The following is a 144,179-nucleotide window of genomic DNA, read 5'->3' as shown; positions in this document are numbered from 1 at the left end:
TTATATTAGCGTCAGAATTTGATTATTATTCATCCAAGCCCTCGACCCTCGTCAGGTAAACGTATAAATAAATATAAATATGGGACATATGTAAGGTTTTCATGAATGAGAATACAAATATTGGTATAGGATCTCTATTGAAAACAGGAATTTTCATTTTCACCAGTTTTTTGACGTGAAATAGATGGGGTGAATTTTAAAATAGGGAGGTTTTGCTAATTTTCGTTTTGGCCAAAAAATACCTGTTAAATCTGACAATATCCCTTTACGAATACAACATGTATGTTTTGAGTTTCTTTATATTTTGTTATAGCTTTGATACTAAAATGCAATAATGCCGGTTGCCGCTGTGTTTTTTTTTCCACTGACTTCTAGAGCTATGACAAAAACGACTTTAAAAAATTAGGTTCTCAGTTTTACCTCTATGTATGTTTAGCGCGCAATAAACCCACGTTTAGTTGAACCGATTTTGATGCAGTTTTCAGGATAGTATTTTGCAGACATAGGAGAAGGTTAAAGGTTAGAAGTGAAGTCGTTTTTTTGTATTTCCATTTCAGTTATTTTTAAGTATATTTATTACAAAGTGAAATAAAAAGTAAAACACAAGATTATCCAAATAAACTGTTTAAAGCAATTCGATCTCAAAAACATACCAAAAAAAATGATTGTAATCATAGTAATAATATAAGTGAAGAAAACGTAATAGCTTCCTTATATAAAGTACGCAATACGTACAATGAAAAATATCGTGACCTTGGAGGAAAAAAATAGGCTTTGGGTAAACAATATCGTGCCTAAGAATTTCCATAATGGTTAGATGGACGAAAACATGTAATATTATTTAGATTGTCATCATTTGATAGGTAAATAGGTATTATAGCGACCCTGGCTCTGAAGATATTTATATACTAAATCTTATACTATTGAAAACGTTGAAGAGTTCGCTTTTTTTCAAGAGTTTTATAAGCAGTTAATTATTTTTACAATTAAAATTAAAAATGATTCTGGTAAAAAACCTACATAACCTACCTAATCTACATAGTTACAAAAATAAAAACTATGTATCAAAAAACTCATCCGCATCGCTGTCAGCGGGGATCTGTCAGTTTGCTTATTTTAGCAGCACATTGATCTCGAAAATCCGATTTAAAAAAATATTTTAGTGTTACATAGCACACCTTATCAACTAAGGTTATACTTTTTATCTGGTGCGTCGAGTAGTTACCATGAGTTGATTGCAGACACGAGTGGATTGTATGCCCAGTTTTTTTTTTCAAACAGCGTCATGATCAGTTTACAGTTAAAAGGTTAAAGAAAAGTATTAAACCCGCAACCCAGTAACCTACCAAATAACCGTATAGTATTCATTTAACTCTAACTTTCATTTGTGAAATATTATCTAACAAAATATTACGTGGGGTAGCCATTATTTGCAAACAATAAAAAACTCTATTTTTATCCTTTTAGCCTTATTAAATTGAAAAACATGTTCAGTTTACCCATAATAAAATATTAGTATTAGTAATGAACATTTATTTTTGTAAAGTACATAATAATAAAAGTGATTTATTCGTATTCTGAGTCAAAATAATAAACTTACTTTTCAGTTATGTTTTCAGTGGCTATAGATCCCACAGACATTCCTAATTTCCCTGGAGTACTAACGTAAAACCGAAAACATAATATTGTGTAGTACCTATATGAGTACATAACGAAGTTTATAAATACGTAAAGATAAGGGATTACATAGGAGTACATACGGAAGTTCATAAGGGGAGGACATAAAAGGAGTATATAAGGAAGTACATAAAGGGAGCATATGAGGAAGTACATAAGGGAGTACATAAGGGAGGCACATAAGGAAGTAGATACATAAGGAGAGTACATACATAAGGGGAATGGGGAAGGGGAAGTACATACATAAATTACATAAGGGGAGCACATAAGGAAGTACATAGGGGGTAGGCATAGGGAGAAAATAAGGAAATATATAACGAAGTACATAAGGAAGGTACATAAGGAAGTAGATACATAAGGAAGTACGCAAGGGGAGCACATAAGGGAGTACATAAGGAAGTATATAAGGATAGAACATAAAGAAGTACATAAGGGGAGGACGTGAGGAAGTTTAGAAACAAATAAAGATAAGGGTTTACGTTAAGTATGTATTTTCTGTTTCACTACTATTTCTTGATGTTAGATTATTTATCTGCACTAACGTCTACCATAAAATAATAATTGTAATAAATAAGTTTCTGTTTGTGTTACAAATATATGCTGCTGACATAAGAACATCGCGGTCGCAGTCGTTTCGGATAGTCAGAAAGAAGCTAGAAAGTCTATAAACCGGTCTTACCAAGGGACTTTTTGGATAACTGGGTTGAAGAGGTCAGATAGGCATTCGCTTCTTGTAAAATCACACAGCTACATTCGGTTAGACTGGAGGCCGAAACCAACACAGTTGGGAAAAGACTAGGCAGATGATTATGTAACAAATTTTTACTTAAATTATGTAGTTGAAAGTTTTATGGCTTGTTTAAATGAACGCGCCAATCTCAGGAATTATTGGCTCGATTTGATATTTTTTCAGAGAAAATTTAATATTAACTAAACTATTTTGGTATAAACGTTTTTGTGGTTTATTTGCCATTTCTATTCCATAAAAATTTCACGATATTAAAACTCCGATATTTTACCACGAAGCTGCAAAGGTATTTTATATATTAAAACCAGGTTCACGCGAATATAGTTTTAGTGCTATACCCAGTATTTTTTTTTTACTTTGTACACTATTTGTATCATGGTTCAGCTTAAAAACAGAATTCTTTTTTTTTGATCTAAGGATGCACTGAATTTTTCTGTATATTTTATATATGTTTGTTACCTAAGTACTCGATTTTTTTAATTTACCTGGTCCACTTATTTTAATTAAAGAAACATACTTGCCATGTCATTGGAAGTTAAAAAGTGATGGAAATGCGTAAAATGTGGGACCAAATGCGCCAGCCTGTGCTAAGAAGTTGGTCACAAGCCGCCATTAAGTTTGGCGAATACTAACAAGTAAACCATAATTTCAACTACTAGCAATAGCACATTGATTGGAACTGTTTTCAGGTAACTGAATTTCCTGCAACCGCTATACGTTCTTTTTTTCACGTAAAAGGTTATTTTAAGCGAGTTCACAAATCACCCGGCACGTGCTCTCGTAAAAGTTATGAATTTACATACACTGCAAAATTACACATCCCATGTTTTTATAACTTCATGCATAAAAAAGACGGCTTATATTCCATTTTCCTTGTCGAGGTTAAACGGTAGCCGACAATCCTACAATGTACGTCATATCTTCTTTTGCACCTTTAACTAATCCCTCTAAAATAATTATACTATCATTTGGTTGTGTAATGTAATTAATATTAATTCAGTAATTTTAAAAATCTTTTTTTTAATTATTCGGATGGTTTAAATGTAGACAAAAAATATTTCTCAATATTTTATTTTAACCTCGTTTACTGTCACAAGCACTCTTTTTGACTAAAATACAAATCTCTGCATATTACTTGCGCATACATTCAGATGCAATACACTTTTACAGCCTTACTTATAAACGATGCTTAAGCTTGTCTTAACTAATGCACCCAAATATTTAATCACTACTTAAGGCTTTAAGTAGTAATTGGTTAGAAGGTGATTAGATGATTTTTATAAGTCAGGCTGTATATGTATATAGACTTACCCAATAAGCATTCAGTTTATGTTGACGTAAACACAAATATGAAGGCCGTGAAATATTCGCAACAAAACAAGATATTTTGTGCTGAATTCGCTTCTGCGTTAAATGAAGCGTAAGATGTATTCATAGCGTACTTAGGCTCGGACTCGTCGACAAAATATTGAGTGAAGTACTTATGTAACTCAGTTTTAAGTTCATTTAGGGTATATCGGTTGTGTCGTTCATAATCACATTAAATGAAATGCGTTGATATACTGGTTAATATATTATGTCGATTAACACAAAGATAAAAGAAAAATACGTAAAAATAAAAAAATGATTTTTTCAAACAAAGTAAATGGAATAAAAATGTACAAAAATTAGAACACCATATAAAAGTCAGTCACTACAAACAACTGAAATTCTCCCTTGAAAACTGACAGCTGTCAACTGACCAAAACATACGATACTCCTAACTTTATGTCTGCTTTATACATGATGTTGTAAATTATAAAAACGAAAAATGACTCCTGTGGTTAAACCACTGAATGGATTAGGTTATTTTTTTTACAATTCGCCATAGAATATCATAAAGTATATGCGATATGATTTAATGTGCTTGTGAACGACACACCCGATATACTATACGTATACGTATATAAGGTTACAAATGTACTTCTTTTTAATAGGGTTGTACAATACACAGACGTGATATTAACGTAGTTATTTGAAAAAGTAGGCTTGCACAGACTAGTGAAAATGTTGAATTTCACACCTGATTCATGTGTCAAACTTACAAGTTATTTGAAAGAAAATATAATCGAAATTCTAAAATAGAATTTTAGTAGCAAATCAGTCAATAATCACCTTATGACACCATTGTATTCATAAAAAAGAACTCCCTGTACGTAAACTACTATTTTAGGTACATACTATTAACAGAATGGATATATTCCAGCATTGGTATAGTTCGGACGCAGAATCTAAACAATTGAACAAACTTTCCACCTGCAACAAACTTGAAACTTCAAAAACAGCACAACAAAGTATAATTAACTACAACAACCAGTAAACTTGCCGCAAAAACAAAGGGAACAGCAACCAACACCCCTTATTTATGAACGAAGAACCAACGAACCAACCCATGGAGAACATAATGACTAGCGGAGATTCCATAATGGAAAATCGCCTAAGAAAGTAGCGCGCAAAAATGCGGGTGTGCGAAGGACGAAGAACGTTACTGTCTCCACCCTTATATGCCTTCTTTGGGCTCGGATATCCATTGGAATAGGTAACAAAAATCGTTTACAGATGTCTCAAAGAAATCCGAATTATTCGTCAATTCACTCGTAACTGACTGTTTTGTCATGTCTACCGTAAGTATTTGACCTAACATTGCATTACGATATCTCTGCCCATCTTTCCTTACTCTGCGGACCAACCCTAATATATCCAGTGAACGGTCACCCGAGATAGGCCCAAAGAATTAGCCTGACGATCATAACGGACGACAAAAAACAGGCCTAAACTTACCCATTTGAAGCGGTTTTATAGCCAAAGAAATTCTCAACGAGAACGCAAAACGTCAAAATAGTCCATTCAACTTTCGGACCATTAAATATTAGGCCAGTTTGCGGATGGAAGGGAATAACGTTGATAGATTATGTTTTTAAGTCGTTTGCTGAATGTGGAATTATGAATTCTTGTGGATACATAAAGCTGTGTTGTCAGAACTAAATCCTTGATATTACAAATGTGAAAGTCTGTTTGTACGTCCGGTTTTCACTAAAAAAGTACAACACAGGTGTACATGTAGTCGATAGTATACAGGTAGTCGAGAGCTTGAGAAAAGACATAATACACTTTTATCCTAGTGCGGGAAGGGAAGTACATATTTCCCCCGGGATGCGGGTGAAACCTATAAACTTCCTCAACATATGAGCTATCTAAAACAGAAAGAATTTTCCACGTTCAACAATCATACTCTGTAGCTTATAGTATTAGTATAGATTATGTGTACAAATGATGTAAAAAGTCACAAAGGCCTTCGTAATTATCAAAAAATAAACGGTGTAACACATTTATAAGAACAAGACACATTTAACCATCATTTAACATTTCTCATGGGAGACATTTAAGTCCCCTACTTACGCAATACCTCAAAGATCATAAGGGAATTATTATATACGACAGTAATCATTACCTAACATTAAAAGAAACAAAACATACAAAACAACGACTACCCTCATTTGACCCTAAAAACCTTAATGAAATAACTAATCATTCCCACATTCATGGCTTTTATGCCGTAGCTTATTCACCATTACAAAGAATACAGTTGACTCATCCCATGCAGGGTCCACCAATCAGTGGGCTTGAATACGTGAATTATTATAAGGCGTTAACCGCTAAATCGATGACCTAGTTCGGCTGTAGTCAGTGTATAAGCGATTAGCGGATTTGAAGGTGTCCACTGTACTAAAAGGTTAACTATAATTTATGTTTAGTATTCAAACTTGTACAGCAGATGCAGTCATCTAAAATTAAAATTAAGGATTTCTTAAACTAAAATAAAGATCAAATTCTTACTGTCCACCAAATTAATGCAGTTGTTGACTCATGATATAAGTAGGTATATAATTTATCAACGAGAACCAATTATTTTTTAATAGCACTTTCTTGCTTCTTCTGATTAAATGAATATTTAAGTAACTATCTTAGGATTAACTATTATCTGCTATTCTGGGATTTCACTCGTGGCCCTGGGGAACTTCTCGTACCCAAATAGGTTTCCAACACAGAATTCTTCAAATCAGTCCTGAAGTTTCGGAGCCTTTATAGTAACGCCTAACAAACGTTTCTTCTTTATTATATTGGTATGGAAGTATGGAAAGTATCTAACTAATGAGCATATTTTGCAAAAATACTCTAAATAAAATCGCTATCAGTATGACCAACGCCTATAGTTGATAGCAAAGCGCTCCACGTGCGTACGGCGTTTTATGATAAATCGCTCCAAGTTTCATGTTATGATCTAACGCTAACCCGCTACACATAGTCTGTGGTCGGTGTGCAAATGTGTACGTGTGTGGGTGCTAACTTTAGTTTATAGGACTTGTAAGTAAGGAGATAAATTGACTAAACTATATAGAACAAATAGGTAGTGTTTTATACGACGTTTTATAAATGATTATCGTGTGTCTTAAAATGAAAAAAAAACCATTGTTGGTGTTCCATTGTTTGTAGGTACATATATATTAAACATCTCCGGAACTGTCCAGAAATACTATTTTTTATACTAACTGCTCATATAACATCAGTTGATATTATTTTGTGTTACAGATGTCCATGTCTTACTGGATATTGTAGTCTAACACACATTTATTTACAAGCGATCAAATAAATCCCATAAATGCAACAAAAAATTCCGAACAAAAATAAACTAAAATTAAACGTAAAGGAAAACTTTTAGTACACGTTTTGCAAGCGACGTGTTTCGTTGCACCGTCACGTGCGACCAAATCGCGGATACATGACAGCTCTCGGAAGACGTCTTCCATCACAGGAGTTACCTACAAATGACTGTGACCTACAAAATATTTTAGTATAGAAATCTAAGTATGATTTTTAGTTTTTTGTACTAGCTGGTGTATTATGAGCTGAAAGTATAAAAACAATGAACATTACACGTTATATTTTTCAATCATCAGGTTTTGGTTTGCGATCTGAACACCAAATGAAACTATGATTTGTGAAGAAATTGTGTGTAACAATTAACTAAGAAGTGAGTAAAAGAACCTGAGGAAGTTATAAGTATACATACAACCATGCAATTATCTCGCTCCTACCTTTTGTTCTAATATGCTGGTTATATGATTTGAAAACTTGTTTCCTATGCAGTCTTTTTCATTATCAAGTTGCATATCTACTTTTGCATAAACATCATTATATGCATATAACGCTCCATTATTTGCACATTAATAAATCACAACACGTAATATGTCATGAAATTGATCAGTTCAATCAATCTTATCTCAGCCATTGTCAGGATATGCAAAGGTAAATACCATTAACCTGAATTTGTTGAATTAAATATACGTCTCTACTGTTCGGAAATGCATTTTGCAATTAGGTAATGGAAAGACCGTGGAGAAGAAAATGACTAGCGGAGATGTCATAATTATGGCAAAATCTCCTAAGAAAGTAGCGCGCCAAAATGCGGGTGTCTAGAGACGAGCAATGTTACTAGCTCCTCCCTTACGCGCTTTCTATGGAATCCACCCATTATTTTCAAAATTGAATCACCAATCAATTAAGACAATTTTTTAAAAGATTGATTTTATTTTGACAAGGAATTTGAGAGTTTGAGTGGGATTAGTAACGATTAGTGCTGCTCTTTCCATTCGTGTATATTATGTAATAAAATTGTCTGTTAAAAAAGGTACCAATTAATTATACCAATATTTGTTGCCAAAATATTTATTATTTACACATTCATAAAAAAATACATCCGTGTACGATACCCATAAAAATTGGAATCAATGATAGCTTTAACGACATGCACCAATAAAGGGACGTATTTTGCAAATTTTATTTGCATCCTAAACCGGAAAATAAACTTGAACATACCCCTAAAACAATAACAGCTGACAGCCGCCATTTTGTTAGCTATAAACCATTTGAACAGCTGCGGTCGTTTGCAACCCTTTCAAGGTGTCATAAAAATTGATTGGCTCGTTCCAAATTCCTTTTGAGTGCAATGAAAATTAACATTTATTTGCATTTTTATACGTGTCCCTGTGGTACGGAACGTAATGGTACGGTTAAGTGGAGGACTTTTAGTGGTGGTGGTGATGATTTTTAATGTTGATTTTATTTAATTGAACAACTGGGAAATAAAAAGCAAATGGAAAGAAAACATAATAATATAAACTATGTAACTTCTCCAGATCTGAACTCATGTTACAATATTGGTATTCTCATCAAGATAGGGTATATCTTGCATTACAAACCATATCTCATTTGGCCAAAACAAAGCCAAACTTAAGGTATAAAAATTTTCACTAACACATACCTACATCACATCTTACGACCATCACAGATCAACATACACAAATACATACAAAATCAGATAGGACAGCCCTAAAATCCCTTTACGAGGTTCAATTTCAACGCAGCCCTACCGTGATCCAGCCAGCGCACTAACTAAACTCATTTGTTTCCGATATCGCCGATACAGACGAGACTACATTTTCTTCACTTCATTCCCTTCACGGGAAATGGTTTTCGTGCGATGCGAGATGTCATAGATTAAGTTGAGGGTAACCTGTTTTGTTAGTAACTATTTAGTTTTTTGTTAACTAGTAAAGTTAAAAAGAACATGTGAAATAGATCTGGGCTCACTCAATTTTGAATCTATCAGCAACTTTTTCAAACATTTTGTTCACAGTGTAAGTTTTTTATCGCATATTCTAACAAGTCACACATTTTACACACACACATTTTGATAAGCATTCAGAGCAGCAAAGGTGGTGTGAAATTAAAAAAAATAACAATCATCATCATGCTCGGCCCAGCTTTTTCTCAACTGTGTTGAAACTGACCTATTGCAGTACCTGTTTTCCGTAACCCAGGCATAAAAATACAGTTCACTCGATAAGAAGAAAAACTTGGGCTACATATGACCTCATTAAGATTTTGTAGCGAAAAAAAGAAATTGAATTTAATTCGGATCATAACAAACAAGAATCGGTTCTACCCCAATAATCTTTGGCTAGGCGCTTGGCATTACCGAATAGTCGTCGTACAAAGTTATAGACAGATGTAATGGGGAATTCTGCGAAACGCGGTGAGGAACATTCACGTGATATCTTTATGTTTACTGTTCAGGGTAAGCAGAAGTGCGGGAAATCTAATAATGTGATGGAATTGCTAGTGGAAACTGAATTAGATAATAATGGGTACCTAGTTATTGTTTGAAATTCATATAATAATCCTAGGTGAAAGGATCTTAGAGAACCACCTAAAGATGAAGAAGAAAGATGCATCTAGGACAAGTCTGATAAAGGCTGAAGGGAAATATCGAAAATAACCTGGATTTCTCAAGTGTGAATATAATAACTTCGCCTTGTGATAACATAGCATAGGGATCATTTTTGTGAGAAGATTTAGCCATCGTCGTCGTTGTATCAACCAAAAGACGTCCACTACTGGACAAAGGGTTTCCGCAACTTGTCTATAATATTGGCCTTTCAACTTATCTATAATAACTTGTGCATTAAGATACACACATACTCCATAGTTTCAACAATATGCAGCTTATGTTCGCCTTCCAAAAAGACCCAAAATTAAACTCTTTTGCAGCCAAACAATTCGCACATAGTTTTCCCAATTACTGTATAACAGAGGACTTTAGCAACAAGTGGACAAAATATATTTTCAACGTTAACACAATTTATGAACTCTAGTTGTTTCTCTTTTGCTAGTTTATTTGATGATCTACTGTTCCGTTTCACATGTATTGTGAAAATATATTAAATTCAGGAGTTATTTTTGGATGGTTCGTGCTCTATCTTTTGAGTGACCAGTAACTGAAACCATTCATGCATTTACCGCTCCATTGGTCTCTCTTATAGAATTTTCCTCTCGATCTTACAACCAATCTATGAAATCACCGTGCTCTTTGGTCTTTCATGCCACTATTTTTCACATTTATAAGTGGTAAATATTACTTAGTATTTTAAGGTAACTAGAAGACTGATATGATCAGACTCATTATTATATGTAGGTATGTTAACTACATACAATATACATAATTATAAAATTAAGCTTTGATAATTTTGCAAGCTCTAAATACATGTGGGCTAAACAGATAACCATATATGTATGTCTTAAAATAATGGACAAACATATAAGTAGCAGATAGTCAGGTTACCTATAATTGCCCGACACTCAATATGTGGTGAAATAATAAAGCTACACTGCAATAAACAGGCCAAACACAGCTGATAGCCATATAATAGATATCGCTTCAATTTCATGCTAATTCGTTTCCGATACGCAATAGTGTTAATTAAGCGGTTAATTGCAAGTTGATAAATTGAGCTGTAGTATTAGTGTTTCAGTTGAGAGCTAAACTAACGTTTAATATTTGTGTTACATATCATTTGCAGTGTAATGTACATGTTTGGTGACGTTATGTGTATGTTTTAAATGGTGGAATTATTGATATGATCTATTTTCATTAAAAACGAGATGATGTTGTTATTTCCTATCCGACTTTTTGAGAAAAAAACACCCAAACAAACTTACTACAGTATCTTTTGAGTCCAAATGTATATACATGACTACATCGGTGTAACATTTAAGAAAACAATTCAGTTCTTAAAATTGAACAAAAAAAATCGTACCAGCATTTTTATGAAAAATGAAAATATTTATTCGCCGAGATATGGTTTACACAAAAGGTGGTAAAAACAAAAAAAAAGTCACTTAACATATCTCGCCTTCAGTAGGCATGCGAAAATTATAACATAAATCATGCTTAAAACTATAACGCTTATATATAAAAGCTAATTTCTATAATTAATGTATTCTTCTATTGTGTAGAAGCACCCTTCAATAAGCCAAGCTTTTAACTTCTTTTTAAATTTTACTTTAGGTAGCTCTCTAATTTCTCTAGGAATTTTATTATATATGTTAATTACCATCATTCGACTATTTTTCTTATGTAAGGTACTTCTACATCTTTCCATTCTTAATTTAGTAGGATCTCTCTGCCTAAATTTACAATCATCACTAACTTTGGGATAAAGGTGAGGATGGTTTCTAACAAACATACCTATCTCAGCTATATATAAGGATATTAGAGTCATTACACGTAGTTTTTTGAAAAGAGGTCTACAAGATTCGAGTGGGCCAACACCGCAAATAGCACGAATACACTTTTTTTGTACAACAAAAACTTTGTTTATGTCTGTAGAATTACCCCAGAGAACCAAACCATACCTTAGAATAGATTGAACATATCCATAATATGCGGTAAGGGCAGTGTGAGAATCAGCGCATTGTCTTAGTTTCTTCAGGGCATATACAAATCTATTAAGTTTTTTACAGACAGTATCAATATGCAATTTCCAATTACAGTTTTGGTCCAGAATTAATCCTAAAAATTTAGCACTGCATTTTTTTGTTAACTGATCACCATTGAACTCTAAATTGATTTTTTGTGTCACTTGCTTATAATTAGAAAATTGTATGAAATTCGTTTTTGACAGATTTATTTGTAAATTATTAGCATTTAGCCAATCAAAAATCTTATGTAAAGTAGTAAGTACTGTTTCAGTGTGATTATCTTTCCCATCATCTGGTATAACAATTGAAATGTCGTCTGCAAACAGTACGCATTTATGTTGGGTAACATTAGGTATATCGTTAATATACAACAGAAACAGGAGAGGCCCTAAAATGCTACCTTGGGGAACTCCTGCTATATTTACCTTGAATTTAGATTTGTAAGTGGTCAAGACGAAATTTTTATTCATATTTATAATTTCTACGCACTGCTTTCTATTATTTAAGTAACTTCGAAGCCATTCCAGAGCTGGACCCCGAATTCCATATTGTTCACATTTTGTCAGCAGTTTCTCATGGTTTACAAGATCAAACGCTTTGCTCATGTCTAGGAAAACTACAGTGACTGTTCGTTTATTATCTATATTCTCAGTAATAGATCTAACTAATGAGTATGCTGCCAATGTAGTTGATTTTCCTTTCTGAAACCCGTTTTGTTCCTCATTGATTACATTAAATTTATTGAAAAAATCATTTAATCTGCGATGCATAACTTTTTCAAAGATTTTAGACAATATGGGAATTAAGGTGACGGGTCTATAATTATTTATATCCAATTGACATCCTTTCTTAAAAAGAGGTTTCACTATTGATATCTTAAGTTTTTCTGGGAAGACACCATTTGCGAAGGAAAGGTTGATTAGATAGGCTAATACCGGTGATATTATCGCTGCTGAAGCTTTTATTATAATTGTGCTTATTTCATCATAACCTACAGATTTTTTATTGTTTAATGAATTTATTACTCTTAAGATTTCGTCCGCAGTACAGGGTTTTAAAAAGAAGCTATGATCATTTTTTATTATTGAATTTGAATCACTTTTGTTTCCAGGATTTGTTTCTATGGGCTTGAGTATTTTAGATACAGAAACAAAAAAATCATTAAATGTATTAGCGATATCACTAGGGTTAGTTATTGTTGAATTTGTGTCAGTAGTAATTTTTTCTATTTGTTTATTATAATTAAGAGAGTCTACTTTGTTTTTTACAATATTCCATGTAGCTTTATTTTTATTTTTTGATCTAGATACATATTTATAATTTGTAAGTTTTTGAGATAAGATCATGGATTTTTTAAATATTTTACAGTATTTTTTATATGTTGTTTTTATATTGTTGTTATTTTTTTGCTGACATTGCATTTTCAGTTCTCTCTTTCTTTTAGATGATATTCTAATGCCTTTAGTGATCCATTTAGGGGATGTTACGTTAGCTTGTGTTTTAATTTTTTTCAGAGGAAAACATAAATTATAGAAAAGTGTAAATATGTCGTGAAAATTGTTAAATGCTGTATTTGCGTCGGTTTCACAATATATATCACTCCACGATAGAGATCCAATTGCTTGTTTAAATTTTGTAATGTTTTCACTTGAATAATCTCTAACCATAGTATACCAGAAATCTAAACTAGGTTTTTGCTCTTGTATTGGAAATGTTAATTTTTGGCAAGTATTATGATCTGATAGGAAAAGTTCATGGGTAGTGCCTACCGCGTTATCAATATTACTCAGGATGTTTTAGATTGATTTCTGTTATTATACTTATAATAACAGAAATCAATCTAAAACACTTCATCAAAACAATTGTAAAATGAAAAGTTTGAACATCAATAATACAGTCAACGCCAAAAAATAATAGGTAAATATTTTCAAATACTGAAGCTCCAATAATTCAGATATTTTTGTGTCTCAGATCTCAGTCATACAACGGGAACACTAAAAACAATTGTCCATCTTTTATAGTCTGTTTTATAGCAGAATACAAAGCAAGTTAGACTTTCAAAGACATCTCGAATATCTGCTCTTTGTTTTAACGCTACAATGTTTGTTACTTTAGTTCTCTTTCTTTCTTAAACTTTTTTTGAGTCTTTTGTAAAGACAGGTCTTTTTACGGTCGTCATTTTTGCGGTTAAAAGTATTAAAGATGCGTTTCAGTTTTATTTTTTGTAAATATGGGAAGAACTTGTTAGTGTAGTTGGTGTATGTTATTAAAGTTTTTAAAGTGTTTTTATCACGACTGTATAATGCAATAATATTATGCTTGAAACATCCAAACTACATTCACTGTGTTAGACAGAAGTGGAAGTCTAAATCTCGTAATATGCTAATTTAAACCATGTCAGAAAAATATGATACTTACTCAAAGGTGGAAGCGACTGTTCGAGACTCTCGACTCGAGGTAGGTATCTATTTATTATCTCACAATCTACATATCCGTTGTCGTAACTGGCTTCCACTAGAATTTCAGTAACACTCATAAATAACCATAAAAATAAGACCAGGAACCAAATGCTCCAGAATTAAGGCTACCTAAAATTAGAACTTTAAGTAAAACTCTTAAAAATTAAAGAATTAATTTCGCAGACGTTCACAATCGGCAAGAAACCGGCAGAAAGTCTTCTGAACAGGCCTAAAAGACAATTAATTCCCAATCCCGGCCTACTTTGGCAAAGTTACAAATCAGGGATCCTCCGGCACTTGGCTAATGTCGTTTGCCGGGATTCCGCAGAAACTTTGCCCGTTTCGGAGGCCCTGCGACAGATATAAGGTATTTGATGAATATTTAAACTTCGATAGTTTGCAGCCATTGTTTCTTAGAAATTATTATTGTGAACTAGCTTCCGTCCGCGGTTTCACTCGCGTCTCGAGATGATAGCTTCCCGTAGCAGGATGGTGACAAAAACTATCCTATATCCTATGACCACCTCCCGGGTCTAAGCTACCTTCCGTCAAATTTTCAGCTTAAGTGGTCGAGCCGTGATCACGCATGATGGCGTGACCAAGGAATGTGATTGTTACAGCCTTCTTACCATCCCACTGCTGGACACAGGCCTCCTCTCACACAGAGAAGGATGGACCAAGGGATATAGGGATTCATTTTTATATAAATACTAGCTTTCGCTCGCGGTTTCTCCCGCGTCCCGTAGCCAGATGGTGACAAAAACTATCCTAAAACTTTCTCCCGGGTCTAAGTTACCCTCTAATTTTCAGCCAAATCGGTCAAGCCGTTTTCATGTTATGTCGTGACAACGGAAAGCGGGTTTCATTTTTATATAATTAGAAGATACAGATATAGATAGATACATGACCTTGGTGTTAAACGTCAAAACTCCATGGACAGAAAATGAAACCTTTTTTTACTTTTTTCTTTTTTGTTCTGCACTTTTGTTTTAAAACTGACACTTGAAAAATGTCATGAAGGCAAAAATTGTATTTTAATTTATTGTTTATTCTAACTAATTACTTTTACTATGATTAAAAGCTTATAAGAATACTCGACGCTTTGACTAAAACCCTGTCTGCGAGGCATTGTAAACATTGGTGACCCCGACGTGATCGCGGCCTAACTCAAGACTTGGCGGCGTGGCGGCGGCGGCCGTGGCGTGATGACCATACCGGACTCAGCCGTTATCATGCTCATAACGGAATGTGGTAGTGAGTGACGCGGTTTGGCCATAGGGAAGTACGCCCAATCTTAGTTCTATTTACTTTGGAGTCAGATAACCTCTAATTGAAATGCCTCAACCTATTTAATCTATGTAACGAAACTTGAACCCCCTACTTTGAACTTCTACTACTTGCACCTCGCTTACGGACGCACCCTGGCATCTTTCAGATTCGCTGTGTACACCTACTTCTTGGGTTCCTGTGAAATGCGCTGCTACTGCTAGATATCTCTATTTGCTTGCTACAGCAAATGCTTGCTGCATCTTGTGCTGTTTGACCTGCTTTGCTCGCGTGCGTCGCTGACTGAAGTTCGTAGTCGTTGCCTGTGCGCGACTAGCACGGTTTGACTTTGCTTTCTTTTACTTTACATACCGTGTCTAATACTGGAATAGCTTATTTCTTGACGGCCTGTTCAGTTCTTATAAGCTTCTACTATGTCTGCTGAATTAAAAGCTCTTATTCGGCAGCGGGGTTCAATAAAGGCTAGAATAACTCTATTTGATAAATACTTAAAATCTGTTAAACTGATAGAAACTGATAGCATTACTAAACAAATTATACTTGAAACCGAGATAAAACTAACAAAATTCAAAGAATTGTTCACACAGTTTGATGAATTAAAAACTAAAATTGAAGAATTAGATCCCACACAGTTGGAAGAACATGACTTGATAGAAAGTGACTTTTGTTCTAATATTGCTAAAGCTCAATTGTTAATAGAAGATCTTAGCCCTACTGCAAATACTAACTATAATTCTTTAGCTAACTCTCAAAGTAATAAACAGGATAGCCACTATAGTCACAATATTAAATTGCCTACCATTCAGTTGCCTACCTTTGATGGAGACTACTTGAAGTGGATGGAATTCAGAGACACTTTTGATTCATTAATTAACAATAATGACAGTATTTCTGAAATAAATAAGTTTCATTACCTTCGTTCTTCATTAGTGTCAGGAGCGTCTAATGTTATCAAGTCTATTGATTTCACGGCTACCAACTATAAATTGGCGTGGTCTATACTGACCGAACGCTTCGATAACAAAAGGATAATAACTAATAACCATCTAAAAGCTATTTTGAATTTCGAAAATATAACTAAAGAAAATTACAAATCTTTGCGTTACATGATAGATTATTACTCTAAAAATATTAGAGCCCTGTCTTCTTTAAATGATCCTGAATCCCGCTGGGATATTTTACTTGTATACATCATGGCATCAAAACTAGATGGCGCCACAAGTCGCAAGTGGGAGGAACATAGGAATACTATTACCACTGCTCCGACAATTGAGGAATTCTATACCTTTTTAAGAGACCGTGCTGACGTTTTAGAAACCGTGCAGTACACTACTAATACTAATAAATCTGATAAACAATATTATTCTAAAGATATTAAACAAACCAAGTCACTTGTTTCTTCTAACATAAATGATAATAAAAAATGTGTTGTATGTTCACAAGATCATTTACTATATAAATGTGAAAAGTTTAAGAATATGTCTGTAGATGCTAGATTTAATGAAGTTTCCAAGAATAAGCTTTGTCATAATTGTCTGCGTCCTGGTCATTTCTCTTCTCACTGTAAGCATCACTCTTGCAAATTCTGCAATAAAAAGCACAATTTATTGCTACATAGATCACAGTCTAACACTGACAAGGCAAATACATCTGTTGACAAGACTTCAGCAATGTCACCTTCTCAAGAATCTAGTGCTTCCCAGGTAACTTCTACTATTGCTTTGTTCAATCCTGTGTCACACTCTGTGGCAACACCTGGGCAGATCCTGCTATGCACTGCTCAAGTCAATATAATTGACAGTCAATCTTCTGAGAATTATACGGTTAAAGCTCTCTTAGACAATGGAAGTCAGTCTTCATTCATTACTGAAAGATTGCAGAGAAGAATGAATTTGTCTTGTTCCAATACAAACATATCAATTGCTGGTATAAATAACAAGGTGACTAATACTAATAAAATGTGTAACATAAAACTTAAATCGCGGATTAACTTATTCCAGACAAATGTAAAATGTCTTGTTGTGCCTAAGATTACGGGCACATTGCCTAATTCCTTTATTGACTCTTCAGATTTTAATTTTCCTAAATCTATAAACCTAGCAGATCCTACCTACTATATACCCTCTGAAATAGACATACTGCTAGGTGCTGATGTTTACTGGGAAATTGTCGATTCTAAACAAATTAAATTAGGAATAAATAAACCTACACTACAAGAATCTAAACTGGGTTGGCTCGTGTCTGGCCCGACCGGTTTGAGATCTACTCCTTCTATTACTACTGATTCTAACTTGAGCACAAGGTGTTTTGTGCAGCTCGCATCTGAGTGTTCTAATGAAACTGTTGCTAATACGATTAGGCATGACTATCATGCAGATGATCTATGTACTGGATCAGACTATGACGACTCAACTACTACTGGCTTATCTCAGGACTTCAGTAAAGAATCTTCTGTTTTAGGATTGAAATGGTCACCTAGCCCTGACATTTTGCACTATTCAGTCGAAACTAAATCTACTCCTAAAACAACTAAACGCGCTATGTTATCAAGTTCATGCCGAATACTTGATCCCTTAGGTCCCTTATTTGCTTGCACTATTTTACATACAATCTTATTACAGAAACTTTGGTTACTTAAAATCGACTGGGGTGATGAAATCCCAAATGATATTAAAAGGTCATGGAAAGAATTCTATAAAGAATCTGGATATTTCACTCAGATTTAGATACCTAGATACATTTTCTGTAGTTCTCCTATTCATATAGATATACATTGCTTTTCTGATGCTTCACATGAAGCGTATGGTGCATGTATTTATCTAAAGTGAAGTAATAATTTCGGTGAGATTAAATGTAACTTCTTATGTGCTAAAACTAGAGTTGCTCCTTTAAAGGCTGAAACAATTCCCCGTTTCGGAATTGTTAGGTGCTTTACTAAACTAAACTATATTCCAAAGTCCTTTATTCTTTAAACCTTAGTAATTCACGCTCAGTATTTTGGACAGATTCAACTATAGTTCTAGGGTGGTTAAAAACTCCACCTAGAACTCTTAAAACTTATGTGAGTAACCGTATTGAACAAACTCGAGAATTATCTGATGATATTATACTTGGCGTCATGTATCATCTGAGCATAATTCTGCTGATATGGCGTCTAGGGGCATTCGACCACGGCTTCTCTATAATAATACTCTTTGGTGGCATGGTCCTTCATTTCTGACCAAGCCTGAAGATGAATGGCCCCAACTTAAAGCTACTACTTCTACTTTGCCTGAAATAAAAATAAGTTTAAATATCCAAACTATTACAACTGACGTTGTACCATTTCAAAATTACTCCAAACTGTATAAACTACAAAGGATATTTGCTTATGTACTAAAATTTATAAACAATATTTATAGGGTGAATACTAAACTTAATGGTGTACTTACTTGTTCTGATTTGAACAATTCACTGAAACTATTAGCTAACGTGTCACAGAGAGAAAACTTAAAAACTTTGTAGGTGCTAATAACGAACTGAAAAGGCTGTTCAGAGAAAATGAGCGTTTGATTAGCGACTACGCGGGCGGAGAAGGTATACTTAAATCTCACCCGCATATGCACCGCATTCTGGGGGAATCTAGGAGGCCGGAGTCAAAACGGCCAAACTCCATTTAAAATGTATAGTGGGTAATTCTAGTTTCATCTTCGAGGAGATATCTACACTCTCTCTCTTTCCTGCTATGCATCCCACATGATGGTGGGGTCAGCTTTTCTTATTTTTTCTTCTCCACTTCGCTTTATCCGTGACGTCGTTCTCGGACACCTGGCACTTTCGATATCTACACTCTTTGCACAAATTGAGGCTATTATGAATTCGCGTCCTGTATGCGTACTGCAATGTCAGCTGATCCGTCTGATCTCTCCGCACTTACTCCTGGGCACTTTCTTGTGGGTAGATCGCTAACCTCGCTGCTATCACCCGTGACTGAGAAGATCGGTATCAACCGGTACCAACTTATTGAGCGCCTACGGCAACACTTCTGGTCTCGTTGGGCAAAGGACTATCTAGCCACTCTACAGCAGCGTGTAAAATGGCAGCGAGAACAGCAGCCAGTTCGTGTCGGCGACTTGGTCTTCGTATTGGACGACCAGCTACCACCCATGAAATGGTTTATGGGCCGCATTCAGAAGCTCTATCCAGGAACTGACGGTGTTTGCAGGGTAGTCGACGTCAAGACAGAGAACGGCGTCATTCATAGGCCCGTCTCTCGACTAGCCCTACTAGATTCCCATGAGCTCCTTGGGGAACATGTCCCCAAGGGGGGGGAGGATGTTAAACGTCAAAACTCCATGGACAGAAAATGAAACCTTTTTTTACTTTTTTCTTTTTTGTTCTGCACTTTTGTTTTAAAACTGACACTTGAAAAATGTCATGAAGGCAAAAATTGTATTTTAATTTATTGTTTATTCTAACTAATTACTTTTACTATGATTAAAAGCTTATAAGAATACTCGACGCTTTGACTAAAACCCTGTCTGCGAGGCATTGTAAACACTTGGTGATCTAGTTTTTGCTACAGTTTTTCACGAAATTGTCGTAGGTCAGCTTAGAATAATCAAAGAGTTGTCCTGAATACTTGGATAGTTTGATCTTTGATGTTACTGAACAGCTTTTGTTACAAGTTAGTTCACATTTCTTGGAAACTTTGCGAATTGTGTGCGCTAACAAAATTAAGCATGTCCGATGTCGGAACTGGTTTCTTTCAATGAATCGGTATCTTTATCGGATGAATGCGTTGTTTACTTTACTTAAATAAAAGATGTACTTTCTGCGTGTTCGATGTTTTGTAAGAATCTTGGAGATGTACAAAATGTACTTATGTATTAGAATAGGGAAGTCTATTGTATGAACCAGTAGCTTAGCTAGATATTTTTGAAAGTTTAATCAATTGTACACTTAATATTAGTAGCACTTAATGTTTATATAACCAGCGGTTTTATCTCATATGGTAATTTTATAGCGCAAAACAAAAAGTATCCATATTTTTTGGATACACGAGCTATGTAGCATTAAAACATTTTTCAAATCAGTCCAGCAGATTTTGAAATCATCACCTCCAAACAAACAAACTCTTCAGTTTATAACATTACAGTATAAATTATTATCTTCCCTACTAATAAAGCATATTATTCCAGTTACATGCTTTCTCTGTATTAAGGTAACTGCTGAGGCAATATTACAACATATCAGATAGTACTGAGGTTAAGGTGACTATAGACAGCCCAATTTCACGCTCAATCAGAGCGATTGATTCGGTAATTGATTGGACCTTGTTCCTGGTGTATTATTTATAGAATTGTCTTTCCTACTTAACAGTGTAATGTAAGCTAAGATTGGGATACAATAAGTATCCGTATAATTATATTTGTCTATGCTAGGGTGGCATTACGGAGCGTAAAAATTTTTTAGAACGTTGCAAGACATTTTGACGGGTCTTTAGAATTGAGGAACCGATTTAGAAAATTTAATCTCCACAGGTATCTGTGTATAATAAATGTGTGTGAATAAAGCGGGCAAAGATACAAAATTGTAGAAAAAAAATGAAAAAAAGCCATCAAAACTATTTAGTAACACAGGTCTCGATAAAAGTTTCAGATTCATTAAAATTATCTTTCTATTGTTAACTTGCGCAATATTTCTCTAGGCTCATTGTACCTAAAAAGCCCTAATTGAACAACAATACTTAATTACAAAGATTTCAAGACAAGAAGGTCAGACAGGTAACTAACATAAACTGCTTTTTATCACGCACTTGAGTTCTTTAATTAAGTAGAAATAGAATAGGCTAGACAGGATATACTTAATTTACGACTCATTAACTGCCTAGCCTTTTCCCAACTATGTTGGGTCCGGCTTCCAGTCTAACCGGATGCAGCTGAGTAACAGTGTTTTACAAGGAGCCTTTCTGACCTCCTCAACCCGGGCCACCCAATAGGTACCCCTTAAGACTGGTTGTCAAATTTACCAGCTTCTGACTACCCGTAACGACTGCCAAAGACGTTCAAATGACAGCCGGAACCTACGGTTCATAGTGCTCTCCAAATTACTGTCATTGGTGTGTAAGTTATACTTAAAACGTACCTGCATACAAACTTTGAAAAGTTACATTGGATCTTGCCTGAACTGCAATCGAATCCATGAACATACTTAAGAGGTTGCACTCTATATCCATTTGTAACATCTTTTATACCTATATCATGCAAATAAATGATTTGATTTGATTTGTTGGTTCTTTACAGAATTTACGTCTAAGCGTTTCAAAAGCAAATTTTTTTAAACCGTTTTGCTGTGCCTGTAATTAGAAATATAGCGTCGTTTTGAACTGCGGAGAGCGCGTTAAGACAGCTCTTGTGTGTGCCTCGGTGAATATGTGTCAATGGCTCGTTGCAATGTTTGTATGACGGTGCATTTTTCAACACATATGTTTTGTTTTCTTGGGCTTGTAACACGGTTATGACGTAGTAGACATAAATATAGAATGATAAAAGATATTTTGATGATACAATAAGCTTTTGTCAGTGGTTTGTTCTCGTGCACCCTGAAAAAGTAGACTTAAGCCATCTTGTACTAGCCGTTTTCTCGCGCTTTACTTACTACCCGTACCGGAATAAAATATAGCCTATGCTACTCGGGAAGAACAAGAATTCCAAAAGTGCAAGATTTTTTCAAATCGATTCAGTTCTTGCGGAGCCTTTAGGGTGCAAACAATCAAACTAGTGCAACTAGTGTGACGTTTCATATGAGCCTGCAATGGCCTATTTGAAATAAAAACATTTCTTCTCTTTATTATATTAGTACGTAAGTATAGAAGTATAGATTAGATCGGTCTATTTCACGAAGTAATTAGTAATAATAAATTGGGTTACAGATACCGTATCTCATACTAGTTTGATTATGATTAATTCGATATCGGAAACTTCTCCTGATATTTCGGAAGCTATGAATCTACCTCAAAGTTTGGTCCTCACGTAAAGAGAAAAAATGCAAGAAAGTTTCAGTAGAAAAACTTGGATGTAATGATTATACGGAAATTGTACAATTCGATAAGGAAATTGTGATTGGACCGTGTTCTAAATAGAATTGAATATATTTTGAATACACATGAAAAATAATATCATGTTCTCAGAAGAACCTCTTTTAGGAAGGCTTGACATAAATAATATAGGTAGAATAAAATGTTTCAATATCAGTCATGACGGTTCTTATGTTTAAATTTTATTTATAGATATGCTAGAACTAATCTTCTTTGGTCTGTACATGAATCGACGCAGCACGTCTTTTTTTATTCTTCTTTGCTTGACGTCATCTCATGACTACTAAATAACATTAATTATAAACCACACCTAAAAAAGTGGTAAACATATTATACTAACCAAATAAAAGTTTCTTTTATTCTCTACCTTTATACTGTCGACTGAAAAAACGCACTTGAGAAACACAGCACAAATTTTCTTTGCATTCCATTCCAACAATTGTTGCACTTCAAAAAATAAACAGCTAACTATTATTTGTTTCCAACAGCAACTTAATTCCTGACTCTCTCCGGTCACATTCCCGTCTTGTAGCATGTTAAAATTCTAAGTAAAAAACGCTGAGTTCAACTCAGTTTGTATGCACAGCACATACTTATCTGAACGCCAGCGAGCTTGCTAGTTGCGAAAAATCTACGCTAAAATCTTCTTTTAGTTGGTTCTGAACACGGAGGAAGGAATTAGCGGAGGTGCTATAAGGATGGTAGGTCAGACACCTTCTTGTAGGTCAAGTAACGTACGATAACGAGGCGTTGAGGTTCCTTGTCAAGTCAAAATCAATCTGTCAAAGATTGATCGTGATTAACTAGTGATTTTATGTTGAATTGAATGGGCGGGTTCCATTGAAGGCATAAAGGAGAAGCTAGTAACATTCCTCTTCCGTTGAACACACAGTTTGGCGCGTAACTGTCTTAGGAGATTTTGCGTTATGACATCTCCGATAGTCATTTGTTTCTCCATGATTCTGTACATGTGTGAGTGTTGTTTGTTAATGTGTTCGTACGTGTGTGAGATAATGCTGATCTCTAGTTTATGGAGACGAGACTTTATTTGAACTGCATTTTGCTGGCTGAGTTTGAATTTGGATTCTGTTTATTTTTTTTGCTGATTATCGCATGGTTTATCTGTTTAGTATTTTGCGATAAAACATTTTATCACTGTAGGAAATGAAATCCGTACTAAAGCTACTATTTTAAAAAACTTATTTTAAAAAAGTTTATTTAAATATTTGACTTTAATCATTATACTGCAGGTATCATCATCATCATCATCAGCCTATCGCAGTCCACTGCTGGACACAGGCCTCTCCAAGTGCACGCCACTGAGATCGATTTTCGGCTGCTCGCATCCAGCTCCTGCCAGCCGCCTTGCGCAATTCATCACTCCACCGTGCCCAAGGACGTCCTACACTACGTTTGCCGAGTCGTGGTCACCACTCTAGAACTCGTTTACCCCAACGGTTATCGGTTCTTCGGCTAATATGGCCAGCCCACTGCCACTTCAGCTTGCTGATTCGGTGGGATATGTCGATGACTTTGGTTCTGCAGGTATAGTTGTTACCAAACTTAATGGCGGTTTGCAACTAAATTCAGAGTACAAGTATGCAATGTGACTTTGCCGTTGACTCAACTTGAAACGCGAAATTCTGAGCTACATACGGATTGCATTTTCTTTGACCTTAATTTTCTCCGTACTAGGCTGGTCCCTGGATTTCAGTCTAGTCTCCCATAGTTTTAACAAAAAACAATTATAAAAAACCTGCTTTACACTTCGGGGAAAACTAGCATTATTTCAACGCACATATTTAAAATAACAATTTCATCTTCCAAGAACTATAGATTTAAAAATACAAGGTACACTTTTTTAAAAGCATAAAAAAATTGAATAAAAATGCAATGTCAGAGAGAAAATATAAAATAGTTTAGTTTTGAAAGCAGTTTACCAGGGATGCTCATTAAATGGCTTTATCGGAACAGTGGAGGTCACTAATTAGTCGACTTTATCTATGAGAGAACGGAAAATGTATTGGCAAACTGAAATATTAGTTGTATTGAATAGTGTTTGAATTGTACCTTTGTGCATTAAGGCAATTATAGAGCTTTGTGTATTTTGTTATTGTGGCAAATATTTACTTACCTTTCAAACTTCAATTCGCTCCTGAATTGATTGTTTCTAAAAAACTTCAAGTTTTATTGATATTTAAATAAGGAAACCACGGTCTACCATGCTAGATATATTCATTTTTCTTTCTTTCATTCCACTGCTGGGCACAGGCTTTCTCTCACATGGAGAAGGATTGAGCGTTAACCACGCTTAAAGCGGTCTGTTGATTTCTGACTTTGTAATCCAGGTTTCATCTTTATTTAGCCATTGGTGTTCAAAATATACTTAGAAAGTACATACAAACTTAGATTTTATTTTGGCATTTTCCTGATTTGGAATCGAACCCACACACTCATACTTGAGAAGTTGATGCTTTACCCACTAAACAACGACTAACATGGTCATAGATCACATTAATTAACCATACATATATCATAGTAATGATTTCAAATTACCTCTGCCGTCAACATTACAACGTAACTTGGTCAAATTAATCTTACTTAAGTACTGCAGTTACAAAGTTGGTCGTTACTGGACGAAACTGCAACTAATATACTACCGTCTGATATTAAATGATTTACTGCCAACTCACTTATATGCATTAGAGAACTTGTGGCTAGATGGCACTGGAGAAGTTTGTTGTGATAAGAAATTCATCATGTCGGTTAAGGCAAAATATTCATTTTCGGCAACTATGTTAAGAAAAAGATAAGGATTTAAATCGTACTGCGTTTGGATTTAAATCGTAAATTATTAGATTTTTAACTATAAAAGTGTTCGATTGTGTGTCACCCGGTAAATGAAGTCATGATAAAAAATATCGTCAATGATTTGTTTGTATAAAGTCTATAAAGGCTTCGAAACTACTGAACCGATTTCGACAGATATTTTACTGTTGTGAAAACTATACTGTACCCGCGTGACATAGGCAACGTTTTACCCCGATTACGCGAAAAATGATTATAATACCAAGCTGTCCTATTTTATAATTCAATTTCTTAAAAAGAGTTTCTTGCCAGCTCTTTCCAGGAGAGACGAACTTTTTGGAACCGTGTAACTTGTGTGACGTTTCAAAGAAGTTGCAAAGCTATTTGAAATAAAAAAACATTTGACTTTGAATTTTTTAACTTATTTATTTCACACTTACTTTTAAAACCAGTAACATTTTAGTCCAGTATCAACGTAACACTATCTAGCTGGTCGATTCTGCGTGATCGCTCCACATACCTCGGGCTGGCGTCCGTCGCAATAACTCAGCAGGAAGCACGCCAATTGATTTTAGGACTGCACCAACTGCATCCGCATCGTATTGCCAAGAATTCACACGTTCCTGTGTAGAACTAGGCGTTTTCTGCGGAAGTGCTTGCATTTTGATGAACTTTATTTACCATGATGACAATATGCTATATCTTACTTCTCTTCTTCATCATCTGCCTATCCTTTTCCCAACTATTTTGGGGTTGGCTTCCAGTTTAACTGGATGCAGCACATGCACTTACCTGACCTCCTCAACCTGTACCCGGGCAATCCGTTTATTATCATCTCTTCTTCTCCTTCTAACCTAATAGTAAAATCAGGATTGACGGTCAACGATTTGGTTATGAACGCATTACAGACATATTAACATAAGTCAATAAGTACCTCTATAGTAAGTTGTGGTTTAACCTAAAATGCAATATACTTAATCAAACACTTTAATTTTAACTCGTAATAAATAATGAAATTAAACAAACACCAACCACGAATAACATACCAAAGGACGGATTGACCCATTTATGTAAATATACCAAATGTTTATATAACTCAGTAGATAAATAAAACTTTATATTAATGGATTCGTAAAGTGACCACAAAACAGTCTGCCCCTTTGATCTCTAAGTTACAAAAAATAAAATTACAATTTCTCGAGTAAAACATGCATTATCCACAATACATATGTATACGCAGGGATAAGTGGATTTACTTAAATATTAAATATAGTATCTTTAAAAATATAGAGCAGTAAAATGTCAAGAATATCGAAATATGTTACTTTATTTCTTATGCGTGACACGAGTATGTATTAATATCTATGGATGTAACATTTTCAGTCGATAAAACGTATCGGCTCTATTATTTACTAATATAGCGATGACAGTTTCTAAGCTTTCCACTACACAAGTATACATATAGGAAGCGTAATTCTAGTAATTAGATGCAAGTGTACGACAAATAGTTCTGTTTTGTGATTTCTTTGTTAACTAATTAAACAATCGCATTTGATGTGTTTGTAACGTTTCTACTAGGAAACCGCTGTTTCGATTAGAATATGTTACATTTTATGGTGATGCTTCAATGGATCCTCAAAAGCCTAATAATAAAAATAATAGCCTGAGGCTCAAGAATATTTCGAAAGAGTACCTGCGGCCCTGGACTTCGAAGACGAAGGAATGAAAAAAAGCTGGAGAAATTCGTCCACCTACCAAAAAAAGGGATTTATCCAAAACAGAGCAAAAACCGAGCGAAAGACCTAGTACAAAATGAAAAACACATACTGTAGTAATTCTATCCCATATTTTATGTTGACCCAGTGTTTGAGAAGGGTATAATTTTGTCAAGCAAACTTATTTATGTCTAATACTGTGCGAATAAAATGTTATAAGAAATGTACATTAAATAGTTAGTTTTAGTAATACGATAACATTTATAGCGGTGTTCTTTAGTTTTTGTTTTAATATAAGTAAGTTTTGGCCGACTAACAGTCTGCGTATTAGCGGTATAGGATTACATTAGAATTAATGTTCTGCCGTTTTTATTTTTTTGTTGAAGAATTACAATAATGTTTATTAACTCGGGTTGCGTTGTGTGTTTAGGGTAAAATATGTAAAAAGAAACAAAAACAGTGTAGTTAAACGTTGATATTGTAACGTTGTACCTACTTGCTATTACTTGAAATGGTGATTATTTAACACAAAATATCAGGTGAAAATATCATATTACTAAAATATCCCGGTAAACGTAAACAAAAGAGTAATTGATGATAATGACGTAAATATGTAGATACATATAAGGAAACATCCTTAAAATTGGCGTTCGACGAGAACAGTTAGTGTTTTGTTTCAAAACAAGCATAAACCACAGTTTAAATTATCTTATAAACAGCTGTGAAGCTACGTACTAGCGTTCGTAACAATTCACACACACGCACAGGTAGCTTCACAACTGTGTAGAAGTGAATACTTATATCTATACTAACGTGCGTATTAACATTCAAAATATGCATCATTTTACCCCAAAACTAGATTATGTAGTAACCATAACCGAGGTATCGGATGATATATAACATCGGTTACACTCAAAGGTTGAAAACCAACCCAGCAATAAAAAACACTGAGCAAGCGGGTCCGTCTCGGGTACCGAACATATGTGGGCCGTGTCAATCTTGGGACGATACAATGGATTTTTGAACGAAAAGGGAAATAAAATTAATTGAAGTATGAAAATAGGCTTATTATAGGCTTATTATAATACTTAAGGCATTTATTTGTGCTAACCACGGGTCGAAAATTGATTCCGGATAACTCAAAAAAGTATAATCTTTATCTGTTTTTTGGTTGTACCTTCTTCTTCTTCTTCTTTCGTGTCGATGACATATCTTATAGTGAGACTACACTTTGTCAGCCCAATATGGTTGTACCTGAAATAAAGAAAGTGCTAATGTTTATTCAGTAAGATTTTCGATGTAAAGCGAATACTTCTTCCACCACTGTACGGAAATAGACTCATACATTTAATGATAACAAAGCATTACATAAGTACTCGATAAAAAAAAGAATCCAAAACAACACACTGGCGCAACTTTCTATCCTGAATTACAACTTCTAAGTGGTTCAGGGCTATGAACAGAACCGCGTTATCAGTCCTCTGGGGGGTCGTAACAGACTAAAGGATTACACCTAAGGGAAACCAGTTCCCCACAATGTACACTGCTACTAAGTTGCGTCTTTCAATTAAATATTAAACTCACCATTCCAGAATATATATTGTCTTTGTGTTCCTTTGATCCGGAGCAAAGGACCAATTTATTTGGTCCTTCCATTCCGTTTAATATATCAAGATAATTATTTATTACTAATTAATTAATCATAGGCAACCAAGCAGTAAATTAGACCGTGTTTAACTACCAAATTAAATATTTTATCGATATTAAACGGCATTTACTTTAAAGCTAGAATAATTTTCTCTATAATTAGCAATATAAGTTCAATTGGTACCCATTCAAATAAATTAATTAAATACATTTATACGTCAAATATTTACTTGAAAAAGTAAATTATGCTTCATAGCTGAGCGCTGAAAGTTTCAAAGCCGCAATTTAATTTCAGAGTACATCATCCTGCGAAAAATTATTCCACGATTCAGTATATTTTCAGTGAGAATGTATAAAATTCAGGCTCCATTTAGCTTCGTTTAACTACTGGCCGAGTAAGCTTACCGTGCTAAATCAGGAAGCGTCAGTATTTGTACTTGGTCATTTTGTAACCCTGTCTCATTTTGGGTGTCCGAAAACCCACATGACATTAAAATTTACCTTACTATTGCGATTTTGCTGGTACCTGTGATATGTCACTTCGCTTGAATGGCTATACAAATGCTGATCTTCATTTGTTATGCTTCAGTTTGTTTCTGAGCTTGTGGCTAAGTCAAAGCCGCTCGGATTGGCCAATCATATGGTTAAGCAACCCTTGGCGCGGTCGGTCCGTAGATGGGGAACTTCTTGTCATGACGAGATCTTCCGTGTTTCGGAAAGCACGATAAACTGTAGGCCCCAGCTATGATTTGAAGAGCTTTGGTAGTCGTTATGGGTAGGCAAAAGCCAGAAAGTCTGACAAGTCTTATAAGGGATATTAAGTTGGCCAGCTAACTGGGTTAAGGAAATCAGATACATACTCCTTGAAAGACACTTGGACTCAGTTGCAACCGATAAGACTGGAAGCTGACCCCAACAAAAAAAGGGGTTGGGAAAAGGCTAGGCAGATAAGTAGGTTTCTGAATGGTCAGGATGTCCAATTGATACTCCGGTCATGTAAGACGACAATGATATAAAGCTTTTTATTTCGGGTTAAAAAAATAAACACACTCGTGGCAATGTCACGCCTTTTTGTGCTAACATTGTACAATGTTTTGCATTTAAAAGTGATGAATGAATGTACACAACCCATAAGACATTACTTTTAGCTGATTTTCAAATTCTAAAAAAGAAAACAGTAAACTGCATGTTCTATTTTTTAATTTATAATGACAATATGATCATAAAATATTTTAACAAGCTTTGATGAAAAAATACCTTTTATTAATTTTATAATAGCATAGAATGTAAACATCGAATAACATTTTAATGAAAATAAAGGCATAAGAATCCATTAGTCCATTAGTAGTGAGAATTCATATTATTCACAAAGAATATTTATTTCAGTGAGCCATATCAGCACTTTTAAATGGGTCATGTTAGTTTTTTTTGTTTGTAAGAGAATCTTGCTAATTCGATATTATGAACGAGAAATTCTGATATTTATAAATATTTATTTTATTTTTCACGTGGATACTCCAGTATTACTAAGGGGAGGCCATCCACCAACATACATAAGTGACTCGGGAGATGATGATGACGTGGATACGCGATCCACCAGTCTTATCAAGGTGTATTAGGTTGCCAAGGTAACTGGGATAAGGAGGTCTGATGCACAGTCGCTCCATGTAAACACTGCACCAGCTGTATCCGATGAGATTGGACTCCAACCCCAAACATAGTTGGTTAAAACTAGGCAGGTGAGATGATTAGTTTACCTTTATTTATTCTTTATTGCACACTTAACAATAAATATATAAAGAATTAAGACAGTTTATGTACAACGGCGAGCTTAACCCAGAATTGGGTTCTCTTACAGCCAACCTTAAGCCATAGAGAGATTTAGATTTAAGCGATAGTGGTAGGGCAGATTAAAAAGTGCACAACAAATATTAATAACTAAATAAAAATATCAAATCACAAATACCTTTCCAAACCTTTATCAAATAAATTCCACAAAAAAAGCCTAAAATAAAGTTAAAACAACAGTAGTACCAGATATTTCCATTTAAATAAAGCTAAAAGGATTGTGCTGTTAATTCAAACGGTAAAGATACATAATACTGGGTCCATTTAATACGCCATTGCTTTGCCTTGGGCGAGCAAAGACGGTAAGACTCTTACACCCGTATTTATAAAGAAGTAAAAGTAAGTACTTGAGTAAAAGTAATTACTTAAGTAACGATTTGTCTTCTATAGTTAAATAATTGGTCAAACTTAGAACTGTCAAAAGTTAGAATTCTCAGCCAAGTAATAGTCACCATTTCCTTTACTAAAGCACTACTTTGACGTTATTTGAATAAAAAATGGACGCTTTGGATAGTATCGAAGCGGTTTTTGCTGTTGTAGACAATATAGATGATAATATATTAGAGGAGATAGAAGTTGCTGAACCTAGAAATCCCAAAGTTTACTTTCGTGATGTGGATCCATTTCATGACTATTTGGAAGATTGTTTTAAAAAGAGATTTCGTTTCACCAAAAGTGTTGTGAGACATGTTATTTTACCGAGAATTGAAGACACTTTACAATCAGAGACACAAAGAGGGCTTCCTTTAACTCCACTGTGTCAGTTGCTAACTGCTTTACGTTTTTATGTCACTGGAAGCTTTCAGATTGTATGTGGAGATATCATGCATATTTCTCAATCGACAGTGTGTAATATAGTGAAGAGAGTTAGTAGAGCATTGGCATTGCTAATGCCAGATTTTATTAAGTTTCCTGCAAATTTGAGGAAAACAAAGGATGATTTCGAAAACCTTGGTTGCATTGGCAGTGCACCTGGACTGAAAAATATTGTAGGAGCAATCGATTGCACCCACATTAAAATCACCAAGCCTAGAGGTATTCTTCATACAGAGCAGTACCGGAACAGAAAAGAATATTTTTCATTGAATGTGCAAGTAGTTGGTGGCCCTAATTTGATGATATATGCAGGCAGTAGGTACACATGATAGCCGAATTTATAGAAACTCGCGTTTAAATATAAGGTTATGCAATAATGAAATTGATGGGGTGTTACTTGCTGATGGAGGATATCCTTGCACTAGGTAGGTAAATAATAGTATAGTAATATTTTATTATTATTCATAAACAACATTCATTTAAAACTAAAACTGTATGAAATTGTTTTAAGCTTTCACGGTTTGAACTTTAAACTAATATTGTTATTAATTACTCAAAAAAAAAAAAAAAACAATCATGGAAGATATCCCATAACAATATTAGTTTATAACTGTATGAATACTATGTCGACTATTACTTAAGCATTTGCTCAAGTAAGTAACGTGTGTTACTCAACTATAGAATGAGATTTTGTATTTAAGAATTCTAACCATAAGTAATGACTTAATTAAGAAATTACTTAGCAACAAGTAACTACTTCTTTATAAATACGGGTGTTAGAAATGTTAGTCTTTGTAAAATACTTGAAGGGTCTAAGAAATGATACAGTTTATATTCCATTTGTTTACATACAAAAGGAAATGATATGAGAAGAGGCAATGTTGTTTGTTAAATTATGCCTTATACATAAGCTATTAAGAAAAAAAAAAATTTTTTTTTGGATATGTGTGTGTCTATGAAGATTCTTGCCGGTTCTTTACCATAAGTTTTTTATTCCTATCTTTAGAATAGTGTAGCTTGCTTGACGCTTTTGTAGGCCTATCTTAGTTGAATACATAGTTATCATAATTAACTTCTAATTACCACCAATATTATATTGGAACACTACAACTAGTGATTAGCGTGTTCAAACAAACAAAAAACATGCTCTTACGCTTCGCAATATTAGTATAAATTACCTGAAAAACATTCCCTAAACACACAGAACGCAAGAAAACTATCCTCTTACAAGACAAGAAACAAAGTCATAATACGAAAACAAGTATAAAAGCGAAACAATGTGTACAATTTAGAGCGAAAACGACGTAGTACATAGAAAATAATAAGAAGCAGACATATAAACATTGGCCGTAATAAAAGTCCTCGGGAGCTGTACCAGCAACGGACAGTTTTAAATTGTGTCAAAGTATAGATGAACGCGGAACTAACACAGATGCGACGGTGTATTATTTTGTGCCTAATATTTGTTATGCACATAGAGGATAGATAAAGTGTTTGGGTATTTTTTAAAATGACTATTTAATCTTTTATTTTGTATAAATAATTGGTAAAACTAATTGTTAGACTATAACTGCCTCCGAATAGGACAATCAAACGACAATATATCGACTGCTAAAAATATAACAGCGCTATGCGCTGCTATCATTTTTGACAACGACTAGTGTGACTGTTTAGTAGCCAAACCGCAATTTTTTATTTAAGAAAAAAAATGAAGTCTATCCGCAATTTTTTGTTCAAGAATAAACACTTCACACTTTAGCGAAGCAACTTCAAAACAGGAAATATCCAACTATTACAAATGACGCGTCTGCAAAACTTACTCTATGTCAGACGGAAGGAATGCACAATTATAGTGTATGCTATTAAAGGAAATATTTCACTTCGGTCCAGCCAGGGTTTAGAGCTGTTGGATAATTGCCAATCCTGTGTGATTGTTGGAGAAGAACATTTATTTTTGACATGCTACACTGAATAAGGACCAAATGTTGCCCACAATGAGAATTTCTTCCGTTTTGTAGGTCTGTTTATTTAATTTGTAGCGTGGGACTTATGTAGGTAGAATTTATGAAATTACCAACTGTAAAGAATTACCGTCGCGTTTTGTGGTAAGCCACAAAAACTTTTAAACGTCAGTTTAACACCTGTCTAAAAAAATTACAAATTATGACGTTGAAATAAGGTCCATTTTGCAGCCGCACATTTTTTAGACAAGCGTTGACACATGTTTAAGTTTTTGTAGTAATACCATTAAGGTTTAGTGATAAAGTACTGGCCTCTCAAGTAGAACGGTGCGGGTTCGATTCTAAGTCAGGCAAGTATCAATGTGTCTTTTGGCTTTTGATGACTAACTACTGGAGAAAAAAAACATCGAGTAAACAACTTTGAAATAGACACTTCGCACTAAGCAAGCGTGGCAATTAGTGCCCATTTCTTCTCTGTATAAGAAGAGGCCTGAGCCCTGCTGTAATGTGAGTGAGTCATTAAAAAGGGCTGATGATCATCATTGAAAGACGCGTCAACTCTTTAATAAGGTAGCTGTAAAGATATCTTCTTTTTATTTAAGACTAGCCGTTTTACCGCGGTTTCGCCCACGTCCCTTGCGAACTACAGTCCATATACCGGGATAAAATATATTTTCTGTTACTCGGGAAGGGTGTAGCTTCCTAACGTTGAAAGAAATTTTTAAATCAGTTCAGTAGTTTTGGAGCTTTTAACGTACAAGCAAACAGACCAATAAAATATTTCCTCATAGGTAAGCACATGATTATATACCGCGGCTACTTGGTATTTTGTACCAAAATAATAAAATAAGGGTATTTTTAGTCTCATGTCGTGCAAATAGCTTTAGTCACAGGATCAGTAGAATTAATGTTAGCTTAGCATGCAAAAGGATAGGAAGCCGATACTTATAAAAGGTATCTTCTATATTCACGTTAATAATATCTCTGTATTTTCCTCTTCTCTCCTTACATAATTGTTATATAGGTAAAAATAACTTAGCATGTCCTGTCAAAGTGTGTGTGTCGCGCTTTTTTGTGAAAATGGCTGAACACTTTGCGTTAAAATTTTATGTTAATTAACAACATTAATAAAATGCTTCTGCAGGTATAGGTAATAATGAGTCGTTCATATAAATAGTAAAGACAGAGTTAAAAATAATAATTGCAGCAATTTCAAAAAATACAGATTTAGGTAAAATATGCTTTTCAATTATATGAAAAATCTGTACGGATAACACAATTTAGTACTTTCAGTGCCATTATTGACTTGCAAATAAATGGGAAAAGCAATTTATTAAATCCACCGATTCTTGGCAATAGTGAAACGGTTCGGAAAACTATTTCATTCTGCAGCCATTGTTATTTGCGTTTACTATCCAATATTTTAATATCGGTTAGATGTGATCTGACATAAGCAAATAAAAATCTTTATGGGCACAGACAAACAAATTTTCATGAAAATCACTTTTCAATAATACTTAATTTTAGATAGACAGTCTCATCATCCTCCGAGCCTTTTCGCAACTATGTTAGTGTCGGCTTCCAGTGTAACAGATGAGTACCAGTGCTTTACAAGAAGCGACTGCCTATCTGACCTCCTCAACCCAGTTATCCGGTCACCAATTTTGGATAGACAATGATCTTGCAAATATTCCATTAAAAATCAAGGAAATTAGTACAATAACACTTGCTTCTGCAAGCAGTTTCACTGAGCGCACGTCTTGAAAGAGCTAATTCGCGAACCCGGATAAAAAGAGCACACTACAGTTTTTCTCAATCAATGAGCTATCTGACAGCGAAATATTTTTAACAAATGCTCATTCACTATAATACAGACCCGTGGCACAAAATTCGATAGGATTTAGACGCCATTACATTATTTTTTTGACAAATAAACTGTATAGCTTCAGTAGTAATAGTAGAGATTTAAAATTATGCAAATACGATTTTCCAGGTGACCTAATTTTATAAAATTCAAGTGAAGACTAGCTTGTAAGTTAAGAAACCAGCTGCCAAGGCTGTCTGATACTTGTCATCTCCGTAACTTGACAGACTTGAGGGTAAACCCCGAATCTGTTTGAAGTTATTTTTAAACCCAATAATTTAACGGCGTGGTTAAATTTAAACTAATTATAGCTAGAGAAAGAATTTTATAATTGGGTTTTAGTAGAATTGTTGTTTTATTAAGCTGTATGATTGGTCAAATGTTATTTAAATACATTTTATTTATTTCATTTATTTAAATTAATGTATTTAATGTTAAAGTTATTATATTTCGCGAGTTCAAAGGTGAAAGTTGGTCTTTACAACTGTTTGAAAACCTTGTCAAGTTTTTGAACAAAAATTCTACCCATTTAGAAAAGTAGTGTCTTCTAAGAAAAGTTCAGAATTCGTATTTATTATTTTTATTTACTACAGACAATACGCAGAACTGAAATACTGTAAACAGACACTAAGAATTTTCAAGGAAAGCCTTGAGTTTTCGAAAAACCGTTTCTTAGAAAATTCATTTATTTTTCTTTTGAGTTTGCAGCTGTATTTTCCTTGTCCATATTTTCAGCTTTTATAGTTCAAATTCTTCATCATATTCCAGACATAAAATCTAAACATATATTTATAAAAATATTCAGTAAAACCATACTAATATACTCCTATATCTCAAAACATGAGCATATTTATATAACGTGGTCATAAAAAAACTGCATAATTTTCTCAATTTTACAACTTATTCAGTATCTCTTCATAGACGTAAGCAGATCTATAAAAATGTAGTAGAGGGTTCATTGACCCCAGTACTTGGCACTGAACTCGTAAGACTAGCGTACTACCATGGACTTAGCAAAAAAACATCACTTGAGTGTAAACAGTTTTGCTCAGTTTGATTAAATTGCTTAGATAGAGGTTAAAGTACTGTCTGGTTTTTGATGTTGCAGTAATTAATTTACAATTTAAGTACGATTTTATTGCTGTCTGAATTGAAAAATAAAAGTGGTAAATTCAGTTTTAAGGTAAATATTTTTTTCATGTAGAAATTGCAGGTTTTTAATTTGCAATTTTTAATGTTTCTATAGTCTATACCTAAATCTGTATCAGATTTAAGGTAAATATGTATCAGATTTAGGTAACTAAAAAAGCAAGCAAGTCTCATAGAGAACATTACGACTGCCCACGACTGCCCACATCCGATAAATCGGTGAACGATTTTTGTAGGAGAAAAATAGAACAAACTGATAGCAATAGTGCAACGCACATGTCCTACAAAAAGTCTTGGGCGGGCCTAAAAAGTTACAGTCCGAAAAAGACTTAGTTTTTGTTTTAAGAAAAACTTAAAAGCTAACAAATAAAATTATGGACCACCCTATATCTACATCACCATAAAAATGCATGCTCCACTATTCCGAAAGACAAACTGTTATGAGATATACCAGCGTTCTAAATTCAAAAATACCATAAAAACTGGCCATAAATCCAGAGATTGGTAACGAAGCGTAAATCGGACCGTTGTTCTACTGATTTATAAATCACACCTCGATTTCGAAAATGGAAACGTCTAACAAAGATACCGATTGTAATTCGTTTCCTAGCGTCACAGATTCGTAAAATGAATTTGCTTGATTCAAATTTGGAATATCGATTTGTTTTATCTGTGTAAGATTTTTTTTTCACGCAGTTTTATAAGTTTTATCTTTAACCTCCGTGGTTTTATCCCGTTTTATTATTTCAAAAGATATTTGAAAGACGAGTGTTGATCTGATTAGAATTTGTTAAGCCGCAAAAATAGAAGTTGGATAGTAGCTTTGTATATTTTAAATGACCTGGATCTATTCGCAGGATAATCTCTCTGGGTATTTAACAGACTAGCTAAATCTTTTGGATGATCGCTCTAGAGCCTAGGTCATAATAGGTCACAAAACTTAACGACTAGGTACTTTACCCGTCACGAAAGACGTTTACAAAAATCGTTCAATAGAAAACAATACGAATTGTTTTGCTCACAAAACACTCAATCTTAGATTAGAACTAAGAACAATTTCTCTTACAAAGCAAGTTATTTGTAAACTATTTAACATAAAAAGGACCAGTAAAACAAAATGGCGAATGAATCCTTTATGTCTTCGTTCGGATGAGTGAGCACGCCCGAAATTCGAATGCGTTCGAAAATTGAACATTTTAAATTATGAGTGCAAGAACGTTTCGGTAATGGCTTTGGCGATTCAGATATTTGATGTTGGCTGCCAATGTTGGACGCCAATGTTTGCCGTTCATTGATTTTTAAGTTTATTTAGCTTTCCATCTTTACGAAGAATTGCTGCGTCTTGAATTATAAATGATAAAAATCGGAAAAATGCTTACCCAAAATATTTGCAGCGGGGTCAAAATAACGGCAAAAACCGCAAATTACTTTTAAGTATAATTAATCAAATTGTTCAATTAATACCGTAATAATATGTTTAATCTACTTAAATACAGAACCAGGAAATTAAAAGCTAATAAATACAATTTTACATCGTTAATTTCCGTAAAACATTAAATTCATATTTATTTTCGCCACAACGTCAATTTTAATGTCAAAGGGTTGATTACTGGATAATAAAGCTATTATTATATTTATTACTGGCTTTATTATGAATGACACTTTACAGAAATTATTAATTTCAATAAAACATAGAATGCATTTATATTCAGCATTTATTTTCAGTAGTATTTTGTTTTATTACACAACCAGACTATCGATTGTAGCAACTAAATTCATTATTTATTTATTTTATTTTTTATATATTACACTTTTTGCAAAAGGCGGACTTAACGCCTTAGGCTTTTTCTACCAGTCAACCTTTATGAAACCATTATGAAAGGTCTGAACATAACAAAAATATCAAAGAACTCAAAGAAAACAAGAATGCATGACTGATTGAAATAAAACAAGACGATCTCAATTTGTCGCGAGAGATAAAGATGCAAATAGCTGTCATTCCGCGCTCCCTTCGACGATACAAATTGAAAATACAAAACATTAACGACAAAAAATTAGGTTACACCAAACTATCAAGATTGCACTTCAAAGAAAACTAACCGTTTACGAGTCGAAGGAATCTCTCAAATATTTCACAGCAATAGATTAAAATTGATTAGTATTTTTATCACGTTCCACTAAATCCCCTTCCCGACAATCCTTTTAATTAAACATTAAAACATTCCTTGTCGCCTATTCCTGACTCCGAACGGATTTCAAACGTAAAACGGGCTTAATTACGCCTATTTCCCCCATAATTTACAACTGTGTAACTTTGGCCTGTTAAAGCTGCCTTTCGCATATTTGTTACTAAAAAAATTAACGAATTGTTGTTTTTTTTTGTTGTTGTTGAGATTAATGCATAGCGCAATACGGTCGCGAAATATTTTTATGGTGGACTGGCTAAAAATTATGGTATGTGGGTGGGGGGAGGGCCGGTCCACGCAAACTCGCTGCCATAACCTCTCTGGATGCCGCGACGGGCGACCGCGCGCCCTCTCGCCGAGAACTCCGCATTCGAATATCGAAAAAAATCGTTTCGAAAATTTCTGTTGGTGTTGTGTGCGTGTGAGTGACTTTTATGTGGATTTTTATGATGGCCGTGAGTGTAGTGTTGTTCTAAAGGAATCGCCGGTTCGTTCCATGGTAAGTATTTTGTATTATAACATCTCATTTCCCACGTTTTACATTTGGTATTCGTATTCGAGCGGTATCTTGCTTATTAACGTGGTAACGTTTTTTGTTATTATAATACTGTGGTATATTTTAAATAAATGTCACAGATAAAGAAAAAAATCGTGCCAAGACGAAATATTTCGGCAATACCTAGTTCAGTTGTATTATAGACCTTATGATTTTACTAAACTCTTGCCAATCATGATTCCGCAGATATTTTATGATTCATACGGTATACGCACATTCGTTGATCGTAAATTTTATGGGTTGTAACAGGAAAATGTCAATGAAATTCTTCGACGACGTAATTTTTTTGCCAAGGAATTAATTTGCCGGTGAATAAATTTCAATAAAGTAAATTAGAGAAGGGTCGTTTTTGTAGAAATATAATATACGTAAGACATTCAGATAATCCTAAATAAGGTTACGCCAAAAATATTTATATTACACCACGAACGTAATACCATTTCACTGTGAAAATATACGTCTCGTTCCAAAACCTAGAAGGAATATTTATTCAAATTACGTTTTCTCGCGCTGCTGAAAACGTCGTATTTGCGGGTGATAAATTATTTTTGAATTAATTTATTATGCCAAGTAAATGAAAAGACACGCATTTTTACTGGGACCTTTTAAATTTACTTACTCCTAAAAACATCACACCTTTTTGGGGGCAGTCGTGTGGAAATACAGCCTTGATCGTAGGCTGCTACGAAATATCGTAGCTCGTAGCTCGTAGGTGACCTCTACGACGTGCTACGACGGTTACTACGGCAAAAGATCTTATGGGTATAATGTCGGAATGCCTTCATTGATGTTAGGCGACTTCAATTGTTGTAATTAATGAGGGTTAACATAATTTATTATTGTAGCTTTTTAATATTGATTATTTATCTCTGAATAGAATTAACTTCTTTTTTTTTTTCATATTCCCTTTCAGCAATGATTTATTGCGTCATAATGACTGAATATTTTCTTAGTAATGTTTATATTTCAGTAACATTTTCAACAAAAATAATCTTGAGCTCTGTACAAACCAAGCCATTATAGCAGTCAATACTAGACTGTTATAAATCATATAAACATTCAAAGGAGACAAATGAACATGTAATTTGTCTACAGATAAAATAATTAATTAAAATGCAAAAATATATTTATTTATACTTAGGTCACTTAACTCTTCTTTCCTTTCTAATATATTAATGGTATTAAAATACTTTTACGCTTTAAAAAGGTTTGTCTAGATATATCAACTTATCTTTCTAGATATTTTAATTTAAAAAATAGCTTCATAGACAATTTAAGAAGAATTAAATATATTTTTTATCAAGGGATTCTAAATAATTACAATCCAGTTTATTTTCTTTACATAGCCAATTAGCATCGGGTTTAAAATGTCCTTACAGTATGATGATAACAATCAAGCTCTCCTCAAAAAAATACTAGCCTTCAAAACATATATTTTCATCAATTATTTGATAAGAACTATACAGACACTAGCTGTCAATTAAATTTAGTTTATCCGTTTCAGAGGCGCGATACTACATACAAACAAATAGATCTTCACTTTAATATGTACTTTTTCTTTTTTGTCGTAGGTTAAAAATAGATCAAACTAAGGCGGGCAATGACAGTTATTTCATATAATTATGTGAACAGAGCCAATTAATTGGGGTTCTATTTATTATAAGCTCGACACATGGCTCTCTATCTTGAATTTTATGACGACCACGTGAACAAAACTATTTTTAATATGTATTCTTAGCTTAGATATTTATTTTTGGAGAGCTGACGTATTATTTTATTCAACAGACAGTTTTTATAGGTAGTCAGAAGCCACAAAGACTGATAAACAGTCTTACCAAGGGGTATCAGGTTGCCTAGCGTAACTGGGTTGAGGAGGTCAGATAGGTGTAGGCCATGTAAAACACTGGTACTCAGCTGCTTTAAGTTAGACTGGAGTCCGACCCCAAATATATTTGGTAAAAGGGTTATGGCTGGGCATAAGCGAAGTTTTAGATATATTCATAGACTGTTTTTGTTAAGTATCAATTAATATTTTTAATGTATTATCCGTCATCGCTTTTTCACAGAGATAATTAAAGCAATTTATTACTACATCTTGGACTATTTTAGGCGTGTTATTGAACTATACTAATGCATTTGGTTTGGTTATTTTCATTCGGAGTAATAACAATAAAATGTGATAGTATATTTGTCAGTCCGTTTAATGTTTCCGAATGAAATAAGATTCATTATAGGTGTGTGTAAAATTGTAAGAAGCTGTTGGTACGTTTAGAGGTATGTTAAGCAACAAATATTAAAGTTTAATAACGTAATATTTAACGCAACAAATAGTAAGGTTTATTATTGTACGTTGCTTCAAAATTATCTTGATTATAAAATGTTTTTATTTTATTATTTTATTTAGTAATGAGTATCGGCAGAAGTGGTCATAGCAAAAACGTTGTATATTTTACCAAAGTACTATAATTTGAAAAGTTTATACACATTTTCCATATGTTTAAAATGTTTGTACCTACTCGATCGTATTAATAAAATGAACTGAGTTAGAAATCTCTCAGGAATTTGATTATATTGAATTCCTAAATACCCTCAGCGAAAGTTTTAACTAACAAGGCTGTTAGACCCCAATATACATTATCTATTCGTTGAAACAGAACCAACCCATTAGTTTCGAATAAGCTTATATAGGCTGAAGTTTCTACAACTTTATATTTTGGCATAAAAAGCAAATGTTGTCTATAGAAAGTACGGGAATACGAAAACATTGGCGAATAACATGCTCCTTAGATAACACGACACGATCGCGTTATAAACAAAATATACGAAATTTTTACTCTGTACGTTTTTCGTATCTTTGAAATATTAACACCGAAGAGTTTACATCATTTTTTGCCGCAACTGTTGGTACGTATATTTACATATTTTCTTATCTTTTTCCTTAGACCGTCGGCAGACACAGTTGTGTCTAAATACGATGCCAAAATTTTTGCATACAATTTTGCGCTTTTAATTAAATATTTTTCTTGGCCTGGTTTTGGAGAAATCTTTTGTATTTTTAACGTTGATTGCGTTAAATGCTGTTTTTGTTACTGAAGCGACTGTTTGATAAAACTTTCTTGTTTCCTCCTGGCTTCTTTCTGAAAGAGTATGAATTAAACCTTGTTATAACATACTAGCCGTTTTCTCGTGGTTTTACCCGCGTCCTGTGGTAACTACTGCCCGTACCGGGATAAAATATAGCCTATGTTACTCGTGGATGATGTAGCTTTCGAATACTGAAAGAATTTTTAAAATCGGTCCAGTAGTTTTTAAGCCTATTCATTACAAACAAACAAACAAAGTTTTCCTCTTTATAATATAATATAGTATAGATAGTTTAGACAAAGATTCTTTTATTTTACTTTTTTGAATATTCAAATTAATATTAGAATGATAAAGATCGATAATTCAAAGGCCATATCGAACATCGTAATTTAAATCTACTTACCAAAAAATAATATCCGAAACGATAAGGACCAAAAACATCAGTTCAATTTAAAACGATTCGAAACGAAATGATTTATAACCGATTCAGATAATCGGTTTAGATAAAAAAATCGTGGCGTTCGTTAATTTAGTTTGGAGAGCGATTTCAGGTCAATCGCGTTTTAGTTTTGAGTTGGAGCTTTGTGGATCGAAGGACCATTTCGGCAGGAGATTTCGCTCCACAAAATGGTACCATTAGCCCCGCTCATACAAATATTTGGTGTAGAATTTTTCATGATCGCTGTAGGGTTAAACCCCACAATAGGAAGGTGTGTTTGCTCAAACATTTTTGTGACAGGTTAAGGGATAATAATTTGGAAAAATCGGGATCATGCTTTGTTGTGTACTGTTTGGTGTGAAATTTTATTTTGGTTTGGCTTTGCGAGTGTAGGTTATTGTCGCCCTCGAGTAGAAAAAACAGCCAGCCATATTTTGGTTTTACGTTATGGTGGTACCACGGACGGAATAAAAGTTAGAACGATTCTGCATAATACATATATCACCAGGATAGGTAACTTTACTTCAAAAATCGCTCTGAGTTATGATTACCATCGAAATACAACGTTTAAATTTTATAGCGAAAATTAAATTACAATAAAGTTTTTTAAAGCAAACAATGAACATAAACACACCTAAAAACAAACGCCCATGTAGTTGTTTAGCATGAAAATTATTACAAAACTTTTTAACAATAGAATTTCCCAGTAGGTAGGTACCTACTTATTTACAAAAAACAGTTCAGATTGTATAAAACAATTGGTGAATGTAAAATGTTTTTCAGAAATCCTAACGAGCCGAGAACGCGTTAATACTTAATAAAATTTACCATTTTATTAATTCAGTTTCGGGCTATCAGATTAACCAGCGCTTCGATTGAACGCGATTACTTCGTTAACTGTGATGGTTCGGTCTAGTGCTTTGTAAATGCCCATTCTTGGCAATTCCAATAAAAATCCTTTATTTCCTTACAAAGTGGAAATGATAAATGACTGGCTTGCACGGAGTAAGGAAAGATAAACAGAGATGTTACAATGCTAGTAGGTCGGGCGCTTTCTTCTAGGCATTCGTATGGCAAGCATAACCAAAACGATCAGTTACGAGTGAACTAACAAGGTGTTCGGGCTCTTTGAGACATCTGTCAATGACTTTGGTATTACAAAATGGGCGGGTTTCAAAGAAGGAACACTAGGAAGTGGTAAAAGGGGGTCGTTTTGGGGGTGCTGTCCTTTTGTAAAGTTGTGAAAAAGAGCTAAAAACTAGCACTTTTACATTACTAGCCTACTTTCAATAAACTTTTTGACTTTGACTTTAAGGCGTACAAGGGCGGAGACAGTTACGTTCCTCGTCACATCCGCATTTTGGCGCACTATACTTTCTTAGGAGATTTTCCATTATGGCATCTCCGCTAGTCATTTAGTTCTCCATGCTCTCTTAGAATCTCTTTCTTACAACTTTCGAGTGTTACCATAAATAATTTCCGTAACAAATCCAATAATTTATTATGACTACAAGATGGGGAAGAGAAGAAAAACAATTGATATTTATAGCCAATCAATCGGATTATTGGCTATCAAATCTGAGGGAGTAAAAAACTTTGTGCTGGTATTTTTAGGACCGCTTAAAAATGTCTTTCGCTTAAAAGATTTTGGAAGTGTCTTTAAATTATCATTAAAGTAAGTACAATATTTGAGTTTTTTGACTGTGAAGCTTAAAATGTAAATTGTGAAAATTGTGTAAAATGCATAACACTAGGAAGTGGCGAAAGAGAGTTTTGGTGAAAAAGTGCTCATCCAATTATTAGCCTACTTTCAATAAACGTTTAATACGTTTAATACTTCTAATATTCCAAAACTAATCATAAAGAAAGAGGCAAAAGTAATGCTGTTTTTATAGTGCAAACAAATGTCTCATTTTACCATAGAAATATCTCTCGCAATGTAACTTAATAAGAATTTGGTCCCCTTATACATGGAAGCTCCTCATTTTGATTTTATGCCCCATCCAGGTGCTATCCATGAACGAAATTAAGCGATTCCACAATTTTTACGATTGCCGAGTTTTCAAACCGTGTATGTAAATTGGTTTGCAAATATTTTACAACACTGCGGTGGAGTGAGGAGCAATTAATGCAATTGTGTGCTTTAAAAATAATATTTGTGCGTAACCGATTTTTAATGGGTTTGTTGTTTTTTACAATCAAAGTAAAAATATTTTTATTTCATATAAACATTACACAAAAACGGCATACATTTCAAATGAAAAACATATTCTAAATTGAAAAATGTTATGTCATTATTCTACAAATAATATATAAATATTCTACAAACAAATATGGAATTCAGAAAAAAAATTACATTCGTATTAATTTCACCTGCCAGAGAGACTGATCCATTAAGGTTGTAACACTGAACCACAGAATAAAGATGCACAGTTGTGAAGGTGCCTACTAAGGTAAGTTAAATTGTCACTCACACACGCATGTGCATCGACGAACTTCTACCAGCGCTACCGGTGCTGTCAGTACTGAGTGTCGAGCATCGAACATGGGTGTGTGAGTGACATTGTTACGAACGTTAATACGTAGCTTCACAACTGTTTACAAGAGGATATATTTAAACTGTGACTTGCTCTGTATACAGGATGATGTTAAAAGATAAGTAGTTCAGTCAACATACGAGCTAGGATGCGTTGGTTTTGCTTGCTAACGTATAAAGGCGTATGTGGTAGGTGGATGCAAATGCTTTGACTGTAGCAGTAACTATGTGGAGTCTATTGAATTCAGAGCTGTTTTCACGAAATAAGCGTGAAGTTGGTCTAAGCTCAACGTGATGCCATTAGATTGATGATTTAGTAAGCTTTTGAAAGTAGTAGAAAGCTTATTCTTATCTGTATGAAATATCCCATTTTTCTAAGTAATAATAATTAGTGTATCTAATATTATGTTATTATATATGTTGAACGTGAATTGCTGCTATCGTAAGATTGGACAGTTTCTGAGAATTTTCTTTAGCAAAATAATTACTATACGAAAAAACTTTTTTACAAAAAAATTAAACCGACTTCCAAAAACACTAAAAAGTAAAAAAAAAAACGAATTTTAGGTGCATCGGCCTAGAAGTCGGTGTCTAATGGATGTTACTAAGTTAATTTTGCCACCGACTTCTAGGCCGATGCACCTAAAATTCGTTTTTTTTTTTACTTTTTAGTGTTTTTGGAAGTCGGTTTAATTTTTTTGTAAAAAAGTTTTTTATTTACAACATTTCAGTGATACGAATAGTTGTCACTATCCATATATGTGGAAAGTTCTCATCAATACAAAGAATATAAGCCCAAAAACGAGGTATTTTACATATTCAGTTGTCGAATTCCCTCGACCTTCTCTGGTCTCCATCATCAGGTCAGCTCCAAACCTGCACTGTTGCAAAGGTCTCGTCAATACAAATAATATAAGCCCAAACACGAGGTAGTTTACATATTCAGTTGTCGAGTTCCCTCTACCCTCACTGGTCTCCATCATCAGGTCAGCTTCAAACCTTCACTGTTGAATAGTGCTTTCAGGCATGCACCTGAATGTCAAGTTTTTACCCTAAGTATGCCTACAACTTTCGAAGGTTGCCCTCGATTTCTCAGGGTTTCCATCATCAGATCCTGACCTGATGACGATGGGACCAAATGACAAGCATACCCTTTCAAATAAAAAAAGAATTTTTGAAATCGGTCCAGGCGTCTTTGAGAAATCGAGTAACAAACATAAAAAAAAAAAAATACAGCCGAATTGAGAACCTCCTCCTTTTTTGAAGTCGGTTGAAAATGGAAACCACGGCGTTATGCTATAGGTATAAACTATACATGTCTTAAGATTATTAACATTCTGATATTACAGCCTTAATATGAGCCTTACATAGACTAGCCAGTCTACTTATACGAATAAGTAGACTTATTTTATCATACCTATTTTTAATTGTTTAATGTATATAAATTAGTTTGTAATTTTTGTATATTTTTTTATGCTATGTATCTCTGGTAATCTGAATAAAAAGTTATTTTTTCGATTTTTTATCGTGAATAAATGTTACAAACGCGGTATTCCCTTATTTATTTTTTCATTTCTCTAGGTTTGACTGATTTGTATAATATTTTGCAACAAAAAGACAAGTAAATCGCCGGAAATATACTAGCAGTAAAATATACATATACTTGTACAAGCTTTCCATTTCAATCTTCAAAGCGATATAAAAGCTTCATAGTAAAATGTTCCATCACCACAAAAACGTTGTTAACAGGGAAATTATGTCTATTATCCCCACTTTCCTTTTACTCGATTTCTCATTTTTATGGTTACCAAACAATAATTTGATCACGGGATAAAACATCGTAATTGCGACTTTATTAAGCATAGTACATCTTCCTACGTATAATTTTGAAAATTTACTTTCATAAAAATGTGGGTTTCCATCGTTTAAGATTTAATAAGGGTACAATTTTGTTCGTGTTTAGACTTTTTTGAGTTATTTTTGTACGAGTTTATCCTCTTAGGTGTAGTCGAGAATAATTTAGAGGTAGGTTTTTTTAACGTTCTTACTTGGTCAGTATTCTGAAATATACAGTACTGTTTTGGTAGGTATTTTATGTATAACTAGCTTCCACTAGCGGTTTCATTCGCGTCTCGTGGGAATATAAAAGGCCAATACTTTTAAGCCTTTCTCTAAAACTGGATTATCTAACGCTAAAGTAATTTTAGGTTGAGGAAACCAGATAGGCAGTCGCTCCTTGTAGTATACTAGTACTCAGTTGCATCCCGAAAAGGCTGACATAGAAATTATCACCAAAGAAAACAAAACGAAGTTCTTTCGGGACGCGGGAGTAAAAACTAAAAACGCGCACAATATTAAATTTGATTATTCACCGAACTTTCATATTAAACGTTTAGCTAGTTAATAATGCTAGTAACACAGCAATTTGTTTACTTTATAACAGGTAGTATTGAAACTAGTGCAGTTAACGAAAACTGGCAAGCAACGCCGGCGGCGTTTGAAGTTAAACAGCGAACCAAAATGAACTCCCACTGAAATGTACAGGAAAATAGCCTTTCGATAACAGACGGTCTGCTTTTTGTTGTTGAATTACTGGATAAATACAAAAACTAAGTGTAAATTAATAAGTTCATTTAGTAGTAGTTAGTAGTTAATAAAAAAATGTACTTTTGTATTACATTATACAACAGATTTATTAATACATATTACGTAGTTAGTTATACGTGTATATTGTGAAGTGTAATAATAAACAGAAAATATTTTAGATTAACGTGTTATAGATAGGCAGTTATTAACTGAAGTCGGAAATTAATGACGAAAACCAGAAAAAAGCTCATAGAATACTTAGGTAGGTACTTTGAAGTCAAAATACAGTATTTTTGTCGTTCATTTATGTATACTTTTTCGTCACAAAAATCCTATTCATTTCAACTAATTAAAACAAAAACATATCAATAGGTACAATATAGCTACTCGATCTGTTCTTGTCTTAAAAAACGAGAACTTTTATCGACATAATATATAGCATTTAACCTTCAACATCAAATTCGCTCAGAATTCCTAAAAGAACGTAGTCTAGCCGAAGAAATTTATCTCGTAGGTACTTGACCGATACTTTCACTGACGGATCATCTAGTTAGCCACAGATGGCCTCAGTTGCCGAGTTACTGCGAACGCAGATGGCTGTGAGATAAACTATAAATATACCAGCTAGCACAAAGACGGTATATAAAGGAAATAAAACATTTAGCTCTGTATTATAGACTTGGCTTTAGTATGCTCGTTTTCTCGTTCGATTAATCATTATTTATAGGTTTAACAGTGATAGCACACTAGCTGATTTTGAGCGAATTTGCCGTTTTTTTTTTAACCCACTAGTGTGAATTTTAATCGCTAGCGCTGCGAATTATACTCGCTCGATTTTATGCGAAATTGCTGTTCAGGTCATGTCTATTTCCATATGCAAATGCAGACAATATGTGACGAATAAAATTAAATTCAGCAAAGTGAAATACCACAGGAAACTATAGCATGAACACAGAAACCAAACGAAAGCCAAACGGATAATTTTGAATCTATTTAAATGAATTCTAACTTCCTCGCTGTTAGGCGATTAAAAGCATAATATTAAATAAAAACCCGGTCACTTCCAGGAGCAGGGAAGTTTTTTATCGAATAATTTAAATCGATACTATAATAGAAATAGGTCAAGAACGACGTTTAAGCCAAAGAGCTTTGTGGTAAGGTTCATTGTCGAACAGTCCCCATAAAAATCAACAATTAAAACAACTTTATCGATGGCTGAAATGGTGGCAACCTTTATTTTTGTACGATAGGAAACAGACCACATCAATATCGATTGTTTTTGTGCTGTTGTAATTTGCTCTTAAAGATCCAGGACATAAGGCACATATTAATTTGACCTTTAAATAAAAGATCACAGCGCATGATATCTTTCTAATTAAAATTAATATATCATCCCGTCATTTATTCGAGTTCCGTTCCATTATATAATTTATGTTTAAACTTCGCAATGATATTAAATACAGTAACTTCTTACTGAATAAAATACTGTCTGCGTTCGGAAACCGAGTTTTCTGCTCCAATAAAGTGATGGGAAAATAAAATATCACACGCGAGGGTGTGTTTTGATTAATTACGATACTTCATGGGCGTTGACACGAACCTTGTGACAGTAGCTCCTAATTATATCGGAGGTTTTCCAAACTTCCTTGAGATTGTACTGGGTTCGAAACCACCCTTGTTATGAAGTTTTGATCACCTTTTTATGTAAATATTTTAGAAGCTCGGCGGTAGGCCCTTGTCAAATGTTTGATGTTGGATGAAATATGATGTACTCATATAGTATGTTAGGTAATAAATGGGTGCCTTTCTCGTAGATATATTGGGTCTTAAAGCAAAATCTGGGCTTTGAAATTTGTTTTTCTTGAAAATATATTTTTTGGATCGAACTTTGAAGTATAACTTTTTTGCTGTTGCTAATCAATATTCACGTTAGGGTTGACAATTTTGAAATCACTGATAAAAAAGCTTAAAACTACATACAATCTTGACTCTAATATCTGGAAATTTTATTATCAGTAGCAGTTTTCGAAAGGATCAATTTCCATGGCCGTATATTAATGCGAGGAGTTAAAGTTCATAGTTTATTTTATACTTCATCGTCCAACTTGGATTCAATAAACTTAAAAGTTATAAACTATCAGTTTTTAGCTTGAACTTACTTGCGAAAGTTTGTCGGACAAAATGGGGTCGTTCTACAATTTGTGGATAAGTTGTTAGAGCTAAGATTTTTAATCCTATATTATGATAGTTTTGAGAAGATCGTGGCTAAGTTCTACAAGGTTCGAGCGATGAAAGGATACCTATGCTATCTTTGACGTATTTGATCTTAGCTACCTAGAACTTCATAAATTTTCACACACTCAAAGGTAACAAGTCCGAGGAACGAGCACCTTTTTCTGAAACAAAATCAACTCAATGTTACCGTATTATACATTAAAGGTTTGTGGTACCCGTTAATATAGTCAGGTATGGCTTCAATGTGGCACATTGATACTAAATTGGTACCTATTTATCCAGACTGTCAGCCAATAAATATATTAGAAAAAAGCTAGAAGATGATTAAGTTTCTTTACAAATGATGACTTTAATCAATGTGTTCTGTCAGGCGTGTTACCGAATCCAAAGTGAACATTTATTATATCTTATATCAAACACAGTAATGGCTGCCTTCAGTGTAATTTATCATCAAAAGTAAAAGGGACGCATTAAATAATATTAATGCGTTAGTTAGTTCATTAGGCAAGGTTTTTTGTTATAATAAGCCATCATTTAGAGTTTTTTTTTCAGTTATGTAGACTTTTTGGATCATTTGGTTAGGCATTCGATACTCTTGATTTTCTCTTTGATCTTTTTTTGCCTTTATTAATTTTTGTGTAAACAGTATTCGGAAAACATTACTAAGTAAAGTAAAATTAGGACAGTTTTGATGGTTTTTTGCTTATATTTGTCTTCTAGATATCGAGTTTTCTTATAGTATGTATACCACGTATGTATACTTATGTAAGTAATATTTGTTAAAGCTTCTATTTAAGGCCGTAACTAAATTAAATATTCTGTGTACCGATATAAATAAATATACGTTTCTTATTTAAATTCGAGTTAATTATACGTTTCTGTTTTGACGTAATATACGTTTTCCCTATTGGATGGTAACAGCTGCCTTTTCCATAAAGAATATTTTTATGTAATTCTTATCCCACCAAAAACATTAAATGTAAAAAACAGCCAAGCCTCTACGCAATTCTTCCACCGTAAAAAGTTTTGAGATCGCATAGAAGCCAAGTCCTGTTCAACTATATTCGTAATAATAAATCAATATTTTGTGACTATATCAATAATTTAGTTAACATTACAATAATATTGACTTGGCCATGAGCACAATAAACTATAAATATAATACAGCATATTATCTGGAAGAGGTGAAAGTCAAACATGAAGTTTAATATCACAGCATTAAATTCTTTTAGTTTATTGTTACTAAATGACCGACAGTCAGTATCATGCAAGATCAAATGAACTGCACATGAACTATGGCGCATGTTTAGTCCATGAAGATCTCAAATTCCAATCAGTCCATAATCAGTCCAATCGCAAAATCATGTCCATATATAAATTTATAAATAAAACGGTATTTACACGGGGACACACAAGGACCGACTTTTAACTTGTGCTCATGGCCAAGACAATATTATTGTAATGTTAACAAAACTATTGATATAGTCACAAAATATTGATTTATTATTACGAATATAGTTGAACAGGACTTGGCTTCTATGCGATCTCAAAACTTTTTACGGTGGAAGAATTGCGTAGAGGCTTGGCTGTTTTTTACATTTAATGTTTTTGGTGGGATCTAATTTATTTTTTGTAGGTCTCTTTCTTCTCTAAGTATATAACAAATTAAATTAGCTTACATGCAACTAACTAAATATATAACAAACTAGCCGTTTTCCCGCGGTTTCACCCGCGTCCCGTGGGAGCTACTGCCCGCACCGGGATAAAATATAGCCTGTGTTACTCGCAGATAATATTAGCTTCCTAATGGTGAAAGAATTTTTAAATCAATCCAGTAGTTTTTGAGTTTATCCATTACAACCAAACAAACAAACAAACAAACAAAGTTTTCCTCTTTATAATATTGGGGTATAGACTAAATATTCACACCTAAAGTAGCACGTAAAGAACATTTTTTTTTTAAATAAACTAAAAACTTTTCGAAATCGTCGAATTTTCGAATCGAATATCTTTTAGAATCAAAGGGGTTTAATTCAGAGATAGAGGGCACTATCACATGATTTTTGTTAAAGTACTACTTATACTAAGCTATGTAACGAAACCATAGCGCGATTTAGACCAGGACAACGCCATCTATCGAGCGAGCATGCAGTATTTATCGCACTGCATTCTATGAAAGATTTTATCATATTCATTTCATTTAACCTAGCCGTTTTTTCATATGTATTGTATTTGATGAATATTTAATACATAATAACAATATACCACACTATGTAACAATAAAACTAATAGTAACATTTTGTACATAAATAAATAACAAAGTTATCAATGCAGTCAAAATTCATACACAATATTCTTGAAAAACCGCAAATATAAATTTGTTTCCCATTTTTTATTAAGTTTTAAGATTTTTATAATTTTCCCTTTATATGTAGCTAATAACCTATCTTGATGCCAAATTTGAAGGTTCTAAGTTTGCTAGAAGTACCTTAGATTTTTGATGATCTGTCAGTGAGTCAGTGAGTGACAAAATGGTGTAACTTTGAGCGCTCATTACTCGTAAACTATTTATTCAAATGTCTTGTAATTTTGAGACTGAGCTTGTTCTAATACTTACTCTTGGTCATCGAAAACCTGAACTCCTAGCTTTGTCCACATGGAAGATACAGGGGGGTGAAATAGCCGCGAAACGCTTCGAGAAAAGATGGTACGGCCGTGCCCGCTTTGCTCGAGTCTTGGCGAGGGCACTGCCGTGCCCTCAGATTACTTTTTCTACGGTGGAAATGGAATTTGTGTATCCATTTCATGAGGATTTTTTGAAATTCTTTTCCAAAATACTGTTGAATACTGGTTGTTCAACAGTCGGAACCTACTTTAACATTAAAAAGTATGAAAAATAATTATTCGTCTTTAGTTTATCTGATTTTACGCATTATTTTAATAAATCAAGTTACACCAAAAGGAAAAGCGATAAAGATTATGTTCCCATTAAATTAATTAATTACTCCCAATAAGTTTCGACAGTTCTATTATTCCAAGAAAAGATGATTGAGCCATTAAAGAGATTTAATTTTCTTGTACACGGAAACTTTTTTATCGCCTTGAGCTATGTATGTACAGTCAGCTACAAAAATCTATGAACACAATAAAATAACTGAATCCTTTTAGGTACACTAAACGGACAAAATGTAAAAACCCATCATTTGCTTATGCTTTCCCCAACTAAGTTGGGGACGGCTTCCAGTCTAACCGGGTGCAGCTGGGTACCAGTGCTTTACAAGGAGCAACTACCTATCTGACCTCTTCAACCCAGTTACACGAGTAGCCCAATAGGTACCCATACACTAAAATGACAAAATGTTAGAAACGGTTTTCAGAATTTTTTGTACAAGTCTAATGTCCTGTTAGTTTTGGTCTTTTTTTTTTTAATATTTACATTGGGGAGAAAGGGTAACACTTATGGTATGTCTGCGCCTTTCTCCTGACTGGTTTTGGGTTGGGGATGTATTGTGGAGGGGTTTTAGATTTTGTTTGAGTTTGAGGAGGGATATGTTTTATCAATTATATTATAATATATACATACATAATAAATAAAATATAAAAAATTACGGAACTAAATTTACGGATATGGTACAGAAATGATGGGATGATGTAATGTTGGGAAATGGTGGGATGATGGTATGGTAATCGGCGGTTACAAATGGGCTAGTGATAGTTACTTAAATACGGGTGTTTTGTGTATTATGATTGTGTTCATAGACTTTTGTAGCTGACTGTACATTAAACAGATTCTTAATCATACCTATTCCGGATATAATTTATGCGGATAATTCGAGCGTGATGAGCAATTTGTTTTTTAATTACACTGATACTGTTACAATTTATGCCCTCTTGTTCTTGTAAGAGGTATTAGGCTTGATTTAGGGTCCACGGGTTAATTTATTGCGGGGGATCGTTATTTTTTTAAATGTTTTTTAGTAGCAGGGTGACGAAGTCTTTTTAAGTGGGATAAAATCCGAATTGTCACATGGTGTCTTGAATTAATCAACATGTATGAAATTGACAAACGTAGTGTAGGACGTCCTCAGGCACGGTGGAGTGATGACTTGCGCAAGACGGCTGGCAGGAGCTGGATGCGAGAAGCCGAAAATCGATCTCAGTGGCGTGCACTTGGAGAAGCCTATGTCCAGCAGTGGACTGCGATAGGCTGATGATGATGATGATTAAGATGATGATGATGAAATTGAAATTTTGTAATTTTGTTAAAATGTCCTTAGCATTGAATATAGTTTCTAGACACAAAAGATGTTTTGTAAAAACAAATAAAAACGCCCAACAATAAGTGTAGCTACCACATTTAGTCCACTTCAAACTACTAATTATAGTACTTTTTTAATTAGTTAGTTAAAACAGGAGCTTTTGTTAATTAAAAAACTTACACAAAGGTAGAATTTTGGGTACAGGCTTCAAGTAAAAAAATATGCAAAAGATAGAAACGAGAAAAATATTTAATTACGACTTAAGTTTTCAAACTAGCCCTTGCTTTGTTTTTTAGAATGCGTCTAATTTTTGAAACAGACATTAAAATATTTGAAAATGCCTGTAGAAATCAGTTTTGAATAGCTAAATAATAAACTGCTAGGAAAAGGATTTTTGTTAAAACCGTTTTTCTTAATTTGCCGGTTTCCCAAGCGACAACGGAAAAAGAACAATAGGTAGAAATTAACAAAGGAACTTGTAATTGCCCACAATTTTTTTGAATAAAATGCCTGTAATGACGGCAACGCTAAACACCGTAAATAAATTTAAGTAAATATCCTCTACGTACTATTGGTACTGTCGATTTTTATAATCTATCTATTTACTAGAGATTTGGACGTTGGTCTACCTAGCCTTTTTTATAATTATGTTGGGACCAGTTGCAGTGTTTGGCAAAGAGTGACTGCCTATCTGACCTCCTCAACCCAGTTATCCGAACAACCCAAAATATTCCATGGTAAGTACTACTGGCTTCTGACAACCCGTGACGACTACCAACGTTGTTCAAATGACAGCCGAAAAGTAAAAAAGATTGTAGGTATTCCCATAAAATACTGCTTTCCTTTCTCTTATTTATAATCTCCACTAGAAATAAATGAGCACAAACTGACATAGTATCACCAGAATCTGTTACAGTTGACCGATTTTTAAAACAGTTCCAAATATCTCGCTCCGTCTACCGTACACTGAACATCTAAAAAATGACAACATCGACTATTTTGACGGCTACAAACTTGGGTAACTGCCAACTGTATGCTCAACTGTTATACAGTTAAACTAGTACTAAATCTCTATTAAATCATCCTGTTTTAAATGTTAAAAAATTGCGTAAATCATGTGTGTATTTTAGCGCAATAGGTCATGGTTTGAAGTGATTGTCTTTAGAAAAATCCGAGTTGATATGAGTTGATACGAGCCAGGCTTTTTCATGTGTGGTAATTAGAAAAGACTGACAAAATCATTCAAACATTTTTTTTTTATGTACCCAAATGTGTATGTATTGACAAAAGAAACGCCTGAAATATTTCAGCAGTTTTCGCAAACCTTATGGTTCGTTACATCATCATCATCAGTATTTATCGTCCCACTGCTGGGCACCGCGCGCAGCGTCCTCTCACACGGCAAAGGATGGTTCGTTTCATTTAAGGATTATTAAAAAAGCTCTATTTTATGATCAAATCCACCTTATCACAAAACCGCTCAGTTGGTCGGCGACATAGTGTCGACAAGAATTTAAAATTTCTGCATTATCACTTGCAGAGAAGTGCCAACTTTTGTTCGTCTACTTCTATGCAATTGTAATTCGCTTGGCGCGATAGCTGAGCAATCGGCCGTCGCTCTTTTACTTTAATTTTCACAAAGAACTTCCTAGTTTGGATGAATAGCGGGTTACCAAAACTTTGCTCAGAAATTGCTTAACGAATTTGTGGGAAGTCTTCCACAAAAATTATTTAGTCATTGGCTCTCTGTCGACTATGATCTCGTTCTATTTTCTATTGTTTAGTTTTTGTTTAGTTTTAGTCTCCCATAGTTTGTTAAATGAATGAATAAGTGATAGATTAACATAGTTATATTTAGGTATACACACTCTAGACTTTCGTTTTAACCGTAAGACAAAATATTTTATTATCTCATTTTTTCTCTACGATAAAAACGCTGCTATCTACACCACATAATGCTGCTAATTAAAATAATTTATCAAACTTACAACAAACACCGTAAATAAATATCCGCTTTAGTCTAAGCGCACACTATAGACTAAACAGTCGGCCGACTGTTGTCCCATCGGTTGTATTTTTTTAATTCTTAAATTCAATCAAAGTTTTTAGTCGATCTGAAACTGGGTAAATACCAGATCGTTTTAACGTTTGTACTTACATTCATCTTCATACTGATATGAGCCCAAATCAATCGGCCGACTAAAAGTTTGTAATGTGCGCATGCTCTTAGTTTCCAGCTATTTATAACGTGACCGAGGGAACTTGATACGATCAACGTTTACAAATGTTTATGTTACGTTAAACTCGCTGTTTACCGTGGTTTTACTCGAGCCCTGAGGGAATTACGTCACGCACTCGGTTAAAAATGCCTATATTCGTCTCTGGGGTCCCGTATATTCGTCTACAACATGTCTCAATTGGCTCAGACGTTTTACTAGGAAAGAATGACAAACAAGGTCGAATTTTCTTATGGCCGTTACACGGTTATATTAATAACTAGCTTCTGCCCGCGACTTCGTACGCGGATCCTGTCCCTTATGCCAGCGACTACGGGGTCAGCAAAATCAAAGATCTGAATAGTCTGATATTGAATTTTAAGGGCCCGTTGACTTGAAAACAACGGAATACGCGTAACCATTAGAAACGTTCCATATATTTAATTTTTGTACTTTAACGGCAAAAGCACAGCAGACTAAACAAAACGCTGAGAACAGAACCGCAATAGACGTGACCATAGGGATACCTAGCCTTTGCCAACTATGTTGGAGTCAGCTTACAGTCTAACTGGATGTAGCTGAATACCAGTGTTTAGAAGGAGCGATGCCTATCTGACCTCCTCAACCCAGTAAGACTTACACCGTATAGTAATGGGATTAATTCCAAGAATGTTCACAAAATAATTTAATTTTCCGGCCAGAAATAAGTGTTACTTTCAAGAAATATTGCTTGAAAAGCTCGATACTTCTTGAATTGAGAGCAACCATGAATTGATGCCACCATATTGTAAAAACTAGATTTCCCACAGGACGAGAGTCTTGAGTTCGCTGCCTTGCGTGAAATTTTGAACACAGTACAAAGCGTATAAAGGATTGTATGAAAATATTTAAGATATACTGTAAGCCATGGTTTATTTATTTTAATCGCAGAAAATTGTAATCATCGCTCAAGATATGGATATAATTTTTTAAGAATTTTGAAGTTTTTTTTTTTTCAGTTTACTTCAAGATTTTGCTGATTTAAATCTATTCAATTCTTGAATTAAAGTAGATATTAATAAAAACTTTTAAGAACTCTAGTAAGAAGATTAACTTATTTGAATTTGTCTTTTCTTTACTTAACTTTTGATTGAGCCGAGGAATTTTCTTTTTTTTTATTTGATTGACAGCTAGTAAATTAGCTGACAATCTCAACCAAAACATTTGTATGCTGTCTGCTGAAAATAAATTGTTTTGAGGACAGTGAGGACAGAAAGCAGTTTAATCTGCAGAACACTTCACAACTAATAATACATACAGAGTGTTTACATGTCAAGTATAAGAATTGGCATATTTTTTTAAACCGACTTCTAAAAAAAGAAGGAGCTTCTAAGTTCATGTTACAGCCTTTTTATCGTCCCACTGCTGGGCACAGGCCTCCTCTTATACGGAGATGTAACCACGCTTGCTCAATGCGGGTTGGTGATTTCAGACTACATAGGTAATGTAAAATCCAGGTTTCCTCAAGATGTTTTCGTTCACATTTTTATCAGCCATTGGTGTCTAAGATATACTTAGAAAGTACATACAAGCTTAGAAAAGTTGCGTTGGTACTTGCTTGAACTGGAATCGAACCCACACACTCATACTCAAGAGGTTGGTTCTTTACCCACTAGGCCACTACGACTTATACCAATTTTTTTTTATTTAGTCGTCAGCATGACAGGTAAATAATACACAATCACAGGTAAATAATATGAAAAAACTCATTTACAGAACAACATTGTTAATCCTAACTAATGCATAAAAATAAAGTGGTGTCTGTTTGTTTGAAAAACTTTCACAATTCTATGGATTTACCGGATTTGTTTCGAAGTTTCCGAGTATTTATGAGAGTCCGAACAAAATGTTAAGTGTCCATGAAATAAGTCAGATTCACGATTATTTGTTTTCAAAAATACGGTTCAGTGAATGTAAAAGAAGGAAAAAGTTCGGGAGAAAATTAGTAACACTCTGACACTTTACTTATGCCAAATGCAAATAGTATATTTTGTTAAACGGATTTTTTGTTATAATAAAATTGAATCCTTTATAAAGAGTTTACAAGTCACTTATGGATACACACAGAGACATTTAATGGTTACTATGAGAATCTGTCATTAAGGAGTGATTTAAGTAATCATTAAATGTTTCTGAGTGCGGGGGTTAGCTAGCTAAGGTGATTTTCAACAACCTTTTCACTAAAAACTTCAAAACCACTCAATATAAAAAGCCACAAAGCGTTAAAGACCCACTTCTGTCAAAGCAAAGACTTAGAGTATTCGCACACTGTACACTTAACAGTCGGCCGACAGTTGCCCTATGGTTGGAAAATATTCTTATAAGAAAACCCCTATTTCAATCAAAGTTTTCAATCGGACCGACTGAACACCGCCACCAAAATACCAGAGTAAGTGGCCGGACCGACTGATCTATGTAATGTGCGTACTACCGTGTATCTTCATACTCATTTATGAGCCCAAACAAACTATCGGCCGACTAAAAGTCTGTCGTTTACTCTTAAAAATAAAACTCCAACACTAGAAACGTTCAATTTAAGGCTAGAAAAATGGCGTGTTAAAACTCAAAGCGGTTGAGCCAAAGTCAATTAGTGGTGTAGATTTATACAGTCAATAAAAGATTAACCCGTACACCGCTGTGCCTTAATTGGGCAGAGCGAGGCACGTGTAGCAAACACCCGCTTTAATGGCCACTCGGAAAAGGTGGTTTCTTAAATAACTAAGCTTTTTACGTAACGGACATATTTAATTCTTTATGCTGTCAAGTGTGAGGAAAATTGGTGAAAACGTGTCAAATTTTTACTCCGAAAACGCCCGTAAAAATTAATCGTTATTCACAACTGGTATATTAAACTTGTTACAAAAGAGTATTTTCAGGCGGACCCCTTTTTCCCACACGGAGAGGGATTTAAAAAATCTTTTTTTTATAAGAGAGTACTTCCAAATAGTAGAAGAAAATGCTAGATAAGAGAAAAGCCATACTGATGCAGGATTTTAGAAAAAGATCTAAAAGTACACGAAGCTACTAGTTGGCTGGATATCGGGGCCGCTTCTGTCTAATTGGGAGAAATGTGGAGTAAAGCCCGTGTTCGAGGCTAGATCAGTAGTTTGAGGGTTAAGGCATAAGCGGTGGAGAACAACACAAAATATAACATGAAATATAAATTAATGTGTTATATGAGATAGAACACTTAAAGAGCTTATTTTCTAGAAAATCTAACTTTTAACCGTTAATTTCAAAAACATTTGTAAAAAAACGAAATAATAAAAAAATATCGGATGAATTGACGGGTGTAGAATTAATTTTTATTACATAGTTTTTTTATTGCATTTTATTGTACGTACTATTGATTCGTTTGGTAGAGAATATCGTAAAAGTTTGTATCTTGTACCTAATTCCAACGGTGACCCGTGGTAAAGGTTAGACGTATAAATTAGAACGGCTTTTCGACGTTCCACTAGACTATCGCTATTAGCATTTTTTGCTCCTCATATACTTACATACATACATATACATTATTAAGTAATGCTAATGAAAGCCAAATAGTAGAACGAGACATTAAGCCAGTTTTTGCCGAACAGTAAACCAAGTTTACTTAGTCATTTTAGACTTATTAGTTGTCGTAATAGTCAATTAATTTTAATGAGACATTTTTTCTTTCAAGATAATAATGTGCAAAATTAAACATTACTATAAAAACTGGATTCAAAAATTACTCTACAGAAATAACGAAATAGAATTAACAATAACTAAAGACAATTACTCAGCTATATAACTTTAACTAATATAATTATCAGAGTGAGTTTACATTATCAAAACAATATTCTTTAGTGAACTGGGTATAATGAATTTATTTAGGCTACAAAAAGGCCGTCCTTTGTCTAAGGCTTATTATTAATTCTATTGTCGAAATTAGATTAAGTAGAATCCATTACTGCTGACTGCGATTAGTAAAGCGAATTCAGCTACATTACATTGTAACTTGATATAAGTATTGGAGAATCTAGTTTCTTGCGAGCTAAAAGGCAATTTATTCTTCTATTAATGGAGACAAGTCCAAGCATAAGCAATTGGTATGAACTTGTCCATTAAAATATTATTTTCTTATTTATTTATTTATTTTATTTATTTATTTATGAATAAATGTGTTACCATTTTGTCTGATTTAGTCGAATAGGTACGTCCTTTCTTATAAGAGCAAGTGGGGTCTATCTAAAAAAAATACCTACTATATTGGTGCTCCTCTGTGACCGACTTTTGTATGATTTTCAATCAACGTCCATAATAAATTTACATGAAGCCACTACAGTATATGTGAAACTGTTTTATATTGTAAGACCTGTATGTAATTACCATATACTAAGAAATAAATGCTATTCTATTCTATTCTATTCTTCTACAGTATTTTAAAAACTAAGTACAAACGTAACATGACTTAATTACTAATTAGAAGAAAAAACACAACTACAAAAAGGTTACATCATTCACATACTACAAAAGAACACAAGTAAATACATAAATATAATCCGTACTTTAGAGAGCTGCTTCATAATTACCGCAGTGACTCGAGCAGAGCAGAAATAATATATTTAAAGGTCGCATCCTCTTATTAACGCGAAACTGACCCATTTTCCTCGGTTGACTCTCCGACTATAAGCCGCTGAATTATTTTGTTTCAGAGTCTTTGGAATTGCACTTATTTTACTTTCATGATGTTTGAAGTGTTCTTTTGGCAGTTTCAGTCTTATGTACCTACCATTTCAAGTGCCTCTTTGCTTTAAAAAAATCTTATATCATTTAGAGCATTTGAAGACTGTATATGAATAATTCGCAAGTTATAATTAATCTTCTTTTTACCAGATAGGTACCTGAAACGCTTTTACTTAAGTAAGTGAAAAAATAAACTTAATTATTAAGCTGCTAACCTTGAAAGACAGCGATGACCATACTTTTCTTTGATCGCAAATCCCTAATTTACGTAATCCTCCAATCCATAAAATTCACCAAAAGTGCTTTGTAATTAAAACTTACGGAATTCTTTTAGCTCCTAGCTGTAATTGCTGGAGTTTTCACAAAGACACTAACTGGCCGGAATAATATTTGAAACTTTATTAATAGAGCCTTTAATTTAGGAATTATAATTGCCCTTTCAGACGCTATTTCTCGAGGCAGTTACAATTATCTGCAAATTCTGAAGGCATTAATTTAGCCAATTTTCTTCACATGGCCTCTATTCATATGAAAGGTCATCTTTTCTTCACTCTTTTTAGATTACTTCAAAATCTACATGAAAAACTGACTTCCGCATACATAAGATTATGTCGAATAATGTTACATTTCATCTGTTCAAACAAATGGTTTCTCTCCACAAATGTTCGTGATCCACTCAAACTGCGGGGGGCAAATTAATTGGCAAATTGGAACACGTACCATTCTAAGAATGTTAGAAGAAGGCAGCCTACACGGATATTCGATCCTCTTGACTTTGAAAAAGATAAATGTGATGACAAAGCAGGTTTCATAAATAGAATAAACCAACGAAAGTTCAATAGTTTTCCTAACAGCTCCGAGCGAGAATAGAATATGTAACGTAAGCATGCCATTAGTAGATTTCATGCATAAGCATGCTAAAACAAACTACCTACAAAGTTCAGCAATTCCTTCCGGGAACACACCATTAGCAGACTTGACAAAGTTCATGTTCACTGAAGGACATTTCCAGCCTTTATGGCGGGCCATTAACTCACTTTAACAATTCAAACAGCTTTAGAGACTACAACAGACAGAATTTCCTTAAAATTTCTGTCAATTTTGGAAACGTTAAACCAGCTTGGTAAGGACAAACAAAGTTCTGTATGTTGTTAAGCTTATTTGTGTCAAGGTCAGGAGGTTTTCGTTGCGAAAGAGGCCCTCAGCTGAGGACGGAAAGTCTTTACCTTCGCGCACGATTCCTGCATTAACTTAGTCTTTGTTCCCATTCCTTTGTTGTATGAATGGATCTAGACTTGAGAGCGTTTCAAGTGTTCCAATAAAAAGAACTCGTGTAACGAGAATTATATTGAAAGGGACAGATAATGTGAAGAAAGCCAAGGGCTGCCTTAATTTACGCAATAGTTTTGTGAGTTCTTTTGAACATAAGAACCAGTTGTTTACAAATCTTTTAACGCAATAAAATGTATAAACGATTTCGCCAAGATAACAAAAATGGAACTTGCTAGCTTATTATACTAGTAAACTTCCCACTTAATATGAGAACAGCATCATAAATGAGTTCCAACTATCAGTACGCAGATCTGGGCGAACATTCGACACAAAGCGAAACTCCGTTGCTAAGTAGAAGAGGGTTGCCAAAGGGAAAAGCGGACAGGAAAAAAAGGACCGCGCAAAGGACCAACTCTATAAACAATAAGTTTTTCGAAAAACTGAACAAGAAGTTCTTGAGGTAGCGTGTATTTCCTTTTTCTTATCTTAAGCCGTGACCGGTCTTTTCTTTACGAAGTGAGAAATGATCCCAATTTGTGCGGCTTTTAAGCATCTGATACACTATATTTTTCTTTCTATTTTCAGTGTGTTTTGTTTTGTTTTCCTTCACTAAATTGGCGGTGGAGAAAATTGCCTGTATTATGTGCTTGTTTTTCCTGTATTTAAATGAGTAAAGGCTATTCTATCATTTCAAGTGTATTATATGCGATGATATGTTTTTTTCCAACTATTTTTTACCAGTCATAGTATAGGCTAGCGTAATAAAATGATAGGTGATTTTTTGATCTTTTATATCAACCAAAAATAAACTCTGTAAAAAAAGTTCATGACAAAATTCTTAGTACTTCGGTTTATTTGCTTTTTTATGAGCGCTGTAAGTGTTCAATTTCAGTCAGAATAAAAAAATAAAAACATTTGAGGCTTGCGAAGTTATGAACGCGGCAGTTTCAGATAGTTTATTAAGCTTCACCCTTTTACCTTGTGGGAGGTTAAAAGTTTGAAGGGTTCACACGTGTAACTAGTCAAGACTCAACACTCCAAATAATACCCTACATGAGTTTAAAGACCATCTATTGTATAAGACGTTAGAGATGTGGCGAGCAAAATACAAACAATTAGATAAAACTTATTCCGTATCTTCCACAAAACTTGTAATAGCGAGTTAAGATAAAGGCCCTAAAATAAGAAAAACCGTAACAATCAAATGAACTCAAACAATTGTTCTAACAAACAAAACTCCGACATTAGTAGATGTAAGACAAAAGATGACAACATATTTCGGGCAATAATATACCGAATATTTGTTCCACATTCGTTCCTGGAATGACGCGTTCTCGAAAATACGAGGGAAGATGATCGTTGCGTATCGCGCGAACAAAATATTTAGGTAAATGCGAGTCGACGTGCTGAATTTAAGAGCTAAAGGGGAGTTTCAGACGGGCGTTTTAAATTTCTGTGAGCAGCGAAATTGATTTAGGAGTCTGTATCAGATGTTTGGGTAACTTGTGTTAATGGTGTACCATTAAATTTTTTTTTTTTTTCATTTTATTAAAATATTTTTATTACCATTAAAATGTATCAAAAAATAAATAGTTTATTTGAGAACTTTGAAGCAGGAAAAAAAAATCTGATTGTATTTAATTAGGTACATATTGTGGTTTTATTACATGGTTTTTAATTCAAAAGACACTGATAAACGTCGTCTGTGAATACTCTTACGTTATATATTTACGTACCCTAAGTTTGTCGCCAATTTACTTGTTACAACGTACGAGAATACGTGAGCATTAGAACAAGCCCTCCACTGCCTACATAATTCGGTCCTGTCGTTACGTATATATATTATGTAAGTACCTGAGAAAACTGTCTGTCATATAAATATTATAATAGCTTGTATTTCTTTGACATTAAGGTACAATTTATCTGAAGTCAAGATAGGATAACTTTGTTTGTATTTAATTTAAATATTTTTTTTCGTAACTTATACATACAATGTTTACATCTTATTGATACACATTCATTGATAAATAAACGAACGAATCTGATTTAATAAACTAACTAAATAATTTGATACGGTACACCAAATATCTCGTAAAATATGCAATTGAATCGTACGCAAAAAAAAAATATTCTACGATTCATTTTGATGAATTTTCAGGAAACAATTTTTCACGCGTATCATGGTATCGGATGTTAGACCAAATATACAAACGCTATTTCAAAAATCTGTCGAAATTGAATGTTAGTTTATTTAGGGATATGGGCATCACCTAATACCTAAAATGCCATTAAAAGATACAGTATTACCTGGCTTTTAAATACATATAAATTAAGCAGTACTAATTGTCATAATTTTTGGTATTTCTTGTAGGTAATTACTTAGTAGATTCCACGAAGAACTCTGGAAGCAAATTGCTGATAATGTAAATTAAGTATGTACCTAGGATAGACTAGAAATATTTAAATAGCGTCTGTTTTCTAAATTCCTCGGACTTAAACCGAGCCTCTTTGATCTAGGAACAAATTAAAATTGTATTATTTACTGACCCTTTTATCTCGAAGTTAACTAAGCGATTATATTTAATTTATTAAATGGTTACATAAAACGCTTTTTGGTTTACTTTAGTTGGCTACGAGTCGTTTATCCTCTGAACAATAATTCAAGGGCACGAAAGTCTCAAGGGTAAAACAAAGATTAACTCTAACTGATTGCTGTACCATTTGGCTGGGGTTGTAACTCCCTACCTATCCCATGGTCTTCATCCCTTGCCCCCGTGGGCTTGGGGCAATGATATCGCTATTCGATACCCTCCGTAGCCCCAGGAGGAACGAGTCGTTGGGGTCGTTTTATAGTGTGTTCATTATGGTCTTGTTTGTACAACCGTGTGATTAAAATTTTGCACCAGATAATCCTGTTTGCGAGAACCGCCTGGCTTTTTAATAAAGCTATAAAAGTACTTCAGGTGTACACGACAAACGTAATCAAAAATAAATATGAACCTTTTACGTAAATAAAGGGTTGCAGAATGGTATGTTTTTAAAAATACAGGTGCAGTTACAGTGGTATGTAAGTTTACCGACGTGTAAGGGGATTATTTTTAAAGAGTAGAAAGTTAGAGTGTTTTTACCATATCAATAAACAAACATCGCCAGTGAAGTCATTCAAGATCCGTGGTAGCTACTCCGCACAACCGGTTATACCAATAGTCTAGGTGCCTAGATATACATACTTTATATTTGGATGAAGGAAATAATTTAGCGGCACCACAGGGAATAGCAACTAATTTATAAAACAAACGCTCCCAAATAGTATCGGAAACGCAACTTATCACTTATCCTTAGTGGACCTGATGAAACTTATTATCCCGAAACAAACAATGGATGAATAGGAATAATAAAAAACAGGCAAAAGGAGGAACGAAAATACCCGCAATAACGATAAATAATCTTCCTTTCTGTCGGCATGGCAATGACTTGGACAGACGAAAAGGTCTGCGAATATGGTACATTGAGAGCGAATAAATCGCAGCACATGATGGAATTTTGATGTTCAAAGGCCTAGCCATATTGCCCAGTGTTTCTTGGGTAGAAGCTTATGATACTATTTGAAGGACAGTTGTGACTTATTTTCTCTCTGGCTTTTAGTGTACCACATAATAGAAGCAGATTTAATGCTCTGAATCCTCCAAAATTCAAACTGAAAATAATCAATGCAAATTCTAAAGCAAAAAAAAATTTACATAGAAAAAAATATCTATAAAATCCTTTTGTATAAAATGTCAGTATCATTTTATTCACAATGCGTTCTATGCAACACTCAGGTTACGTTTCAATGACGTCACACAACCAGTACCGCGATGCATTAAAAATGTTCAGCTTCACGGCACAAACTAAGGATGGTGCAAAAGAATATTTAAAATGATTTCACATACGCGCAGAATTCCCGCATTGAAGCCAACGGTTGACGAAGGTATAAAAATATCCAGGATAAGCCTTTCAAAGGGAAAGACTGACATTTTTGCAATTTTTGCTAGATATACTGATCATTTTCGCAATTTTGCTTGATATTTAGATGTTTTCTTTTTGGTATTCGTTGTAAAAGTGCTGAACAGAAAATGGATTTTAATTTTATGCACCATTTTATTTAAAAATTATATCGAATGCTACATTGATACCTATAATTATAGGAGAAAGTATTTATGTTAGTATCCTAATTGATAACATCCACGGCTAATCTTACCATGAATAAGATACAAATCTATCAACCGGCTTTCTCCATATTCAATTATAAAAGTCTGTAAAATAACATTCCAAAATAATCCAAAACGTATAAACAGATTTACGCAGTTTCCACTAACAGCATTATTTTGTGCAAACAATTTTCCTTATAAGAGGGAAGCTAAATACCAATGTTCCGGGGATTACAATGATAGGGGAGAAAATGAAAATCTGTTGTGTTTTTACTATGAAGCCGGCTTTGGGGGAATTTCGCTACTTATGAAGTAATGCATAAAATATTTTGTTTTCCGTTTTCACTTTGGAAAAACAACTGTTTATCGTTGAGCGATCAAGTGGTTGTTTAACGCGTCGAACTTGTCTCAAGTACATGCTTGTTAGAGAGTACTCTTGTGTATAGGAAAAGTTTGGTCTTGCAGCAGAACGTGTGGTGAATCTGTCAAAATGTTACTTCATATTGAATTTTGAGAACATGAAACTAAAAAATTGCGTGCATTTTTTTCTTGTCGATGTCTCTTTTAATATTGAAGTTAAGACATATGAGATTAATTTAAAATACGCACTGTGATACTACCTAAAGTTGTCATAGGTGCACGTAAATGCGGACACATCAGACATTCACTAAATAAATTAACCATCATAATGTCCTTTAAGGCTCCAGCAGACCGGATGCGTATGCGTAGACGTAAGCGTAGTCACGCGCGTAGTTACGGCGTAACCATGAGTTGTAATGTATGGAAATGTATGAGACAGGCCACACCGCTTGCGTAACGACGCGCATGTCTACGTTACGCAAGCGGTGTGGCCTGTCTCATACATTTCCATACATTACAACTCATGGTTACGCCGTAACTACGCGCGTGACTACGACGTGGTTACGCATACGCATCCGGTCTGCTCGAGCCTTAATACTCAAGTGACACAGATGCGGACGACCATCTGCGATTGCTCACTTCCAGATGCGCGAACAAAAAACAGAATTCTTCCTCAGCATCCTTGTATACATAATAAAATCATAACACACGGCTAGCTGCAAACATTTCACACGAGATTTTATCTCTAAAATACGGGATTTTTCTATTCCCCACTCTGCAACGCCATTCGTTTCTTTCATAGTACCCATGACATTTAAATGCTTTTTTAGCCGGGTTAAGCCCCGTTCACACGTTGCGTTTTGTGTTCTGTTGATTTCATACAAGTTGGGATTTTGATCAGATTTTCTTATATGTAAGATTTTTATATGGAAATGTTTTTTTATATATTGAAAGCAGTGTAATAAATTATATTGTTAATGAAAAATTAATTGATAAAACTGAGATATTGGAAATATCTTGACCCAGATGCAAAAGTATAGTTTGAAATTGCTCAACATCAAAATAAGGGAGATTCACCGGAGGTCATCTACATCATCATTCTACATCCCACAGCGACCTCTTAAAATTAAAAAAAATTAAGAGTCATTATTGACATTCCATATTTTTGGTTCGAAGTAGATTGCTGACCCCCGGTCACCCAGAATTTGAGGTTGAAGAATCTTTATTTCGTGTAAGCGCGTCCTTATCTAAGTTTTCATAGTAGTGTAGAACGTCGGGTGTCAGCAATACATTATGTAAGAAGTCGGGCTCAACGACTAGCTATGTGACCTCCGCTTCCGCCTTCGTGATAACTAAATTATTAGGTCGAGGCAAGGAAGGAAACAAAAAATCAACGTATAACCAACCATGAAATATTCCAATATTCCTTAGAAACAATACTTACCCTAAACAAATTTACGGTTCAGCAATTATTTTGGACTTAAGCCGTAATTTACGAAGCGCCAATTTAGGCCTGATTAAAGATTCAGATGCTTATCACGATTATGATAAACAGGTATTTGTTAGTCGCTGTAAATCGGTTATTTATGTTAGTTATTGGCTGAAAATTTATTTAAAACGATCAGTAAACCTTTTTCCTTGGTAGATTTTTAGACAGTTTTTTATCACAGTCAGATAGGTATAATGATTCATATTTTAAGAGGCAAACAAGCATGTCAGTTATATTAGTTATAAGAAGCTATCATAAACCGTCGTGTTCCGTCATAGGCCTTTTATGTACCAGGGCCGCGGTATCTCTTTCGAACAACTCGCAGCCCCGGCAGGCAAATACAAGTATCTTAAAACTATTTTTACCCAAGAAAATCCAACGATACCTTAAAACTATAAATAGGTCCAACATCCTAAGACTCACATAAATATTTAGATACCGTGACCCTACAAATTGATGTCAATTTCTGTTCGCAAATATTGGCCCCGTAAATTCTCTCTATTTTGAACATTATAAATATTAGATGTACGCAGCTGTAGGTACCTAATCGTATGAACTAGTATTACCTTAGGATATTCCCTAGGCAGCCATAACTTAGGAACCTTGGTGAATTCTGCGTGGAATTTTAGAAAGAACTACATGTATGTTGGTTGGTTAGTTATATTTAAGCTGGCTCACAGTGGACTGAACTTACGACCGTAATTTTGTGAAAAGTTTTTTTGGGTAATTTTATTTTTTACTTGAAGCTACACAAATACTTATCAACGACAACTTTAGTCTACACGAAGGAAGAAAAAATATTTATTTAAGGGAAAATATATTTTCGGAATAAAAATATTCTTCTATGTAGATATTACAAATAAATTAAAATACATACGAGCAATCTTGCCTATCTGAACTTCTTAGCCCAATATGAGGAGACCGGATAGACACTCGGTCTAAGTAAAACTCTGGTACACAGCTGCATTCGTTTAGACTGGAAGCCGACTCCAACACAGTTGGGAAAAGACTAGGCAGATGATGATAGAGTTCGACAGAAGTCTGATGATATCTCAAAAGTTCAGATCTCATGCAGCTAATCTATATCGAAGCAAAAGTCTTCAACATAAGGTCAAAAAATCTACACAATTTTTAACTGCCTCCATAAAACATTCGAGGTAAACTTTCTTTCAGCGGAGTTTTTCATGCTGTGTCAAAGCCAGTTACATCAACAGCGTTTGAAGTCGTTTGATGAAGTCTAGATACCGAAGCCGGTGGCTAAAGCCCGAGGCCTTCGCTGGATTGCCTCTCAACTGTGCTAACTTTGCAAAGCGGCTGAGTAGGTCAAAAATGTGTTTTAAAACGTGTTGACCCTGAATTTGTTGCAGTTTTCTGAAAAAGAATGTGCATGTTGATAGGTGTTTTTTAATTTTCAAAAATTAATTTTAAAAAGTTTAAAGCTTTTTTAAATCATCCTCCGAGCCTTTTTTCCCCTTATAGCTTTTTAAATAATTGAAGCTATTTCTAGTCTAAGAAATCTTACAGGCCACTGGTATGTACACAGCTGCATCAGGTTAGACTGGAAGCCGACCCCAATATATTCAGGAAAATGCTGGGCAAATGACTACGTCTACTGGCAATTGATAAACTAATCTACCCAAATTGTATATTCTACTTAACCTAAACTTTTTAAATATTTCAGATTTTTTTCAATGTATATTGGTGTACTTACATAATAAAGAATATATCTATCTACTAGTCTTAAACTACAACCAAATCCCATCTATTCCCACAGCTCCCCGCACCGTGTTGTGACGACATGCGTCGCACCGCCGTTATGCCCATAAATTAATAATCCGTCACATAATGTGATCTAGTAATGGCGCGTCCGGGTTAGACAAGCATTACCGGCCACAGACATAGGTGTTGTGTAGATAGTTATGTTCTGGTGAGCCACGATAGTGGTCTAATAATTATAATAACATACCTACATATACCTATAGTATATTGCAGTGTTAGGAGAGATGAGGAGAAAAAACTAATACCTATATATATAAACTATTAAACTATTAAACTATCTACCTGAACCATGAAACTAAGGTACTTTTTGAATGCTAACTACCGACCGCAGCTGCACTACAAGTTTGTATGTATTTACATGAAATCGTTTTGGATCGAAGCGGCAGCAGCACGCAGTCGTTCTCAGATATCGATCCTTTTTGATCTAACTGCTAGCATTCAACACGTACCTTTATCCTGATTATACCTAAATACTTATTAGCCGTAGCTTTTAAACTGTCCGTTTAATTAATAACATTGCTTATTATAATTCCTGTGTAACTAGAAAGTATTTAACATAAAGCAACATTGTTTCAGGAGCACCGCTTTGACCGCTCACAGGATAACTTTTACCGCTCACCCAAAATAGTAAGTTTAACATAATATTTATACTTATTACACTTTAGTTACATTTAGACTGTCCTAAGGGCAACCCGTGATACTAGGAAATCTATAGGTTAAAATAATACAAGCTGAATTTGTTTGGTTCAACGCGCTAATCTTAAGACCTAATTGGTAAAAAGTATTTAATTTTTCAAATTTTATCAGTGGTTCTTGAGTTGAGCAAGTTTATACAAACAATCTGTTCAGCTCATCATCATCATCCTCCTGCCCTTATCCCAATTATATTTGGGGTCGGCACAGCACGTTTTCTTCTTCTATACTCTTCTATCTGCCGTCATCTCACAAGTAACATTCTTTCTTACCATATCTACTTTTACACAATCCATCCATCGTTTCTTTGTTTGTAACAATCTGTTCAGCCATATACTTAATATAAGTTTAGAGTCCCTTCTTCATATTTTCAAAATCCAATAAAAACAGAAACTCCATTATACAATAAAATCTCACATTACATTGTGTTTCTAAGGATATAAAACAGTTGTAGTAAACTTCAATCGATGTGTACCTTTGACTGTTCAGTTGTCGAAGTTCCTCGTCTATATTTAACTGATTGACGTAATACTGTTACAGATACTATTTCTGGGCTCGTTACTGGGTTCATTCGGTAACTGTACTGTGAGGGGCCTATGAGAATTCTAGGGACAACGTGTGTATCGGAAAAAAATAACTAGGCACTGAGTTATTAGCATTTTTGTAAAATGAAAGATTTGCGGTCATTGAACCTTTTACAATTCTTGTCGCTAACCAAAATCTTGCCGGAATAAAAAGACACATTCTTTAGGCAAAAGATATTAAAAACCGGCCAAGTGCGAGTCGGAATCGCACACGAAGGGTTCCGTACCATTATTGAGAAAATGAGCAAAGAAATCACGTTTTGTGTATGGGAGCCCCCCAAAATATTGTTTTAATCTAGATTTCAGTATTTGTTGTTATAGCGGCAACAGAAATACATCATCTGTGAATATTTCTAACTATTACGCTTCTACTACGGAACTATCACAGACGGACGGACGTACCGACGGACAGAGGAGCGAAAACAATAGGTTCCCGTTTTACCCTTTGGGTACGGACTACGGAGTCCTAAAAAGGAAAAACAAAATTACATTTGGTACAAACTTTAGCTTATTGCTTGGTGAATACTTTACATAATCAACATAATATTAACGAGTAAAACATAACCCTACTTCATAACAGTTGGTTAAAAATTAAATGTATCATTCGCATGTGTAAACTAAACTTTAAAGGTAAACTGTATTAATGATGGCGTCCAATAGTTTATGATTCCCTCGGGTTAAATAAACACGATGCCTATTTAGATAGGATTATAATCTACGAATTGTACCGTAGGGGCAGAAAATATTTTACCTGTGGAAAGACCCTATTTACTACACGCAGATATATTTTTGTGAACGTATAGCTGTAGAGCATTAAGTCAAAGTCAAATCATTTTGATCATTTTGATTTACAAGCGCTTGTGAACGTCAAAAATATAATTAAGTTAGATTCTAGTTGCCCATTCCAAAAGTAGCTTCCTATGGAGAAAAACGGGCAAGAAACTCCATGGTTACTCTTTTTAAAGACTAACTTTTTTATGGGCTAACTTTAAGCTGTCCCATAGTTTGTTAGGGCTCATAAATCAGTTAGGAGATGAATGGTAGCTCGCATATTATAACGATCTGTATCGACAGACTGACTAAGAAGTTTGATTGTTAAATACACAAACAGATTATTAAATTTTGAAGGTAATTGTGAATACAATTACCTTCAAAATTTAATAATCTGTTGGTCAACTATCAACCGACAGGTTTGTCTGCAGTGGCTCTTACTAGTAGTCAGTACTGTTAAAATGTTATGTGTTACAACAGTCCTGCATAACACCGGCATTATCCCAAGATGCACACTTGAATGCATACAACGATCATGACTGGTTATTGTCAACATAACATTGCATAGCTGTCTCAAAGGACTTTAGCATGTTCTTAGAGGAAAATAATGCAGAATAATAGGAATATTTTCAATTTTTTCTTTACAAAAAATCCTGGACTTCAACCATACATTCCCGAATCTAATTAATTCATAAATAAATAAATTCGACTAGTTATTGGAAATTGCACGAAAATTTCGCAAGCAACACAAAAATAAATTGTGCCAAAAGAAAAATATTGCGATCTTTCACGATAAAAGCAAAATAAACGGAATCGTTAATTATGTTCAATGAAAAGGAAGGAATGTTCGAATATGCGACAAAACGAACATAAATAAAACAGAATTATTTATTTATTAAGGGAATGAATAATTATGATCGACTGGGAAATCGACTGTGGTCTGTTTGAAGGTACCATTTACTTACTACGTTTTGAAATAATGTTTAAGTTATTGCTAGAATTAAACGAGTTGGTAGATTGTATAATTGCTCATCTCCAATATTAAACAGCTAGTAAGCGAAATCTTAAAAAAAATGTTCTTACACAAAGTCGACCAAATTATTTATTTGTATATGAATACAGTTAGGTACATGTACAATACACAAAAATACAAATCTGAAAATAGCTAGCCTCAGCTAAAAGCAACATTTCTCACCCAATAAGGAAACAATTTTGACTCCAAACACATCACAACCGATTGCACCTACATTACACAGTCTACCAAAACATTTATAGCGTTCCCAAAAGAAATATCCACTTTTAAATAGTCCAGCGTTTTCACAGGCCATTCGTGACAAACAGACATACATAATTCATGTTACAGTAACGTTTCAGGGCGATTAACCAAAGTATTAACAGCTGCATTAATGGCCAAATGGCCGAGAAATTTCGTAGGAACATCAAAAGAATTTCCATCACTTCATCGGAGATCAAACGCAAAGAAATAAATATGTATGGTTCTGTAGATAGACTTGACCAATGTTTATGTGGATTTGATGATATTTACTGACCGGAGTTTTGAGGTTTAGAAGTTAGGTTGGAAGTAACGTTTTACTTAATTAATGCTTAAAGTTTAGGCTTTTTACTCGATTGCGCGACGCAAAGGAGGGTAATGCTTTTAGTTGGACGTCCTTCTTCTTATTGCAATATTTCCTGTATTTTGTGAGACATTAATACGTTATTTTAAATATGGCCAATGCGTTATTCGTACTCTGCACTGCTTTAAAAAAATGTTTTAGGTACGTTTTTAATTTGCCGTTATAAATGACTCTTAAAACGATAATATTTATTACTAGCTTCTGTCAGCGGTTTCACCCACATTCCGTGGGAACTACTTTCCGTACCGGGATAAAAAGTAGCCTATAGCCTTCCTCGATAAATGGGCTATCTAACACTGAAAGAAATTTTCAAATCGGACCAGTAGTTCCTGAGATTAGCGCGTTCAAACAAACAAACAAACAAACAAACTCTTCAGCTTTATAATATGAGTATATATAAATGCCTCCTTTTTAACCATTAAGAATTTTTATACGTCTACCACATGAAATTTTGCTGTATACAAAAATATAATCCCCATCAAAAGTCCCGCATTCGAGCACAGAGTAATATTTTACGAGTGTTTACGTGATTTATTGGATAAGTAAGATTTGTTTTGCTCTTACGATACTTCAATTGATTCACAAATGTATATGTAATTTACTCTTGAAGTCAGAAATAAATCCTTTGCTGAGCGAAGATTTGGACTGTTAAACTAAAACAAAAACATACTTTCAACTGTTTGCTTCTTTTTCTTTACTAACCGACTCCGCAAAAAGGAGGAGATTCTCAATTCGTCGGGATTTTTGTTTTTTTTTTAATGTAAACGGATCACTCAAAGGACCGAATTGCAAAATTCTGAGCTAGCTATCTCTCTATTTTTTTTAGCCGGAACTGCCTCACTGCTGGGCAAAGGCCCCTCGATTTTGCGTCCTAATCTTTCGCGTGTTTCCACCAATAAGGGTTGTAGTTGTCCTATCTCTAAGAAACTTAAAACATGTTAGCCCTTAAAAATTAAACTGGCCTATTTTTCTTGGACGACCAAGAGATATTATGTCACGATTGTTATAAAAGTCTATTGTTTTGAACGCACGTAAAGAGGTCGTTGCCCGGAATAGTCGGCATAGTGGCGGTGTGCCAATATGAACGGAGTAAGGAAAGAGGAGCGGAGATGCCATAGTGAAGGTAGGTCAGGCGCCTTCTTCTAGGTCAAATACGTACAGTGAGCATGACGACGCGTTCAGGTTCTTTGAGACATCTGTCAACGAAATTATTGATATATTTATAAAAATTGTCGGGTCCAAAGAAGGCGTATAGAGCGAAGCCAGAATGTTCCTCATTCCCCGCAGAGATACCTCTAGAGCGGAGGTGCCAAAGAGATTTTCCGTTATGGCACCTCCACTAGTAATTTGGTTCTCCATGGCCAATATGAACGCGATCCATGTGTTACGCAATACGCAATTGTGGCATGCGGAATTGATAAGCTTTAGACGTTCTCAGGTATACTACGTCAGTATGCAAATGGCTTGAATTATGATTAGGAATTTGGTAGCTCCATTTGGTGAATTTCTTGGCACATTGTATGCAGGTAGCACACATATGTATAATATGTAGTACCTGCTGTATTACGCAGCAGTTTATGTCAGCAGGCAAATCAGACAGGTTAAAAAAAGTATGCTATTTTATTTTAATACCATTCTTCTCATGTCTCCTTAAAGTTTTTGAAAGAGTGCTGTCCTTGAGCAATCAATAAAAATCTTCAAGATTACTAAATTCAGTGCTCAAGATGTCAAATTGAAAACTTCTTCTTATCTACTTAACACACAATATTTAAAAGTTTTAATTAAACTTTTGAAGTATTTTAGCCGCTTAACTAAATAGTTGAGTCAAATGGCTTTCAGGTGATTAAAAAACTGGCCGTTAGTCACAGTTCACCTGTCTTCTATTAAACACCTTATTAATACCTAGGCCTGCTTACCGATCAGTCATATACATACATGGAAACTTTCACATTTACAATGTGAGTAGGATTGGTAACATTACCCTGCATTTATACTCCTAACAATAATAATAATGCCGGGAAACTTTTTCACACACGGTTCGGTTAGCCCCATGGTAAGTTATTAATTAACTTGTGTTATGGGTGCGAACGCAACTGATAAACTACATATACATATTTATAAATACATATTACAACACCCAGACCACGGCCAACAAGCATGCTCATCATACAAATGTCGACCGAACCGGGATTCGGACCTGGAACCTCAGTGTCGGCAGTCCAGCATGGTGACCATTGCGCCATCGAGGTCGTCAATAAAGTTAGGCTGAGGATAAAAACTGGTCTGTCTATTCGTTCTATGTCATACGTTGGGTTTAAGTGCGTTTTCGCATCAGTGGATTTTGAACCAGAGTTGGCACTCTTCGGTCATTCGATGACTGAGCTCTGTGTTGGCAGGTCATCCCTTTTAGGCCTTTGTTCAGGAATAGACCGGTTAAGTGACACTGTGGCAGGAATATGAATTGCTCAAAGAGGATCTAGATTGGCAAAGGGAATTCGTATGTAGATTTTTTATTGGAAATAAAAAATTGCTGTTCTAATATATAATGTTTTATTACCATATAATACTGTAATAACCAGTGTCAGATCAATCAAAAAATCAAATCTCAGAAACGATTTACTGGTTGTTACGATTACTCAATACTCAATACTCAATAACTTTATTGCATTCCATAATGTGTACAGGCTGGTGGGTAAAATTAAAAGAAACAATTATGGACCCTGTCGGGCACAGCAAAGTTAGTTTTTAGAGGAGAGGACGAAGAGCGCTTTTTAAACATATTAATATTGAATTAAATGTAGAAAATCTTATTATATTTAGATATTTGAGTAGGTATTATTTAGGTATAGGTATTATTACGAGTGCGAAGCGATGTTACATTGTCCACTTATAACGAGAAGGGCTTCAAGCTTCTTTTAATCTGGTGCGCAAAGAAGTTTTCATTGGTCGTGGCTTACAGCCATTTATCGAAAACAGCCACAGCGTTTTTCACAAAACAATTTTCACCAAGCTGTAGTAGATACTTTTACCGTATCATGCTTATTCATACGACGTTACAAGACAGTATGGCATTCTCAAGCCTAAGTTAGAATTTCGGTTGTTCCAGACATACAACTCAGTCCATTAATTGTTTAGACAGTTGAAATGTATTTAGTTGAGAATGCCTCAGGGTGAACGTTATGATCATTGAAATTGTGCTGAATAGAGAAACCTAATCTAGTTTCTATTAATAGTAATGTTTATTTTATGAGATGGACTTGTGGACTGTCTTAGCTTAGGAAAGTTTCGATTCCCGATATGGTCGGCTAGTACTATCGAGCCCTTTTTTGCCTGACCACTTGTAGTTTTTTTTAAACTTAAGTATTGTGACACTGCTGAATGAAAACCTTTTCAAAATTTCAAATATTAGGGTTTACGAAGCCTAGTCAAGGTCAACCAGGCGAAGAAACAGAGATATTTTTTTTTATAAGCACAGGTATCTATGCAGTAAGAACTCGCGACGGTTTATAATACATATCTTGGATAGAAAAAAATATGTTTCATGCTTTTTTTAGAAAATACAATTTTGTTCAAAATTTATTTTGGTAGTAGAACAAAATCTGTAATACGATTTATAGTTCAGAAACATTTTTCATGGCTTTGTAAGTAAATGTAGGTATTAAGATTGTGTGTGAACTCAAATCAGTGGAAGCTACTTATACGAATTATATCTGATAATCTTAATTAAGTAACTTATAGTACTCAGTGATGGTCAGTGCGTTGTGGCAACTGGTCGTGTATCATAACCGCTAATTACGTATTGCGTGACTCATTTGTTTATCAGTGAAGAGTGTTCGGGACTTGAGCCGTACGGCTCGGGGAACCGGTTTAGGCGAGCGATCGTGCGCTGCGATGAATGAATATGCCTTAAGTGCAGGCGAAATGAGTGATTCAGATTTATTAAATAAATGTGAGCAACAACTAAAGGAGTTAGGGGAGATGGAGGTGATAATTTCTGAGAGTGGAAAAAGTACAAATGAAGAAACACGGTTGGTGGAAAAGAGGAAGGAAAGAGAAGATGATTTTATTACTGTAGAGAGACGACACAAACGGTTATTGAGAGGGGATTCATTGGAAATAAGGGGGGGCTTACCTAAAGAAAGTGATGATGCTACAGACATATCTAATCATGAAGTTTGTGTTACATCGTTAGAAAGTCTTCCAAAACCAATAGCAATGGCAAAATTACTTCGCTCGGAAAACATAAAAGATGTTCTAAGAGTAAAATACAAGAGTTATAATAAAGTTCTAATACAATGTCAAAGAAAAGAAGACGCTAAAAAACTATTAGATAGTAAGAAATTAAAAGACATGGGTTTACGCTGTCAATTAATACAAGAAATGTCTGTATCATATGGAGTAGTTAAAGGAATCGACTTAGAATTAACTGAGGATGAACTTAAGAGTATCTTCAATTCAAATGTAGAAGTATTATCGGTCAAAAGATTGAAACGTCTAAGTACGGATGGTAAATGGGTAGACTGCGAAGCTGTGAGGATTTGCTTTAAAAGTAATGTATTACCAGAATTTATATACGCATATGATTGTCGATTCAAAGTCGAAGCCTACGTTTTCCCAGTAACACAATGTTCAGGGTGCTGGCAATTTGGTCACATTGTGAAGTATTGTCCGTCTAAAAAGGTACTATGCCCAAAGTGCGGAGGAAATCACGAGAACTGTGACACTAAAGAGTTCAAGTGTTTGAATTGCAAAGGTAATCACTTAGTGTTAGATAAGACATGCCCTATATTTGTAAAAGAAAAAACTATTCGAAAAATTATGAGTGATGAGCAAATTACCTACAGAAAAGCATTACAACGTTTCACTGAAACAAAAGAAAAAAGCCGTACAGAGACCTTTCAACAAGGAAACAATATCACACATATAAATACAGTCCGTTTAGCTGGGGTAGAAACTTACAGCTCAGTATTGAAAAGAGCGGGATATCAAGAACTGAGGTCACAGACACAGGAAGTAGTTCAAGACACAGATGAAAGCATTTCAGACCAATCCTATAGTTTAAATCGGACCTCTAAAAAGAAAGCAAACAGAACAAATCAAAGGAGAACCGAACCTCCAAGGGAACAGACGGAAGAACTTATGCTCCAAGGTAACCAGTCATCACAGAAGGAGAAGGATAATCCATCAAATAAGCCGAAAAAGCACCAGTTCCACTTTGAATGGAACAAGGTTTGGATGAAGATAAAAAGTGTATGCCTATCTGAGCGTAAATTTGAAGAAAAACTGTTAGATGTGTTGAAAATTATTGGTGAAGAAATTAAATCTTTTTTTGTTAGTATTCTATTTGGAGAAGAGGTCGCTGGCTACTTAAATTGCTTTAGTAATGGATAATCTACAAAAAATAACAAAGGTGAACATTTATCAATGGAACTCACAAAGTTTTCGACCAAAAATTATACCATTTTCAGAACTATTAATTAGGGAAAATATACATATTGCAATCATAAGCGAAACATGGTTTGATAGTGAGGTTGATGTTAACATTAGCGGCTTTAATTTGTATAGAAAAGACAGAGATGACGGTTACGGTGGTGTAGCGGTTCTTGTGCATAAATCTATCCAATCTCACCCAGTTTCCATTCATGTAATTAACAGCGGTATTGAGGCCATATGTGTTAAGATAGTCAATTGCAAAGATATAGAACACGTAGTATCAATTTACTGTCCTTCATCGGTGCAGACCCAAACATCTGACTGGGTAAGTGTATTTTCTCAATTTTCCAGGAAAACAATTATAGCCGGCGATTTCAATGGTCATCATACCAATTGGTCAACCAAATCAGATTTTAGAGGTACACAAATCTTAGATGCAGCGTTGGACAGTGATTTCATCTCTTTAAACAATGGTTTAGCGACGCGAGTAAAATTAGTTAGCGGAAACCTACAGCAAACTTCCCCAGATATTTCTTTTGTAACCGCGGACGTTGCAATAAAATTTAATTGGCAGGTTTTAAATGAAAATTTAGGGAGTGACCACCTTATAATTAAATTCTCAGCTCATTTAGCTACCATTACTCATATTATAAAGAAGTGGAATTTTAAAAATGCAAACTGGCCTCAATTTCAGCAGACAATTTCTGATAATGTTCATGAATTCTGTGAAACAACGGATGATAGCAATATTCAACAGATGTATAACTTTCTAATCAACCTTATCGAAGTTGCTGCTAATAAACATATCCCGCGAATAAAATGTAAGATTGAACCGACCGAAAAGTTTAAGCCGAAGAATTATTGGACACCGAAATTATCAGAGGTAGTTGCACAACGAAGGTTGGCCTTAAAAAGTTTTCGTAAAAACCCTACTCCCGAAAATCTGAGTAAATTAGAAACAAAAACTGTAGAATCGCAATCATTAATTAAAAAGGCAAGGTCTATAGGTTGGCAAGAGTTCTGTGATTCCATCGACGAAGTTACGTCGGTTTCTGAAATGTGGCGTCGTATGAGATGGATGAAAGGTTGTAAGAGACAACCATCATGTCCACCTGCGAATAAACAAATAGAGCTTTTACGATCTTTGACCCCGGATTATGTACCTAATTGTACACCCTGTTTTAACTCTAGAAATGATATGTTGGAAAGAGAATTCTCAATGCAAGAACTAAAGAAATGCCTTAAAAAAAAGGACTCGGCCCCTGGACATGATGGAATATCCTACTCAATGCTATATAACCTACCAGAAGCGGGAAAGAAATTTTTACTTAAGTTATTCAATTATATATTTAAATTTGGTATTGTCCCTTGCCAATGGCGAAACATTCAGATAATCCCTATACCTAAAAGTGGAAATGATTATAGCGGTAAACTTAGACCTATTTCATTAATATCGTGTATTTGTAAGACCTTTCATTTATTAATATGTAAGAGAATAGAATGGTATGTTGAAAAGAATAAGTTTCTTTCATTGCACACGGTAGGATTTAGAAAAGCGCAGTCTTGCGTGGATGCACTATCGCGCTTTGTTTCGTACATCCAAGTTGGATTCTCTAAAAATATCCCCACAGTCGCATGCTTTCTGGATATCGAAAATGCTTATAATAATGTGTCTATCGAAGCAGTCACAAAGATTTTAGATGATCTACAGGTTGGGGCTAAGTTTTGTACCTATCTTTGGAACTTTATGAGTGAAAGACACTTGGAAATTAAATCACTCAACAACGAAGGTTTAGAACCTAGGTGGACCAATAGAGGATTAGCACAGGGAGATCCAATATCTCCTTTGTTGTTTAATTTAGTCACATACCAAGTATGTAATAAATTACATAACGTTTTTGCCGTTCAGTACGCGGATGACTTTGTCATTTATATTAGTGACAAAAAAATTGAGAAGTGCGAGCGACTTTTGCAAGAAAACATAAATTGCTTGGTGGCGTTGCTGGGTGAGATTGGATTAACTTTATCTCCTACAAAATCTAATTACTGCATTTTTAGTAGAGGGCGAAGGAGGGTATTACCATGTCTGAAGATATATGACGAACCATTGTCTACGGTTGAATGTGTTAGGTATCTGGGAGTATGGTTGGATAGAAGTTTGTATTGGAGAAAACATATAAACGAGACTATTGCCAAATGTTCAAAGTATTTAAATTTATTAAAGATACTAGCCGGTAGTACCTGGGGGGTGCACACTAAACATTTACGCAAGTTATATATTTCATTAATAAGGAGTCGAATTGACTATGGATCCTTTTTATATGATTCAAGTGCAAATACAAATGTAGCCAAGTTAGATAGATTTCAAAATCAAGCTCTTAGAGTGATAGGGGGTTTTATTAAAAGTTCACCGATCCACGTAATGGAAAGTGAATTGCAACTGGTTCCATTATTTCTGAGGCGGCAATATCTTGCTTATAAATATATGTTAAAAGTAATATCTTGGTCTATTAATTCAAGTAAACACATCATTTCAGACTTGAGTTCGCATATTCATGAGCCCTATTGGTCAAGTAAGAAGAAACCTTTGCTCGCTACTACTTTTAAGGATTTGGATCAACTTCAGATAGCATCTTCAGACGTTTCAAAAATGTTCACCCTTGATATATGGGTATCGGCCATTCATACGGAAGATACCGTTCAATGTAGTTTGGAGTGTATTACGCAACCAAAAAAGGATTATAATCCTATCTTATTGTTAGCAGAGGTGGTGTCCGAATTAGCCTCCAAATATTATGATTGGTGTAAGATATTCACGGATGGTTCAAAAACTGATTGCGGGGGGGGAGCCGCCTTTTATTGCCAAAGCTTGGGAGAGAAATGTGAGTTTAAAATTGTTGCCAAAGTGTCCATCATGACCCTGGAACTCATTGCGATTTATCAAGCAATACTTTATGCAGTTGAGAAAAAAATCAGCAAAATTGTAGTTTTTACTGACAGTAAAAGCGCTTTACAGCACGTGGCTCGATGCACCTCTGGTAGCAGAGGAACATCGATAGCCTACGATATTCTCAGATGGATACATTATCTGAAGGAAAATAATGTAGATATCATATTGCAGTGGGTTCCAGCGCATGTCGGGCTTCGGGGCAACGAGGAGGCTGACATCTTATCGAAAAGAGCGGTAGATTCAGGCATAGAAATACCGTACCTACCAGATTATTGGGAATATATTCCCAGATTTAAGAATATATGCCACACTAAATGGAAGCATCATTATGATGAGATTTCTAGAGAGAAAGGGATATGGTACAAGGTCATACAAAGTGAGCCTCCTCGTGTGCCTTGGTTTGATGATATTGATCTCAATAGAAACTATGTAAAGTTAGCTTTAAGATTACGATCGGGGCATTTTCCATCAGCAAAATTTGGTTATCTCATGGGAAAAGTTACATCCCCTAACTGTGTAACATGTAACAAAATTGAAGATATACTTCATTTGCTGATGGAGTGTGTAAGAAACCAAGATGAGAGGGAATCATTAATCGAAGAGTTCAAATTGAATATTTTTGATGTCGGGTTAGTACAGACAATTTTGTCAAGTCCCAAATCGGCTTTGGCTAAAAGACTAAGTGAATTAGCAAAACCAAATAATTAATAATTCCATCTCATTTAAATTAATTAGTGTTTTGTGTCAATAGAATTTAGAGGGTACGATGGGGTTGATATATCCATGTGGATAAAAACCCCGAATTAAATAAATAAATTAAAAAAAAAAAAAAAAAACTTATAGTACTAATAGCTATTAGTGGAATAATGTGCGATAATTAGTAGGACAATATAATTATTAACGGTCAATGAAGTCAGATTATAATGTTGGAAGCAATCTTGATTGATAACTGGCATATGTTAGCTAATATGGTTTTGTGGTTCAAATCTTAATTAGTTATGTGGGTAAGCACAGTTTTAGATGAGCACCTGTTAATTTTTTTGCATCCCAAAAGATAATATTTTTAGTAACCCTAACTAAATTCAATATTTCATGAATTATCTTTCTGATACCACAAGACTGTATTTACGTAATATACGTTAGAAGCAACACAGCGTAAAAATATCGTAATTCACTTAAACAAGGTAACAAGATAAGGTTTCAGAGATACAGCCTTCAAAGTACACCTCAAAAGATCACGTTTTCAATACCTCTTGTTAATCCAATTTTCATTAAACCTACAAGAAAATTGAACAATATTCCGCCTTTCAGTAACAGGACACCTGGGTCTACGAACGAAAAAAAATATTGCGCAAAAAAAAAACTAAATTCTAGCTTTTCCTAACTTTACAAGAGGGTCATATAAAAGTCAGGAGGAGAGGTTATTTGGGCTCTGCGGTATACCGCCTTAATAAACATGAATCAGTTGCCCCTAAGCAAAGCTTCGCAGTATTTTGATAGAGGGCAGCACCGAGCCTCGCTTGAAGACTCACTAGAGACTACGCAAGAGGAAATTTCTTGAAAATCCTTGTGATTTTATGACAATGTTACGACATTCCTATGTTGATCTGGTTTAAAGCGTGCCTCATATTCTTGCTTCGGAATTGTCACTGGGAGTTATTGCTGGCTCCGAATTGAAAAAATACTTCAATTATATTTATATCAGAACGGCTTTTATTATTTTAAGGATTAAATTGTCTCCATTTAACGTTTTATTGTAATTTACTTTTAAAATAACTCATAATTAGTCACAAAAATTATGAGAAAATAATATGATCGTTGGTAGAAACAAATAGAAAGTAGGGTAAATATTATTCATATCAAAAAGTTTTAATACGATTTAATCGAGTCTCACGCAAATCTAAGTACTATAATTCAATTTCACCCACTATTGAACCTACGGCTTTAAACGAGATTCTTAATAAAACCAGATCAATTGCAATTCTTCAAGAAAAACGCAATTTACTTTGATTAGCTCCACAGCCGTCATTTTGATTTAACAAAGGCACCCCTTACAAATCGAGTTAGATTTTTTCTTCATTCCACATAATTGTATTATTCGATATTCTTCAGATGTCACCATTATTTAATTAAGAATTTTCCAGATATTTCTATGAAAAGAGTGTTTTCGTATTCTTTGTTTTGTGTGTATTTTATTTGTATTTCAAAATTTTTGACACAGTTGAGGAATAAGAAAGCAGATCCTTATAAAAAATTCAATGCAGATACAAGAAAAGTAAAATTAAATAAATTGAAAGTCAATAAAGTCAACTTTGTAACCATTAGCAAAACCATTTAAAATGTTCACTCGGCCTGATACCGGCTAAATATCTGATCTTTGCAATGTATGTACTACGAATTATCTTCATACTGATTTATGAACCTAAACAAACTATCAGCCTACTAAAAGTTTGCAGTGTGTACTGTAAATGTTCGCATCTATTCAAAAATTCTTAACTTCACAAGACCACGACATCTGTCTTCAAATAAAAGAAAAAAAATATATCCAAAAATACATTTCGGTTCCATATTTAACTTCTAAACAGTCTAAGAATGCCTCTCACATGATAATATGATTGTAAATATAACCACATTCAGGGTTTTTCGAAGTTTTTCCTGCCGTCTTACTGGTTAAGCTGTGGTGATCAATCACGGGCCACATTTGAGGTATATTCGTGTACTCTATGTTGCCAGATTGCACGATAACTCAAGACCTACGTGCTAGAGGTACCTGTTTAGTTTTAGTGATATATTTATAAGTGTAGGTTAAGGTTTTATTTATCTAAAAATAGCTGGGTAGATTCTGTGATCCATTTTCAGGATTCTTTCACTGTATTTTTATTAATAGAGATTGAATGAAATGTTAGTCATCCAAAGTCGTAAATATGACTTGTCCAAAACATTCCACATTCCGAATAAAAACATAATATTTCCTTCATCATCCTCCGAGCCTTTTCCCAATCATGTTGGGGTCGGCTTCCAGTCTAACCGGATTCAGCTGAGTACCAGTGCTTTACAAGAAGCGACTGCCTATCTGACCTCCTCAACCCAGTTACCCGGGCAACCCGATACCCCTTGGTTAGACTAGTGTCAGACTTACTGGCTTCTGACTACCCGTAACGACTGCCAAAGATGTTCAATGACAGCCGGGACCTACAGTTTAACGTGCCATCCGAAACACAGCCAATGGTGTCTAAGATATACTTAGAAAGTACATACAAACTTAGAAAAGTTGCATTTGTACTTGCCTGACATAATATTTTCTTCATATTCTAAAAACCCCAATTCCTTTCTCAAACTCGTTAAGTCTAGCTAATGAAACATTCTGAGCATCTTACAGTATGTTTAGTTTCCTAAAACTTCAATGGAGAGAAAATTCCATATTCATTCAATACGTACACGAATTCCACTTGGCATGTTTGCATAAACCACAGTTCTCACGAAAGGTGCTTCTATCTAGGAATTTGCTCTAAGAATCTTAGTTCTGTATTCAATAAACTATTCCTTACACCTACGTCTGAAGTTTGTGGAATACCTCCAAGTATCGCGGTAGATCCGTTAAGTAACTGTGTATCAGAATTCATGATATTTCCTTGAAGAGAACCACAATGTTCTGTATTCAATAAACCAGATGCTTCCCAAGAATTTCTTGAAAGCACTTGAATAGAATAGTTAGTTACAGCCTATTTATCGTCCCACTGCTGGGCACAGGCCTCCTCTCACACGGAGAAGGATTGAGCATTAATCACCACGCTTGCTCAATGCGGGTTGGTGATTTCAGACTATATTATAGTCCAGGTTTCCTCAAGATGTTTTCCTTCACCTTTTTATCAGCCATTGGTGTCTAAGATATACTAAGAAAGTACATACAAACTTAGAAAAGTTGCATTGGTACTTGCCTGACCTGGATTCGAACCCGCGCGAACATTCTTGAATAGAATACTCAGATACAATATAATGTGGAATATCATAAACTGAAGGCATAAGTTTATATAGTTAGATCCGCCACTTTATTAAACTGCTGACTAGTAGATAAATGGATTTGCGTATGTTTGGTCAAGCAAATAGCTACAGATTTTTGGGTAATTGTGACTTTTAAATTTTTGGCTCTTGGCGGTGCCTGAGAATATTTTACCTTTACAAGATCTTTATTAGAACTTCAAAAATAGTTTTTATGACTAAGACAATTGACTGACACTGTAAATTATTATAAATTCGGATTCGATCATTATTACGCAACGGTAAAGAAGCCCGTTTTTAAAGATGCGGAGGTTTTCTCACTATGCTAAAAAAGAATTATATCCTTATCTATATATTTACATAGTGACTGCAGTACCGATTAGACTCACTATCCACCCACACATTACTTGAATTCTCTCTCCGATCTGCCCACATATTATTGAGCTGGGAGCCTCTCAAACTACGAGTAGGAAATACAATAAAGACTCAAGTAAGTGTAGTACCCAAGCTCTAGAAGTCTAATGGTTTTATGTATATTATTTTCTGAACTTTATTATGCTCCAACTATGAACAATGAACATAACCAGCATATTCCAATGAATACAATTCTAGTTTTATTCGTTGCTCGATGGGTGGGCTATTTAACACAGATTTTTTTCAAATTGGTCCAGTTTCTCCTGAGATGAAAGCAAACAAACTATTCGTTCGTCAAAACCTTTTGATCAAAGCTGCATTGATCGTATATTTTCGCGTGTGTTTATTACATTTTACATATAATATGTATACTTCCTTTTATATGTCATGATGAGACAACATAACCAATATGTACATCAATAATGCACTTTGTTTTTTATTTAAGTTTTGTTCAGTGTTGCATTTTAAAGCACAACGACAATAAATAAAATAAAACATACAAACATCTCCCCATTAATTGCTCATCTTTGTTTATTTAATTCGATCGAACATTCAAAAGCTGATTGTTTACAATGCGAAAACAAAGTTAATTTCTCTTTACCTTTTCCTGAAACGAATCATTCGATCGTTAATAATGTAAAAGTAATAAGCCTTTAACATACGTTGATTGGCAGACAGGCTTTATGAAACGTCCAATACATCAGTTTTCAGCTGAAAACGTGCGTACTGCGCGCACAAATTTTAATTGCCATCAATCTAGAGTTCCATAACAGTTGACATGGTCCTGATCTCGATTCTTTGATTAAAATATACGCTAAACGTTTGTGTATATGACGTTATGAAAGAAATCATCATCATCATCTTTGTCCTATTATTGGGCACAGGCGTTCTCTCACACGGAGAAGAATTGAGGGTTAATCACCAGGCTTGCGCAGTGCGGGTTGGTGATTTCAGACATTATAAGTCCAGGTTCCCTCAAAATGTTTTCTTTCAGCTTTAATCAGTCATTAGTGTCCAAGAAACACTTAAAAGACAACAAACAAAAAGGAAGTAAATTATGGCCAGTACAAATGAGAGCCGCTACACCACTTCATAGTTCATATTTTTGCAAACAAAAGACATGGATAAAACCTATCTGAGCCTTATCTTTTACAAGACTTTTAGCGTATAAGACGCAAGATCTCAAGTCCATCTAAATGCTTTACAATTTTCAACAAGGCAACCAATAACTGGTTCATTTCATTTACTCTAACCGATTACTATTTCATTCAACGGAACCATTCGCGTAAAGGTAAACACCAAACATACAGTTGTTTATTCGTCCGAGTTCCTGAGATGAAGGTCGGGTCGTGAACCTACTTCTTACTCGATCAAGGCAAGGAGTATGTTGTATACATTTGTCTGTGTATATAGGTACGATGTATGTGTGCTAGTGTGCATGCATAAAATGTTCGTATACAGAATGGTTGAGAAATTCAACGTGAATAAAACGGACAGGGGTGATATCTTATGTTGGTTTGGTTGATATCTTATTTTGAAGAGGCGAGGAACCAAAGCAGTAGCATTCTTAGGGATTTTTGTTAATTAGTTTAATTATTTTAAAAATATACAGCAATTTTTCTGCAGCTACAATAAAATTATGAAAATAGATTTTAAAACGAAGCAAAATAAAAATAAAATACAGGAATTACGGACGAGGAGATTAATTGTTTGTTGAAACTTTTCACATACTAAAAAAAGTGGGTAAACATCCAAAAAGTTCCAAAAATTAACTAGATTGTAATGTACAATTAATATAAAATATTTGATGCATTATATTAGTTTTAAGTTGTATATATAAATAAGGCTATTTTAACTTTATTTTTTAATCAATGTAATTATTCAGAAATAAAATTTGAATAAGTTGCTATTAAAAAAATATATGTATATAAAATATTTAGCTCGTACTCGACTTTGATTTCGTACTCGATTTTGACACCGCCTGTATACACTCCTAGTAATACATCTGTATATTTTTATAGATCGCATTATTATCGAGTGATCTTCACATCAAAGGGGTGAGGGTATTTTTCTGTGGATGAAGCCATAAACTTGTTATTACTTGCATTGTTTATGTAAGAAGTGGAGGGGATGGGATAGCGTGTTTTTCGAAACATACAACTTTTGTTATACTGTAGCCCGTTCACAGAGACCGTGGAAGCACAGCTTAAGCTTGAAAAGTGCGATTTATTTCAAACTGTTTACTAATCCATCATACTGTTTGTTTGTGCGCGCTAATCACAGAAACTACTGAACCGATTTGAACAATTCTGGTAGTGTTAGATAGCCAATTTTATAGAGACAGCCTGTAGCTTGCTTTTACCAGGGGGTGAAAGTGAAACCGCTGAGAGAAGCTAGTAAGGTACATTTCGTTTAAGGTCAAATTAAAACATTAAAATAATAGTCATGTCTCATGGCAATAATAATACTTGGACGAAACCTTGAATAAGCAATATTTTTTCGACAAGAGGCTGTTGAAATAACAACTTTTACTTAAAGGAAACGACATTTTAAGTAAAGAAAAGATAAAGACGCATTTAATAATCTTTTTCCTTTTAAAAGAAACTGACTGTGCTAACATAAAAATGTTTGGAAGTGACGAATTTTGCAAAAGTTGGTACGTCTATACTACAGTCTGAAACAATATTTACTATTACTAAATTAGATTTTGTAATCCATTAGTTATAACATACCTATATAAGTATGGTTATTAACTAAAAACCTTACACGTCAAAATTGATAAACCGATAAAGAACAAATTCGGTAAGGATCGTTTTTACCAAGATATCAAGATACTCGTGGAACTAAGACAAATAGTTTCTGTCATGTATAGTATTAACATCAGTTTAGAATAAACTTCGTGCCCACATACTTGGTAAGGCGGATCACACACTGTCACGCTTTGGTGCGCGGGAAGACGCGTAAACTAACGATTCGTCAGTTTGTTTTCAGTATTGAGTAGGTAAAACTCATGTGAAATCGTGATTTTGTAACCACTGGCCAAAAAATAAAATTCCGCTTATTTTTAATGGTGACGCGTCATTTATCTTTCAAAAAATCAAAATCAAAATCAAAAGTCATTTATTCAAAGTAGGCTGAAAATCAGCACTTTTCGAACGTCAAAACAAAAGACAGCCCCCAAAACGCCCGCCCTTCACCACTTCCTATGTGTTTTTGCTGGGAAGAAGAAGTGGTGGAACAAACTCCCCAGCAACACAATTCTGTCTGAATGGTTTGAAGAACCGTATACAAATATTTAAATATCACTATACAACATTGTATACATAAATTTGTATATAAAATCAATTTAAATACTTAATCATGTTGGCTAGTACACACCTTACCCATACCTATTACTCAAGCAGTTACAAAAGAAATTTAATAAAAAAAGAGTGAAAAATATAAAAAAATATAATGCCTCCATTTAGTGAAGATAGATATAGTTTAGGGCGTACCCACCGACATGTCAAACAGTTTTTATGAAAAAAATTAAATAAATAACAACATAAACAATGAAAACGGTGAACTAGGACTACCGTTCAAACCAAAAGTTATATATATTAGGTATATTACGGGTGTACAAATATGTAGTCAGCAAGACGACCTGGTACCACAAGCAGCACCCGTTCACGAGCATAACGCGAGGATCAGCCATCGCCCCCCTCGCACATTTTTGAGGGAGGGAGGCAACCCGACCACCGACGCTACCGCAAGCAATACCGTCAAAGGGAGCATGACGACTTGCAGCTACACGACAAGGAAACAGTTAATACTAATAGATTCGCAGTCGCTAGTAGACCATTTACAAAATTAAGAAACAACTGGTAATTTGTCAGTATAAATAAAAAGAAAAATGTCACGTATAAAATAATATAAATCACATCAACTTATAATGATAACTTTTGAAGCTGTCCAGTGTTTAACATGAGGACCAACTATTTTTATCGTTTATGTAGTCATTAACTGTATAATAAGCTTTCTTCGACAGAATAGATTTGACCTGCACTTTAAATTTATCAAAAGGCAATTCTAAAAACGACTGAGGAAGTTTATTATAAAATCGAATACCAAGCCCCATAAATGTTCCATGTACCTTGTGAAGCCTGTGAATGGGTACGCACAGTTTATGTTTGTTCCTAGTGTTGATACTGTGGACATCACTTTTCTTGGTGTAGTGATGAATATTCTGTCTAATGTATAATATGTTAGCAAGGATGAATTGCGATGCCACAGTAAGGATACCTATTTCTTTAAAAAGTTCCCTTAAGGAATGCCTGCTACCTAACTTATATATTGCACGAACAGCTCGTTTCTGTAATACGAAAATGTTTTCTATATCTGCAGCTTTGCCCCACAGTAGAATACCGTAGGACATAACGCAATGAAAGTAACTAAAATAGACTAGTCGAGCTGTGTCTACGTCAGTGAATTGTCTTACTTTTCTGACGGCGTAGGCAGCAGAACTAAGCCTACCCGCGAGGCTAGATATATGTGAGCCCCACTGTAGCTTTGCATCAACTGTTATTCCCAGAAACACTGTTGACTTCACAGTTTCAAGAACTTCATTATTTAGGATAATATTAGGTCCTAAGTGTTTTACATTAGGCAAGGTGAACTTAACACATTTGGTTTTTTTAGCATTAAGAACTAAATTATTTGTTGTAAACCAGTGAGTAACTAAGGAGAGTGCATTGTTCACGTCATCAAATTGCTCTCTATTCCTATCAACTTTGAAAATGAGAGATGTATCATCTGCAAATAATACTACATCACATATATTTTTCAGATGGAATGGTAAATCATTTATATACACTAAGAATAAGAAAGGACCTAGAATAGAACCCTGCGGCACGCCCAATTGAACTGGTAGGCCTGAAGATTTGACACCGTTGATGTCTACGCATTGCAATCTATGATTTAAATATGATTCTATGACGTTTAAAGCTCCGTTTTGAACGCCGTAATAACGTAACTTGCGTAAAAGTGTGTCATGTTGAACGCAATCAAAAGCTTTGGAGAGGTCGCAAAAGACTCCAATTGCGTTTTGAGAGTTTTCCCATGCATTAAAAATATGTTTTAAAAGAGCAACACCAGCATCGGTAGTCGAACGACCTCTAGTAAAGCCATATTGTTCGCTATGGAGGAGGCAATTTACATTAAAATAACTGAGCAACTGCTTGAGTATTAACTTTTCAAATATTTTACTAAACGCAGGTAGAATTGAAATTGGTCTAAAATTACCAATATCCGACTTGGTTCCTGATTTAAATAAGGGAACGACTTTACTTTGTTTCATGAGGTCGGGAAACACCCGCATCAACGCATTTATTGAATGTAACAGCTAGATAAGGAGCAACAATGTCAATGATATTACTTAAAAGTTTAGTGGAAATACCCCAGTAATCACCGGTGTTTTTTGACTTAAGAGTTTTGAAGGCATTGATGACGTCATGCGGTGTTACATGCTTAAACTTGAACAAGAAGTCACACTTGGGTACACTACTACGCAAAAGCTTCTCAGCATCAGTCGAAGAAGAATTTAAGGAGCGAGTTGTAGCTATGGGTATATCGGCAAAGAACTCGTTAAAGGCTTTTGCTACGTCGTCCGCATGACTAACAAGTTTGTTATCGACTAGGATCTCAAACTTCTTTTCATGACTGACCGATTTACCAGTTTCGTTATTTATTATTTTCCATGTAGTTTTAACTTTGTTATTAGACTTTTTAATTGTGTCGCTTATGAATCTAGATTTTGCCATATTACAAACCTTTTTGAATAATTTAGAATATTGCTTAACATAACTAACAAACGCATCATCAAATTGATACGTTTTTATTTCATATAGCTCATACAGCCTCGCTCTACTTTTATAAATACCTGTCGTGGCCCATTGATTAAAGTTAGCCGAGGTACTTTTAATTTCCAAAGTTTTAGTTTTAAATGTCGAATCAAATTCTTTCTGAACAATCCTGAAAAGTGATCCATAGATGGCATTAGGATCCTCGTTGTTAATAATTTTGGGATTTATTTTTTTAGCTACATTACATTTAAATCTGTTACAACGACTAGCTGAATGGGGCCTGCATTCATTTATCATGCATGATTTGTATCCTGATAAGACTTAAATGGATAAACCAATTTCAATGCGGTTCGATTAAAAGCTTAAGTAAACATCATGGTTTTCATGATTCCGTTTATAAGATACCTAATTATGATTTGTTTAAAATTAAGCTTAAAACTACCTTCTTCATTTTCAGAATTTTCATTGCCATTCAGTGTGGCAATGCGAATGAGTTTTTACTATGCTTATTTGTAATTTCTCTTTTTTATTTCTTCAAATATTTTTTGTAGTTTTATATTGTTACTGGAAATATTAAATCCCACCCAAAACAAAAATGTGAAAGACTGCCAAGTTCGATAATATGGGAATGCTTCGCCTATAAAAGAAGTGAAATCTGTATAAGAACCAAGTTCCATACACATACCTCAGTTAAAAATAGTTACTTTTTAATGATGTTACTTGGCAAGTTTTCATACACCTTGTTATAAACCTACTAAACGCAATGAATCAAGTATTTAATTTTCTATTAAAACTTGCCAAGTAACATCATTAAAAAGTAACTATTTTTAACTGAGGTATGTGTATGGAACTTGGTTCTTATACAGATCTCACTTCTTTTATAGGCGAAGCATTCCCATATTATCGAACTTGGCAGTCTTTCACATTTTTGTTTTGGGTGGGATTTCATTTATTTTTGTAAGGTTGTTTATTTTATTTTTTTCTTATGATGAAGTTAGTTAAATAAATGTCTCATTTATACTATCTTTTAGATTTTTTAATATGCACTATGTTTCTTACAAAGAAATGAACTAGATTAACTAAATGGACTAGATTTGACATGACATGTTATCATATATTATGTTCGTGGATCAAAGTTACACATTCGTTATTTTCGAAAGTGATTCACACTTGGCCGTTTTCAGATTTTTACTTTACTTTGACTAAATACAAACCTTTGTACCATTCGAAGATATATTATATAAATATAGATAAATTTAGTTCGTTTTAGTTCCTTAGGGGTATAAATTTACACCGGGTATAAAACACCTTCATTATTTTGAAACCGACTCACACTTGGCCATTTTCAGATTTTTCCCTTTACCTTGACATAAAGACCTACCTCCATGCCAAATTTCAAGTCAATACGACCATTGGAAGTGGTCTAGGTTTTTGATGAGTGAGTCAGTGAATCAGTCAGTCAGTGAGTGTATAGTAAAAATAGCGATTTTCTGACGTCAATATCTCAAGACCTACAATAGGTATATTAATGAAATTTTGTATTTTAGATAAGTGAAGGGGTCTCAATAGATACTAGAAATTTGATATGCGTAAATAAAATAGATTTTGAGTTACAGGGGGGTCGAATTTGGCCCGAAATGGTTCGTGTAATATAACCCACGGCCGGTGTGTCGCTTTTTTTGCTCGAACTTGGCGGACACACTGCCGTGTGTCTAGATAAATGAGATAATTGATAGCTTTAAACTATTGTCTGAATCACTCCAGTCAACTTTTATACGCGGCTCCACATACCGTAGCTTAGACGTTAGTGTGTGTCTCACCTTAGAAGGTATGTTCTTGGTATGCATGTAGTACAAGTATGTAAGTCAAGTTTACACCGTCTAACAAAGTTAGCTCACCACTCCGAACTGTTATGTAGCTAAACTTAGTGCGGTATGGACTTAGTTAAGTATTGCGAAGATGACATATATACGTGTACCTTGATGACTTATGCTCGTTCCCAATATTCACAAATTCCCGCCTCTAGTAAGCTAATCAACAACTAAATAGAATTTTAAGAAAGGCTGTTAGCGTGATTGAAAGTAAAAGGAAAACTATAATAGACTCACAGTTTTTTTTCTAGGCGTATTATCTTAACATATCATCCAGACATACCTACAGCATAATCAGGTTGTTGAACATTTTTTTTTTGTTTTATATGAAGCTGGAATTCTCGTTTAACTCTCTTCTTGTCTAACCTTGCTTTGATAATAATAATCAATAGTTTTAGCAACATCAGTCCAAAAGTCATTTATCTTCGAGTTTATAATAAACAGTTTTTCCTTAATCGAACGTTGATCATGTTGGTGAAAATTGGGCGTTAGTTTAGGCGTCTTGAGGCAATCTTACCCTGATGTATAAGCTTGGCTTGGCTTTCAACCCGTATGCACCGTTACACTGGCAAAACCAGCTGCGTTTGACAGCACCACGGAGGAAGGAAAGATAGCGGAGATACCACAAGGAAGGTAGGTCAGGCGCCTTCTGGTAGGTCAAGCGACGTATGTTAGGCGTGAACAGTTACTAGAACTAACGAGACGTTCGAGTTCCTTATCAAATCAAAATCAATCTGTCAAAGATTGATTGGTGATTTTATTTTGAAGACGGAGTCAGTAACGTTCCTGGTTCCTCGAGCACCCACATTTTGGGGCGTCTTTCTTAGGAGATTTTGCGTTATGACATCTCCGCTAGTAATTTTGTTCTCCATGTACAGCACAGATTGTAATGCTGTGAGTACTCGTCTTAAACCTAGTGCTTTGACGTTGTAGCGTAGGGTTAAAGCCTTTATTGGGTATGTTAATATTAATAAATATGATTTACATCACTTATGAATAGATGTGTTGCTTTTGACAGCACCTAAAAACTGTTGAACTTATTAACCAGACAAAAATAGAGCTGTCGCATAGCTATTAAAACTGCACACTGTACCCATTTTTTTATTTAATTTGCCTTGAATTTTACGTTTAATTAAGTATGAAGTAACTGTATTTCTTAGTCTCCGATTTTAATTCATGCGCACTAAAATAATTGTTTACCCTTCAGATTGACCAGAAATTATTCAGGCATAAAACCGAACGGTCTCTCATTGAAATCGATCCTTTAGAACTCTCAAAATACCCGAGTACCTACATTACATGAACACGTAAATAGACATACTGATATCCAACAGTGGAATTCTCGTCCTCTAAATAATGCTGTGAAGAAAATCACGCGTTGAAATGAAGCCACATTATTGCATTCTCCTAAGCGCGAGGAGCAATCCTGAATGCTTGCGTGCAACCAATTCTGCAGACGGCAATCCGTCGCGAAAGCGGGGAAAGAGATCGCTCCAGCATAATCTGGAACGTTCTAGAAATTTCTACATTCCATTACTGACTCCTTTAAAATTGTCTTCAAGGCTGTTGAGGTTATTCTCTCAAAGGTCAATGCTCTTGCTCATATTCCCACTTTTATAATGCGCAGTGTGATATTCCAATACAATCAATATTTTTTCATGTATTAATATTGTACGCCTATTTTTGTGATTCCGAATGTTAAGAGGTACGTACCATTTTTAGTTTTGTAGAACTACAACTCGATATGTGAATTTACATAATAGGTATTGGAATATGTTAGATCCTACTTCTCTTCTCGATTTTATAATTCAACGATTTCATTCAGAAGCATACAAGAGTATCCAGTTTTCCGCATTAAAATGTTTCGTGTAAACTTTCCAGTATTTTTTTCAAACGCATTATCTTTTTCCACGAACTAACTAATATGACTTGCATTAAATATAAAATTTTCAACGAGGTATTTGCGCTGAGCTATATGAAATGTCAAAACGTTTTCTCCAACCTTTTCCTCAAAGCAACTTAACAGAAATGAATGTTAGCGTATTGCGCAGTACATTTCAAAGTTTTTATAGCACTTTATTAAATGTTTTGCCCATTTGTTAACTTTTTCCCCAGATATGGTACATTGACCCCACGGGGGGAATAAAGCTTTATTTTATACGGAAAATGGTTTTTCTGTACTACTGTAACGATTGTTGGGAAAGATAAACTGTAGTACTTATTTTTTATGCAATTAAGTGTATCAAATAAAGTCCTATATGTCCAAGTATTTGGTTAGTAGATGCAGCTACAGAATAAATTAGAGAGCTATCTGTCCGTTGTTTTGCGATTGGAGATTGAAATTTGAAAAAGCTTCATATAAATTATGTAAAATATAATTACTTTTCATGTTTTCCATTATACACAATCAAAATGCCGAGTTATTCAACCCATTAACACAATAGTTACAAAATGAAGTTATTACATTACCAATTCTGTCCAGAACTTGGCATATGACAGACTCTAAAATATAAAGCTATATTTGGACCATTCACAAATATTGTTTTGTAATAATTTATCTAGTAATTAGCAGCATATTTGATCGTTCAACGAACAAACATGCCAAATAGAGTACGTTGTTTGAAACTATAACAGTATTTGTGTGAATTTGTTATTAGTTTGAACATGACGACATCACTTTACTGCAATTAGCTTTTGAACATCGTGATGAAACGCAAATTGTGTTTACATGTGTAAAGAACTTTAGAAATTGTAATTTGATTGATGATGAGGGTGAAAATAGTAAAGGTACGTTTTGAATGTTAGCTGTCGACTGCAGCAGCACGTGCAATCGACAGTCAAGGCACCTGGAGTTGCTGCGTGCAGTGCAGCCCGTTTAATTTGAATAGTCTTTCTCGATAAATGGGCTACGAAACACTGTTTTTTTAATCCTATCAAACAAACAAACAAACCTAATTACGACTTCAAGCTCCACGAATATTTTAAACGTACGTCAGACTGGTCAGACATACTAAAGATCTGACTAAATCCAGATGAAACCAGTTTAAATCCTTTAGCTAAGCATTAAAATAATTACTTTAATATCTGTCAGAACCTTTCAGGCTGATCAAAGTTTTGTGTCGCGGGACTCGGGCGAATACAAATTTACTTATTCAGGGGTTGAAAACCTCCAGGGAGATCCTGGGTCCATTTAAATACGATATGAGCATCAACGCGAGGATGCATGAAATTGAGCGAATCTGAATGATTTGTGAAAACATGTTTATTTTATAACAGTGCCGTAATGTTATTGACTCCACTTTTTGGTATGTAAGTGATTTTATATCGAAAATAGTTGTTTTACGCCTTGTATTGTTTTAATAGTTGTTTGTGGGAATTATTTTTGTGTCCGAGTAAAAAGTTGCATTTATGTCCCATATCAAGTATATATGATATGGGACATAATCAAGACACATAGTCAAGTCAATCAAGACTCTATAGTCTAGACTATGCTACCGAGTCTTGACTATGTGTAAACAAAATTTTATTTAAATCGGTTGACTAGTTTTGGTGTGAAAATACGACACAGAGAAAGACATAACTAAAGTAAACAATATCAATAGTATCAACAAATATTATTCAAACACAAACTACGAAAAATCAACTAGAATTAGAAATCTTATTTCAAAGAACAAAAACCGACAAGCTTGCTCTTTCGCAACTGCCTCAGATAGTTTACCAGTTCGTGAAAAAGTTTAAAGTTCTGAACTAAACTAAATCGTACGACAATACACTATGTTTCCACCAGATCTAAGAAAAATAACTCAGAGCTGCATTTGCCTTTAAAGATTGTGGAACAAATGATGCGAACGTTCTCGACTTCCAGACTTTCCCGGACTTACCCGACTTGTCGAGTTTCGAGCACCTTTTGAGTTACTTTTAAAAGAGAAAGACTTTCCACAATGGAAGTCTTTGATGTTGTTTTATGACTCGAACACTGTTTTATTTAAAAATTCAAACCTTTTAATTCTAACGCCGCACTTTAACTTGACATACGATTATTTCTTATCGTAGGTACCATTAATTTTTTTGTGAAAACTGTTATACATATACGAATGAAAATGCCGCTTTAATCGGGGCACGAAATTGATTGAAGATGAATGGTATGCACATTACAACGATCAGGGATTCTGACCGATTTCCATTCTGACCAACTGAAACGTTGACCGGATTCTCGATTTCCCTCAAAAAATCCAACATCATCATCATCATCAGCCTATCGCAGTCCACTGCTGGACATAGGCCTCTCCAAGTGCATGCCACTGAGATCGATTTTCGGCTTCTCGCATCCAGCTCCTGCCAGCCGTCTTGCGCAAGTCATCACTCCACCGTGCCTGAGGACGTCCTACACTACGTTTGCCGAGGCGTGGTCTCCAAAAAATCCAACCATTCGGGTCAACTGTCGCGGCCGACTGCTTCAGTCAGACAGTGCAGTGTGCGGTTACTCTAAGTGGTTAAACCTAGCTATAGCCGTACTTCGGGCTTTAGCCGTAACAAATATAAAAGGTTTTTGATAAAATTGTTTACGACAAGCTTCTCGGAACTGAAATGAGTTGCCCATCAACTGCCCATTGACCTTCACACTTAAAAATAAAATCGAAAATAAATTTTCATTTTTATTACAACTCACGAATCGTTTCATTAAAAAACCTTATCAAGGCCTTCTTCAGGCTTCTGAAACTTAAATGGACTTAAGGCCCGATAATTTTCTATTCACGAACTGCTAACATAAATCCATCTTATTTCTTTTTCTGCGGGTCATGAATCATTCTGCCCGGCCAGTCCATTGACTAGTGCGTTTGAGACAAGACAAATATCCTACTCGTGCCATTAATCCTTCTAATCTTGACAGAAAACCTCCGGAGAATTATATAGACGTTGGTGTGAAGGTATTTATCAAATCTCGGCCGGTTACACTGATTTGAGTTGTTATCTCAATGCTGTTTCCTGATGTTTTTTATGAAAAGAGTGTTAATACTTTATGTAAACAGCTTATTTATACAAATAAATTATTTTGATGTTTAAAATTGCGTTTCACTTAATGGGATTTTCAGCGATCATAAAAATGTATTAAGTCAATTTATTTTTTATTGCTGTATTAATTTATCGAAAGTATAAAAACTCATAAGCCGATAGGTGTTATAGTTGCATAATTTCTTCTGTAAATATTTATGTAACACCTGTGTATAAAAGGTAGAAAAATAAATTAAAATGTCATTCACTGCGCGATTTTTCAAATTGCCTCGCTATATTTTTTCGTCCATCGCCCTTTGCACGCAAATCGAATTCTGTCTCTTCATCTTTATGCATGGATTGGAAAAGTAGTAAACTTGCCGAGTATATTCGTTGTCTAATATATTTCACGTTTAGGTGGAGAAAGGGATCTAAAGGTTTTGTAGCCTTCAGGACGACCATACACTACCTCTCGTCTCATTTATTTGGCAGACAAAAGTTATTCCGTAATGTTGCTACCTCAAAACTTTTTGCCATTGGCTAGACCATGACTATGTTTTTCAAAATTAATATAAATAACAAATAGCTTGGCACCTAAAATAGTATGTAGAATACTGGTATTAAATTCAATTAGATATATTTTCTCTGTATGTAATGGTGATACAATTAATGTTGTATTCTGAATAGTTGGAACCTTTTGGGTTAACACAGACAAACAAAAATATGTTTCCTATTTATTATATTAGTATAGATAAGTTTCGGAAACAAACAAATAATGAACATATATCCAGAGAAAAACTACAGAAGTACCAACAAAACATGAAAAATACATCCTCATCTTGTTATTAGAGGCATTTATGTGCCTCCCCTATTATGTAGATGTGCTTCTTATGCATGCACATTGGTAATGAGCCCCCACTATTGCAAATAGAAGCCATGGGAGCAATTCCACTTGGACAAATAAAACCTATTCTTTTACTGAATGCCTTTTTATTCGTGAAACTCGCGTCTATTTTAGACGAAGTTAGGAATTAGCTGCGGTAGTTATCTTGTACTTAATAAAACGCTATAGTATGCAAATTACTATTTTACTTCTAAGTTACAGAGTTATTTACAATTTAATAACAAATATTTATAAAAGAGGTATTAACACAGAACTGCGTCTGAAAATCGTTAGTGCTTTTCGAAAAAATACAAGACATGACTGATTCCAATATAATAAACTAGAACAAGAAAAATGTTCTTTAAGCAACTCTTTTATTAAAATATTTGTATTAATTACCTTATTAACACACATTACATAGTCAAGACATCATACAATGAACCTTTAAACAGAAAATAACTTACGAATGACCGTAAACTTCGGTCACCGTTACAGCCTTTTTATCGTCCCACTGCTGGGCACAGGCCTCCTCTCACATGGAGAAGGATTGAGCGTTAAAGTAAACTTCATTGCAAAAAAATCGGGACCCTCTTCCCTTCCCCCTCTTCAAATCACTAGCTGACCCAAAACTTACGTACCCTACACCTTCCGTTACGCGTGGAGTAATTAATTTACGTCACAGGTACCCTGGTGCTACAGTGTTTACACTTCCTGTCATCAAGCTAGACAGTGTACCACGTAATTTCATTAGACACTAGATTAAGGTACACGTCACACTAACAGGGCTAAAGCGATAATTTATTAGAATTTTACTTGAAAAAACAAATACGTCAAAGGACGCATGCTATTTTTTTTTGCATTGTTTTTCGAAATGAATGCAATAGAAATCGAAATAATCTTCTCTTTTTCTTGTTTTCTGTGTTAAAATTATTGTTTTTCAAAACGACTTTTAGCAGATTCGTAATTAAATAGTTTCTTTGAACAAGCAAAATATTTCTGTCAATAAATAATGATTTTCGACGAAATTTTAACTACACAAAACAAGAAAGAGAAAAATAAGCGCCAACATGGCTCTTAATTAAGGATCGAAATATAACGTAGGAAGGGCCAACGTCAAATTTCTTACCATCGGTTTTGCAATTTTATCTAAACTTTTTTTATTCGTTTTGCCACTGCCGTCTTTTCGCTTTCAGTGGTATTACAGCTTGTAATAATCTGGTACATCTATGTATCTAAATGGTGTTTATGTTTTGTAACCAATCAATTAAATTTAAATAAGCGTAACCTCTGACTCAAATTTTATAAGTTTCTGCACGATAATTCCCCACAAAAATACTGTAGAATTCAAACAACAACTTTCCAAAGCGTTATGAAGCTAGTAGGTAGACCGTTAGCCCACCACAAGAGGTTACGTGATGATGTTTGCACTCAATGTCATCAGCCGATCGAGTGGTCAGCAATTCAATCAGAAGATCCATTTAACGGTTACCTGTCACTCAAAAATAAGCTTTAGTGACTAAAGTATTAGGTTCCTTTTAGAATCAACGATAGTAATAAATAGGATCTGCTAAAAATGTTGAGTCTGTGTAGACTTTAAAGTTAGGCAACGCTGTAACGCACACGTCCTGCTAAAAGTCGGTCAGATATCCTAGTCAGAACGACCTACAAAAAAAGTCTGACGTTCTAGGTATAAGGTTTAGTGCAGTCATTGAAGCATTATTGTTACGATTTTTTTTACTGTGAACCGATTTGCATGAAATTTTGGAATTAGGTTCATCTTACCCTTAAATTCAAAAGTGAATATGATTTGAACTCCGCCACCCCCCCTGGAGGTGGTTGCCACCCCTTTTTTGGGATGAATATTTTTTTTGCAAAATAACCTCAGATATCGATAGAGGACTTAATTTTAAGCAAAAGTTGTCTTTAAAGTTTAAAAAAAAAACCAATACTTTTCAAGTTATTGGCAATTGAAAATTCGCAATTTTTTCACGTTTTTCATCGGTTTTTTGCAAATATCTCCAAAAATATAGGTTTTATCGAAAATTTATACAGAACAAAATTGTAGCAGATAAAGCAACGAACAATTTGTTTTTTTATAAAAGGTCCTAAGTGCAATATTAAGCTAGATATTAAAGATCAAAGCCGTTTTTTATTTTGTCTGAAATTTAATCGTTGTGGTCAATGCCATGTAGCGGCGAGTAGATGCATTTTATACATTCTAATACAAATGGGTTTTGTAGTGCTTGAAATAAGCTTTAAGATGAGCACTATTAAAAGTCTTTTGCACGTAAAATAAGTGAGCTGTATTGCAAATAAGGGGAGCATCTTATATTTTTTCTTTTAAATCTATGGGTTTCATAAGTGCCATTTCCACCAAAATTAAAATTAATCGTATTCCGCCTAGGATTAACTTTATTATGAAGAGTTTGATAGATAGTATCAGTTTGGCTGCTTCAGGACAGATATTTTTCAAAAAAATCACGATTAACGAAAAGAACAAAATTTCAAATTAAAGAAAAACCCACTTGTTTTTCATAATATCTCAAAAATTACGACAGATACGTATAAAAGTGTACTGATAAAAAAATTAGGTATTTTTCTGACAAACAATTTGGTTTGTTTGCTTTTTCTGTCGAACAAAAATTGACTGAGATATGATTGTTTAAAGAGCGCGTGGCAGCGCAATCACAGCCTCTCTTAAGCCCTTTAACCCTTCACCGTTTTAGAAAAAAGTTCTTTACTATATATTGCAATGATGGATGTTGTAGCTCTCTTAATTACTTTTACAGTGGTTTTTTATAAATTGTGATAGCATGAAAATTGAAGAAGTTACGGTCCAAAAACTTGTCATATTTTTTTATACTTAGTAACTGAAAACTTCGGAGTGTCAATATTTGGAGCAATGTGAAAGTAGGCAATATAATAAAGAGTCACAACTATTGTAATATGTATATATGTCACCGGAAAATAATAAAACTCGTAAATTGATCAACTTACTAAAATAATAGATGGCATAAACTACGTCGATTAAATTTCAGACAAAATAAAAAACGGCTTTGATCTTTAGTATCTAGCTTAATATTGCACTTAGGACCTTTTATAAAAAAACAAATTGTTCGTCGTTTTACCTGCTACAATTTTGTTCTGTATAAATTTTCGATAAAACCTATATTTTTGGAGATATTTGCAAAAAACCGATGAAAAACGTGAAAAAATTGCGAATTTTCAATTGCCAATAACTTGAAAAGTATTGGATTTTTTTTAAAACTTTAAAGACAACTTTTGCTTAAAATTAGGTCTTCTATCGATATCCGAGGTTATTTTGCAAAAAAAATATTCACCCCAAAGAAGGGGTGTAAACCACCCCCAGGGGGGGGTGGCGGAGTTCAAATCATATTCACTTTTGAAGTTAAGGGTAAGATGAACCTAATTCCAAAATTTCATGCAAATCGGTTCACAGTAAAAAAATTCGGAGGTTGGACCGTATTTTCGCTTCAATGACTGCACTAATTAGGTAAACGCTTATTTAAGTCTTCAACAAATAGGTATAACATAAGGAAGTGTATGTAGTACTTATGTATATGTTATGGACCATGTGATTAATTCGGGCATTATTTATAATGCCCGAGCATTATGAATAATGTCTAGCTTTATCGGGCCACATGATTAATAACTATCTTAACTTCATTATTTATCACTTGGCACGGGCATTATTATATTGCTACATGATAGTTGGGCAATTTGATAATAAAGCTATATTTTATGCGGTGCGAGGGTGGCAGTTGTTCTAATAAATAAATCCTGTTACTTGCTACATATTTTATGATTATTGTTTTAAATTATATGTTCTATTTTAATGGGAAATTATAAGTCTAGCCAGAAAATTATTAATTGGACAGTTGTCATCTAATTTACTAACTCGGCCTCGTTTTTCTTGATCTCATTTTTCTTGGCTCGTTTTTTTTATGGTAGAATTTAATTTGGATTCAAAACATTGTATTAAAAACTGAACTTAGTGACGAAAACGAATCGCTGCAAAACCGACTCCACGTAGTCTTGTCTGCCCTACCCCTAGAGTGCAATTCAAAACCGCGTAGGCACGGAGGGGCGGCCTGCGAGCTGAGGCGCAGGTAGTTGAAGCGCTCGCCGCCGCGGCTGAGGCTGGCCGGCTGAAGCCGGCCAGCAAGCCGAAGCTGCGGCGGTGAGCGTGAAAACCATCTGCGACGATAAGCTCGCATGGGACCGCCGGAGCCCTGCAGCGCCGGAGCCGTGACAGAAGCCATGCTTGCTGCATGTTGCTTGCTTACTTCTATGCTCTGTCAATTGATATGGGATGTGTGAATATGTTTGTATTACTTTGCCCAAAAGGTCACGGGCAATATGTATAGTGCCCGGTCAATTTGATTGTTTGAATAATTATTATCAAATTGCACTCTCATATTGGGCATTATTCATAATGACCGGGCATTATGTATACTGCCCAATTTATCACTTGGTCCATAACATATATAAGATGCCGCGTAAACAATAGTTCCTGTCATCAAATGTAACCGAACTAATTTAACTACAGGTGGGATTAATCGCTACAGGCACAACCACTAATGACCTTAGTTGGTATGCTATACCTTCCATTGCACCGTATGGATTAAGCTTGTAATCGGTTAAAAATTCAATAAGAAACTGAATCAAGTTTCCCCTCCATTTTTTGTTGCCATAAACTTGTATGCATTCTTTTTGTGTAGTAATAAAGATCGATCGTTTTATAATCGCATCTTCAAAATAGATTTCAACATAAACTCACCTAATTTTGTAAAGTTTTATGTTATATTTCATTGGTGTGTTGTTTATTTTCACATCGTATGTTATTTTTCTACAAAATACACGTGTTACAACTAAAATGATTAGGTACATTGACCTATACAGCTTGTTTACAAGTACCTTCATCATCTTTAATATCCCATAACATGTTCCAGAAATGAATAGAATAGCCAGAACATCTTTATGATGTACCAAACTCACGGGGATTGCGTAAGACTTTGTTTTATGAAACCGAGTTCTCGAAAGGACGATGGGCGTTTTGGTACCCCGTCCAACAGTGTTGATTTTAGTACCATTGCGTAGGTCTTGGCGAGGCAAAAAATGTTTACTATGACGACTAGTCCCAAATCCTTGTCCGTTTCGCGTAACATCGACTAATAGAATGTGTAATGTTCATAAGTCGTCAACGTGTATGTAGTTCTTAAATCGAACTGTATTGAATAAAAACTGGAAAATTAACAAAATAAACAGGAATTTGGCCTTCTTAAAATGTTTGCCTGCCAACTGCTTTAAAAAAAGACTGTGCAAACCTTTTCAGTTCACGCAGAACTAGCTTATGTATTTGATGAAAGTCTTTCAGTATTAACAATCAATTAAGGTTGAAAACTCAAGAGACGATGTTTACATAGTACATATTACGACTTAATCTTGCTCCTCAAGAGGTGCTGAGATAATGATGAATTTCTTCCTAAAAATAGATGAATAGAAATGTTTTGAACTTTTGTCAAATCAGATGATGATTGTGTTTCCGTAGTATGACTCCATAGACTATTACAACCTTTAGATTATAATAGAGTGTATCTCAAACAATGTAAAATGTCTATTAACTGAGTTTAAAATTATTACACTGACGACATAAGCCTTTTAATGCATTTGCATATATGGATGACATACTTGTTTCTATGTTGATTCAATTTTTATCATTACTCGGATCGGACAGCTAATTGAGGCAAGCCCCATAGTTTTTATTATTCTTCACGTAAATACCTTTCTAATGATATATCATGCGTTACTGTTGGAGCGGGTACCAAATCCCATACAAAGTGCCCATTGTCCACGACGCCGTACCCTTGACCGAAATTACTCGATACAAAAAAGCTTTATGTCCAGTTTGACGCAAACCACCTGTTTGTTAAACACAAATATGATTTTGCCGCGCAACGATAGCCAGCCATTGTATTTTAGGTCCCGCATTGTTTAACTAATCTAGTTTGATTAACGCTTCTGTTTGTTGTTTCAGGCAGTCCGCCGATGTAAACACAAAGTCGAAATGAGATGAGTATGCGTGTGGCGTGGGCCAGGTGGTACTGGATCGTTATATTCACGACGTGCGCCGCGAGGACCGCCAGCGACTGGCTCGACTGCGCCCACATCGCCACCTGCAAGTGCAAATGGTCCTCCGGCAAGAAGACAGCGACGTGTGCCTCCAGTGACCTACGCCGCCCGCCAGCTCTCTCATCCGACATACAAGTCCTCGACCTACACGACAATCCACTCAGAAACTTACCGCAGGAAGTTTTCGCCAGCATCGGCCTCCTTAATTTACAACGACTTAATCTCCGAGCGACCAGCCTGAGATCGATACATCCTGATGCGTTCTTAGAATTAAGGATATTAATAGAAGTCGATTTAGGAGACAACGATCTGTCCCATCTCCCAAGGGATATATTCAGGGGCAACGAAAGATTACGACTAGTTGTACTAAGCAACAATCCTTTGACGACGCTCATAGCGGATCAGTTCCCACCTCTACCGCATTTGCGAATGCTTTTGTTAGACGGATGCAGATTAAGATCGATACACACGAATGCTTTGAGGAATTTGAAGTCTTTAGAGACCATAGATTTGCGTAGAAACCAGCTTACATTCCTTCGTTTGATAACATTTTCTTTACCTGCATTGAAAACGGTATCTTTATCCGGTAATCCGTGGAGATGTGATTGTAGGCTAAGAGAATTTAAGGACTGGTTTCTAGAGAGCAAATTAGGTACAGAAGATTTACTTTGCGTTGAACCATCAACACAAGCTGGGAACAAGTGGCGACACGTCCCAAGTGAGAGTATGTCGTGTCCGCCCGAAATAAAATCAAGTACGTTAGTGGTCAGAGCTGAAATTGGATTACCTACGTCATTCGGGTGCTGGGTCCATGGAGTACCAAAACCCAAAGTGACGTGGCTTTTTGATGGTGTTGATGTACATAATAGTTCAGTAGATTGCGACATGGAAGAGACGGAGACGAGTATCGATGACGACTCTGAAGAGAGAGTACCGGGTAGTGTAAGATGGGTCAATGTCACTCTTTTAAATGTGACTGCAAGTGCAGCTGGGGAATGGACATGCGTAGCTAAAAGTATAGCGGGTGAAGCACGGGCTATTGTAAGTCTTGTTCTACCAAGGTCTCAAACAGCAACTGCTCGAACCGCACCTGGGATTCCACATTTGCTGGGTGTTGTTTTTGGAGCGCTGGGCATACTAGCAACTCTTGGTTTTATCGGCGCCGTAGCCTGCTGGCATCTAAGGAGACGAACAGTTCCACCAAGCAGAAGTTTCACTGACCAAGAAAAACGACTCATAGATGCATCAGTTGTCGTCAGTTGTGATCGATCTATCGGTGATATGGCATCACCCTGCGATTTCGAAATGACAGAACGAATGTCAGAAGAGCCTCCTAGAGGTTGTGGCTTCGATCCTGTTCATATAACTATTGAAGGTACACCAGGTGCGTTTCCTCCACCACCAGCAGAATTTGCGGTGCCAGTTCCATATGGAAACATATTCATATCTGTCCAAGTAGCCGGCCGAGGTGAGCCTGCGAAATATCCTGACCTTTTGAGTGGTGGTGCAACATTGCCCCGGAGGAATAGGACGTGTTGCGCTGCTCCGGCATACGACAACATGGGTCCTAGAGTGACAGCCACAGGGAGCTCGACCTGGTCATTGCCTGGTGCTAGCACTGAGAACGTTGAAGTGTCAGAGACACCAGTATTGACCCTGCCACCACCACCCCCTGAGTTCGTCTCACTTTAGCCCAGGCCTCTGGTACTGGACGCCTCAGCGCTGAGGTGACCTGGTACCATCAAACCCGCAGTCAATTAGACTATTCCCCAATTTTATTGTACTTTATGATAATTTTGAAGTGATTATTAATTTAAATGTAAATAGTTATTACGCTAAGACATGGACGATGTGTGACATCTGTGAGGTAAATACGTAAGATTGTTATCAATATTAATATTGTAATATTGCATTTAAAGTGAACTTGTTGATACGTTGGGTAATGACATGAGAGCGATTAGTCTACCTGATTTGTTCCCTAGATATTCTTTTTATGTATTTCGAGTAAGCGTCTTCCTATACGTTGGAATATATGGACAGATTCTATAAGCCATATTTGGCTGAAAGTTATCATTTTTTGGAAATTGATTATTTCTTCGTTACTTGCGTGCTATATTAATTTTATAATAGAGAACAACACAACATTTGCGAATGCACTTTTCTAAATGTTTACCAGTTACCACTACAAGTTGCAATTTAATCTTTAAATTATTTTTCTACCATTTTCAGTCCCAGTGCAATAAAATATCTTTGTCAGAAACTCTGTTAATTTTGCAGTAGTATTCAAACATTTGCGAGTTAAAATGAAATAGAAGCAGACATCCAGTTGAAAGTCGCGTTACTGTCCATTTATTCCAGCAAAACTTTTGTACATAAAGTATTGTTTATTATACAAACTTCCCAAACATAAGACTGACCCTTTTCTCTTGTTTTTCACCTCTTTATAACTTTAACGTTAATGCTGTGTACCACCTAGTCGGCCGAATAGCTTCTAAATATTTTTTTCTTTGAAAGCAAAAATATCTAATGTAAAGGAAAATAAACCGATCAAGTGAAATGATGTCGTTTTATTAGTGTTGCCTTTATCGGATAGGTCCTTTTACGAGCTATTATTTTTGTACGTAAGTATATACCTATATGTCTTTGTTGGGGATAATATTTAGGAGTTATTTTATGAAACCCTCTACTCTCGGGACTGGAGACACGGATTCTTTATAATCTGTCAACGAGGAAAATGTGTTGGCAGGTTTCTACTTGTGTATTATCCTATTGCGGTAATTGGTCAACTCATACTCAGGTACGATAGCGATGATCAACTGACAAAAATCAACAAAGCAGAGAAAAATAATATTCACGGATAAACTCAATCCCTCTTATTATAAAACGCGGTATCAAATAAGTATCGGCTTTTGTACTACCTTTAATCCAGCTGTAAGTACGACCTTGAAAAAACGTTATTACAAAACGCAGTTTATCGCAAGTCCTATTACTATCTGTAGTACAAAAGATAAACCATCGAGCCCCCTAGTTTAACTGCAGTACTTAGTCGACAAACGTCAAATTCCGACATTATTTACTTTTGAGGTTATTTGTTTTGTGATGAAAAAAACGAAAGTGGATATAAATATGTGTGATTTGGAATACTTGGATGTGTTAGAATACTATTGAGAGTGTCCGGGGACCCAACAGTGTGCGTCATCGACAAAATATCTTCAAATTATCTGACGACAATTTTCGATATAAATATCGATTTACGTTTTTCGAAATAATAGTCAATTGAATGCATGATGATAATCCAGGATGATCCTCTGATGCTCAACTGGGCTCGCCATAAAGTAAGTAGCCTTTACAGTGCAAGTAGGTTGCCAAAACATCCTAATTAATTGTATAAGAGTCAAAGTTTTTATTATGGATGTTTGTTTATGTTCCACGCATAAACTACCACATAGATTTTGATGAAACTCCGAAAATATATCAGATTATCATACAGTCTACTGTTTATTTACAGATTCAAGACTATTTTGGCGTTTTGCACGCCGTATCTCTGCCAGTAATATGCAATGTTTGTAAAAGACTGGAAGCTTGCTAAAATGTACAAAAATGCCTAGATGAGAAAGGGAACAAGATTGTGTGATGAAGAACAGTGTCCAACATGTATCAGTGCATTTGACTGTATAAATAGACATCGGAATAAAATATAATTTTCTACTTTTATGTTGTTTTATTTTCTTTTGGTAATTTAATGCACACGATATTCTGTGTGTAAGTTATTGTGTACTTAATTTTGAAGAGGTTCTAATTAAATGCACAGCGTCTTATTTAATCATTTAAATCGGGATGAAAATAATCCAAATTATTTCTAACCTAAAAACAAAACATAACTCGGATACGCGCGCTGACGTTCCGTTATACGCGCAAACTCGATAGTTGTTTAAAAGAGAATAATTGGATCATGTATATCGTTAAAAGATACTAGAAATATAAAATTACCTTTAAGTAATAAAAAGTAATATTTTCAACTGCAGAGATATTTTTTTTATTATCATAGTTATTTATTTTTCATCAAAATAGACTTAACAAAATAATGTAAAAAGGAACGGCGCATAGAATTCGGAACGATTGAACGAATGATTTAAATATTTGTTGCTTATAATCTGTGGATATTATTTTAACCACAGACAAATCGAAGTACTAAACAGTCTTCTCTTAGTCTACGTTTTGTAATAAGGATGTAAAGACTATCGTAAGTACCGTAACAAACCAAGACGTCTTCAGTCGGGTTTAAACCACTACTTGCGGCAGTTTTTATAATAAGAGGGAATGTCTCGTCAATTTCAATCTATGTTCAACACTACTTACCAACCAACTCTAATTAGTCAAATTGGCGATTTGACGACTGTTTATATTTTGTTACCTACAAAGATACATCCTAAAAAATAGCTTGACTATCTTTGTAAATCCGCTATTTAATAAATATAATGAAAACAAGCTTACTTAGCACGGTATTGTGTCTGAACACGACTCTGTATTTTGAGGAATAGGTAAACTAAGAATAAAATTATCTTTTGTCGTATAAGTACCTAATCGGGGGACTGAAAAGAGTTTAGGGAAAAGATAGATACTTAATTTTATTGTTACTCAATTTCAGAAAAGGTTGGGCTTATTGTATCTACTGTGAACAACACTATTACAGCTTGTGCGTGTAGGAGATTATATGTGAATAGTCTGTTATTTTTATTTTTAAGTTTGGCAGTTTTGCTTTTTTGTAACGAGGTATTAAATTAAATCCCGAATCCAATGGGCTCCAGACCAGATCTCAAAGGAGATTAGTGAGGATATAGGTACAAAGAGTATAGAAATACACACTTGACTCGTTAGCAACTTGACACCGGACCGACTTCTTAATCTTCTCTCCGAGGTAAGGAACTTTATCCACTAACTTCCAGACTCCAGGTGACCCACAAACCACGCAGGCCCACGAAGTGATTTCAGTCCAATACGGTTACCGAACCGGAGACCACTAGATCAACGGGAAACAACAAAAAAATTTATAAATTCATAACAGGCTCGCTGGTTTCATCCTGAGAGAACTACTTTCAGCACCTGGGTAAAAAAAAAAAACATCTTTCATCAATAATAGCTTTTGCCGCATTAACTTGAATAAATTACAAACTCACTTTCTCATTTATGATGTTAGTAAAGCTTAAGGGAAATGACAATAGATGTTGAATGCACTCCTAGTACCTACATTAACGAATGAAACTTGGTAAGTAATAAGTTGTAATTCTGGGTGCATAGTTGAGCCCGAAACTCGGCCACATAAAGAGAGGGTTAATTCTCGTTAGCGTAATACGAGCGCACTATTACACTGCTACATGATTTATGCTCCCCTGGTACTCGCAAACTATGTTAGTGGTACTTAGCAGTAATGTGGTGAGTAGAAATGTTTGCAACTAATACCACCAGCCTTGTGATGTCATCAACATGAAAAACACAGGATAGTTCCATATTATATTTTTCTCTCAATTATCTTTTTTAGGGTTCCGCACTCAAAGAAGACTGAATTTTATCTAGTTGAACAATACCTTGAACAATTTTAGGTTAAGTAAAGCGATATTTTATACATACCGCCAGCTATTTAAGTTATTTTCATATTGTCATACTGAATTGGCATTTGTGTGTAAAAAGTGTGTGTGAAAATAATCGGTTCTAGACTCAGAAACACGACACTATAATTAGTCAAGATCTTAAAACTCTAATTATCCTTTGAGTTCCATTGAATATGAGGCGACATGCCAGCCAACATGTACTAGGGTCGCAGAAATCCATGGAGCGAAATATTAAGGGGAAGAATGCTCCCAACATTCCCTCCGGGACCAAATGTTAGCGACACGATACTCAAGGCCGTAAGAAACAATGTTATAAAAATAATATATGGCAAATGGCATTTTGTTTTTGTTTACATGGTTGGGGAGAAACGCTATAGCTATTATTACATTTTTTATACGTAGCTTTGTATACTTACTTCCATTCTATTAGGTATACTTATCAGTCTTAGAATTAGGCTATTTACAAAAGAAATAAGATTTTATTAATATCTGACGTTTACGCTTAACAACTATGACTGATGAAACTCCTATGACATTGGAGAAAATTATATAATTATGTTTTGTATACAGGATTATTTAATTAGATCCCTTGTTTGCTATGATTGTTTGTAAAATTCTGAGAGATAAAACGTCACTGTCACAAAACCAGAACCAAGCGTTTTGTCCTAAATCGACCAGAAAAATCAATGTAATATGCCAAAACATAAACAAAACGATAACAAATATATCAAAGAAACACTTTCGGCCAACTCGTAAATTGTTTAATCGTTCGTTTCCTAAACAAACATTCATTACTTGGTGTAAACGCCAAAACAATTCGTTTTCTGTATTATCTGTTTGACCCATTTTAGATTCAGAGTAATCAATTAGGGTGATAAATTATTTTTGGCGCATTGTTATCTTTTAATAAAATTAATAACCGAATTTTGAAACACCTGGTAAAAAAATGTTAAAGGTTTGTCGATAACTTAAATTCGGAACGAAATACAGAGACATATTAGGCAGGCAGCGAGTATCGAGAATGAAAAACTATCGTATCAATTGTAAATACTATAAAGTGATTCAAGTAATGTCCAAGAATAAAATTCTAGTAGGTATAGGTATGGGTACCTAACTAAATATCTTTTTAATATTTAGGTCAAACACCACCATTCAAAAGGTACTCAGCTCATGTTTATTTGCGTCCCTTTTTGGAAACGGGCGTTTGATTTCAGCAATAGCTATTTAAGCTTCCGAAATCACCACCGTTTCGAAGTAACATTCAAAGTCTTAAGCCCGAGCCATTCGCCTCCATTACCAGTGGTGGTGAAAAAAATTATCCCATTCCCGTTCTAAATGAGATCGTAAGCTGAACTTCTATATAATTGAAATCATTACTGGAAAGCGGCCGTTGATTCCTCTAAATGACCGGATTTATGATAGCTGAAACCACACTCCTTTTCCTAAAAGCGTGTAACGGCTCTATAAGGTTAAATGCATGTGTGAAATGCTGTGATTTTCACATATTTGCTACGTACTGAATATCAGTATTTACCTGCATCGCCTAAATAAGAATTTACATACCTATTTTGAAATTAAGTTTATTGTGGTCATTATGAAAAGATGAAACTTGTCAGTTGGGTGAAAATAGGCTATTTGCAGATATTTAATTATTACATACTTAGTACTCAAGAGCATTAGTTTATTATTTACGACTAAAAATTAGCATGACAAGCCATATTAGAATTTGATTTGACAAATACAAGCGAATTTGCATTCAACATTAATTTCAAGATTTGCTCATCCAACATTTAATGGAACATTTTACAACTCCATTACACATATAAATTCTCAATGTAATTTTATCATTTACCTTGTGAAATATTAGTTATTTTTATATGAGTTTTGTTTTTTCTTGATATAGGGTGAGATGCAGGTTTTAATTCCCTAAAAACGGCTTATTGTCAGAGCTTAGCTCAAATTAACCTGACAGCCTCTGACGTGATTAACACACAGTCTAGTTACACATTCAAGAAAAACCCCAAAAATTCGCTTCTTCTTCTGAGATAAAAGCGAGTGACATTAACTGTGAAGAAATACCAGTAAACAAGATCCAATTTTCAGTCTCAGTCCAACAAAACCATGATCACAAGAAAATCGCCATTTGCTTTACAAACCGAAGAAATAAATCTGAAGCAAGTTGAATCTAACTTTAAATTTGTTTTTGGTCTAAATCTGGATTTAAGATAGGATCTAAGTTTGTATACTTGGTCCTGAATGGTAATGTGATTCTAGATTTAACAGCGAGTATGGTCGGAGTTTATTACGTTTGAACTTTAAACTGGTTTAAGTCTGTCTGTGTAAACATTAGTCTGTGAATCTCAGAGGACTAAAGAGTTAGCTTGTCCACCTCAAAGGTGTGCTTACTAATAATTAATGGGAATGTACATAAGTCTGTTTCGTTTGCATGTATCTATATTATATGAATATTTAACTCAATAGCATAAAAATCCGATGAATGGACACAAAGTACTACATTACGTTTTTATTTAATAATGATATTCGAAATATTTTTATCAATTAAAAGCTTATTTTTATTTATCCTAGATTTTCACAGTTTCATCGAATCACATTCAATGATGGTCATAAATGTACATAATATTTATATTTATTTATTTGTTATTTACGTTCGAATATTGAATCTGTAGTTATGAACAAATATTTTAAAAGCTTCCATCACAGTTGAGAGGTTTTGATAATGACAGAATTTTTTTCATTTAAAAAATATCAACATCAATGGTATGAAACAAAGGGTAGCGAAATAAAAATCCATGTTAGCTATAAAAGTGTAGTATCAGCGCTAATGTTGCGGTGGTCGAGCGCTGTACTGCGAGCTTTTGGTACATAAAAGCTATGCTTTTGAGAGTTATTATCAAAAAATTCAGCCTAGCCGCATATTTTGACTAAAAAAAGTCGTGGTTACCTAGTGGGTAAAGAACCAACCTCTCAAGTATGAGGGCGCGGATTCGATTCCAGGTCAGGCAAGTACTAATGCAACTTTTCTAAGTTTGTATGTACTTTCTAAGTATATCTTAGACACCAATGACTGTGTTTCATCATGCTTAAAATACCTATTTTTCGTTTATTTCCAAACCAGCTACCCTCTCACTAGTAGTGTAACAAACACAACTTTCATTTAAATATACATATATATTTATATATGTATGTATATTAATGACAGGTGTATAGTTTTGATTATATAGGGAATGACTCAATATTAAAATCGTCGATTTCTATAACAATATGAGAAGGAGCTTTTATTTTCCAATACCATTTATCATAATCATAATGAAAATGTTTAGTTTATTTTCACTCAAATATGTCAATTTAGTATTAATCGCTAAATATTATAACTTACCTAATAGGCAATATAAATCAAGATAGTCGTCACTTAGCCAGAAGCTGTCCTGCTGACATAATTATCTGATGGGTTAATTATTATAAGCCTTCAGATTAAATTATATTGCCGCTGTTATTACTACAACGGTGACAGTTATAATTTAATTTTAGTGACGTTTTTACTCTCGTTTAGGTAAAGTAAGCTTGTTGAAACTTTGAAGATTTGACAATGTAGCCTTAAGAACTTAATCGACAAAATAAACTTAGTTCGTTTGGTAACTTCATCTTATTGAATCACAAACAGACTGCTTTTTATTTAAGTTGTAATTTTTACCTGACTGCGATAAAAAATATAATAAGTAAATATAATCTGTAAAGTAATTTTCTGTTTATCTACGTAATATGCGTCTGGATCAAAAGCTCAAAGTAGTGTTAAAAACATATATACATCATATACACAGTACATATATCTATATATAAATACCTGTAAACAAATTTTATACATCTTACAGCTATGAGCTGAACAGGAACTATATCAAAGAGAAGAAACAAAATTTTGCAACTTAACTACGTCTTGCTATTAGAATTACACAGGCGCTGTAATTGGTGAAAAGCTACCAAGTTATATAAATTAAGATTCTTTTCAACAAAATAAAAGTATTTATTATATATGAAATATAGAAAGAAATATATCGTGTCAAACACACTCGCACTTGACATCAAATATTTTTGCCGACCTAAACAAAATTAGTATTCTGCCCTTACTAACACACCCATGTCTTGGGATCGTGTTATATTTCGGTCTAGAATAATATTTTAGTCTAGATCTATCATTTTATCTAGGTATTTTATCATAAGGGTAGCCTTTGTGGTAGTTCAAGTAAATTATTTTTGCGGTCTTTTAGTGACGCGATTGACTTATGTACTGTTACTTATCATATCATTAGTATTGTATTTAGTAGATAGTGATATGAACAAATATTCTAAACTCTCATGGAAAGGTAATGAATTTGTTTTGAAAAACTTCAAAGCTAAATATAGAAGTAGGTTACGCATACATCAGGATAACATATAGGTTTCGTTTTATCCGGGTTCAGAAATTAGGTACGCGAGTCAAATTATGGGAATTAGCTAGTTTGTCTGTAGGTAAAGACAAAAAAAACAACTTACTGGTGAATTGTAATTAAAAGTTTTCAACATTAAATAAATTATCTATACCTATCATCTTGTGGGTAGAGTAGAGGACACAGAAAACAGTTTTCGTATCTTATAATATTAGCAACATAACGATGATCTCCTGGAATTATTTTTGATCCATGTATAGTACACATGTCTAGCACAGTATGCAATTTATATTATGCAAACTAAGTTACTATATCATAAAGGAACTGCGTTCCTCTTTGAAGATACAAATTTGAGAAAACAAGGCTTTGACAACATCATATCAGTATATTTTGAGGTTGAATGTTATCGAACAGAGTTAAAATAACATGCCTTAGAACTTCTGTAGATATTTGTTTTAGTTGTTTTAAAATCCAAGGTTTTACACTAGTCTATACAAACATTGGTACTAACAAAATGGACACCATGGTCTGAAATAAAAGTCATTATGACAAAGACATTACGACATACAGAAAAAATCATATTAATCAAAAAATGATTACCTTATCAGATAGTAACCGATGAAAAGACATAGTCAACACTAAGTATTAGTTTGTAAATCATTTAGATCACTTCAGCAAGTCCTAGTTTCCATGTTCTCTTGTCACAGTCTTGTTACAAACACAAATTGAAAACACCTACATAATTATACAAGAATTTACTTAGCGGTAACAGAATTAGCCTTAAAACAAACTAAACTAGTTGTACTGAAGTTTCTAAGCCACTAAATTGACTTAATGGAATCTCTTACATGAGTCAAACATTTGCTTTCAGTTAACCTAACATTGTTTCATACAAATAAACATCAGGCAGTTTGGGTTTGTATCTGATAGATCATGAGAAATTGTGGTAAATGCACGACTCCCTATAATAATAACTGACGTGAGGTCATGAAGATAACAGCCCATAGAAGTTGTTAGAAAAACCTTTGTATTGAGAACCTCCTTTATGTTTACAAGTCGGTTAAAATCTATACAAAAGGAAACTTTCTGTAAGTATTACTCGTAAAATACACTGACAAATAAAACATTATTTCAAGTACCTACTATCCGAAGTATAGTATCCGAAAACGCCATAAATAATTAAAACGAATATATATTACGTGTGTTCGATAAAGCACCACGACAGTTTTATATATGGAGTATCGAACGGTATCAACGTTTAATTATTTTTTTTAATTTACTGCGATCAAACTGCTATAAATTATCGGCGTCCTTATACACTCGCATGATATTGAAACAATAATTTAGCTGCGTTTTTAATGGTAAAGTGTAATAAAAGTCACTCACTCGCATTCAGTAAAAAGTAAGTATTTAGCACTGAATTTTCTCCAAACTTTATTTATTTATTTATCAAAACAACTAATTTAACTTGGATTCCGTGTCGGAGTGGCCTAGTGGTTAAATCACCGTCTCTCAAATTGGAGACTGCGAGTTCGATTCCAGATCAGGCAAATACCAATGTTACAAAAAAAAAGCGTGTAACAATTAGTATGTATACTAATACCGTAAAGCTGATTTTTTTTAACTAATCGCAAGAACTACTGGTCCGATTAAAAAAAACTTGCAGTTTTGGAAAACTTATTAATCTAGGAAGGTATGTGAGAAATAGTTCAAACTACCAAACCATTGGTAGAGGCTAGTATTTTATAAGTATAAACTTATGGAATTTTGTAATTATTTATTTATAGTACAAAACCAACAAATATATACGATACCTATTAGTGTCTGTAAAAGACTGTTATGTGTTATGTGCTTTTTATTACTTTCGACTGCTGTTTTATGTCCGCAGTGTACATTTACTCGGTACAAATTGAATTTACTTACATCCAATCCATTTCTGGTGAAAACAATGAAAACTAAAAATACATTAAAGCCTTGAAGATAAGGGAAAACCTTTACATTGAATAAGTTTTTAAAGTTGAATCTATAATACTTTTAGTACGTTTGTTACACAGATGCTCATAAACAGCTGGACTGATTTGGTTGAATCCTCGTGTGTTCGTCGTTAATTTACTTAGGTGTTTACTCGGTAGGTAGATCTTTGTTCGATCTTATCTGGTAAACGGTATGAAAATGTAGTTGTAATATAAAACACTAGTTGTACTATTCTGAAAACCACATCAAAATCGGTTTAGCAATCGTGAGATAATCGCGCGCAAACATGCTTACATAAAGATTAAAATGAGATTCCTTTTTTTAGAGTCCGTTAATAAAAATATAACTTTTTAAAAACCTATTTTTTTGCCTTTTATTGCCAATGAACTGAACATACATAGAAATAACCGACTGTGGTTGGTGGATTATTCTGTTTATGTATATTTTTCTATTCAATTTGTTAGATCCTCAGTAAGAAGATCGACATTTTACTAATTTGGGAATAAACGGCTGAGAAGGAAACCTATATACTCGCAAATTAAGACTTGTATCGGTACTTGATGGTACTTGAAGTATGAAGAAGCATGTCTGACCAAAACATATGAATACTATTTTTGGCAAGTTTAAGGCGGTGCCAGACAAACTGTTAGTAGCCGACTGAGTTTGCAGAGTATTGGTTTAGCAGGTACGCCCTTAGGTACATTTATTTAAAATGGAGTGTCCACAGTTTGCGTAGTTTGTTGCGTTACATGCGCCGCCTGCCAAGTGCCACTAGTCTAGATTAGACTAGTAAAATCTAGATTTACCTATTATCTTATATTATATACCTTAACATTACTTTCAAAGTAAAATCGCTTAGAAAATGCTTAGAATCTTGTTCCATGCAATTCATAAAAAAGAGTTACAACCTTTAGATAGTTAGCCTTTTCGCAGAACTGTTACTGGCCATTTAATATTTTTTTCATAAAACGTCGAGCAAGGAGAATTTATTACGACTACAATACAAATTCCTAGCATAAAACTTTTTTCGAATGTTGTAATCATCGAAACGACATTCGAATTTCAAACTGTCATTCAATGGAAACGCTTGATTGACAATTTGCTGTCGTTTGTAATATTGGGAAGAATTTTTATTTCATTGAGAAGTAAGAATAATTATTTTCATGTTGATATTGAAAAATAACAATTAATATGAAGTGAATTATCGTTGTAAAATATTTTGGTAAAGTTTTTCCAGTTCCTCTTTTGGTTTTGGTGAAAAATAGATTTATAAAAGTGTTAAAATGGCGGTTGACTTTCATCGTGTATTTGTAGTATATATTTTATTTATAAAAAAGTATTATGATTAAGAGAATATACGTCGATAGTACATTAACTATGTATGTATGTTGTGCAGGACTTTGTATGCTAATTATGTAAACTATGTAGTATCGTTTGTAACTATTTATGTATAAGTCGTACCTATATTTCTGTGGCGTGTCTTGCATGTCAATTTCCATGCCTTGCTATTCTGGTCTTCAAAAAAGTGCCAAGTACTCGTTGAAAAACCCATAACCACAGAGACTCATTTAAATGTAGTAGGTCATGATCTTTGTTATCGAGTTAGCATTATAAGGGAAAAGAGATTAAATGAAAATAAAATATCGATGTTTTTAAAAATAAGTGATATTAAGTAGTGTCATAGTTGGGTTGTAGGATTGTTCAAAAGAGTTACCGCGGCCCTGGTATATAAAGGGCTTAAGAAGGAACATGATGGGTTTTAGTCAGTAAGAGTCTGACACTCCCTCACCCTGCACCCACAGGAGCCATTTGATAATTTCCCATAAAAGAAAGTAGTGACATAGTTGAATACAACTTTATAGGTATATTATGTGGTTGTTTGAACAGGCTTTCGAAGACCCTACAATGGCTTCAGGCGGCGTCGGTTATAGAGCAAATGTTTATGGAAAATCTCGAATTCTTGACATTGTAGCTATCAAAAAGTTGTTTATATTGTGCTTAGTTGTTTGTAAGGGGTTCGTGATGTTTTCGATTTCCTGTGTATTTTGTATTACTATTTTTTTTTTGGTCGTAACTTGTAAGTGGGAAAATATTCTTTTGAAGGTTTTGCTAGAAATTTTAGTCGTAACATTAGCAACTTTTAATCGTACCTACCTAAGTAATACGCTGCCGAATTAAAAGGTAATAACAAAATTTCTTAAAATTCAAGTTACCAGCTGAAATACAATTTTAGAAATTTTAGAAATAATTTATTTTTTAAGTAATATAATTTTACCAAGCTAGTACCCTGAAGAGTTTCTCTACGAGCTGCTTGCCGAGGAAGCCGGAGCCGCCTGTCACGAACACGACAGCGCCGCAGTAGAACTGCTGCACGGCCGAGTCTCCGCGGTCGGTGGCTTCGTTCATCGCCTTCTGGCCTCAACTTATTTTCTTCAGAAATTCCTAAAAGGTACCTAACCTTATTTAACAATTAGTTACAAAAATCGATAGAGTAGTTCCCTTTTACGAAGAGATCTCCGTACATACAAACTTTGCTTTTTATAATATTGGTATTCCAAATATTTCCTTGTACCGTCGACATTACAATAGGGTCTTCCCACATTTATCGACGTGGAATCGTCTAACACCGGTCAAAAAGCCGTTATATCTATGTAATAAGGGTCTTACAAATACCATTCGCATCGGCTCGGCTCGGACGAGGCGTCGCGACGCCGGCCGACGGCGAAACGAGTCGTTATAGGTGATCGGGGATAAGTCAGCAGTGTGGTGATACGCACTCAGCTTAAGGCGATTCCGCGTCGATAAATATGTGAAGATTTCTAGACGTGAAATATTTTGTGCGAGAGTCTGTGTCACGCTTCAAGCGTGTCATGTCATGTCGCCTCAGATTTTGGAAAAGTCATTCATATTTAATGCTAGCATGTTTTAGAAGGAATATTATTACTTTAGCTGTGGTGGCTTTTTTATTATTTTATATTGTGTAGCTGTCTGTTGAAGGATATTGAATCAAAAACTTTAAAATTATATTTTTCTGTATGGATACGTTGGTAATTGTTGGTAAAGGTCTTGTCTGATTTTGTTCCTTTTCTCGGTATTTTGTTGGGGTACTTATATTCATTTCTCTTTTCAGTTGTGACATTTATATCGAAAATCTTGTCTTTATCACAAATTATCTCAAACGAAGAATTAACGGGTGCACAGCCGGTGTAACATTTGGTACTTAATTGTTCATAGATAAATAATGTTCAATATTCCCTGTAGATGGTCATTAACAAATACCTACTCTCAAACATTAAAATTGTTCACTCCTATCACGCACGGGTAATACGTGACGTGACTAATTTACATTTTCATTACATTCTTGTTAAAATAAACATGAATGTTATTTGTAAGGAAAATCATATCTGCCAAGCCTTTTCCCAACTATGATGGGGTCGGCTTTCAGTCTAACCGGTTGCAGCTGAGTACCATTGTTTTACAAGGAGCGACTGCATATTTGTAACGAAAGATTTGGGTATAAATCTTAACTAAGTAGAAATAAGTACTAAGTTTCATAGGTTTACGGTAGAACGCTGAATCGATTATGATTGACTTCTGCATTGGGAATAGAAAGGTTAATATAGTAGGTACGCTCACTCACTGTATTCTACCTGCAGAGGGGCATAATTATTGTAAATAACTTTGTATTTTTATTGGGTAAATATTGTAGGTACTGTAACGTAGTATATTGAAGTGACACACTTCAATATAAAAAACTTATTCTATGGAACAAATCGAATACATTTGAAATGATTGCCCGGTCAGTATCAAAAATATCTAACGAATAAAACCTTACAAACGAAAGAGTTTCTAACTACGTTACATGAGCTACGCCCTTAGGATAAAGTGGAAACTTTATCACAAAAGCGCAACTATAGGCGGACAATCATACAAATGTTACCTACCTACATCTAACCGAAAACTGACCTATGCGTGGAAATTAAAACACGTCCCTCACAACGGGATAGTTTACAATAACATGTCAGTTATTTACTTAAGTGTGCCAAACTGCACTGTAAGAAAACATGTTATCGTGAACTTTTTCGCGGCAAAACCACGCAAAAAATCTTCGGCAGAGCTACTTCATCTTCAGTACGAAGGAAGATGAAGATAACCAATGTGGTCAAGCTTGTGTTATTTTTATAAGTTTTTTTAATATTGCTCTGTAAATCTGATCCCAAAATTATTATCTGATTTGGTTTTGAAAAAAATATTTGGATGGTGAATTGAGGTTGAGATCAACTTCGCAATAAGGGGCATAGCCTCGCGAAGAGTGTTTGCTTGACACAATGGTTTCTGCCGAAGATTTATGATCCCTATATTTGATTTATTTATTATTTCATCATCCTCCGAGCCTTTTTCCCAAACTATGTTGGGGTCGGCTTCCAGTCTAACCGGATTCAGCTGAGTACCAGTGCTTTACAAGAAGCGACTGCCTATCTGACCTCCTCAACCCAGTTACCCGGGCAACCCGATACCCCTTGGTTAGACTGGTGTCAGACTTACTGGCTTCTGACTACCAGTAACGACTGTCAAGGATGTTCAATGACAGCCGGGACCTACAGTTTAACGTGCCATCCGAAACACAGTCATTGGTGTCTAAGATATACTTAGATAGTACATACAAACTTAGAAAAGTTGCATTGGTACTTGCCTGACCTGGAATCGAACCCGCGCCCTCATACTCGAGAGGTTGGTTCTTTGCCCACTAGGCCACCACGACTCTCCCACTAGGCCACCACGACTCTTATTTATTATTTAATATTCCAAAATTGAAAAAAAATAATTATTGGGTAAGATGTTTAGTTGTATCACGTTAGGTGAGAAACTTTGATAACGGTGACTTATCCCTTCATCTGACACGTTAGCGTCCGGCGAAGTTGTAAGTTGTCAATACAGAGTTTTTCTTCGCTTGAAAAGTAATCCCTTCAGGACGGGTGTTCACTTTGAATATCCTTTGCTATCAGAAGCACGTTTCGAGGCTTTTTGCGTGGTTTTGCCGCGAAAAAGTTCACGATAACATGTTTTCTTACAGTGCAGTTTGGCACACTTAAGTAAATAACTGACATGTTATTGTAAACTATCCCGTTGTGAGGGACGTGTTTTAATTTCCACGCATAGGTCAGTTTTCGGTTAGATGTAGGTAGGTAACATTTGTATGATTGTCCGCCTATAGTTGCGCTTTTGTGATAAAGTTTCCACTTTATCCTAAGGGCGTAGCTCATGTAACGTAGTTAGAAACTCTTTCGTTTGTAAGATTTTATTCGTTAGATATTTTTGATACTGACCGGGCAATCATTTCAAATGTATTCGATTTGTTCCATAGAATAAGTTTTTTATATTGAAGTGTGTCACTTCACCTCTCGAGCCCGAGCAATAAACGTCGTGATATCGAATCAGTTTTTCATTTTGAGCAAGATAATTGGTCCTGGTGTAACAGTACATAATAAGTGTAACATTTAACAGCTATTTATTTAATACATAATACAAGTTTAAAATTAATATACTCTGTTTTAGAACTTAGGAGTCCTTAATTAGAACTCAAAGTACCATTAGTCATACATTATATTTTTGTGAATAATCTTCTTTTGCTGAGCTCTTCAAAAAATAATAATTATTAAAAGCTTTGTACTATACATATTTATAATTTAACATTCTGCTTTTAAACACATTCCATCTTAATGTGTTCTACGATGGTGATTCTCAACATTCTTAAGACTTAAAATGCAGCTCGGGAGCGTATTTAAAGATGCATGTGGTGACCTCATTCCCGAGTTGGCATGGCGTCTCTTGTTTGTGATTTACCTGAAAATTATACACGGCTTTATGCGAGATAATGTTAAACTTTAAAAAAATAACATTAACATTTTATTTTTTACTTAAAAACATTTTGTAAGGACTGTTACACCCATTTGAAGAATTATCTTCCAAATATCAATTCGTCTTAAAATATTTGTACCGGCAAACAAAAAAGAAAATGATGAGATAAGGTAACCAGCCTTTGGCCATACCCCAGATTTTATATTTGGATACCACACAAAGAAAAACAAACCCTTTTTCTATAAGAATGTGTACAAAACTTATGTATTTGCATCATAAATATTTACCTCTCTGTCGCAATTTTCCGACACAGTTTTCATGTGTTCCAATTTCTTTCTGTTTGTGAACACTAGGGGCGTGACAGCGGTCATGAAACCAAACTTGGAATATTTGTTGTTCTTCACTACGCCAACCTGTCGAAGTTTTTCACGGCATTATATACCTACATACTAAAGCATGTAGTATAAGCATGTAAGTACAAAGGTTTACCTTTTTGAGGGTACCTATAAATAACTTAAAGTACGATGATTAAACCCATAATACTAATTAAAATATTTAATTGATATTTAATGATGTATCAACTCTTTATGTGTATCTCAGACGAAAATATGTGTGACTTTAGATTTTTTTATTTTATAATAATACGTCCCAAGGCCGGAATTTCTGCCACGGCGGCTGTTGTCATAAAAGGAGATCAGCGAGCTGCTATAAACTGTTGTAACACTCCCTGGACTTGAGGCTTCTTTCAGACATGATACGGTTTCAGAAGCCATCGGCAACATCTGTAGACTTGTACTTAAAGCACTGTTTAGTTTTGTATAATATTTGTCTTCCATAACCATAAGGATGGCTTGCGCTAAAGGGCCCAAACTTCTTAAAACCCCTGTTTTACGTTCAGGGTAATGCTTTGTAGTGGAGGTATATGATGATTTACAATACCATGCTGTGAAATGTTTTGTGTACCTAGTCTCCTTATCAGGTATTTCCCCGTCGGCCTTGCATCCCTTTACAATAAACTGCTTTCCTAACTTTAAATATAGTGACACCCGTCCTAACCTCATCAAACATTCCTTTAAAAGGATTTGGGATCTCAACAATTCGTGTGGCCATCATAAAATTAATTTTAATTTCATTTGCTTTCAAATTCGGATCGTTTTCGAAACACAGTCATAAGAACACCTGAGATTTCATCTGACATATCGATGTCAATGAAGTATTTAAGTCTTCCCCAATAGTACCTATCTGGTCACCGGCCTCATCAATAATTATATCAGTGATTTTGATTAATGTCTCTATTTCATTGTCCCTTTCTTTGCTGGTGTCTACCTCCATTCCCATACTACCAGAAGCTATCTTTCATAGGCTGTTCACAATTTTTTACTTTAAGATAGCATTGGGTGATTAGTAAAACTGTCGCTTAAAATAGGTAAAATGCACTTAACAGTGTTCGATTACGTACCTTTTCCAACAAACAGGTGATGATGCACGCAGATTTTTCTGGAAAGGGCGGATCACCTCGGAGATATTCCAAGTCTTTCTCAGTTGCATTTACGTGGTCCATGCATGTGTGTGCCGTGGCTATTACAGTTCTTTTAACGATGTCGCCAAATTTACTTTCTGGTAATACATTAAATTAATTGGTATCTGTATGTTGTGTACAACGGAATGAAATATCTATATTATCGAAATAAATTACTGTCCAATCGTAATAATCAAAAGTGTAATTCTCTTCAAAAAAAAAATGAACTCACCTTTTTCGTGCTGTCCTGTAACATAATATACGATACAGAGCGAATAAAAAGTAATTACGCATCTTCTATAGGCTAACATTTTGGACGATATGCCGAAATAAAACAAGTCTATACAATGATGGCATAATTCGCCAGCGTTTAACCGCACCCACGACAGATACCATCTTTCCGGCTCTGCGATTTCACGAATCAATGGATAGAATGTTTTTTTATATCGGTATTAGGGTAACATCATTTCCTTTTTTTCTATTCCGCTAAGCCGAAATCGGTTTGGGATCTGCATGTATGTATATTTACTACATAATGTCTGTTTGGTGATTGATTCTAATTTTGTCTATAAACAAATATTCGCATTTCAGCTAGTGTTTGATGGCGAGTTGATAGAATGTATAAATAATGGGTATTGAAGCAAATGATGCAGTTAAAGCTTTTTATAAATAAAACTATAAAAATGATAAAACCTATTTGTCAGTCAGTTCCAACATACGTTTCACAGTTGCATGTCAATAATATGAAAAAACAACTCTATAGCTTCTTTTTGACACATAAAATGTTAATGTTAATATATAAAAAAATAACTATTTTTAAAATCTAGTTCACCACAGAGCTTTCATAACTTGGACAGCACCAGAACTATAAATTAGCCCTATCTTATATAATTACGACGGTTAATATTCGGCATGCATTGTCCGATGCCGGCTGTCAACGGGTCGCAATAATGATATGTACATAATTGTACATAATGAGCGCTGCATTATGTAGACAGCTATTATTTTATGAGAATTCATGGTTCTGCGGATGTTGGTTCTGTTTCCATATTTTTTAAGTTCATTTATTTTAACCTTTTGAATATTATACTCGTATAAAAAAGTCCTAATGTACCTAGCCAGTACCAGTCATTATTTTTTATTGCTTTGACTTTCGTTCATTTTTTATGTCTAACACAGCCATGTTTTATGTGTAAGTAGTTGCAGTTACTCGCTATTCTCGTCGATCATCTATTAGGTGTGTTATATAACCGATATTATGAGGATGCAAGGTGATTCAAGTGCCAAATGGACATTAGTGGGCTTAAGATTAACAACTTCATTGACATTTGTTTGGTCTACTGTCTCCTTGGTGTATTTAAATTGACAGTTAAGTTTGTTGGCTTTTATGATTCTACAGAACTTTCTAAGACAGTTTCATCTTTCTTGACGACCCACTCATTAATGAAGAGTATCGGTTCTTTACATCTCAGAATTTCCTTTCGTAAACAAAATGCTGTCGTAAATATAACATTTTGTATCTTCAACAATGTTTTTTTATAGTTGGGTTAGATAGAGAAACTTCGATATATCACAAAATAAAGTAAGGAACAAGTATGTCAACAGTTGTGACATAGCAAAACGTCATCCATCGGTATTAATTAGTGTTGGATTGCAAGTAAAACAGAATATGACGTTGTTCACGATAGCAATAAATCATAAACAAATTAATTCGTTTTTAAATGCACTTTGGAACATTAATTTATTACTGTATAGTGATGTTTGAACATTATTGCTTACGAATAATTGTAGTAAGAATGTATTGTCTGTGACAAGGGTTGATTTTTGTCGGTGTAGACGTGAATTTAGCGGTGTCATTGCACATCATCTCTTTTTCGACTGGTTGTTGTGAGAGTCGTCACGACTTTTGGGGTCTGGAGGGGTCACTGTTACTTGCAAAGCAACACAAATTCAGTAATTTCGAAAAATTGTGAGGAAGGAGTTTTCGAAATGAATGTAGACTAGTGTAGACCTATACCCGATCCTAGATATACACATACATATGAGTATTCGTTAAAAATCGACGCTACGTTCAAAAATTCATCAACGAGTAAAAACTATTAAAATGATTTGTCGTCTCACGAACACCGCTTGCCGCCATCAGTAAATCATTTCCACCGTCAGGCACAGGTTTAACGGAGGCTTTGTTGCTACCATTAATTCAGTAAACAATGTAATATGGATCCGACCACTAACAAATTGGCAACAATTGGTCTATCCAATAGCGATATTCATCAAAGTCCAGTGCTAAGCGTGGTCGCTGTGAACGATGACTGACGTAATGCGATGGCTGATGGCGAAACGTGAGATCGTGATGCCGCAATGTAATGATGATGTGGGAGAATAATTGGTTTAGAAATAATGTTTTGTTGATGAATAAAATTTGCTTTTGTTTGTGCCTTTCCTGATTCGACTCTTGAACCCCAAAAGCCAAAATAGACTTCGGGTTTCGACAATAATTCTCATCTTTGGCATCTAAAAAATTAATCTAAATATTCAGTTTCACAAGCTGAAGCGCAAAACTTAGTACCAAATTGCAAATTGATACGTGTCCGATTAACAGCCTCAATCATATGGTAGGTTATATATAGAATACTTATCTTATACTACAAGTAGTTACTGTTACAGCCTTTTTATCGTCCCACTGCTGGGCACAGGCCTCCTCTCACATGGAGAAGGATTGAGCATGAATACAAGTAGTTACAATGACAATATAGACAGCAGTGTGTTACAACGAATATTAATATATAAGCAGAATGAATGTACTGAACTACTTAGTGAAGTATGAAAATGCGCCAAGACTGAAGGGGTATTGTAAAGTACGAGTATTGGCTTCATGCCATGACCGAGGAACTGTTTCCGTAATTTAAAAGGGCGTGCCAAATTTCTACCGTTGGACGCGAAAATATAAAGGGATTCGAAAATTCCGTTTGAATGGAATTGTACGTTGCTGTTTTCTTTTCAATGTATCTGTTTTTCTTTTTGTTATGTTACGCTCATATTGATTACTGCCAAGATACCCCAATCCCGGTGACGATAGCATGTCAAGTATATAAGAGCAAATGATTGTTCGATAGTATAATTGATTTTTAAAGTTATGTATGTGTATGTAGGTATATTTATTTTTATGTAAAATGACTTATGAATCAGGAATAATACCTACTGTAAGTAGACTTGAAATCAAATAAAAATGTAAAAGGCGCCAAATTTTAACCAACAAAGCCCGTAATTTAGACTCGGCCTATCTTTTTCCTCTAAGGTTCGTGGACCCTCATTTTCTATTCGATATGACGCTCAAATTTTTGATCAGAATGTTAACGTTATTCTCACGTTTCGAAACCAAAAATTAAAAGACGTTGGGGTTTCTTAATCTGATACAGAAAAAGGCTGCAAAATTATAAATTACGCTAACTTTATTACTCTTCTGTCTACTGTATTTTTTTTAAATGAGCGATATAACTAACCATAAACTAAGTAAAGACTAAAAAAAACTGCTAAAAGAGCTTATTCCGAAAATCTTCATAAATGTAGTTCGTAGGTGTAGCTATAGTATGTTAATCCTAAAAATAAAAAACTCAACATTCAATTAAAATCCGAATTTTAATTAACGACTGACTGAAATATCGCTCACCTTTCATGAAATATTAAAAACCATTTTGAAACTTTGGCACTTGAATTTTGCATTCGGAAATGTTCCGACAAAGAAAAATCGGAAGCGAATAGGACCGGCTTAATATATTAAGAGCCGGTTGTACTAGCTTGTAATTCATACGAATTTAAACAGGTTTTGGTAAGATTTTTCATTTTTTTTTAACTTTTTTTAACTTTAACACTTTCGGGGAACGACTAGCCGTTCCCCGCGGTTTTACCCACGTCCCTGTAGTTTCGCAATAAACAATCGCATATAAAATACAATGATCGTTCGGGTCTTTTATTTCATGTGTTTTTGCAATTCTAATTTTGTCATCAAATCAGTGGCTAAATGTGTGAAATGGCTATTCGAATTTTAACATCTGCGCTACATTGCTACTCGAGATTTTAGAGGTAACATACTGTATTAGTAAAAGGAATAGCAAACAGATACAGTTGTGGTTTCAGAGTGTACATAATGACATAGTAACATGGCAACTTCTCCACTATTCTACCTACTTTTACAAGATAATAGGATGATAGAACTAAAACACGATATGAATGTACTTTTCATTTTAAAAATAACGCTTAAAAGTCATCGATTCTTTATTTTTAACACGACATGATCCAAAAATGTTGCAGGTTGCGCGAACTGTTCCTCATGTCTAGCTCACCCTTAGTAGGTAATATAAAACGCTCATGACGCGATCACGTGGGCGTTGCAGACCAATGTCCTCCACCCATGAATACAGGAGCAGTAATATCCTGATATGCCATTCCTGCCATTTTCCCTTTTATAAAGAATTTAGGTGTAAAAGAACACTGCTAAAGTGAAGTTAACCCGGTTTGGACAAGGCTTGCGTCGTATCCCAAAGTCCTGAGCTGTACTTCGGTATTAATTTATCTTTTTGGAGAGGCTTATTCCTTGCCATATTACTTGTTTGTTGTTTCAGATAGCACTTTAATTAAACTATAAGCCCCAGCTGCTCATGTTACCCCTTTAAAAAATAAAAGCAGTTTCACACATATAGCCATTGATTTTGATGATGCCTCCTATGCAGTATTTCATTACTTATTATTACTTATAATATGAGTTACTTTGAGCGTTTGCGCCGGGCTTTAGTTTTTTTTGAGCATTGTCCTTTAACACCATTATGTAATATTTAAAAATAATAATTAATTTTATGTCCGTTCTGGGAATTAATTTATTTAACTATTTATGTACACAGTGAGAATATAAAAGAAGTAGACATAGCATAAAATGGTACAAAGGTACTGCTTATTTCTAACAAAATCTCTTCCAGCAGACCCGTAGTAGGAGAGTTAGAATAAAGAGAAGTAGATTGACTGTGTAAAAGGACATAGTAATAAAATTGAAGAAAAAAGAACCTTTTTAAAAACAAGCTTTAATTTAAATGCTCTAAAAAGAAAAAAATAAACATTTTACACTAAAACTTTTACTGTTAACTTATAACGTCATTTCAAATTTTACACATTTGACACAAATTATATATTATAAAAGCTTGTCGCGAGATGTCGTTTTATAAGACAATTAGGGAATCTTCGGAAAAATAAACGAATGTGTTGCTTTGAAAAAACATAGTTTTATTTTAACATAAATTATCACTTTTAAAAAAGCACTATAACAATAGAAATTACAAATTACCTGAAAAAACATAGAAACGACATTAAAAGTTTATTGTTCACTGCCGATTCCTCTTCCTATTATATTATTTATTTTAAATTATTTACGTTACGTTTACTTAGTCTCGCCATATTTCCAAACCACCCGTCTGCTTTATCCACAGTACCGCCATCTAAAGATAATGTAGGTAAAACAGGAAGTAAAACAGGAACTGTTTTACCCACAGACATAGCTTAAAGAAGTTTTAATTTCTTTACACATACATACAAAAATACATACACTCTTTTGCAAAAAAAGCGGGCACCTATGCGTAAATCTTAGTTTTAAGGACTTTACGTGTATTTCAAAGGGTTTTAATGATTGTAGTATGTTTCTAGCATCAAAAGGGTTAGCCAAGAATGCGTGAGAGTGTGTTCTAAATTTGAATTTTGTACAATTGCTAAGAAATTGGTTAAACCTTGATTTGGACTAATTGCTGGCAGAAAGTTCGTCGGTGTTTTGAAAAGTTTTTGAAGTGACTTTCAGAAAACTGATAATGCAGTTTTAATTAATGATTAATGCACCTTTTTGTTAGATCAAAACATTTTTGAAAAACTATGCGTGTTTGATAAAATTTTCACCTGCTCTAAATGGGCTATACTGATGATTGATGGCAATGTTAAGAGTTTCGGTATTTTAGTGTAAAGCGTTCTTCTGTTTAGATATTGTACCCACGTGTTTTAAAATATCGTTTTTTCATAATTAAACACTATTTAGAGGAGTATCAGTACATTGGGCTGCGACAAAACCAATTTAAAGTAAGCAGTGCCGATCGCAACTCGTCTTCTTTCGGACTTTAACATTTTTTAAAATCTTGAAATTCTACAAAATACAGAAAATAGCGCATAGACTGTGAGCACGAGGTCTTAAGGTCTCGTAATCACTGATTTTCAAACAACCTCGTCTTTTGGGAAACTCCGTAGACCTCCGCAGATCTATGAGTCTGAGCGTTCAAATAGCGTGTTTTCATCCCACTGACATTTTATTAAATAAACTTGCCTGCACCGAGATTTTCTAGAATCTACAGCACTTTCCTGCTTAAATCATAACAATAATTGGCTATCTGCTCATTTCTTAAGAAACATACGTTTGGTCAATACTTTTGAATTCTTGACTCCCTTTCAGCGAAATCATCGTTTAGTAACCCGATACCTATGGAGTTATAGAGAGCTTCAACGCGGCAATAATTAGACTTTTTAGATAGCTTAAACCCTCCTCATCCTTTTTCATGTGGTTAATTTTAACATTTATCACAAAATTTGGTATTTTTTAATGTCAAAGTGTGATAGGAGACGAGTTGCGATCGGCACTGCTTACTTTAAATTGGTTTTGTCGCAGCCCAATGTACTGATACTCCTCTAAATAGTGTTTAATTATGAGAAAACGATATTTTAAAACACGTGGGTACAATATCTAAACAGAAGAACGCTTTACACTAAAATACCGAAACTCTTAACATTGCCATCAATCATCAGTATAGCCCATTTAGAGCAGGTGAAAATTTTATCAAATACGCATAGTTTTTCAAAAATGTTTTGATCTAACAAAAAGGTACGTTAATCATTAATTAAAACTGCATTATCAGTTTTCTGAAAATCACTTCAAAAACTTTTCAAAACACCGACGAACTTTCTGCCAGCAATTAGTCCAAAACTAGGTTTAACCAATTTCTTAGCAATTGTACAAAATTCAAATTTAGAACACACTCTCACGCATTCTTGGCTAACCCTTTTGATGCTAGAAACATACTACAATCATTAAAACCCTTTAAAATACACGTAAAGTCCTTAAAACTCAGATTTCGCATAGGTGCCCGCTTTTTTTGGAAAAGAGTTTATTTTATAAAATGACTATGAAGAAGAGGAGGACAAATAGTAGCTTTTGGGTTTCTGTTTAAAAGTAGCAACAGTTTGACAGCTCCTTAATTCAGGCGGCAGCGAATTCCACAACAGTACTGCGTTTACTGTGAAGAAGAAGGAATAAAAGTCAGTGGAATGGGAGGGGATTTTAAGGAGAGATTTGAGATGTGTTCTACAGAGCGCATCAGGCGAGCGAAGAAATGAAAAGCGTTCTCGCAGATAGGAAGGAGTTTTGGGATTAAAAAGGATATTAAAAAGACACAAAATGCGAGTGTTCCTGCGAAGACGAATAGGGAGCCACTTACACTAAAAAAACTAAACTATTATCCTACTCTAACAACAAAACTCTTACTTTCACAGGTAACAGACGTTTCAAAAACTTGATTTGTACCGCTAAATATTTTATTTTGTGTTCAAAATAAGCTGTCTGTTATACAAGGCAATGCTTTTGTCTGTTACTAGTGGCGTGACCTACGTTTTGTCTTTACAAACAAAAGCGACTACTTTTGTTTTCACCCCTGTATGAGAAACTGCAGTTCCTTTACTTTTTGTACAGCAATTTCGAAAAACAAGGAGCTTAGAGGTTATTTACGACGAAGATAAATTTTTGTGATAACAATAACTTTTTTACTTAAAATTGATCTATATAATGTTTTACTAACAGTTTCTTTTGAGTGCAATTTTACCTTTAATTTTAACTTAGCATATTACTATCCCAGTAACTCCGTGACCACAATGTAGTGTAAGATTTGATGAAGAAAAAAATTATCTTGCTCGATTCGTTTTATTTTGCCCACTGACATTGGTAATATTTTCCTATTCTAACTGACATAACTAGACGGTTAGATAGTTATTTATAACAGAAATTGTATAAAACATTTATTTATTTTAATAACATTCATTCACTTGCACTGGTCTGCTTGAATAACTTTGTGAATAAATTAAAAATACTATTTATCAAACTAATAACGTTTATTAAATTTATAAATATTCGTTTAATTTATAAAGTATCAATTCTTTAGTTCTCCTTTTTGCACAATTTGTGGAGCTCTTTAATGGTGCTGGTTAGGCTGTATATAATCTGAAATAAAGTTTTGCCTTTGTTTTTGTTCCTGTGTTCACTGAAACATGTTACTGACAGCATTCCGGTTTGATTTGCACTAACTATGTTCCTGTGTTCTCTGACCACTGAAACTTGGCACTGTAACCACTTGATTGTATACCTCTGACAGCATTCCGGTTTGATTTGCGCTATGTTCCTTTGTTCTCTGACCACTGAACCATGGCACTGTTACCACTTGATTTTATACCTCTGACAGCATTCCGGTTTGATTTGCGCTATGATCCTGTGTTCTCTGACCACTGAAACATGGGACTGTTACCACTTGATCATAAACCTCTGACAGCACTCCGGTTTGATTTGCGCTATGATCCTGTGTTCTCTGACCACTGTAACATGGTACTGTTACCACTTGATTCCTCTGACAGCATTCCGGTTTGATTTGCACTAACTATGTTCCTGTGTTCTCTGACCACTGAAACATGGGACTGTTACCACTTGATCATAAACCTCTGACAGCATTCCGGTTTGATTTGCGCTATGTTCCTGTGTTCTCTGACCACTGAAACATGGTACTGTTACCACTTGATTCCTCTGACAGCATTCCGGTTTGATTTGCACTAACTATGTTCCTGTGTTCTCTGACCACTGAAACTTGGCACTGTAACCACTTGATTGTATACCTCTGACAGCATTCCGGTTTGATTTGCGCTATGTTCCTTTGTTCTCTGACCACTGAACCATGGCACTGTTACCACTTGATTATATACCTCTGACAGCATTCCGGTTTGATTTGCGCTATGTTCCTTTGTTCTCTGACCACTGAACCATGGCACTGTTACCACTTGATTGTATACCTCTGACAGCATTCCGGTTTGATTTGCGCTATGTTCCTTTGTTCTCTGACCACTGAACCATGGCACTGTTACCACTTGATTTTATACCTCTGACAGCATTCCGGTTTGATTTGCGCTATGATCCTGTGTTCTCTGACCACTGAAACATGGCACTGTTACCACTTGATTGTATACCTCTGACAGCATTCCGGTTTGATTTGCGCTATGTTCCTTTGTTCTCTGACCACTGACATGGTACTGTAACTACTTGATTGTATATCTCTGACATGTAATATTATTACATGATTTTGCATTCACTTAGATATAAATAAACTTTTTCAACAAGATGTCAACAAGACGTCAACAAGATGTCAACAGACGACATAAGCGGGTAAATTATTTGTATGGATGTTTTTGTCTATCGCTTTAGTATATGTCAATGATTGTATATCTCTGACAGCGTTCCGGTTTGATTTGCGCTATGTTCCTGTGTTCTCTGACCATTGTAACATGGTACTGTAACCACTTGATTATTTACCTCTGACAGCATTCCGGTTTGATTTGCGCTATGTTCCTGTGTTCTCTGACCACTGAAACTTGGAACTGTTACCACTTGATTGTAGCAGCTGTCTTAATGAAATAACTACTCATGAATATTCATGAAAAATTTACCTGCGCCGATTTTCGAAACTTTAACCCATGGTTCCTACATTAAACGTATAAATCAATTAAAAATACAAACAAACTACCCCTCATAGGAGTCGTTACAAATTTTATCTATAGACTACGTTTGTGGTTGTGTTTTGTTGAATGTTGAGCCAAAATATACAGAAAGTCAGGACTGGTGACTCAGGAGCAATCCGTGTGAGAAGCAGCTCGTCCTCAGGTCGACACCCGCCTTCAGTGTTTGCCCCTGAGACTTGTTGATGGTCATTGCAAAGCCAACACTCACATGGAACTGTATGCGCTTGAATTGGAACGGGTAGTTAAGAAGTATGAGGGGAAAGCGTGGTATCCCAGCCAGCACAAACCTTTTGAGTAATTTTTGTTTAACAGTAGTCATAGAAGCTAATTGCAGAAAAAAACTACTGTAAATAGCTGATATGGCGCTTACTCAGACGTTATTCAAGCAATTTGGGCACAAAATATACTGCTATTAGCTGTGTAATAGCAACGTAAAAGATTAATAATTTTTGAATAATTGTACGACAAGCTGAATATCTTCTACATAAAAAGATTTTGTTCTTTAACACAAGTATTACAGCTCTTTTAGCCAGATGATGAGTGAATGATGAATGAACATATTATAATTGACTGAGTCCTTCAAAGCTCAGATATTCAGATCATACACAGCGTTTAGCTTATTTCAGGTATATTTTAGCAGGAAGTTGATCAAATTAAATATTGACAAATCCGAACAGAGTTACTTATACATATTCGTAGTATAATATTTTACCTATCGTAAATTTTACCCTTATTTAGGCCTGATGAAAGAAATTGTAGGTGCGCATGCAACTTTACCGTGTATATATATATATATTTCTTGTAAATTTTTCACGCGCTTCCTGATAAGCCGGGTTTTGAAGAAATAAACAACATTTCTTCTAGTTATGTTTTTTACGTGTAAAATATTTTTTTAGTTTATTTCAATGTAAGGGTTCACAAATAACCATGTAAAACTTTTTTAAGAATATTATATTTATTTCGTTATTAAACTTGAGCATTTGAGTATAAAATTCCACATCATTATAATTAGGTTATGTTGTTCGATAATGGCGACGCACATTCTGAATAAAATCTGATTGCACAGTGGCTTACCGTCTAATGTATGCATAACAGACCATAAGTGTCCACTTATTAAGTTGTGCTCTGGTTAAAAGTGGACTGCATTAAACATTTTTCGACTACTGTTCTATAATAGCACACATGCGTACTGTAAATCAAACAATTAGGATTCAGTCATATAATAATAAAAACCCGCATTATAGGAAAGCTATATTATTTTTTCTTTTTAGTTCTTATCAAATTCAGATAATTATAGAAGATTCCGATGAATTGAGAACCTCATTCTTTTAGGTTAAAAAATATTACGATACGAAAAATTACATACTTAATTATAACTAATCATTGTAGTACAAAATTCATAATAGTACGATACAAATAAATACGTATAGTAGGTATTATATACCTACTACAAACGTGCGATGCATTTTCACGTAGTAACCCTACAAAACAATTAGCACTGTCAGCCGGTTAAATGCTGACTAACTTTCCAGAACGGCTCTTCTAGCTTAAAAATGTCTAAGTACTTCTCATGAATACGCAGCAAACTTCTAAGCTGCATCAGAATCTGTTAATATTGCTTTAACTACAGTTAGCTGCACATGACGGTAATTTCGTACTCAAAGCGTCATAAAGTAGTTACAACAGCTATCTTTATTTCTGTTAAGTTACTATATGCTTCATAACAGAAACAACGCCTATTTTATACAGCAGCTGAATAACTGTCAAGGTGTAGTGTGTAATACATCTAAAAGAAAACAGAATACAGCTTATCCAGTATCATGCTTGATAATGGAATTTTATACCAATGTTATACAAAAGATTACACGAACTCTTGAGTAGCAGGTCTTTTTATGATCATTATTCAGTTTGAAGAAATAAAATCCGCAAATTGCTAAACTAATTCAGCTGATAGCATTATTATAGCAAGAAATAACTTAAATACATAATTTGGTAATACACTCAGCTTATATTCATATATAATAAAGCTTAACCCTGCATAGAGTTAAATTCTTGGCCAGTTATCTGACTTGTGTGCTGCATGGGATAAACACTGCCTCGCCGACACCACAACCTGGCAGAATTTCTGCCTCAATGATGTTTCTGTGCAGTGAGATGACTTTAAGGCGGGTCCCGTTACACAACTTCGGAGGAGACAGATTCCAAAGAAGCATAATTGGAACGCCGACCTTCAGCTTGATGTTGTGCGCTGGAAGTCCACTTGCTGTGAGAGAGTTAAGAAACTCCACAGAATAAGTAGTGTGTGGCGTCGTCTTGTTCGAAAACAGACTTCATTCCTCTCGATTTCCGATAGAATGCTTTCGTGGATTGCTGCAGCTTGATTATTTTTAGGCGACAAGATGATTTTAAGGCGTCAAGATGATTTTAAGGCCCGCTCATTAACATTATATATCCAATATAATATTTTAAAACTTTGAAAAATACTTATTTCCCACCGTTATCCGCATCACTATCAACGCGGATCGTTTACAAAGGCTACATTGCTTGCTAGGTCTGATTAAATTATAATGAGGCAAGTCCGTTCGTGCACGTGATGACTTGATCTGCTGTCAGTAGTATCGAACTTTCCCAATACAATTCTCGAAAACCTATGACAAACTCTCGAAATTCCTATAGCCAATTTGCCAATCGGGCTTTTGATTTACAAGATGTCAGTAACTGGAATATCATTGAGCTATATATGTCTTGTTGGTTCCGCATTGCTAATTGATTGGGATTGCAATCTATCGTCTCCAATAATATGCCATTACAAAACTGATCGTTTTAAACCCTGGCTTTTCTATACGTGGATTAGTCTTCCAATGGATTAATGCATCAAATTGTTTTATAAAAGAAGGTTAATGACAAAAGCTTAATCGATATTATTTTAAGGACCTTTTCAAATTAAGCGACATGAGATTCATTTTTCTTTTCAACGGAAACAAGAGGACCATCCCAAATCTTGATAGGTGTGTACTATATAAACAGAAGGTAAGCGCCTCACGTTTTCCAATTTCCTAGGGAGTGTCGTACCATGCGTTATTGTTCCCTTATTGCGCTCGCAACGTCTTTGAGCCTTTTCCTTTTTGGTGCTGCGACTTTTTAATGATCATTTGGTGCGTGAAGCTATTATTGATGTTACGATCGTAATGGATGACGAATTTTTCTCATTTTTTTCTACTATGATGTTTCAATTACTTACACGATTATAGCAAATATGTAAGGTATATGTATTTCCTATTAACATTTTATTTAACTTAATTAAATATGCAACTTAAACAAACAAAATCGCATCAAAAAATCCTCCTATTTCATATTAAATAAAATATTAATTATTTAGGTCAAGTTGACAACTTAGAACCAATCACGAATTTGTTGTCTATTTCTCATTAATATTGCATGAAAATGGGATTTAACAAGTATTTCGGTTAAATTTTAAATCTCGTATATTATAAGAAAACTAATACATTGCATCAAAAAATTGCTCCTCATCGCTGTCACTGGGTAATGTACCCACAAGGCTGGCAGCATTGCCATTACACTAATATTACAAGAAAAATAAATCCAAAAACACACAAAAAAGTCAAATTGACGCCGCCGCACTGCGTACCGGCAGCGGCATCTCTGCACAGGCCTCGCCGGCCAGTAAACAGCAGCTTGGAGCTGTCCAGCTCGCCGTGGAGTTTATAAAAAGTTTTACACAAATATTGTTAACTTGTAAGAGTAAGGTAAATAAATATTATGAGCACACCACTTTAGCTTTCGGACACGCTCCTAGTCGACAACGATAGGGGACGATGGTTAAGAAGTTTAATTTTATAAATAAATAACTTGGTTCTTTATTGTGCCTTTTATTATTTTTATTCATCTTGTCCTGTTTTCAAAATATTTGTGGTAGGTGCAATTTATTTTATACTTCCATTGTCATCGTATATCATATATTATAATAAAAATAAAAAGCATTAAAAAATATATTTGTAAATTTTTTCAGGCTTCTTTTATACATTTTTGAATGTACTATGTGGTATATGATTGTGTAAGTACTATTTTCAAAGTTTCACACGTTTTTGGAATATTATCCTAATATACCTAACCAAATCAAGCAGTAGGTACCAGCAAATAGACACTATTTCCTTGAAAAGGAGCCTTGAAGTTGGCCCCCGTATTTCAATAGCTTTGATCCTAAGTGGCTCAAAAACATAAAAAACAACATTCCTACTCCGTATAGTCACTTTATTTAACATACACAAATGAAAAATTTACTAAAAAAATATAAAACATATGCAGATAAACATAACCTTTTTTTCTTTGTAATGTTATTAAGGTTCAACAACAAGCCTTAACCCTTGAATTTTAATACGCTGCTCAGCTCATTAAAATTGTTACATTTTTTCAAAATTTAATTTCGTTTTTCATTTCTCATATTCAAATTCGTTCACCTGTGACTGAGTTAAAGATTTTCCAAGTCAATAATGGCAGAATGCATATTAATTTGCTGTACCTAATGGCTCTGAAATTCGGTAAAATAAATTTGAAAAAGATAGTGATAAGGTTTAGACTAGAATACGAAGCTACAAATAAAATAAAAAGTACCAAACTACAAAAGCATGTTTAATTTAACACAAAAAGTCTCGTTTTATTTTTTAAATATTTTTTAACTAATATTATATTTGTACAATTCTCGCTAGTGACCTGCAAAACGTACCCCCCCTTTATGTGTACGCCTTAGAAACCCTGTGACCCTCGATATGGTTGAAAAAGAAAAACTTGAGAAAATGCAAAGTGCACAGCAATGGATCCACCAATGACGCGGCACCCAATGCCAGCCGGCCAATGAGAGCTTTCTCTGCACTTTCACTTGTGTGTAGTCTTTGATTTACCAGATGTTCGGTGGTACTACCACTAACGGTCAGTTATCTTCTAGCGAGAGATCTTCTGTCCCACGTATGGATCACCCGCGGATAAATACAGAGACGTTTAACTCATTTATTTTCAACTTTTTTACATATGTACGTGTATTTTATCTAATTTTAATCCTGTACATTATATTCTAAAACTAGCCGTTTTCCCGCGGTTTCACCCGCGTCCCATGGGAGCTAATGCCCGCACCGGGATGAAATATAGCCTATCTTGCTCGCAGATAATATAGCCTTCTAATGGTGAAAGAATATTTAAAATCGGTCCAATAGTTTTTGACTTTATCCATTACAACCAAACAAACAAACAAACAAAGTTTCCCTCTTTATAATATTAGTAATAGATATCATTAAAAAAAACTTAAAACTAATAAAGGGCGTCGAAAAATTGGTCCTCATCGCTGTCACCCATCAGTGTACATTTTCAACTTCACCAAATGTGGTATATGGTCGTACTCGCCCTCCAGGATTTTAGATAAGCCTCTTAGATTGCAAATTTTCTTCATTTAATTTATGTACACATTTGTTTATATTTAAACAATAATAAATATGTGTTAATTAGTCGTTCCGATACTTTTTTATCTGTATTTAGAAGTATATTGAACATATGTTTATATTAAAACATTTGTGCATATTTAAAAGTAACATAATGAATTACGAACAAACATCCAACTTTTATTGCCGATAAGGAAAATCTTTATTTATTTACATAGAATTAAAAAAGTTAAGAATAACTTATATACCTATATATACAACTTAAAACTAATACATTGCATCAAAAAATTCATCCCCAACATCCAACTGAGGTCAAATCTTACGTGCTTCCTTTTCTCACCCTTTTCGATGTTTACTAACGTCAAACTATAATTGTAATGTATATTTTTATTTACATTGATATTGTAATAACTGCAAACAATAAAAATTGACATAAAATTTTTCCATGGTTTCTGTGTTTGTGTGTATGTTATGTGAGGTTGGTTGGCTGGTTCGGGAACCTTTCAATGAAGCTTATATTGTTTATGATGAAGGAATGTTTATTTTTACCGTTTACAGTTTTATATACAAAATAACGAATTATTACAAACGAGAAAAGAAAAAGGCTGTCACGTGACAAGAAAAAAAAACGAATAAAAATAAAAAATCAAAACGCATTGAAACTTACAAGAACTCTTTTCTAAACAGTTTCCAACAATCCCTGTTTAGTATTGTCTAACAATTGCGATCTGGTTACCGAGAAAGGTTGGACCTTATTGTTTATGATAAAATGCATCCATATTTCTTAGTGTCGGTGGTGTAGATCAATTTAGCTCGCCTTCAATATCGGTATGTCAGCAACTTTGCCTCGTCTGCCTTATTAGTCTTTGATATCACCTTTATTTTATACCTAGGTACTGTCTGAACCGGGAGATTCTATCTTACTCAAATGTAAAAACTTCATTTGAATATTTCGATGTTTATGGTACGAGCTCGCGAAGCGAAGTAACAATTTCAATATGAAAACCTAATTGTGCTTTCCTTTTTACATAGAACACATTAAAAAAGTTATCCAGCCAGGCACCAAATAACGAATAAAACCTAGATGACAGAGAGAGACTTCAAAATGTAAAACTAAAGGAAAACGGTAAAACGCAGAAAAAATACGAGTTCATCTCTTAAATAAGTGACAGATTAAATATTTGTGCAATTTCTACTCTCCATTCTGTGGAAGCACGATGAATATGACATCAAACTCAAAGATGGAGCGCTTGAAACCCACTATTTCAATGTTTGCGAGAGAAAATTACTAGTTGCCTCAGAACTGATTTCTTTAAAAACATTTCATTCATTTTACCTGTAGTTTTGATTTATTCATAGAACTTTGGATGCATTTCTTCATAGACTCTGGGATGCATTTCTTCATGTTTCAATATTTTTTGTTTAGGTAATCGTATACAATTATAGTAAACATTTTAGAACCAATTTGGTCAACCGGACGAAAGGACGGTCAATTCGTAGATCCATCTATGGGTCGACGAAACGGATACCTACGTCTTAGTGGAAACCACGAACCGATGGTTTGAAGATAGTGTAAGTCAGCTGTATATTGTCGAGTCCCAGTGGCTGGCCGAAGGGGGTGGCCTACGTTCAGCAATGGCAACGAGGTAATATGATGAATACTGTTATATTAAATATTTGTTTAAAAATTCGGATTAACGGCACTAGCGCATCGTACTTAATATTGAACCGCCGATTCACCATCACGTCCCATTGAAATATTCAAGATCCATTCACGCAGTACACTCGTCCTACCACAATATTTGGTTTAATGTTCCAGCGAAGCGTAAAAACTGTAAAAGTAAATTGTTCCATAACAACCATGAAATGACTGCGGTAGCGGTATTAAATAGCCGTTTTTATATGCCAACATCACCTTGATATCCATACGTTCTGCGGATGTAAAATAAAAATAAGGAATATGTGGAAGCGATATTGAAAGACTTGAGTCAGTTGACTTTTTAATACATTTTAACAAAACGACAATTTTTATTTTAAATATTTAACTAAAATAAATTGCTTAGGTACCTATGGTGTAGATACGTTATTTAAATGTGTATTATTTTCATTTGTTTTTCGACATATTTACAATTTAAAATCTTTGGATGTGTGATCATGTGTGAGACTTTCTTATAAATATGCTTTGCGTACCATTTTCTGAAACCAGATATCGAACGACAAAAGAACATAAAAGGTCAATATTCATCGAAAGTGGGCAGACAAAAAATTTATCACTTGGACGAGTTCAAAAACAATTTTAGTTCGGCAATAAATGATATTCTTTTCCTACATTTTTGGAGTTTATAAACTTTTGAAATGGGTTTCTTTGATTGTTTTAGTTGTTGAGCTTTCCCCTTTTTTCAGTTGTTTGGAGAATAAATTATGAGATATAACTTCTAGTCTTTAAAGCTGCTCGATCCACGTCAAGACTGATAAAAAAGGTCAAACAAAGTTGGTAGAGGTTTATGTAGAGCTTGCAGACCGATGGTATATCAAGACATTTTATTTTGGGTATCATCTTCATATTATCGCGGTTCACGATCTGTTTTCGATTCCAGACTCAGATTCTTTATGAGCAAGTTCAAAGGCTGCCCAAACAAACAAAAATTGTATGTTAATTAATATGTGGCATCAACCATAATATTCGGGGGATACTAATCAATCTATAACATACTCTCATACTACACCATAAGTTGCAGTACGTTGCTGTACGTATCTGTCAAGTATCGATGACTAATATACTAAAGTGGCTATCAATGTTCAGAGTTGTATCCGATATTGACTAATCGACTAAATGTTCGAATTGATTGATAAGAATGGTTTTGTAAAGTGCGATGTGTAAAAATTTACTTATTTGCTGCA

At 34.5% G+C, this 144,179-nt stretch overlaps 2 protein-coding genes and 1 long non-coding RNA gene across 3 annotated transcripts; 2 read left to right on the top strand and 1 right to left on the bottom strand.

Moving 5' to 3' along the window:
- The first annotated feature begins 38,920 nt into the window (after nt 1–38,920).
- On the top strand, nt 38,921–109,130 carry LOC110381537 (leucine-rich repeat-containing protein 24). Its single transcript, XM_049841669.2, has 3 exons — nt 38,921–39,102; nt 70,930–70,980; nt 106,479–109,130. Exon 3 carries the CDS (start codon nt 106,514–106,516, stop codon nt 108,263–108,265), a length of 1,752 nt encoding a protein of 583 aa, XP_049697626.2. The 5' UTR covers nt 38,921–39,102; nt 70,930–70,980; nt 106,479–106,513; the 3' UTR covers nt 108,266–109,130.
- A 306-nt stretch (nt 109,131–109,436) lies between these two features.
- LOC135118225 (uncharacterized) lies at nt 109,437–110,285 on the top strand. The gene is made up of 2 exons (XR_010277440.1): nt 109,437–109,908; nt 110,082–110,285. It is a non-coding gene; the product is annotated as an uncharacterized LOC135118225 (long non-coding RNA).
- Nucleotides 110,286–124,198: 13,913 nt separating this feature from the next.
- Nucleotides 124,199–126,378, bottom strand: LOC110381536 (uncharacterized). Its single transcript, XM_021341873.3, has 4 exons — nt 126,209–126,378; nt 125,917–126,074; nt 124,745–124,870; nt 124,199–124,442 (listed from the first exon to the last, which is right to left on the bottom strand). The coding sequence occupies exons 1-4, from the start codon at nt 126,285–126,287 to the stop codon at nt 124,350–124,352; spliced, it is 456 nt and encodes a 151-aa protein (XP_021197548.1). The 5' UTR covers nt 126,288–126,378; the 3' UTR covers nt 124,199–124,349.
- Between the last annotated feature and the right edge of the window lie 17,801 nt (nt 126,379–144,179).

Source organism: Helicoverpa armigera, chromosome 19, assembly GCF_030705265.1.
Source record: "Helicoverpa armigera isolate CAAS_96S chromosome 19, ASM3070526v1, whole genome shotgun sequence".
Lineage (NCBI taxonomy): Eukaryota > Metazoa > Arthropoda > Insecta > Lepidoptera > Noctuidae > Helicoverpa > Helicoverpa armigera.
This window is presented reverse-complemented; position numbering and strand designations above follow the sequence as displayed.

Bases quoted from the DNA above. Each gene is read 5' to 3' on its own strand.
- LOC110381537 (XM_049841669.2), top strand. From the start codon at position 106,514: ATGAGTATGCGTGTGGCGTGGGCCAGGTGGTACTGGATCGTTATATTC.
- LOC110381536 (XM_021341873.3), bottom strand. From the start codon at position 126,287: ATGTTAGCCTATAGAAGATGCGTAATTACTTTTTATTCGCTCTGTATC. The intron at 126,075-126,208 runs GTGAGTTCATTT...ATGTATTACCAG, and splicing joins TACAGGACAGCACGAAAAAG to AAAGTAAATTTGGCGACATC. The intron at 124,871-125,916 runs GTACGTAATCGA...AAACTTCGACAG, and splicing joins TCACCTGTTTGTTGGAAAAG to GTTGGCGTAGTGAAGAACAA.